Source organism: Dermochelys coriacea, chromosome 20, assembly GCF_009764565.3.
Source record: "Dermochelys coriacea isolate rDerCor1 chromosome 20, rDerCor1.pri.v4, whole genome shotgun sequence".
Taxonomy (NCBI): domain Eukaryota; kingdom Metazoa; phylum Chordata; order Testudines; family Dermochelyidae; genus Dermochelys; species Dermochelys coriacea.
The window spans coordinates 12,218,824-12,345,369 of record NC_050087.2 but is presented as its reverse complement, the minus strand read 5'-3'; the positions used below and the strand labels follow the sequence as shown (position 1 = coordinate 12,345,369).

Sequence of the window (126,546 nt, the reverse complement as noted above, 5' to 3'; positions counted from 1 at the left end):
CAGCCTGTCCCTACTCCCCGTGGACCCAGAGCCCCTCCCCCCATGCTGCCCCCACAGGCTCAGCCCTGTCCCCTAACTCCCCGTGGACCCAGAGCCCCTCCCCCCATGCTGCCCCCACAGACTCAGCCCTGTCCCCTAACTCCCCATGGACCCAGAGCCCCTCCCCCCATGCTGCCCTCACAGGCTCAGCCCTGTCCCCTAACTCCCCATGGACCCAGAGCCCCTCCCCCCATGCTGCCCCCCACAGGCTCAGCCCTGTCCCCTAACTCCCCATGGACCCAGAGCCCCTCCCCCCATGCTGGCCCCCACAGGCTCAGCCCTGTCCCCCTAACTCCCCATGGACCCAGAGCCCCCCTCCCATGCTGCCCCCACAGACTCAGCCCTGTCCCCTAACTCCCCGTGGACCCAGAGCCCCTCCCCCCATGCTGCCCCCACAGACTCAGCCCTGTCCCCTAACTCCCCATCGACCCAGAGCCCCCCCATGCTGCCCCCACAGGCTCAGCCCTGTCCCCTAACTCCCCATGGACCCAGAGCCCCCCCATGCTGCCCCCACAGGCTCAGCCCTGTCCCCTAACTCCCCATCGACCCAGAGCCCCAGCCTCCATGCTGCCCCCACAGACTCAGCCCTGTCCCCTAACTCCCCGGGGACCCAGAGCCCTCCCCCCATGCTGCCCCCACAGACTCAGCCCTGTCCCCTAACTCCCCATGGACCCAGAGCCCCCCCATGCTGCCCCCACAGGCTCAGCCCTGTCCCCTAACTCCCCATGGACCCAGAGCCCCCCCCCATGCTGCCCCCACAGACTCAGCCCTGTCCCCTAACTCCCCGTGGACCCAGAGCCCCTCCCCCCATGCTGCCCCCACAGACTCAGCCCTGTCCCCTAACTCCCCGTGGACCCAGAGCCCTTCCCCCCATGCTGCCCCAACAGACTCAGCCCTGTCCCCTAACTCCCCATCGACCCAGAGCCCCTCCCCCCATGCTGCCCCCACAGGCTCAGCCCTGTCCCCTAACTCCCCGTGGACCCAGAGCCCCCCCCCATGCTGCCCCCACAGGCTCAGCCCTGTCCCCTAACTCCCCGTGGACCCAGAGCCCTTCCCCCCCCGTGCTGCCCCCACAGGCTCAGCCCTGTCCCCTAACTCCCCATGGACCCAGAGCCCCCCCTCCCGTGCTGCCCCCACAGACTCAGCCCTGTCCCCTAACTCCCCATGGACCCAGAGCCCCTCCCCCCATGCTGCCCCCACAGACTCAGCCCTGTCCCCTAACTCCCCATGCACCCAGAGCCCCTCCCCCCATGCTGCCCCCACAGGCTCAGCCCTGTCCCCTAACTCCCCGTGGACCCAGAGCCCCCCTCCCATGCTGCCCCCACAGACTCAGCCCTGTCCCCTAACTCCCCGTGGACCCAGAGCCCCTCCCCCCATGCTGCCCCCACAGACTCAGCCCTGTCCCCTAACTCCCCATCGACCCAGAGCCCCCCCATGCTGCCCCCACAGGCTCAGCCCTGTCCCCTAACTCCCCATGGACCCAGAGCCCCCCCATGCTGCCCCCACAGGCTCAGCCCTGTCCCCTAACTCCCCATCGACCCAGAGCCCCACCCCCCATGCTGCCCCCACAGACTCAGCCCTGTCCCCTAACTCCCCGTGGACCCAGAGCCCTCCCCCCATGCTGCCCCCACAGACTCAGCCCTGTCCCCTAACTCCCCATGGACCCAGAGCCCCCCCATGCTGCCCCCACAGGCTCAGCCCTGTCCCCTAACTCCCCATGGACCCAGAGCCCCCCCCCATGCTGCCCCCACAGGCTCAGCCCTGTCCCCTAACTCCCCGTGGACCCAGAGCCCCTCCCCCCATGCTGCCCCCACAGACTCAGCCCTGTCCCCTAACCCCCGTGGACCCAGAGCCCTTCCCCCCATGCTGCCCCCACAGACTCAGCCCTGTCCCCTAACTCCCCATTGACCCAGAGCCCCTCCCCCCATGCTGCCCCCACGGGCTCAGCCCTGTCCCCTAACTCCCCGTGGACCCAGAGCCCTTCCCCCCATGCTGCCCCCACAGGCTCAGCCCTGTCCCCTAACTCCCCGTGGACCCAGAGCCCTTCCCCCCCATGCTGCCCCCACAGGCTCAGCCCTCTCCCCTAACTCCCCATCGACCCAGAGCCCCTCCCCCCATGCTGCCCCCACAGGCTCAGCCCTGTCCCCTAACTCCCCATGGACCCAGAGCCCCTCCCCCCATGCTGCCCCCACAGGCTCAGCCCTGTCCCCTAACTCCCCATCGACCCAGAGCCCCTCCCCCCATGCTGCCCCCACAGGCTCAGCCCTGTCCCCTAACTCCACATGGACCCAGAGCCCCCCTCCCATGCTGCCCCCACAGACTCAGCCCTGTCCCCTAACTCCCCGTGGACCCAGAGCCCCCCCCCATGCTGCCCCCCACAGGCTCAGCCCTGTCCCCTAACTCCCCGTGGACCCAGAGCCCCTCCCCCCATGCTGCCCCCACAGACTCAGCCCTGTCCCCTAACTCCCCAGTGACCCAGAGCCCCTCCCCCCATGCTGCCCCCACAGGCTCAGCCCTGTCCCCTAACTCCCCATGGACCCAGAGCCCCTCCCCCATGCTGCCCCCACAGGCTCAGCCCTGTCCCCTAACTCCCCGTGGACCCAGAGCCCTTCCCCCCATGCTGCCCCCACAGGCTCAGCCCTGTCCCATAACTCCCCGTGGACCCAGAGCCCCTCCCCCCATGCTTCCCCCACAGGCCAGCCCTGTCCCCTAACTCCCCGTGGACCCAGAGCCCTCCCCCCATGCTGCCCCCACAGGCTCAGCCCTGTCCCCTAACTCCCCGTGGACCCAGAGCCACCCTCCCATGCTGCCCCCACAGACTCAGCCCTGTCCCCTAACTCCCCATCGACCCAGAGCCCCCCCCATGCTGCCCCCACAGGCTCAGCCCTGTCCCCTAACTCCCCATGGACCCAGAGCCCCCCATGCTGCCCCCACAGGCTCAGCCCTGTCCCTAACTCCCCATCGACCCAGAGCCCCACCCTCCATGCTGCCCCCACAGACTCAGCCCTGTCATCGAACTCCCCAATCGACCAGAGCCCTCCCCCATGCTGCCTAACAGGCTCAGCCCGTCCCCTAAACTCCCCATGGACCCAGAGACCTCCCCCCATGCTGACCCACAGGCAGCCCTGTCCCTAACTCCCTTGGACCCAGAGCCCCCCCCATGCTGCCCCCACAGACTCAGCCCTGTCCCCTAACTCCCCGTGGACCCAGAGCCCCTCCCCCCATGCTGCCCCCACAGACTCAGCCCTGTCCCCTAACTCCCCATCGACCCAGAGCCCCCCCATGCTGCCCCCACAGGCTCAGCCCTGTCCCCTAACTCCCCATGGACCCAGAGCCCCCCCATGCTGCCCCCACAGGCTCAGCCCTGTCCCCTAACTCCCCATCGACCCAGAGCCCCACCCTCCATGCTGCCCCCACAGACTCAGCCCTGTCCCCTAACTCCCCGTGGACCCAGAGCCCTCCCCCCATGCTGCCCCCACAGACTCAGCCCTGTCCCCTAACTCCCCATGGACCCAGAGCCCCCCCATGCTGCCCCCACAGGCTCAGCCCTGTCCCCTAACTCCCCATGGACCCAGAGCCCCCCCCCATGCTGCCCCCACAGACTCAGCCCTGTCCCCTAACTCCCCGTGGACCCAGAGCCCCTCCCCCCATGCTGCCCCCACAGACTCAGCCCTGTCCCCTAACTCCCCGTGGACCCAGAGCCCTCCCCCCATGCTGCCCCAACAGACTCAGCCCTGTCCCCTAAATCCCCATCGACCCAGAGCCCCTCCCCCCATGCTGCCCCCACAGGCTCAGCCCTGTCCCCTAACTCCCCGTGGACCCAGAGCCCCCCCATGCTGCCCCCACAGGCTCAGCCCTGTCCCCTAACTCCCCATGGACCCAGAGCCCCCCCATGCTGCCCCCACAGGCTCAGCCCTGTCCCCTAACTCCCCATGGACCCAGAGCCCCTCCCCCCATGCTGCCCCCACAGGCTCAGCCCTATCCCCTAACTCCCCATCGACCCAGAGCCCTTCCCCCCATGCTGCCCCCACAGGCTCAGCCCTGTCCCCTAACTCCCCGTGGACCCAGAGCCCCTCCCCCCATGCTGCCCCCACAGGCTCAGCCCTGTCCCATAACTCCCCGTGGACCCAGAGCCCCTCCCCCCATGCTGCCCCCACAGGCTCAGCCCTGTCCCCTAACTCCCCGTGGACCCAGAGCCCCTCCCCCCATGCTGCCCCCACAGACTCAGCCCTGTCCCCTAACTCCCCATCGACCCAGAGCCCCTCCCCCCATGCTGCCCCCACAGGCTCAGCCCTGTCCCCTAACTCCCCATGGACCCAGAGCCCCTCCCCCCATGCTGCCCCCACAGGCTCAGCCCTGTCCCCTAACTCCCCGTGGACCCAGAGCCCTTCCCCCCATGCTGCCCCCACAGGCTCAGCCCTGTCCCCTAACTCCCCGTGGACCCAGAGCCCCTCCCCCCATGCTGCCCCCACAGGCTCAGCCCTGTCCCCTAACTCCCCGTGGACCCAGAGCCCCTCCCCCCATGCTGCCCCCACAGACTCAGCCCTGTCCCCTAACTCCCCATCGACCCAGAGCCCCTCCCCCCATGCTGCCCCCACAGGCTCAGCCCTGTCCCCTAACTCCCCGTGACCCAGAGCCCTTCCCCCCATGCTGCCCCCACAGGCTCAGCCCTGTCCCCTAACTCCCCATGGACCCAGAGCCCCTCCCCCCATGCTGCCCCCACAGGCTCAGCCCTGTCCCCTAACTCCCCATGGACCCAGAGCCCCTCCCCCCATGCTGCCCCCACAGGCTCAGCCCTGTCCCCTAACTCCCCGTGGACCCAGAGCCCTTCCCCCCATGCTGCCCCCACAGGCTCAGCCCTGTCCCCTAACTCCCCATCGACCCAGAGCCCCCCCATGCTGCCCCCACAGACTCAGCCCTGTCCCCTAACTCCCCATGGACCCAGAGCCCCCCTCCCATGCTGCCCCCACAGACTCAGCCCTGTCCCCTAACTCCCCGTGGACCCAGAGCCCCCCCCCCATGCTGCCCCCACAGACTCAGCCCTGTCCCCTAACTCCCCGTGGACCCAGAGTCCCCCCCCGTGCTGCCCCCACAGGCTCAGCCCTGTCCCCTAGCTCCCCATGGACCCAGAGCCCCCCCCTATGCTGCCCCCACAGGCTCAGCCCTGTCCCCTAACTCCCCATGGACCCAGAGCCCTTCCCCCCATGCTGCCCCCACAGGCTCAGCCCTGTCCCCTAACTCCCCGTGGACCCAGAGCCCTTCCCCCATGCTGCCCCCACAGGCTCAGCCCTGTCCCCTAACTCCCCATGGACCCAGAGCCCCTCCCCCCATGCTGCCCCCACAGGCTCAGCCCTGTCCCCTAACTCCCCGTGGACCCAGAGCCCCTCCCCCCATGCTGCCCCCACAGGCTCAGCCCTGTCCCCTAGCTCCCCATGGACCCAGAGCCCCCCCCCATGCTGCCCCCACAGGCTCAGCCCTGTCCCCTAACTCCCCGTGGACCCAGAGCCCCCCCCCCATGCTGCCCCCACAGGCTCAGCCCTGTCCCCTAACTCCCCGTGGACCCAGAGCCCCCCCCCATGCTGCCCCCACAGGCTCAGCCCTGTCCCCTAACTCCCCGTGGACCCAGAGCCCCTCCCCCCATGCTGCCCCCACAGACTCAGCCCTGTCCCCTAACTCCCCGTGGACCCAGAGCCCCTCCCCCCATGCTGCCCCCACAGACTCAGCCCTGTCCCCTAACTCCCCATCGACCCAGAGCCCCTCCCCACATGCTGCCCCCACAGGCTTAGCCCTGTCCCCTAACTCCCCGTGGACCCAGAGCCCTTCCCCCCCCGTGCTGCCCCCACAGGCTCAGCCCTGTCCCCTAACTCCCCATGGACCCAGAGCCCCCCTCCCGTGCTGCCCCCACAGACTCAGCCCTGTCCCCTAACTCCCCATGGACCCAGAGCCCCTCCCCCCATGCTGCCCCCACAGACTCAGCCCTGTCCCCTAACTCCCCATGCACCCAGAGCCCCTCCCCCCATGCTGCCCCCACAGGCTCAGCCCTGTCCCCTAACTCCCCGTGGACCCAGAGCCCCCCTCCCATGCTGCCCCCACAGACTCAGCCCTGTCCCCTAACTCCCCGTGGACCCAGAGCCCCTCCCCCCATGCTGCCCCCACAGACTCAGCCCTGTCCCCTAACTCCCCATCGACCCAGAGCCCCCCCATGCTGCCCCCACAGGCTCAGCCCTGTCCCCTAACTCCCCATGGACCCAGAGCCCCCCCATGCTGCCCCCACAGGCTCAGCCCTGTCCCCTAACTCCCCATCGACCCAGAGCCCCCCCCCCCCATGCTGCCCCCACAGACTCAGCCCTGTCCCCTAACTCCCCGTGGACCCAGAGCCCTCCCCCCATGCTGCCCCCACAGACTCAGCCCTGTCCCCTAACTCCCCATGGACCCAGAGCCCCCCCATGCTGCCCCCACAGGCTCAGCCCTGTCCCCTAACTCCCCATGGACCCAGAGCCCCCCCCCATGCTGCCCCCACAGGCTCAGCCCTGTCCCCTAACTCCCCGTGGACCCAGAGCCCCTCCCCCCATGCTGCCCCCACAGACTCAGCCCTGTCCCCTAACTCCCCGTGGACCCAGAGCCCTTCCCCCCATGCTGCCCCCACAGACTCAGCCCTGTCCCCTAACTCCCCATTGACCCAGAGCCCCTCCCCCCATGCTGCCCCCACGGGCTCAGCCCTGTCCCCTAACTCCCCGTGGACCCAGAGCCCTTCCCCCCATGCTGCCCCCACAGGCTCAGCCCTGTCCCCTAACTCCCCGTGGACCCAGAGCCCTTCCCCCCCATGCTGCCCCCACAGGCTCAGCCCTGTCCCCTAACTCCCCATGGACCCAGAGCCCCTCCCCCCATGCTGCCCCCACAGGCTCAGCCCTGTCCCCTAACTCCCCATCGACCCAGAGCCCCTCCCCCCATGCTGCCCCCACAGGCTCAGCCCTGTCCCCTAACTCCACATGGACCCAGAGCCCCCCTCCCATGCTGCCCCCACAGACTCAGCCCTGTCCCCTAACTCCCCGTGGACCCAGAGCCCCCCCCCATGCTGCCCCCACAGGCTCAGCCCTGTCCCCTAACTCCCCGTGGACCCAGAGCCCCTCCCCCCATGCTGCCCCCACAGACTCAGCCCTGTCCCCTAACTCCCCGTCGACCCAGAGCCCCTCCCCCCATGCTGCCCCCACAGGCTCAGCCCTGTCCCCTAACTCCCCATGGACCCAGAGCCCCTCCCCCCATGCTGCCCCCACAGGCTCAGCCCTGTCCCCTAACTCCCCGTGGACCCAGAGCCCTTCCCCCCATGCTGCCCCCACAGGCTCAGCCCTGTCCCCTAACTCCCCGTGGACCCAGAGCCCCTCCCCCCATGCTGCCCCCACAGGCTCAGCCCTGTCCCCTAACTCCCCGTGGACCCAGAGCCCCTCCCCCCATGCTGCCCCCACAGGCTCAGCCCTGTCCCCTAACTCCCCGTGGACCCAGAGCCCCCCTCCCATGCTGCCCCCACAGACTCAGCCCTGTCCCCTAACTCCCCATCGACCCAGAGCCCCCCCATGCTGCCCCCACAGGCTCAGCCCTGTCCCCTAACTCCCCATGGACCCAGAGCCCCTCCCCCCATGCTGCCCCCACAGGCTCAGCCCTGTCCCCTAACTCCCCATCGACCCAGAGCCCCACCCTCCATGCTGCCCCCACAGACTCAGCCCTGTCCCCTAACTCCCCGTGGACCCAGAGCCCTCCCCCCATGCTGCCCCCACAGACTCAGCCCTGTCCCCTAACTCCCCATGGACCCAGAGCCCCCCCATGCTGCCCCCACAGGCTCAGCCCTGTCCCCTAACTCCCCATGGACCCAGAGCCCCCCCCCATGCTGCCCCCACAGACTCAGCCCTGTCCCCTAACTCCCCGTGGACCCAGAGCCCCTCCCCCCATGCTGCCCCCACAGACTCAGCCCTGTCCCCTAACTCCCCGTGGACCCAGAGCCCCTCCCCCCATGCTGCCCCCACAGACTCAGCCCTGTCCCCTAACTCCCCATCGACCCAGAGCCCCTCCCCCCATGCTGCCCCCACAGGCTCAGCCCTGTCCCCTAACTCCCCATGGACCCAGAGCCCCTCCCCCCATGCTGCCCCCACAGGCTCAGCCCTGTCCCCTAACTCCCCGTGGACCCAGAGCCCTTCCCCCCATGCTGCCCCCACAGGCTCAGCCCTGTCCCCTAACTCCCCGTGGACCCAGAGCCCCTCCCCCCATGCTGCCCCCACAGGCTCAGCCCTGTCCCCTAACTCCCCGTGGACCCAGAGCCCCTCCCCCCATGCTGCCCCCACAGACTCAGCCCTGTCCCCTAACTCCCCATCGACCCAGAGCCCCTCCCCCCATGCTGCCCCCACAGGCTCAGCCCTGTCCCCTAACTCCCCATGGACCCAGAGCCCCTCCCCCCATGCTGCCCCCACAGGCTCAGCCCTGTCCCCTAACTCCCCGTGGACCCAGAGCCCTTCCCCCCATGCTGCCCCCACAGGCTCAGCCCTGTCCCCTAACTCCCCGTGGACCCAGAGCCCCTCCCCCCATGCTGCCCCCACAGACTCAGCTCTGTCCCCTAACTCCCCGTGGACCCAGAGCCCCTCCCCACATGCTGCCCCCACAGGCTTAGCCCTGTCCCCTAACTCCCCGTGGACCCAGAGCCCTTCCCCCCATGCTGCCCCCACAGGCTCAGCCCTGTCCCCTAACTCCCCATCGACCCAGAGCCCCCCTCCCGTGCTGCCCCCACAGACTCAGCCCTGTCCCCTAACTCCCCATGGACCCAGAGCCCCTCCCCCCATGCTGCCCCCACAGGCTCAGCCCTGTCCCCTAACTCCCCGTGGACCCAGAGCCCCTCCCCCCATGCTGCCCCCACAGACTCAGCCCTGTCCCCTAACTCCCCGTGGACCCAGAGCCCCTCCCCCCATGCTGCCCCCACAGGCTCAGCCCTGTCCCCTAACTCCCCGTGGACCCATAGCCCCCCCCCCATGCTGCCCCCACAGACTCAGCCCTGTCCCCTAACTCCCCGTGGACCCAGAGCCCCTCCCCCCATGCTGCCCCCACAGACTCAGCCCTGTCCCCTAACTCCCCGTGGACCCAGAGCCCTTCCCCCCATGCTGCCCCCACAGGCTCAGCCCTGTCCCCTAACTCCCCGTGGACCCAGAGCCCCTCCCCACATGCTGCCCCCACAGGCTTAGCCCTGTCCCCTAACTCCCCGTGGACCCACAGCCCTTCCCCCCCATGCTGCCCCCACAGGCTCAGCCCTGTCCCCTAACTCCCCATCGAACCAGAGCCCCCCTCCCGTGCTGCCCCCACAGACTCAGCCCTGTCCCCTAACTCCCCATGGACCCAGAGCCCCCCTCCCGTGCTGCCCCCACAGACTCAGCCCTGTCCCCTAACTCTCCATGGACCCAGAGCCCTTCCCCCCATGCTGCCCCCACAGACTCAGCCCTGTCCCCTAACTCCCCATGGACCCAGAGCCCTTCCCCCATGCTGCCCCCACAGACTCAGCCCTGTCCCCAAACTCTCCATGGACACAGAGCCCCTCCCCCCATGCTGCCCCCACAGACTCAGCCCTGTCCCCTAACTCCCCATGGACCCAGAGCCCTTCCCCCATGCTGCCCCCACAGACTCAGCCCTGTCCCCAAACTCTCCATGGACACAGAGCCCCTCCCCCCATGCTGCCCCCACAGACTCAGCCCTGTCCCCTAACTCCCCATGGACCCAGAGCCCCTCCCCCCATGCTGCCCCCACAGGCTCAGCCCTGTCCCCTAACTCCCCATGGACCCAGAGCCCCTCCCCCCATGCTGCCCCCACAGGCTCAGCCCTGTCCCCTAACTCCCCATGGACCCAGAGCCCTTCCCCCATGCTGCCCCCACAGACTCAGCCCTGTCCCCTAACTCCCCATGGACCCAGAGCCCTTCCCCCATGCTGCCCCCACAGACTCAGCCCTGTCCCCTAACTCCCCATGGACCCAGAGCCCCTCCCCCCATGCTGCCCCCACAGGCTCAGCCCTGTCCCCTAACTCCCCATGGACCCAGAGCCCCTCCCCCCATGCTGCCCCCACAGGCTCAGCCCTGTCCCCTAACTCCCCATGGACCCAGAGCCCCTCCCCCCATGCTGCCCCCACAGACTCAGCCCTGTCCCCTAACTCTCCATGGACCCAGAGCCCTTCCCCCATGCTGCCCCCACAGACTCAGCCCTGTCCCCTAACTCCCCATGGACCCAGAGCCCCTCCCCCCATGCTGCCCCCACAGGCTCAGCCCTGTCCCCTAACTCTCCATGGACCCAGAGCCCCTCCCCCCATGCTGCCCCCACAGGCTCAGCCCTGTCCCCTAACTCCCCATGGACCCAGAGCCCTTCCCCCCATGCTGCCCCCACAGACTCAGCCCTGTCCCCTAACTCTCCATGGACCCAGAGCCCTTCCCCCCATGCTGCCCCCACAGGCTCAGCCCTGTCCCCTAACTCCCCATGGACCCAGAGCCCCTCCCCCCATGCTGCCCCCACAGACTCAGCCCTGTCCCCTAACTCCCCGTGGACCCAGAGCCCCTCTCCCGTGCTGGCCCCACAGGCTCAGCCCTGTCCCCTAACTCCCCGTGGACCCAGAGCCCCCCTCCCGTGCTGCCCCCACAGGCTCAGCCCTGTCCCCTAACTCCCCGTGGACCCAGAGCCCCTCCCCACATGCTGCCCCCACAGACTCAGCCCTGTCCCCTAACTCCCCATGGACCCAGAGCCCCCCTCCCGTGCTGCCCCCACAGGCTCAGCCCTGTCCCCTAACTCCCCGTGGACCCAGAGCCCTTCCCCCCATGCTGCCGCTACAGGCTCAGCCCTGTCCCCTAACTCCCCATGGACCCAGAGCCCCCCTCCCGTGCTGCCCCCACAGGCTCAGCCCTGTCCCCTAACTCCCCGTGGACCCAGAGCCCCTCCCCCCATGCTGCCCCCACAGGCTCAGCCCTGTCCCCTAACTCCCCATGGACCCAGAGCCCCTCCCCCCATGCTGCCCCCACAGACTCAGCCCTGTCCCCTAACTCCCCATCGACCCAGAGCCCCTCCCCCCATGCTGCCCCCACAGGCTCAGCCCTGTCCCCTAACTCCCCGTGGACCCAGAGCCCCTCCCCACATGCTGCCCCCACAGGCTTAGCCCTGTCCCCTAACTCCCCGTGGACCCAGAGCCCTTCCCCCCCGTGCTGCCCCCACAGGCTCAGCCCTGTCCCCTAACTCCCCATCAACCCAGAGCCCCCCTCCCGTGCTGCCCCCACAGACTCAGCCCTGTCCCCTAACTCCCCATGGACCCAGAGCCCCTCCCCCCATGCTGCCCCCACAGACTCAGCCCTGTCCCCTAACTCCCCATGGACCCAGAGCCCCTCCCCCCATGCTGCCCCCACAGACTCAGCCCTGTCCCCTAACTCCCCATGGACCCAGAGCCCCTCCCCCCATTCTGCCCCCACAGACTCAGCCCTGTCCCCTAACTCCCCATGGACCCAGAGCCCCTTCCCCCATGCTGCCCCCACAGACTCAGCCCTGTCCCCTAACTCCCCGTGGACCCAGAGCCACCCTCCCGTGCTGCCCCCACAGGCTCAGCCCTGTCCCCTAACTCCCCGTGGACCCAGAGCCCCTCCCCCCATGCTGCCCCCACAGACTCAGCCCTGTCCCCTAACTCCCCATGGACCCAGAGCCCCACCCCCCATGCTGCCCCCACAGGCTCAGCCCTGTCCCCTAACTCCCCGTGGACCCAGAGCCCCTCCCCCCATGCTGCCCCCACAGACTCAGCCCTGTCCCCTAACTCCCCATCGACCCAGAGCCCCTCCCCCCATGCTGCCCCCACAGACTCAGCCCTGTCCCCTAACTCCCCATCGACCCAGAGCCCTCCCCCATGCTGCCCCCACAGACTCAGCCCTGTCCCCTAACTCCCCGTGGACCCAGAGCCCTTCCCCCCATGCTGCCCCCACAGACTCAGCCCTGTCCCCTAACTCCCCATGGACCCAGAGCCCTTCCCCCATGCTGCCCCCACAGACTCAGCCCTGTCCCCAAACTCTCCATGGACACAGAGCCCCTCCCCCCATGCTGCCCCCACAGACTCAGCCCTGTCCCCTAACTCCCCATGGACCCAGAGCCCCTCCCCCCATGCTGCCCCCACAGGCTCAGCCCTGTCCCCTAACTCTCCATGGACCCAGAGCCCTTCCCCCATGCTGCCCCCACAGACTCAGCCCTGTCCCCTAACTCCCCATGGACCCAGAGCCCCTCCCCCCATGCTGCCCCCACAGGCTCAGCCCTGTCCCCTAACTCCCCATGGACCCAGAGCCCCTCCCCCCATGCTGCCCCCACAGGCTCAGCCCTGTCCCCTAACTCCCCATGGACCCAGAGCCCCTCCCCCCATGCTGCCCCCACAGGCTCAGCCCTGTCCCCTAACTCCCCATGGACCCAGAGCCCCTCCCCCCATGCTGCCCCCACAGACTCAGCCCTGTCCCCTAACTCTCCATGGACCCAGAGCCCTTCCCCCCATGCTGCCCCCACAGGCTCAGCCCTGTCCCCTAACTCCCCGTGGACCCAGAGCCCCTCCCCCCATGCTGCCCCCACAGACTCAGCCCTGTCCCCTAACTCCCCGTGGACCCAGAGCCCCCCTCCCGTGCTGCCCCCACAGGCTCAGCCCTGTCCCCTAACTCCCCGTGGACCCAGAGCCCCTCCCCACATGCTGCCCCCACAGACTCAGCCCTGTCCCCTAACTCCCCATGGACCCAGAGCCCCCCTCCCGTGCTGCCCCCACAGGCTCAGCCCTGTCCCCTAACTCCCCGTGGACCCAGAGCCCTTCCCCCCACGCTGCCCCCACAGACTCAGCCCTGTCCCCTAACTCCCCATGGACCCAGAGCCCCTCCCCCCATGCTGCCCCCACAGACTCAGCCCTGTCCCCTAACTCCCCATGGACCCAGAGCCCCTCCCCCCATGCTGCCCCCACAGGCTCAGCCCTGTCCCCTAACTCTCCATGGACCCAGAGCCCTTCCCCCATGCTGCCCCCACAGACTCAGCCCTGTCCCCTAACTCTCCATGGATCCAGAGCCCCTCCCCCCATGCTGCCCCCACAGACTCAGCCCTGTCCCCTAACTCTCCATGGACCCAGAGCCCCTCCCCCCATGCTGCCCCCACAGACTCAGCCCTGTCCCCTAACTCCCCATGGACCCAGAGCCCTTCCCCCATGCTGCCCCCACAGGCTCAGCCCTGTCTCCTAACTCCCCATGGACCCAGAGCCCTTCCCCCATGCTGCCCCCACAGGCTCAGCCCTGTCTCCTAACTCCCCATGGACCCAGAGCCCCTGCCATTATTGCCACATTGGACCTAGCTTTGCTCCCTAACCTTCCATGGACCTCACGCTGCCTCCCATAGACTCGGACCTGCCCCCTACCAGCCTGGGGCCCCCACGTCCGCCTCCCCACTGTGTGAGGAAGGGTTTCATCGGCCACATCCAGGCAGAGCTCTGGGTTTCCAAAGTTGGACCCTGGAAAACTCAGGAACCCTCAAGTGTACATGGCTGTCATTGCCAGGTGCTGGAGCAACTCTCGTGCCGTGATTCTTTCCCCAGACCTTAGCTCTGAAGCTGTGGTGCAAGGGTCAGCTTTCGACATCTCAGTTTGGCTCTCTGTCTGGTTTTAATTGTACCCTCCAATACCAAGCTAGTGTGTGTGCAGCTCTGTAATAACAACCAGTATACAGGTTACAACCAGTGTACTAGCTTTCCTGAGCAACCCTGTAGTAACCTTAACCCTAACCCTGTAGTGACAAAACAACATTTGCAAAGCCCTGGCCCTTCTAGGCAACCCTACAATAATAAACCAGTACGTCTGCATCCCCAGCTCCATATTAACAAAACAGGCTGCCACCACGGAGGGAGCAAACACTGAATAAGGAAACAGGTTGCAATAAATAGAGAAAAATGAGAGTTAAAAGTTTGGATTCCCTTGGTGGTTTCCCTACTAAACGGATTCTGAGTCTTGGAAGTGGTGCTGCTAGTGCCCAGAGGTTCCTGGGCATAAAGGAGAGGCCTGGGCTCTGCCTCTAATCCCTTCCTCCCACATGCAGGAGGAGGAGGATCTGCAGTACGAGGAAGAAATCCTGCGCAACCCCTTCTCTGTCAAGTGCTGGATCCGCTACATTGAGTTCAAGCAGAACGCCCCTCGGCATGTGCTGAACCTGATCTACGAGAGAGCCCTCAAGGAGCTGCCAGGCAGGTATGTGGTTGGGAGCAAAGGCATGGAGAACTCTTTGGGCATGTCTACATTGCAGTAAGAGGTATGACAGGAGCATGTGTATACACTCCCAAGTTAGTGAGCTCAATAACAATGGCAATGAAGCTAGCCACACGAGTACATACCCGGGCTTGTGGGCTCACTTGTACAGCCTGTGCTGCTGCTGTTCAAGTTCGCTAGATCGAAGGCAGCTCATCTCTGTTGATGCATTCTGCAGTCACACTGCTGATCGCAGTGTAGACATACCCTTTAGAAGCTCACAACTGCTGTGTCTCATGTGGGAAGCACTGCAGAGAAGTGCAGGTGCACTGGATATGGGCATTTCCCGCCTACCACATGCCTAGCCTCTCCCAGCAGGAGGCTCTGTGAGGGCCAGGACAGGAGCGCAGGCTAAAGAAACCTCTGATAGTGACAACTCCATGGTGTTTGCAGTTACAAGCTGTGGTACAACTACCTTAAGCAGCGCCGGAAGCAGGTGAAGAACAGGTGTGTGACTGACCCCGGCTATGAGGAGGTGAACAACTGCCATGAACGTGCCCTCGTCTTCATGCACAAGGTATGGGGAGACCTGGAACAGATGAGCGGCAAAGCTGCTGGACTTGATGGTGGTAGATGAAGGCTCTCTGATGAGGGCAGGGTTGTTGGAGGCTTTCTGCATGGCCCTGTCCCCAACCGTGGACAGCTCCTGCCCCAGGCTGTAGATCACCTAATCATGGACCCCTTGTGTCCTGGGCCTCATCATCAACCATGAGCTCCCCCCACACCTTAGACCCCTGCCTGCCTGCTCTGAGTCCCATGTGTGTCTCCAGAATGGTCATAGCCTGGGCAGCTGCAGGGCCAGTTCCCCCATGCCATCACTAGCCAGTGTGCATTAGCACTGACCAGGCCTCATTGTGCTCAGCTTGCTAATGAGCTAGGGGATTGGGGGCCAGCAGGAAGCTGCCTTGGGGCCAGCAAACTTATTTTGTGTAACCCCATAGGTGGCTGTCGGTCACTTCAGGCCTCAGGGTGGGTTGGAACCAGCAACTTCGAGGCACAAGGCTCTGTAGGGTTCTCTTGAGGATCCACCCCCAGGGCCTTTTCTGCCCATTGCGCCAGCCAGAATGAAACAAACAGGGAGGAGGGGAAATCCAAATACCGGGTGAGGTACCCACAATGTTGGGGACAGGGCTTCCCTCCTTAAGGAGAAGGGGTTTTGTCCTTAGAGACAGCTGTGCCACAGCATGGCAGTATAACCATGATAGGAGGAGTCCGGTCCGCCCTGTGGTCCTGCCCTGGTAAGCAATCTTGCCTCTTGAACTGGCAGATGCCTCGGATCTGGCTAGATTACTGCCAGTTCCTCATGGATCAGTGCCGGATCACCCGCACACGCAGGACCTTTGACCGGGCACTCCGGGCACTGCCCATCACGCAGCACCATCGAATCTGGCCCCTCTACCTGAAGTTTGTGCGCTTGTATCCCCTGCCCGAGACGGCTGTGCGAGTCTACCGCAGGTACCTGAAGGTAAGGGCACCAGACTCCCTAATCTTTACTCTTTGCTGAGCTGCCCCCTTTTGAACAGTCTCCTTTGGGTTTGCCTGTCTCTGCACAGTGGATCCACAACAATGGAACAAAGGCCTTGGAGCTTCTGCTCCTCATAGGGTCAAGATCCAGCCCTAACCCCGCCCATGGCTGCAGGGTATGTTGCAGTGGAGGCAAACGGATTGGAGGGGATGGCTGAGTGACCTGCCTAGGGTTATGCAGGGAGGCTGAGCCAGAGCAGGGAATTGAACCTGTCTCTCCAAATCCCAGGTTTGCACCCAAAGTTCTGCACTGTCCTTCCGCTTGTCCCTGCCCCAGCTAGCTGTGGAACCTCAAGCAAATCACTTCGTCTCTCTGTGCCTCAGTTTCCCTTCACAGAGTGGAGCTAGTGAACTGTGAAGTGCTTGGAGATTGGGGGTGGCGTAGAGGGAGGCAGTGCTAACCTGCAAAAGCATGGGGGGTGCTAGGTTGCCAGGCATGCTCATCCCTGCTGTGTGTGCTGCAGCTGAGCCCTGAGAACGCTGAAGAGTACATCGAATATCTGCGCTCCATCGACCGGCTGGACGAGGCCGCCCTCCGCCTTGCCACTGTGGTCAATGACGAGAGGTTCGTCTCCAAGGAGGGGAAATCCAACTACCAGGTGAGGTGTCCATGCTCCCAGGGCGAGGCTTCTTTCCTGAGGGGACAGCTGTGCCAGTCATCCACCCCATTGCTAATAGCTCCTCTTGCTCCCTCCCCTTAAAGACGGCTTGTGCCCCAGCCTCCTTGCTGGTCCCCTAGAGCACTTCCCCCACGCAGGGTCTCTCACATCCTGGAATGTGCCAGGTGGGGCAGCAGGAGTGAATGCGGGGGGCTGGGTACCAGACCTCAGCCTGGAGCCCAGGCCCCAGGGTGTTGGGAAGTGGAGGGGATGGGCTCAGATGTGCAACCCAAGCCCAGGGCAGGAACAGGAATAGCCATCATGCTATGTGCTCCCACATGGGCACAGTAATCTTGGGGGATGGGTTAGATGGGCTCAGGGCCTGGGAGCTCCCTGTGGGTGCTGAGTGGCCTGTGTAGCCTTGCCCTGCTGCCTGATGTCTCCTTCTCCCTCCAGCTGTGGCACGAGCTTTGTGACCTCATCTCCCAGAACCCTGACAAGGTGAAGTCCCTCAATGTTGGGGCCATCATTCGCGGAGGCCTCACCCGCTTCACCGACCAGCTGGGCAAGCTCTGGTGCTCCCTGGCCGACTACTACATCCGCAGTGGGCACTTTGAGAAGGTACCTTGAGGAGTGGGCAAGGCCAGCACTGGGAGCTTTTAGGGATGGGCGCTGTTCCATGCAGGCTGCTCTGTGAATGGTGCTAACTGCTGGCAAAGGCTTTCCCATTGCAAGGGGAAGCTGGTGTTTAATTTGGTGGGCACAGGGGTTAAAGGTCCTGGGGAAGCAACAACCCAGGAGGTTACATGGCTGGGTGCAGCGTGGGCCCCCAAAGGGTTAGTGAATCATGAGCTGAGGGGACAGGGAAACCAGGTGTGGTGGAATGTGAAGCGTCCACCTGAGGGTTGGATCCAGGAGCTGCATGGGAGAAGGCGCTCTCACTAGCAACAGCCGTAAGTGCCACAAGGAAGCTGGTACTGGGTGATTCGTTGGGGGGAGGTTATGGGAGTCTGGGATGGTTGAGCTGAATCTTAGAGGGGTTTTGAAGCAGGGTGAGTGACATTTGAACTGGATCCTGAAATGGGTGAGTGTGGGTGGAAGCATGGGAGGGAAGTGCCTGGGGAGGACTGGGAGGGTAATGCAAAGACTAGGGCAGTCTGGGGGGATGGGGAAGGGAAGCAGGCTGGGGGAGCTCCTCACAGCCCTCCCTCCTGCCCCCCACAGAGCTTCCCTGTCTGCAGAGGGATGGGGGGGAATTGTCCAGCCCAGCAGGGATGAAGGAAGTCTGAGTTCACCACCCCAGTATGGAAAGCAGCTGGGCTTCCCTGCTCACTCAGGCACTGGAGTAGCTCCTGTTTGCCTAGCCGATCTCATCTGGAAGGAGCCCAAAGCACATCTTTGGAGGGATCACTGTTCTGGTTCTGGAGTGTGCCTGTCTCTGGGATGGAATATGGCAGGGGTTAAACAGCTCACAGAACACTATCTAGTCACTGATGAGCCCATGACGTGTTTCTCAGCAGTGAGGATATTAACCCCAGTGTCCAGGCCCAATCCAGCATGCTCCAGCTGACCCTCTGCATTCCTCCAAAGTTAGTGTCTCTAGTTGTTCTGTCTCCTCTAACCAGTTAGTATTTCTAAGGTTCCTAGCGCCATAGTGTTGAATCATCTCCCTTTGTGTGGTGTTGCCATGTGACTATTAAACAGGGTAGAAGAGAGGAATGTTGCTGCTAAGCTGTTACGGTTGCTCAGTGCTTTTGTTCTTAGAGGTCCAGTGTTATCAGCACTAGCAGGTAGCGCAGCCTGCTGATTCAGCAGCCCCCAATTTTACTTATCAAGAAAGACCACAGGCATGGTTTGGTGACAAAGGTGCTCGGCCAGGTTTATTGCCCTTAAGGCAAAGTCGTAGCGTCCCATAAGAGCTACAGGCACGCTAACCCGTGAGTGCCCAAGGCAAGGAGTGGCTCAGTCAGCAGCAGGAATTTCAGCTGTCCCATTAGAACAGTCAACCTGGATTCACCAAGAGCAAGTCATGCCTGACCAACCTGATGGCCTTCTATGGTAAGATAACTGGCTCTGTGGATATGGGGAAAGTGGTGGATGTGATATATCTTGACTTTAGCAAAGATTTTGATATGATTTTCCACAGTATTCTTGCTAGCAAGTTAAAGTATGGATTGGATGAATGGACTATAAGGTGGATGGAAAGCTGGCCGCATTGTTGGGCTCAGTGGGTAGTGATCAATGACTCCGTGTCTAGTTGTCAGCCAGTATTAAGCGGAGTGCCCCAAGGGTTGGTCCTGGAGCTGGTTTTGTTCAACATCTTTATTAATGATCTGGATGATGGAATGAATTGCACCTTCAGCAAGTTCGCAGATGACGCTAAACTGGGGGAGAGGTACAGAATTGTAGAATATCAGGGTTAGAAGGGACCTCAGGAGGTCATCTAGTCCAACCCCCTGCTCAAAGTAAGACCAACATCAACTAAATCATCCCAGCCAGGGCTTTGTCAAGCTGGGCCTTAAAAATCTCTAAGGATGGAGATTCCACCACCTCCCTAGCTAACCCATTCCAGTGCTTCACCACCACCCTCCTAGTGAAAGTGTTTCCTAATATCCAACCTAGACCTCCCGCACTGCAACTTGAGACCATTGCTCCTCATTCTGTCATCTGTCACCACTGAGAACAGCCGAGCTCCATCCTCTTTGGAATCCCCCTTCAGGTAATTGAAGGCTGCTATCAAATCCCCCCTCGCTCTTCTCTTCTTCAGACTAAATAAGTCCAGTTCCCTCAGCCTCTCCTCGTAAGTCATGTAACCCAGCCCCCTAATAATTTTCATTGTCCTCTGCTGGAGACTCTCCAATTTGTCCACATCCTTTCTTGACTTCCCTCAATCTGCTGGCAATGCTCCTACTAATACAGTCCAATAGGCCATTGGCCTTCTTGGCAACAAGGGCTCACTGCTGACTCATATCCAGCATCTCGTCTGCTGTAATCCCCAGGTCCTTTTCTGCAGAACTGCTGCTTAGACAGTCAGTCCCCAGTCTGTAACAGTGCATGGGATCTTCCTTCCTAAGTGCAGAACTCTGCACTTGTCCTTGTTGAACCTCATCAGATTTCTTTTGGCCCAATCCTCCAATTTGTCTAAGTAACTGGACCCTATCCCTACCCTCCAGCGTATCTACCTCCCACAGTATTCTTGCCAGCAAATTAAAGAAGTATGGGCTGGATGAATGGACTATAAGGTGGACAGAAAGTTGGCTAGATTGTCAGGCTCAACGGGTAGTGATCAACAGCTTGATGTCTAGTTGGAAGCCAGTATCAAGCAGAGTGCGTCAGGAGTCTGTCCTGGGGCCGGTTTTGTTCAACATAGAAATTCATAGAATTCATAGAATATCAGGGTTGGAAGGGACCTCAGGAGGTCATCTAGTCCAACCCCCTGCTCAAAGTAGGACCAATCCCCTTCATTAATGATCTGGATGACGGGATGAATTGCACCCTCAGCAAGTTCGCAGATGACACTAAAATGGAGAGAGAGGTAGATATGCTGGAGGGTAGCGATAGGATCCAGACTGATCTTAACCAATTGTAGGATTGGGCCAAAATAAATCTGATGAGGTTCAACAAGGACAAGTGCAGAGTCCGGCACTTAGGATGGAAGAATCCCATGCACTGCTACAGACTAGGGACCGAATGGCTCGGCAGCAGTTCTGCAGAAAAGGAACTAAGGGTTACAGTGGACGAGAATCTGGATACGAGTCAACAGTGTGCCCTTGTTGCCAAGAAGGCCAATGGCATTTTGGGATGCATAAGTAGTGGCATTGCCAACAGATCAAGGGATGTGATTGTTCCCCTCTATTTGACATTGGTGAAGCCTCATCTGGAGTACTGTGTCCAGTTTTGGGCCCCCCACAACAAGAAGGATGTGAAAAAACTGGAAAACATCCAGCAGAGGGCAACAAAAATGATTAGGGGACTGGAACACATGACTTATGAGGAGCGGCTGAGGGAACTGGGATTGTTTAATCTGTGGAAGAGAAGAATGATGGGGCATTTGACAGCTGCTTTCAGCTACCTGAAAGGGGGTTCCAAAGAGGATGGATCTAAACTGTTTTCAGTGGTAGCAGATGACAGAATGAGGAGCAATGGTCTCAAGTTGCAGTGTGGGAGGTTTAGGTTGGATATTAGGAAAAACTTTTTCACTAGGAGGGTGGTGAAACACTGGAATGAGTTACCTAGGGAGATGGTGGAATTTTCTTCCTTAGAGGTTTTTAAGGTCAGGCTTGACAAAGCCCTGGCTGGGATGATTTAGTTGGTGTTGGTCTTGCTTTGAGCAGGGGGTTGGACTAGATACCTCCTGAGGTCCCTTCTAACCCTGATATTCTGCGGTTTAAGGCATGGTCCCCCGACATCTATAGACTGAGACAAACTGTGATAAACAACTTGCACAGCACCTGACGTGTTTTATGACACCTGTTTGTTACCTCCCCTTGTTCCTTGTATTTTGGACAAAATATTTTTATTGATTGATTTGTCAAACCATTTGATTTTGTACTAATTTTTTGTGTATTTGTACTAGCCTTCTAAAATACCTTTTTGTAAATATCTAGGGCCTCCACTAGCAACAGCTTTACCAAGTTCATATAGTGAGCAGTCACCTTGTGAGCATTTATTTTAATACATGGCCTGACTTTGCTTCACAGCCTTGGGTTCAGGCCTTAAATTTTGCACCAGGCTCAGTGCTCCAGGCTCTCTTTCTCTACTACAAACAGTTGCTGCACCCCACCCCAGGAGCAGCCACATCTCAGTACCGGGCAAGGGACCAAACAACTCCCACTGGTGACTGCATCTCAGCGCCAGGCAAGGGATCCCTGTATCAACTTCTCCACCCCATAGATTGCTGCATCTCACCTCTGGGCAAGGGCCCTTTGGAGGCTTATCAGGGTGGAGGGGCCATAGCTCCCATTTCTCTCCTTGGAGCTAGCTTGGAGGGGCCCCTTTGTGGGATAGGGAGCCTGGGGCCTTGCTCACAGTGCCATATGTCTCAGGCCCGGGACGTGTACGAGGAGGCCATCCAGACGGTGATGACAGTGCGGGATTTCACCCAGGTGTTTGACAGCTACGCCCAGTTCGAGGAGAGCATGATCGCAGCCAAGATGGAGACCACCTCTGAGCTGGGACAGGAGGAGGAGGGTGAGTGGGGGACTGGGCCCCGCCTGCAGGTACCATGCAGCGCTCCTAAGCGGGGATTGGCCAGCCTGGGGAGGCAGAGCTCCAAGTGTGGCACTGGGGGGCAAGGAGGGTAATACTGACATCTGCAGTTACACCACTTACACCAGGGCTGCATTTGGCCTCCAGAGTCTGGCAGCTGATTGCTCTTTATGGGAGGCACAAAGGACCGCTCGGAAGGGGTGGAGGATAGTAAGACCCTGCTAGGCCCAGAGGGAGAGCTGGGAGTCGGGACTCCTGTGTTCAATTCCCAGCTCTGGGAGGGAGTGGGGAGCATTAAATGGGGGGCTGGGACTCGGGACTCCTGGAGGGCCAGGGCCTGGCAGGGACATTAGGCCGGTGGCTAATCCTGCCTGTGCCTCTCCCCACTACAGATGATGTGGACCTTGAGCTGCGCCTCGCTCGCTTTGAGCAGCTGATCACACGGCGCCCCCTGCTGCTCAACAGTGTGTTGCTGCGCCAGAACCCCCATAACGTCCACGAGTGGCACAAGCGTGTGAAGCTCTATGAGGGGAAGCCCCGAGAGGTAGGGCCGGGCCGGCCCATCCCCCAGGGGAGCATGCAAGGGCCACACGCTCACCCTGGGGCTCTGCCTTCTCATCCTGATGCCCCCCTCCCCCCCTTGGCATCCCAGGGGAATGGGGAGATGGGTAGAGGTGCAGCTGCCTCTGGGGTGTGGGGCACATGGGGGCTGGTTTTACAGGGATCCTGTGCCTGGTGCTGAGATGCAGCCATCTCTGGTGTGGGACAGATCTCCCCCGCTAATCCGCTCTGCACGAGGCTGACGCATGCTTTAGCGTGATGGACTTGGGGCGCAAGTTCGTGCAGCATGGCTCAGTATGCGGTTCATGGCTCGGGGGGAGGCTGAGACACCAGGTGTGTTGTCTGCAGCGCTCTGAAAAGCCCAGCCTGGCATGGCTGAGCCCTCTGGTGGGATTTGCTTGGAAAATAGCCCCAGGCAGAGGCTGGCAAGTGGTTCGGGTGAGTCAGGACACCTGTGTTCCCTGTACTGCCACACACACACTGTTCTCTCTGGCAAGTGGCACCGTTGTTCTGTACCTCAGTTTCCCTGTCTCTAAGATGGGGGTGGTAGCTGCGTCCTTGGGAAGCCGAGGGGGTAAGAGTTGCTGGCTATGTAGTGTGTTGGGCCGCCCTAGAGGGTGCTGTAGTGGGGGCGTGGGGCTGGTGTGCTACACAGAGGTAGACTGGGCAGCTGGCACTGCCCTGGTCCCTCCTGCCCCAGGCAGGGTCAGTGTGTTTCCCAGCTGTGCACGTCTCCCTTACTGCACTGGCTTCACCCCGACCTGACCCCAGTATATTCATGGGATCAGTGCTACAGCCCCAGCTTTGGAACAGTCTCTCGGAGGAGCCTTCCCGTGTGCCAGACCCCCTCTGGCTGTCGTGCTTCCTCCAGGATAAGCCCAATGGCTTCACCGCCTCTGGAGCCTGGGCCTTCCGCACCCCTGCGTCACCCCGCGAGCTCCATTCAGCGAGTCCCACAGGGCAGACCCCCATGGGGAATTCATGACCTCACCCAGCATTGGCAGCAATGCTCGCACAGCGTTGTCAGAACAGTAACCCCAAAGGCAGCATGGGGAGTCTGTAGTCAGCCCAGAGCACTGAGGTTAAAGCACAGACCCTCCTGCTTAGCCCAGAGCCCAGCTGAGCTGGACTGAGCCTCTTTGTTCAGGCTCTGTCTGACCCTCCATCTGGCCTCCTTGGTCAACCCCAACCAAGAGTCCCTGACTCCTTCCAGCAGCCAGCCCTGGTCCCCCCACCTCGACCTCGGCAGCCCTTTGATCTCCAGCTGGGGGGCTGCTGTTCAGCTTCCCTAAGGAGAGACGGGGAAATCCATCTGTGGGTCCTTGGGTGCTAGGTGTCAATGGCCTGGAATTTGGGGTCCCCTTTGGCATCTTAGATGCTCCACTACCATGGGGAATAAGACCCCCCCATCCATCTCCTAGCCTCCCCTGAGAGCAACCAGGCCCCTCCCACTCGCTGGGAAACTGATGCTGCAGCAGGATTCTCAAACTATTCCCACTTCGTCCCATCTGGCAGTGAGTGTAAGTGGTTGTGCAAGGAGTGGGGTAGCAAAGACTTGGCTCGTCTTTGGGGCTCTGTCCAGAGCATTAGAACAGCTGGGGCACAGGGAATGGGCTACAGGCACCGGTTCTGATCTGGCTGGGGCAGGGGACGAGGGCGAGGGGCTGTGTCACTGGTGCTGATCCAGGCTCAAACCTAGGGCATAGGGCCCGGGTTCCAATCCAGGCTGGGAATGACTGAAAGCTGCTCCCATTGCGTGTGCAGTGTGGGCGAGTCTCGGTCCATTTCCTCATCACTGGGTTCTGTGAGATTGCCAGGGAAATTAACTTGCCCCAGTGAGGAGTCAAGGGAGACTGAACTCCACCCTCACCCCTAGAAGGCACCCCTCTGGGGCACAGGGAGGAACTGTGTGGGCCCTGCTGTAGCAGCTCTGTTGGCAAAGGCCTTCAGCAGAGTGTGCCCTTCTCCTCCTGCTGGATCTAACGCTGGCGCCCACCTGCCCTCACAGATCATCAACACCTACACGGAGGCCGTGCAGACCGTGGACCCCTTCAAGGCCACCGGCAAGACGCACACACTCTGGGTCTCCTTTGCCAAGTTCTACGAGGACAATGGGCAGATCGAGGATGTGAGTGTTGCTGGGGACGCGGAGTGAGAACAGCTAAGAAAAGCTGCCTCCTCTCCCTGCCCTTGCCCAGGGGACCCATCAGGAGGGTGGGGTGCGGTGTGATAGGACCCTCATCCTGGGGCGTCACACAAACAGGACTCGTGTTCCCAGCAGTGGCTGCTAGTGGGGGTTAAACTGGGCAGGAGCATCACCCAAGCACCTGGAGAGAGAGTCTGTGCAGGATCCCCATTAATGCCAACCCTGGAAGGCCAGGGCAGAGGGGTCTGTGAGGGAGGGATTTCTGCCTGTCTGGGTGCACTGTGTCTGGGCCCCTGCTGGAGTCTGGGAGATGGAGTGGGGCAGGCTCCTGCCACAGCTCAGGGGAGCAGGTTGGCTGGGGGGGAGCAGGCTGGCCTGGGGCCAGGCGGGGAGCAGGGGCTGGGTTCCTGCCAGAGCTCAGGGAAGTGGGCTGGTCGGGGGCTGGGGGGAGCAGCTCATGCTCCCTCTGATTCTGCCTCCCTCCCCTTGCCCAGGCCAGGACCATCTTTGAGAAGGCCACCAAGGTGAACTTCAAGCAGGTGGACGACCTAGCCTGCGTTTGGTGCGAGTATGGGGAGATGGAGCTGCGCCATGAGAATTATGACCAGGCCCTGCGCATCCTCCGGGTGAGCCCAGCCCTGCTGGGTATAGGGGGGCTGATGGGAGTGGCAATGTGGTATACGAGGGCAAGCGCCAGGCAACCGTCTCTTAGGCTGCTGGAGAGTCCTGGGCGGGTAGAGGAGAGAGGAACATCTTGCTCTCTATAAATATATCAGAGGGATAAATGCAGGAGAGGGAGAGGAATTATTTAAGCTCAGCACCAATGTGGACACAAGAACAAATGGGTATAAACTGGCCACCAGGAAGTTGACTTGAAATCAGACGAAGGTTTCTAACCATCAGAGGAGTGAAGTTTTGGAATAGCCTTCCAAGGGAAGCAGTGGGGGCAAAAGATCTATCTGGCTTTAAGATTCTACTCGATAAGTTTATGGAGGAGATGGTGTGATGGGATAATGTGATTTTGGTAAGTAATTGATCTTTAAATATTCAGGGTAAATAGGACTAATCCCCTGAGATGGGATATTGGATGGATGGGATCTGAGTTACCCAGGAAAGAATTTTCTGTAGTATCTGGCTGGTGAATCTTGCCCATATGCTCAGGGTTCAGCTGATCGCCATATTTGGGGTCGGGAAGGAATTTTCTTCCAGGCAGATTGGAGAGGCCCTGGAGGTTTTTCACCTTCCTCTGTAGCATGGGGCACGGGTCACTTGAGGGAGGCTTCTCTGCTCCTTGAAGTCTTTAAACCATGATTTGAGGACTTCAATAGCTCAGACATAGGTGAGGTTTTTGGTAGGAGTGGGTGGGTGAGATTCTGTGGCCTGCGCTGTGCAGGGGGTCGGACTAGATGATCAGAATGGTCCCTTCTGACCTTAGTATCTATGAATCTATGAATCTTGAGGTTAAGGCCCAGACTCTAGGGTTCCACTCCCAGCTCTGGGAGGGGCAGGTGGTCTAGTGGTTTGAGTGTGGGCCATGCTTTGCTGTGGACTCAGTGAGTGATGGTGAGCAGCTGCCTACGTGGCGCCTGCCAGGGGATGTCATGAGTCCCTGAATGGCCCTGCCCACCCTGTGTGTTACTGGCCACGAAATCCTGGGCACAGGATTCGTTGCCCCACTGAGCGCACTCCCCTCTTGCCCCACAGAAAGCCACGGCCATCCCAGCCAAGAAAGCAGAGTACTTCGACACCTCAGAGCCTGTCCAGAACCGTGTGTACAAATCCCTCAAAGTCTGGTCCATGCTGGCTGACCTGGAAGAGAGCCTGGGCACCTTCAAGGTGAGGATACCCACCCTTCTCAGGGGCCAGGTCCCCGGGGGGGAGGCCAAGGAGCCGGGCCCTAGCTGCTCTCCGGCAGAGGAACTGCAGGGCGTGGACTCTACTGGGGATGGCGCCAGGCTCAGCCTTCACCCGCCCCGTCCATCCTGCTGGGCCCACTGGATCCCTGCAGCATGCCAGCCCCTACCGTAATCCATCTAATACTGCTGCCCGCCTGGTCTTCTCTCCTAGTCCACCAAGGCGGTGTATGACCGCATCCTGGACCTGCGCATTGCCACGCCCCAGATCATCATCAACTACGCCCTCTTCCTGGAGGAGCACACCTACTTCGAGGAGAGCTTCAAGGTGCAGGGGAGCTCTGCTGTGACTTAGCTGGGCTCCAAGAAGCAGAGTTGGGGTAGGGGTGAGGGGGAACTGGTGGGCAGGGCTGGCAGAGAACCCCTGATTGGCAGGCGTTTGCCCGGTGAGGGAGGGGCTGCAGAGCTGGCTGTATCAGAGGGGCTCTGAAGTGGCTCCGTGGGGATTACAGGGTTAATGTGCAGATTGTGGGTGGGGGGAGATGCTGCGATTGCTCCTTGGGGGGTCATGGAACTTCCACCAGATGCTGCCAGATGTGAGGGCTCCAGGGGGACCCGGGCAGCCATGCTCACACTCCTCCCTCGGCAGGCCTACGAGAGGGGCATCTCCCTGTTCCGCTGGCCCAATGTGTACGACATCTGGAACACCTACCTGACCAAGTTCATCGACCGTTATGGCGGCAAGAAGCTGGAGCGTGCCCGCGACCTCTTCGAGCAGGCACTGGACGGCTGCCCCCAGAAATACGCCAAGAGTACGTGGGGGCAAGGGTTCCTGGCTCCCCGGTATGAGGGCATCCTGGCGTCAACTGCCATGTGGCTCTGTCTGGCCAGGATTCCACCCGCACTGGTGCCCAGTCCTGTCTCCAAGCCGAGGGGAGCCCTGGTGAATGGGATGCTGAATGGGGGAGCCCAGCCCCACTGGGCCTGCGGCTCCATGTGGACTCGAGCACAGACTGCTGTGTGGCAAAGAGGGCCTGAGATCCTGGGCTGTGGCAGAGCCAGTGCCCCCGTACGCAGCCCCCCACCAGCTGGCTTTGCCTTTGCTCCCTCCCCACACACATGCCCCTCTGCGGGCCTCCCACCCCCGTCAGCCAGCTTTGCCTCTGCTCCAGTGGTGCTGCAGGTTTCTGATGCCATTCTGAGTCACCCTGTGGCCTGGTGACCCTGTACCAGGGCCCTCAGTCGTACCCTTGCCAGCCAGCCACTAATGCACCCTGTCCCTGCAGCCATCTACCTGTTGTATGCCAAGCTGGAGGAGGAGTTCGGGCTGGCGCGGCATGCCATGGCAGTGTACGAGCGGGCCACACGGGCCGTACAGCCCTCGGAGCAGTACGAGATGTACAACATCTACATCAAGCGGGCGGCCGAGATCTATGGGGTCACCCACACCCGCAGCATCTATGAGAAGGCCATTGAGGTGAGGTAGGGGGTAGAGCTGGCAGAGGTTTCCCCTTTCCCCCTCACATGGGCCTAGAGCACTGCCTCCACCCCTGTGTGCCAGTGCATTGGGCTGTCCTAGGCCCCTTCCTGCCATTCAGTAGCAGAAACCCCTCCCATCCTCCTGCACCCAAATCCCATGGGCTGGTGCTGAGGAGCCCTAGACCCCTCCAGCAGGCAGTGAGAGGCGTGGGCTGGCTGAGGTCTGCACCTCCTGTCCAAGCACTAGAGGGCAGCGCTGCCTTCTTGTAACGGGGATGTTTGGGCAGCAGAGATGGGCACAGAGAGCACCGGGCCAAATCCCAAACACTCCCCTCACCCCTGGTACTCTGCAGCCCAAGGCTGCGAAGCCATGAACCCGGGATCTTCGGAGGGGGGAGCCTGTCCTGAGCCCCAGCCTGCAGGGAGCACACTGCATGGCATCTGGATTCCCTCACCCAGGGGTGGGGTCAGGGGCAGGGCATTCAGGGGAGCATGCTGTCTGTCCATCCATCCGCCCAGGGTGCGCTCTGGGGTCAGAGCCAGTGTTGGGCGAGGAGGAGTGGGGATGGAGGCTGGTGGGATTCAGGGGCACTCTCTCACAGTCTCTCCCACAGGTGCTGTCAGACGAGCATGCCCGCGAGATGTGCCAGCGCTTTGCCGACATGGAGTGCAAGCTGGGCGAGATCGACCGGGCCCGGGCCATCTACTCCTACTGCTCACAGATCTGTGACCCCCGGGTAGGGGCCCTGGGGTGAACTTTGGGTGGCAGAGTGAGCTGGGGCCCTGGGGGTGGGATTGTCCCCTACAGTCTGGTCCCTGGCACTAGTGTCCCCAGGCTCCCTAGGCTTGGTTTCCCTGCCACTCTGCCCAGCCAGGTGGGTGTTGGGCCCTGCTAGAGAGATCAGTTGCCCTAGAGAAGTCTGGGAGATGGACCAGGGCCACCCTCACTCCTGGAGCTGGGAAGCTGGTAGTGGAGAGCTCGGCCCTTGACCTCACCCACCACCAGTTGGCACTACAGTGACCCATGGTGCCCACCCTGCACCCCCTCCCCCCAGCTATGGTGGGGATGCAGCAGTGCTGGACAGGGGCCTCCCACCTTCCCTGGCATAGTGCCTGCCTGCCTGTCAGACCAGAGCCAAGGTGGGTGGGGGTGTCTTGCTCTGACTGCTGGAACCTATAGCCCTGGGGTGAGTGGGGAGGGGCTTCATGGTGATGGGACCCCTATAAACCTGTGCAGGGCTCCCCCTGTGCCCTTCTCTGGGTCCTACTGCCACAGCCCCAGGACAGCCCTGGGCTAAGTCTAGCTCTTTTAGGGGTGGGGCTCCGTGAGGTCCCACTCCCACTGCGGGACTGTCTTGCAGACCATGGAGCCAAAGGGGACGGGGGGGGGTGTTTAGCGCCCCGGGGTGGCCCGGCATCCTGCCCCATCTCCAGTAACAGCCTGAGCCCTGGGGGCAGATGGTCTCTGAGCTGGGTGGGGGTGGTTTAGCAGCAGATTCTTTAGAGAGGGCTGAGGGGATGGGTAGGACAGGCCATGGGGGTGGGGACTGCAAGGCTCACCCCCTTTGGGCTCACCCCCCACCCCCAGACCACAGGCTCCTTCTGGCAGACATGGAAGGACTTTGAGATCCGGCACGGGAACGAAGACACCATCCGGGAGATGCTGCGCATCAAACGCAGCGTCCAAGCCACCTACAACACCCAGGTCAACTTCATGGCCTCACAGATGCTCAAAGTCTCCAGTAATGCCACAGGCACCGGTAAGCAACCTGCCCCCCTGCCTGGTGGGAGCCTTGGGGGCACCTATACCCCACACAGAGGTGTCCCTGACATTCGCCCTGCTGTCTGGTTCCAGTGTCAGACCTGGCGCCGGGCCAGAGTGGCATGGACGACATGAAGCTGCTGGAGCAGCGGGCGGAGCAGCTGGCCGCCGAGACAGAGCGGGACAAGCCCCGGTCGAAGGAGAAGATCCTCTTTGTCAGGTCTGTGTGCATAGGGAAGCTTGTGGAGACTACATATCCCAGCATGCATCTGGGCACCTGGCCCTACTGCATGCTGGGGCTTGGCTCCCCTGCCCTATAGCCAGCAATGGCTCTGAGATGCCCAGGGCCCAGTGTGCCAGTGCAGCCCTGGGCTGACTTCTCACCAGCTGAGCCTGTAACCCCCAACCACCCTCCCTGCTGAGCTCTGCCCTTACCCCTTCCCTGCTAGCTAAAGCTGGCACCCAGGGCACAGCCAGCCATAGCCCCCTGCACACTGTGGGGAGCCTGTCTTAGGCCTAGAGCCATGTGGGGAGCTGTGGACAGTGGGGGCCCAAGAGTGTTTCTGGAGCAGCTGGCTCCCTGGTGCCTAGCCCCTGGCTCACTCCCCTCCCCCCTGGTATGTTGGTAGGAGCGATGTGTCACGCAGTGAGATGGCCGCACTCTCCAGGCAGGTGAACCCTGATGAGATCGACATTGATGAGGATGAGGGGGATGAGAGCGAGGAGAATGAGCCTGATGGTAAGGGGGGGCTGTGCAGCTGTGACTGGGGGAGGGGCCTAGTGTAGCTGGATATGTCCTGCCCCTCAGGCTAAGGATGGGAGTTGGGTGGGGCTGGGCACTGGGTGTGGCATAGTTGGGTCTGTCTCCTGGCTGGAGGCAGGTGCTGGCTCACCACTGACCCACCCTCCGCTTCTCCCTACAGAGGTGCAGCTGGAGCAGCAGAGCGTCCCCTCCGCTGTGTTCGGGGGGCTGAAGGTCGACTGAGCTGGGGACAGCCAGCGGGCACCATGGATCCTGCTCCACTCCTGGACTGTGGGCAGAGGGGTCTGGACTTTGAGATTCCTGGGCCAGCCTGGAGCTGCTGGGCTGTGGCTAGTCCCCTAGAGCATGGGCTGAGTGTCCATCCCCCAGAGCTGGCTGGAGCTGTGTACCCCCCAGCACAGCCCCTCAGCCAGGGCATCACCCTAGGGTGCTCAGCTGCCCTAGTTTTCCTGGTCCTGTGGACCAAGCAAGCTCCCTGAGTTCTGGCCCCACCCCTGGCTCCTCAGAGGGTGGGGCTGCTGTAGCTCTAAGTAGCTGGCTGCTGCCCAGGGCAGGGAAGAGGAGGACCCTGCTCAGGGCTATTGGCAGGAGTGGGTGGAACCAGCCTGCCCTTGGGCTACTGGCCCCTTGCCCTGTCACCCCCCCCCTTCCTCATGAAGCACTTTGGGAGCCAGGCTAATTAAGTAGGCAAGGAGTAGGCAGAGCCCCTGATAGTAGCTGGGGCTAATCTGCCCCCTCCAGCTGGTCTCCACTGCTAGTGTGGGGTAAGCTATGCACATGGTGCTCTTCCCCCCACTGCTGCCATGGCTGAGTGTGGGCCTGTGTCCTGGCTCTTGTGCAGGGAGAGGGGGAGTGCACCCCCCCCAGGGCTGCTGTGTTTGACTATAAATGTTTCTTTTTCTAACCTTAGCTGGGCTCTCATTGTGCAGGGAGGGGGGCAGGGGAAGAGCTGCAGGCAGAGCCTCCCCCACCTTGTGCTGGGCAGGGATGTGGTGACAGTGCAGCATGGACCTGGAGGAGGCTGTTCACCCCTGGTCAGGCAGCCTCTTTGCTATAGACTCCAGCAGCTTAAACCCGCTTGCCCTGGGGAGGCCCTCCCCACAACTGCACCATGCTGGTCTAGGTCAGGGCTGGGGGAGAGGGACCCTTGGTTCTGGCCAGGTCTAGCCATGCTGTCAGGGCAGAGGGATGATGTGAGGTGGGGGGCTGGAGCTGGACTACAGCCCAGGCAGCTTTGAGCATTAAAGGTCCCTGCAGGAGTGGGCAGGGTTAGGGTTAAATATGCTGGTCAGCACCAGTTCTGTATCAGCTGGTCCCGGGGGCAGGTGTAGAGCTACATCAGAGCCTGCAGGAGCAGTTCTTGCTGCCAGGTGGTGGGTGGGGGCATAGTGGCTGCAGGCCTGGAGACCAGGTCCCCAAAGCACTTTCCACATACAGCCCTTGGCTCAGGCTCTGAGCACTAGCAAGGGCTGGGCCAGAGCATGGAGAAGTTTGTTTTTCCACCATAAAACCACAAGGAAAAATTTTCCATGTGGGATTCCACTGAAACCAGAAGCCTGCTCCTGCTGCCCAGGCCCCCAGCTTGGATTCTCTTGACTCACCCTTCCCCAAGCTGGGGCTAGAACCTAGGCTCCCTGATGCATACACAGCCCTACTGTGGGCAGCAGGGTGAGGCTGCTCTTCTGATGAGGAACCAGGCAGAGACAGAAGCACCTTTAAGTTACTTTATTAAGTGACAGGGTGAGGTTCCTGCCAGCTCATTACAGCATTGCCCAGCACCCCCTCTGCCACAGGGAGCCAGGGGGATCACCTGAGCAGGCCCACAGCACCTTGGACCAAGCATCTGTGCCGGGGGGGTGGCACCTGGCCTGGCTCAGCTCTAACAGCCCCTTAGAAGGGAGCAGGCCCCTTCCAGCTGGACACAGGCACACAGGAAGGGATGGGGCTGGCAGGACAGCACTCCAGCCCCAAACAGGGGCACAGATAGCAGCCACCTGGGCTAGGAGGGGTGAGGGGAGCTATGGGCACTGGGAGTCCTACTCCCTGGGGCAGCTACAGGGGGGCTCAGGCTAGGCTGTCTCATTTCCCAGGTCCCCTCCACCCAGAGCCTGAGGCAGTGGCCCTGGTACCTAGTCCTGTGCTCAGCACCCCTCCTGCAAGGGGGAAGTTCAACACATAATTCCATTGTGGCAGAAGCTTAGAAGATACAAAATAGACAAGACATGGAGACAGACAGACCCCCCCCCCACCCCTTGTCCCCCCACACCAGGCCCATCCCAACCTGCTTATCAAATGCAATTCACTATATACAAATCATTGCAAAATCATTTAAATAGCTCAATTTCTGTATAGTTATGTATAATATACACAGCCCAGGAGCCAGGCCCTGATCCACACCTCATGGAGGGAGGGGGAGAGACATGCCCCTGGGGTGCAGTCTGACATTCAGATGGGTGGTAGGGGGGTAGAGCAGAGTAGCTAGTCGAGGGGCACCTAGCCCCTCCCCTCAGCCTAGGGTAGAGCAGGACCAGGCCTTACCAAGGCCGTTCTCCCCCCCTGCCCTTTGACCCCATAGTTTAGTGTATTTGGCAGTTCCCAGGCTAAGCCTTTCCCCCTTTGCTGGGCCCTGCCTGGGCACACAGCCAGGGCACAGGGTCCTGCAGCAGCAACTGTGTGAAGAGCTCTCTCATCCCAGAGAGGCAAGGAGAGGTTATTTAGGGGTGCCTGGCTTCTTGGGGGTGACTGGCTTCTTGGTCTGCCAGAGGTGGCCCTGGATGGTGATGGCGTCGACGTTCATGGACATGGTCTTAGTGGGGATCTGGGTGAAGCGCTTGCGGTCCGAGTTGTACTTGTAGATGCCCTCAATCATGGCCAGGCTGATGGTGCGGGGACCGTAGCCCGTCAAGCGCATCAGCTCCTCCGTCTCCCCTGCTGGCGTGTAGAGTGCCCGGAACTGGCAGCTGGAGTCTCGGAACAGGATCAGGAAGTGATGGGCCTTGCTCTTCTCCATCTCCTGGGGGGCAGGGGTGACGTTAAGAGACCAGGCAAGCCCTCAACCCCACAACACAAAGGCCCGCTACCCATTCACCCCCCAGCCATACCCAGTCACCTCCTGCTCCAGGATAGGGGAGTAAGAGGAGCCCCCCTCCTCACCTCCAGGATCTTGTTCTTGTGGGGCTCGTTGACGCGGCCGGCCAGACAGCAGTGTGACAGTGCGTTGTGGATGATGTGCTTGTTGGACTTGGCACTCAGCTCTTTGTACAGTTTGGGCCCTGCCAGGGAAAGTGGGTTAGAGCTAGATCCAGTGATCTAGGAACTGCCCCACCAGGCCCTACCCCTGCCCCCAGGGAACCTCCCACTAGGCCCCAGGTAGTTCTAATCAATGTCCATGGGGATGGAGGTGGCAGCTAGAGGTGGGGGGGTGAGGGGGAAGAAGAGGCGTCTTCAGCTGTGTACTCAGGACTGGGGCAGGCAGCAGGAGGTGGAGGCAGGTGAGAGTCTGGGTGGGAAAGGGGGGCTCTCAGCAATTGACAAAGTTGGAACTTTTTAATGAATCCTGTATGTGCTTCAGTTTCCCCTATATTCTGCATGTGGGAGGACTGTTTGCTCTCAGGGCAGGCTAAGAGACAAAGGTCTAAATGGCACTGAGGCAGCATGGGCCTTTAAACAGGGGTTGGCCTCTACCAAAAATGAGAGAAAACAATAGTACAGGACACTGGCAGCTTGCCCCAGCACCCACAGGAGAGGGATTTCCCAGCCTTGCCACAGAGCAGACCCCAGCTCGAAGACAAGGGGGGGGAGGGGGGAGGTGGTGTCTGGCTCACCTGTGTACTCTGGCACAGAGGCAGGTGACGAGGCAGTTGATGCGTTCTCCCAGTCCCGCTCACGGCTCTGGCTGCCCAGCAGACGGCTGGGGGACATCAGGCCCGAGGGGGACGCGGCTCTGTGGGGCAGGGGGCAGTTGAGACAGGGCAGGAGTTCCAATGCAGGAGCCAGTCAACCCCCCCCCCCCACCCTCCAGCTCTCTGGGAGTCACCACCCCCAAAACCTTCCATCTCCATCACTGCCCCCACAGGAGACTCCACCCCTCACTCCCCAAGAAGGGAGGAAGGACTCCAGGGATCACCAAGCCAGCCCCCCAGCCTGGGGTTTCCCCTGCCAATGGGAGCTATGCTGCTTTCTCCCCTTGCTCCAGGCCACTGGGAGGAGCCAGAATGAATGCTACCCCTGACCCCACTATCTAAAGTGGCAGAATCCGGGGGCGGGGGGAGGGCAGGCAATGGAGAAGCACAGGGGGTTACTTGCCCAGCCGACTCCCCAACGCTCTCACCTGGAGGGTCTCTTGACCATCAGAGAGTTCCCAGGCTCGTTGGCCACAGTGGAGAGGGACAGGGTCGATTGGGAGTACACCTTGCTGAGCCTGGAGCCTGGGGGGGGGCAGAGATCTCTATCAGACAGCACCCAAAAAACATTCCCAGCCCCCCAAAAAAGCACTTCCCCCCAGAGTTAAGTCAGACTCAGCTCCTGGGCCCTCCAGGTCATGGAGTATGGGGTTCAGCTGTGTGGGACAGCTGGGCAAGGGGTGGCCCCATGAACCCCTCTCCCCCCACACCCACTGTCCATGAACCACCCTTCCCCCAACCGTACCGAGGAGCCCCTTGACCGGGCTGCGGGCCAGGGCCGAGTCGTCGCAGAATACCGTCTTGGGCCGCCCCTTCTTGAGGGCGCGCACCGTGGTTGGCTTCTGGCGCAGCACCTTGTCCAGGTCCTCCATGAGCTTCAGCTGGTGGCGCCGCAGGTACTCCTGGCGCGTGAAGTCACCGCGCCGTGGGCTTGCTTCCTCCTCCGGCCGCGGGCGTTCCTCCGCCTGCAGCCTGGCGCAGGGAGTATGGCCATTAGGGGCTGGGCTCTGCCCCAAAGCCACCCAGCCAGCCCTGCTGCAGGGCTCCCTGCACCATCCCCACCTGGCACCTCCCCATGCTGCTCAGACCAGCCCCCACCCCCACCCCTGGTACCTGCAGACCTGGGCTCCACCCCAGTCACCACCCTGATGCTGCCCAGTCCTGCACTCCTCCTGGGCACCACCCTGGCACCAGCCTCCACCTCCCGGGTGCCACCCAACATGGGCTCTTTCCCTAACACTGCCCCTGCCCCCACCTGGCTGCCTCCTCCTTCTGCTCCTTCTCAGCCTCCAGCCACTGCTTCCGCAGCCGCGCCTCCTCATTGCGTCGCTGCTGGCGCTCCAACAGGCTGGCCCGCTTCTGGGCCATCTCGTCCTCCGGCTTCTCGGCATCCTGGGCAGGGACGGAGCTCATGAGCCGGAGGGCCAGGGTCCGCAGGTCACAGCAATGGGCAGTATGTGGGCACGTGGCAGCCCCTGGGACAGCAGGCCCCAGGCACCGAGGGCAGCCCTGGACATGGAGCGCTGCCACAGCTCCAGCAGAGACAGGGAGATCTCTGCCCCCCCAGGCTCCATGGAGAGGGTGGGCACATCCCCATGAAGCCAGAACATGTCTTACTGCATCCTGGGTATCCCAGCACCCCCCAGCCACTCACCAGCTCCACTGGCCTCAGCATAAGCCACAGGAGCCCCAGAAAGCCAAGCAGCTGAGGGCAGGGCCCAGCTATCCCAGCCCACAGCCAAGCTGGGCCACTAACCTGCTGCTTCAGAGGGAGGGGCAGGAAGTCACCCTGCTCAGGGGCAAATACTGACCATCCGGGCCTGTAACAGCAGTGGTGTTACCCAGACCAATATCTAATCCTCAAAGCCAGCTAAGCTCCTGCCCTGGGCACTATCCTGAGGCAAGGAGTTCCCCAGGGAAACGAGTCATTTCCTAGGCAGTCCTACAGCTATGGTTTGTGAGATCCGGATGGCAGTATGAGAGCCAGGTCCCCTTGCTGCTCTCAGGTCAGTTAACCCCCAGCAGTGTCCCCCATGCAGCCCCAGCATGTGGGAGATAAGCAAAAAAAAAAAGACAATAGCTAGACTCAGGGCCACAGATTCTGAGGTGCCCAACTCCCATGGACCCTACACCCCCATCCCTCCATAATGTCGTGTGTTCTAGGCAATAGACTCATTGTGGCAGACTCCAAAGGGTTAACCGTAGATCTGAGCTGACATCCCATAGCACTGCCCCCATACGGCCCACTGGGACAGAGCGTCCCACAGCCGCACCCTGCCAAGACACCAGTCAATGCCATGGCACCAGACGGACAGGACTGCATCCCAGCCAGCCCCCTAGGGGAGGAGCCTGCTCAGAGAGGGAACCTGGGGGAGGCAGGGACCCAAAAACAGCATCCCTAGGATTTCCCTACAGGAAGAAGCTGGCTGTGACCCAAGGGAGCCCGGGGTGGGGGGGGGAGAGAAAAGAGGGAACCCCACAGAACCCAGCACTGGGAGATGGCTGGTTCAAGCGACAGCACCCCTAGAGGGGAAAGGCCCCGTGTCCCATTCTCTGCGCCCCCCTCCCCAGAGAACACCACTCCCAATCCAGGGGCTCCCGTGACAGGATGGCAGGTTGTGGCCGAGACAGGCTCTGGCAGGCAGTACAGCGATGGGCCGTGGGAGGGGTACCCTGGGGCAGCGGGGGTGCATGGCTGTGTCCCATGTGGCCTGGTTCTCACCTTGAAGAAGAAGCCAAGGCCAGCCCGCGGCTCCGTGTCCAGCACCCCGGTCAGCGACTCCTCCAGCGAGTCATCCCGGTCGCCCTCCTCAGCCTGGAGGCTGGACAGCGGGATCTCAATGAGGCTGCTCCGCCGCTCACCCGGTGAGGACACATCGCTGGTGCCGTCCCCGGACACCCGGGCACTGCCCACCCCGCTCTGTGGCACCATGGAGGCCACAGGGTGCAGGTTGCCCTGGGTCTCCAGCTCAGGGGACTCAAGCAGCTGCTCCGGCCCAGGTGCCTCCTCTGAGAAGTGGATGGAGGAACGGGTCTGCACGGGCACCTGGCTGGGCGAGAACTTGCGCAGATGGGGCAGGGTGTCCACATTGTGGGGGGGCGTCAGCACCCGTGTCAGCGGGGGCAGCTTCAGCTCAACGGGCCGGGCATGCTTGGGACTCTTGGGGGGCGTGGGGGCAGCCTTCTTGGGGGCTGGCTGGGGCGAGCAGGGCGCGGCAGGGACGGGGGGCTTACGGGAGGGTGAGGGCGAGGAGGACGAGAGCTCCACGGAGCGGGGTGGCACAAATTCCCGGCTGGCCCGCGGAGCGGGGCCCTTGGGGGCCGGGATGACCCAGGCCTGGTTGGGCTTCTTCTCCTGGAGCAGGCGCTGCTGCTGGTGGCTCAGGCGCTGCATGTCCAGCTGCAGGGAGCTCAGCGCCGTGTTCAGCTTGGCCACGGCCCGGTTGTAATCGCCCAGGTTCTCGTCCAGGGGGGCCCCCTTGATCTCTGGTGAGAACGTCACCTGCTTCTCCAGGCGGCCCTGGCCTGGCCCCTCCTCCTCGGCCTGAGCCTGCAGGCCGCCCCCCTCCTCCTCTGCCTCCAGCCGGGCCAGCTGCTCCTCCAGCGACAGCTTGGCCTCCCCCTCCCCCTCCCCCCCCCCATCCCTGCACTTGAGCTGCAGGAAGGCGCTCTTGCCCAGGCGCTGGCGGTGCTTGGCAAATATGGCCTCGATGCGCTTCTTCTGCGCCTCAATGGCGCGCCGCTTCTCCTCCAGCCGAGCGCCCAAATGGCTCATCTCTGAGCTCAGGGCAGGGCTGCGGCCAGGGCTGTCCTCGGGGGGCACAGCGCCCACCTCCGAGCTCTCACCAGTGCTCTTCTGCAAGGCCTTGCCCTCGGGGGCTGTCAGCTTCTTCTTGCGCTCGGCGAAGTTGGTCATGCGCACGCCGGCGCCCGAGGAGCCCGCGCTGTCGGGCTGGGAGCTCAGCGAGCTCAGGCCCGAGGAGGTGTCGTCCTTGGTGCCAGGCGGGTGGGCGGGGTCCTCGGCATCCGAGTCCAGGCTGCCGTCTCCAGGTGGGGTGGGGCCCTCGGCACGCCCATTGGGAGGCCCGCTGTGGAAGCGGTAGACAGCCAGTGCTGGCGTGGGCTCCGGTGCTCGGGGGAGTTTGGGGGGCTCTGGCGAATGCAGGTAGAAGCCGTCGGCCGCCCCCTCAGGGTGCAAGCGCTCACTGCTGTGGATGATCTGCAGGGCCTCCTCAATGGTGGGCAGGTCAGGGTACCCATCTGCCATCCCGTTCTCCACTGGGGGGCCCTCGTGCTCCGCAACCCCCTTGGCAGACAGTGCCACCTTATGCACCGTCCGGTGCGGTGCCACCAGCCCTTTGGGGGCCTCATCCTTGGCCAGCCTCTGGGCGGCGTCCTCGGGGGGTGGGCCAGAGGAGCTGGCCAGGCAGGTGGGCACAGGTGCCAGGCTGTCTGAGCTGATGGAGCGCAGCATGCCCACGGGGTTCCCCATCACTATGTCCACGTCGCTGTCCAGCCCAAAGGGGATGCTGAACGACACGGCCTGCGACAGCGGGTGGCTGCGGGGAAAGGAGGGGTGAGGGGCTGGGCAGGGACAGGCCCTGCCCCACCACACTCACCTCAGAGGGGAACAGGCCCCACCCCCTGCACAGAGCACAGATGGCTGCGAGGACAGCAGGGGGCCAGAGTCGGGCTGTGGAGAGACAAGCCATGCCCGCAGAAAGGGACAGCCCCCCCCAGCCCACATGTGCCAGCCCTGGCCCCTGCACAGGCCTGGGGGCAAGAAGGGCTGAGCTAGGGGAAGGCCCCACCTCCCATATCCCCATCCCCACTCCAACCCCTTGCATAGAAAGCGGAGGGGAGGGAGGCTGTGGGGAGAGGGGTAGGGCCCAACATCCAAATCCCCATACTCAATGGGCACAGACCCTTCCCCACAGAGATCCCAAGGAACCATGACCCAGCCCCCACACCTTCGATGCTCCCCACCCACTCACACTGCCCCCTCCTGCCTCACCTCAGCTGTTTCTTGCTCCAGGATTTGCCAAATCCGCCCTCCACATGGGACATCGAGGTAGAGTGGTGCATGGAACCTGGGGCACAGTGATACGGTCACACAGAACCCCCCCAGACAGCCCGGAGCCCCCCCCAGCCCCTGGGACCTCACACCAGCCCCCTGCTGTGACAGCCCAGAGCATCCCAACCCTCAGGACCCTCCCCTCTCAGATGGCCCATAGCCTGTGACCCAAAACCATTTAGGGACCTCACAGAACAGCTCAGATCCACCCCAACATCCTGGGACCCCATCCTGCCAGCCCTCCAGGATGGCTCAGATCCAGCCACCACCCCCAGGCAGCCCAGAACCATCCACCCCCACCCCTCGAGGAACCCCACAGATCCACCCTGTGCCCCCCTCCCAGAGTAAGCCAGAGCTTTCCCCAGCCCCCTACAGGATGGTTTGGGGCAGGGACAGGGTCTAGAGGGACCTGGGCTGGGGATGTTATGATGCCCCTCTCTCTACCCTTTTGTGTCCAGGGGCAAGTCAAGGGGTTCAGGTCCAGATCAAGCTGTGTGGGCCTGGAGGTCCCCGCCCCCCCGAGCTGGGGGCCTTCGCAGACAGCAGGCATCGGTCAGGCTAAGGTCAGACCAGGCCTGAACCCCACACAGCCCCAGCAATAGCTGGAGCCTTCCCTGACCCCATCCCCCATAGAGGGCAGGGCATCTCACCTAGCGAGCCTCTGAGTGGCGACTGCGGCTGCCCGCCTGGCAGAAGCGGGTGTAGGAAGCTGAACACCGGGGAACCACTGTGAGAGAGATCACGCATGAGGCTGGAGCACATTAAATCACATATGCCCCTCATTTCCTCCCACACCTGAGCCCACAGGTGCCAGCTCAGCATCACCTGGCCCCAGAGGAGATGGCCGAGCAGCAACCCACAGGTACCCTGTGCCAGCCCACCAGTGGGCTCCTGGCTTTGGGTATGGGGCACATGGTGTGTGACACTGAGGTGTCCACCAGGGGGAGCTCTGCCTGGGTCACAGACTGGTGGGGCAGTGATTTGGGGCAGAAGCCAGCCAGGCTCAGATTGAATTTTACAAAATTAATTTAATTCAAGTTCTGCCCTGGCAGGAGTCCTGACTCATGAATCACAGCTGACTGGAGCTTCATGAGTCAGGACTCCTGGGTCCTATCCCCAGCTTCTGGAATGGAGTGGGGGCTAGTAGTTAGAGTAGGAGCGGGGAGCCAGGACTCCTGTGTTCAATCCCCAGCTCTGGGAGGGCTCTGCTAGGGACTCCCACAGCTGTTTTGGGCCAATATCCTGTTCTGCAGAGACACAGGTTGAGGGGGGGGACCCACTTAATTTAAAAAAAAAATCCAATTGGTGGTGGGAGGTGTTGGTTTTTCTTTTGGGGGAGGGGCAGCCCAGTCTCACATCCCCACTGAATGTTTCTCTTCCTGGGTGGAGGAGGAAATTGCCCCCTTATCGATCCCCCCACTTTCCTCCTCCCCAATCACGATACCCGTGGCTGCAGGGGTCCACCTGATGGGTCAGAGCTGATCCTGCCCAGGTGTTATTTAAGCTGGCAGGCGAGTCATGGCATCCGCACGAGCCCAGCCAGGGCCTGGAAAACGGCATCCCAGCAGGTAGGTGCTGCAGACTCCAGCCCCCGAGCACAGCCCAGAGGAACCTCCCCTGCACCAAGGGGGTGAAGAGGGGTCAGGCTCCACAATACCTCTGCTGACCCAGCTGAGAGCCCCCAAGGGACCATGAAGGGGAGGCTGGTCCAAGACCTACCAGTTTTATGGAAGAGTCATCAAGAGCTCAGGGGGAGGGAATGACCCAGTGCTACCAGTCTGGTCAGACAGGAGTGACCTGGCGAGAGCACCCCCCAGTGCCACACTGGGGCCAGCACCAACTGGCAGGTGAGAGCACCCCAGTCCCTGCAGCATAGCGCCCCCTAGCCCCACACTGGGGCGATGGGTCCAGCACAGAGCAGACCTGGCCCCTCACAGCTCCTAGGGTACCCCAGCAGGACCTGCCTGCCATGCCAGGCCACAGGGGTGCCAACACTCACCTGTTACTGTTCCCGCTGCCGGGCGTCAGGGAGTCGCTCATCACAGGCGGATCTGGAAGGCAGGCACGGCGCGTGAGTCTCTGCCCCCAGCCACTCCTGGGGGACGGGCATGGGCGGCGTCCGCCCTGGCCACGCTGCCAGCCCCCCAGCCCCGACCTGAACGGCAGCCAAGGTCCTTCAAAGGGCTTTGCCAACACAGGGGCCTTTGTTCTGGGGCTGGGCTGAGCCAGCTCCCAGCATGCTCCAACTCCCACTCCTCCCCCACCCCAACCTTGGCCAGGCAGCAGCAGCTACAGCCGGGGCAAGGCAGCTGGAAGGGGAAGTCCCCCATGGCTGGGGAATGCAATGAACCCCCCCACCCCCCCACGTCCCAGAAGCGGTCAGTCAGAACGACTTCCTATGCTGGACCCCAGGCAGGAGATTATCTGCCCCTTTCAAACAGGGCACTCCAGCCCCCCCTGCACCCAACTGTGACTGGGGGGGGTTCTAGTGCCAGCCAGAGGGGAGGGATTAGAGGCAGCTTTGCCCCAGGGTGATGGCTGGGGGAGAAGAGAACCCATCCCGCCCAGACTTAGGTCAGCCCCTTGGTACCTTTGAGTCCCCCCAGCTCCTTGGGGCGCACAAAGTCCGGCTTGAGCACCTCGAAGCACAGGAAGAGCTCAGCCAGGAACACCCCAATGTTGATCTGCAGGGGTGCAGAACAGCTGCTCACATGCTCTGAAGGGGCCAAAGCAATGAAACCCTCCCACCCCAAGGCACCCCCTAGCCAGGAGAGAGGATGAACGCTGCATACCCCTCCCAAGGCGTGTGCAGACCACCAGGAGGAGCAGGGTGCCCCCCTCCCAGAGCAAGGGACTCCAGGGCACACGGTCCCCCTGGCTGGGGGCATCAGTCCTGGGCACAGCCCAGAGATGGCCCTTTGTGCTAGGCTGCACAGCACCAATTAGAGCAGCTGGAGGTGACGGCCAAGGCCTCATTAGGACCAAGCAGGGCTGTTCCACCAGGGTGGCTAATCTGCACCCTTCTGCCTCAGTGGAGAGCAAGGGGCACAGGCTGATGGGGCTACAGTCAGAGAGATGGGCAGAGCCCCCCACCCCCAGGACTCCAGAGCCAAGAGCTTTATGGTTATGTTTAACCTGGCCCCAAAGTTTGCACCGGGACAGGAGGGGTGTCCTCCCAGTGTGAGTGTGAGCCAGGGACCCCACTCCACACAAGCACCCATGGCTCCCCTCAACAAGTTCCCCCACCCCAATGGCATGACCCCCCCCTGCCCCAAGCTCCCACACCAGCTGGGGCATGATGAACCTTTCCCACCATACCATCACCCAGGCAAGTCTCCCTTGCACAGGGCATTGCCCACATGCTGGGGACACCTTGGCTCAGGCCCCCCCACCCCACTCACCCTCAGCACTGGGGGCACATAGAGCAGGTCCTCCAGTGCCAGGGGGCAGCAGCCGCCCAGGTACTCGGTGCAGAATTCCTGGATGAGCTGCAGGTTGTAGAGGCTGTCGGCCACTGACATGGTCTCCTTCAAGCACACATCTGCAGGGAGGGGGGGCATGAGTGCTGCCCTGGGGACTGCCCCCCATCCCGCGCCAGCAAGGCTCCTCACCCCTGCCCCTCCCCAGAGACTGCCTCCCGACCTATCCCCTACCTCTTCTTGGGACTGCACCCCCCCCCCCGAAACCTACCCCTCAACAGCCAGGCTCCCCACCCTGCTCCTCCTGGCCCCAGGGACTGACCTCCCAGCACAGCCCCCAGGCTCCCAACCCATCACTGCCTGGCACCCCATCCTTAGTCCAGCCCTGCCTTTGAACTCACCCTCCAGACGCACCACATCAGGGCAGTAATAGTGGATGGTGGCGGCGATGGCACCCCCATTGGCCAAGTCCTTCATGCCCATGACGGGTGTGAAGCAGGGCGTCTGTTTGGGCAGCACCTTGTCCTTCCGGTACCGGATCTGCCCAGAGCAGAGAGAGAGAGGGGGGTGAACAGCTTTGGGGGAGGGGCAGGAATTAAAAGACAGTGGCATTGCAGGCCCCTCTGCTCTACCTGCCACCCTCACAAGTCAGGGGATCTCACTGCCTAGTGAGCCTATCCCCTCCCATCACTTCAGCTGTCCCCAGCATGCTGGCTACAGACTCCCTATTCTCCCAGCCCCCACTCCCCATGGGGGTCTCTATGGCTCAGCAGACCACTAATGCCCCCATTCACACCCAGCCTTGGGTTCCCACTTCCAGGGATCTTCTTCCCCATGCCCCCAGTACCCCACTGAGAAAGGTCCACTCATTCCAACACTGCCCCCCTTCCAATATGGGGCATCAGGAACAGGCTTCATGCTGGGAGGGGCCAGGCTCCCTCGGGGCAGGGGGGCTGTGGCTGGGGTCCCATGGGGCAGAGCAGCCAGGATGAGCTGTGACCTGGGGATGCCACCCCCGCCCACACAGGACAGAGCACCCCCTGCCCACCATGGGGAGGAAGGAGTTTGGGGGCAGCTCAAAGTAATAGCCCTGCCCCTGCCCCTCCGTCTAGGGGTGCCCTACTACCCCACAGGCCTGGCACGGAGGGAGGAAAGCAGGAAAGACTAGCTGAGGGCCCCCGCTCTGGGCCAGGCCCCCCTGCACCACGAGGCCCCAGCTAGGTGAACAGGATACCCCTTCCCGTCTTGCCCTGAGATCACGGCAACACTCGCCACTCGAGCACAGGAGACAAGACAACAGCCAGCAGCCCGGCGCAGGGACAGGCACACACGAGCGTGCAATCACAGCAGGGGAGGGGCACATCCAACAGAGACAGACGGCCAGCGGGCCAGACAGACAGTCTCGGGAAGGCATGAAAAAGGGGGGGGGGGGAAGTTGTGGGATGCCCTGTTATTCCTGCTGCAATGAGCCCCTGGCAGGGACTGGGGAGGGAGAGTCCCCCCCATCCCCAACATTGTATGGGGAATCCCTGCCCCCTCCAACACACCAGGGCCCAGATGCTGCAGGACCCCAACAGAGAGGGGTCAGGCGACCCTATCGGAATGCGGTTGCTGTCTGGTCCAGGAGCCACCAGCTGCTCCATTACAGCCCAGTGGCCCCATAGGCCTGTGAACCAGACTCCTGCACAGACTGCCCGACATGGGCTGGGGGTGCCAGTCCATCCTGTGCTGCTCCCTTGCAAGGGCATGCCCATCGGTGGAAAGCAGAGTCCATGGGGCTCACAGTTCCCTAGCCGAGGTGGCGATGGACACTCCAGTCAGACGCAGGGCTGCCTGTCCACAGCTTCGGGCAGCTCCTCCGGGGCTGTCCAACACCTGGGCCACCCCATATCTAACCCAAGGGGGGTGGGGGCACAGTGGTGTGTACGCCAGCACAAGGAATCAAAACCTGGGACCTTCAGAACTAGGAGGGACCCCCATGGCGAGATGCCTGCTCTTGGCCACTGGGTGGGCTGCAGCCACTAGATGGCACCATGACGCTAGGCCTGTCCAAAAACCCCTATCGCTCCCCAGGGGCAGCCTTTGGGGGGCAAAGCTGCCTTAGCATAGACCTGTTACATGTGACTCTATTGTACCCTGCAAAGTTGGCGGGGAGTGACGTAGTGGAGCACAGACCTATGAAAAGTTGGTGGGGGCAAACCAAGGTCTGGGGGAGCTGCCCCCATTGCCCCATAGCAAGTGTCACTCATGCCAGGCCACCCAGGCCTGGAGGCCACTGCACTTCCAAACCTGCCAGCATGGGCAATGCCTGCTGCTGCGGGGAGATGAGCTGGGGGCAGAGGCATTGCAGAAGGAATAACCAGCCCCCTGGGCAGGGGATGGAACAGAACAAAACTAAGCTCTGTGGGTGTGGCGGGCACACAGCAGCAGGCACAGGCACTGAGTGATACGTTACCACAGGAGGTTTACTCCCCGACTCCTTCAAACAAAAAGCGATGGCATGCTGGATGCAACAGCAAAGGGAAGAGAAAGCCTTGTCAGTGCGGGGGCCCAGCGGCTGCCGGAGAGAGCGCCACAGGGAGGGAGCTGCTGCCTGGCCAGGCCTGTGGGGGGCGCCACTCTATAGCCCTACCCTCTGGGGCACTGCCCTCTGAGCCTGCCCCAGGGTGGCCCTCTCCTAACATGCAGCTGGGGTCCCTGCAGAGATGCCTCCCTATATCCCAACTAGACTGTGGAGCACCCCGCAAACCCAGTTCTACCCTAACCCTGCAGGGTGGGCACCCTCCTGCTCGTAGCCAGGTCCCCAGAGTGCTGGGGGCCCTAACCCCTAGAGGGGGGTAAGAGCAAGACAAGAGAACGGGGGATGTCATGTGACCAGCATGCTGCTTTTGATTGGCTGTGACTCCCCCACTCCTGGGTCTCTTAGCTCATTACTGAACCCAACTCTCCCCAGTGAAGCCATAGGGTACATTTTGGGGTCACAGGCTGGACAGTCCTATATACCCTTACCTGACCCTGCCCGCCCATGGATCCTGAACCTGGCAAGAACCAGGCAATGCTCCTCCCTTCCCAGCCACCAGGTGGGGATTTCCCACCCCCCCCTTTTTTTTCCTCAGCAGAGCAGATGCCACAGACCTATGTGTAAGAAGCTAAGAGACTGAAGAAGGGGATGCATTTGGGGGAGGGGGGGTTGTGAGCAAAGGATGCTGGGATGCATTCACCACCATCTGCTGGCCTCAAGCGACAGGCACCACCCCCAGCAGAAATCCCCCACAATGGGGTCTACGGAGCATCTTCTGCTCTGAGCCCAGCAGACTCACCACCCAAGAGATCCTCAGACCATTGAAGCCGCTGCCCCCCACCCCAAGGGACAGGATGGCATCCAGGGGACCCAGCGCCCTCCCTCCCCCATGAGCCATGCCCAGTGGTGGGGAAGGAATGGCCTCCCCACAGCAGGCACCCTCCCACAATGCTCTGGGCCACCACCCTTTCTAGAGTAGGAACTTCCCTCAGTGCTTCATCACCCCTCACAGGGGCTCTCCCCCACACAGTGCCCTTGGGCCTGCCACCTCTCCACCCCCACCGGGGCCATCCTTCCCAGTGTCCTGGGGCTTTCCACCCCCCCTCCCCTCCCCCCACAGGGGCCATCCTTCCCGCAGTGCTCTGGAGCCCCAGCATCCTTTGCTCGGGGGGGGGGGGGGGGTCTCCTGGCATGCAGACCCACATCCAGCAGCGCTGGCCGGACACAGCCCCGGTCATCAGAGTTGGCACGGGGGGAGGGGAGAGTAAATAAACCACCCACTTACAGGAACCAGTTTCCAGTACCACCTGGTGGGACACTGACGCAGAGGAAGGAGAAAGGCCACAGGAAGGAGGAGAGAGAGACGCAGAAGAGAAGAGTCACAGAGCGAACCTCCATGGGCCCGCGGGCAGGCACGCAGGGGTCACGCCAGCTGCCCCAGGGCGGCACCGCAGCAAGGGAGGGCAGACTGCATGCCCAGCAGTGGGGGAGGGGAGCTCCCATCCCCTGAGTGCAGGAGGGGTGCATGGAAGTGTCCCCCCCCACACCTCTGCTCGTCCCCAAGCACGAAGCTGCCCCTTGCTTACCCAGCAGCCACCAGGGCAGCACTGGGAGCCAGGGAGAACCGCCCAGAGGGGGGAAGCATGGGGTGAGAGGGGAGCAGCAAGACTAGGATCCATCACCCCCAGGAGCTCAGAGCACACAGAATCCCCCTGCCCCCCCCAACACACACACACACACACACACACACACACACACACACAGCCAAGAAGGGGACATTCAGCAGCAGACTTGAGAATGGACAGTGGGGGGCCCCCCCTCTCCCAACAGGGCAGGAGAGAGCAGGTATCCCCTGGAGGCCATGGATGAACCTGTCCCCAGGGACCAGCCACAGCCCCTCCCTGAAGGAGTTAATGCCACCAAGCCCCGGGAATACCCCATGGCCCCACCACACCACCCAGTGGCCCTGCTCACTCACCCTGCTTCGAGTTAGAGAGCCCCACACAAACCCCCTCGTTCCCCCCATAGGAAGACCTCAGCACAGTGCTAGACAGACCCACCTTGGGGCCGCTTGCTGGGGGCTGGGTCTGGCCCTCTGTGCCAGGTGCTGGCTGCTGCGAGCCGTCACGCTCTGTGCTCTCCTGCAGCTTGCGGTTCACCTGTGGGGGTAGGGACAGGTTAGTCTGTGCTGGGGCAGGGAGAGCCCCTCCCTCCAATGCTGCAGGAAGAGGGTAGCTCGATAGGGGCTCAAGGACCAGAGTCTCTAGGGTGGAAGGAGACCACTCCCAGTGTCAGATGGGGGCGCCCACTCAAAGCAGTGTCCTGGGAACAAGCATCCCAAAGCTAGGGAGCACCAGGGGCCATGGCTCCCCGCACAGTTCCCCCAATATCATACCGTGTCCACCCAGCAGAGGAGCTTCTGCTCCCAGGAGCCAGTACCCAGATCGGTGCCAGGGGGGGCGCTCAGCGAGTGGGTGGATTCCACAGCAAAGGCCATCATCAAGGAGTCAATCACTGCCAGGTGTGCGCCCTGCAAGGAGAATGGACCATCAGACACTGCCCCCGAGACCCCATCACCAGCCCCTGCCCCCACCCCACCATACTATCCTGGCCCAGAGACCCTGCCCCAGCCCCCCATGGAGAGACGGGACTGTCAGACATATCCTTGACTGCTATGCATCCCAACCCTATGACCCACTCCAGAGAGCACCCCTCTCTGCCAGGCCCACAGCTGGGTGCAACCCAGAAATTCCCCACACACACACCAGTCCCCACGTGCCCTGCCACAAGAAGGGACCGACACTGCCCCAACCCAGAGACGCACCCCCCCACATCATCAACCCTGCACCCCAGAGACGTGCCCCCCACATCATCATCCCTGCACCCCAGAGACCCCTCACTGGCAACACCCTGCAGAGAAAAGGAACCATCAGACACTGCACTCACCAGATACCCCACCCCACCCCCACACATACCCCTACGCCTTGGCCCCACAGACCCTGTGAGGAAAAGACACTGCCCTTAGCAGCCTCACCTCCTCAACTACATGGCCTTGCCCAGTCAAGAGACCCCACCCCTCCAGACAGCCACCCCTCCCACTGCCAACCCTACACTCCACTCCAGCTAAGACACCCTAATCCCCATGACCCCGGACAGCCTGATGCCCGCCCCTCCCATGGGCACAAGACCCCCTGCTTTACACCCACCTAGGGCACCTTTGGGGGTGGGGGGCAAAGAGGGGTTAGGGTGAGCACATGAGAGATAGCCTTCCCCGCCACAGAAGCGGCCCTTGGCCCCAACACCAGCATGCTGCAGGCTCAGCTTGGCCAGTGAGTCATCAGCACAGACCCTCGGTATTCGAACGGGCCCTGCACCAGGCCCATGGCTAGCCACAGGGCCTCCACTCCCCACAGCTAGGGCAGCCCCCAAAGTTCACCTCATAGGCACTGCCCACAGTCAGAGGGCAGGACATGCACTCCTGCAAGGGGAGCAAACAGAAGTATTCTAAGAGCCAGAGGGAGGGAGCCCCATATTCCCCCCAGCTGGGGCCAGGACCAGGGCTGGGAGCAGCCAAGGATACCCGCAGCTACAGGCCTCAAGGTGCCTGAATAGGGGCTGTGGGCCTCCAACAACTCAGCACTAAGGGTCAGGCAGGCTCAAGAGAGGAGAGCAAGAGGAGGAGCTGCAAGCCAGCTGGGTCCATACAGATACTAGAGCTCCAGGGCATTGCTGCCAGGCCCAGCCCAGACATGGACCTCACCGCTGGGGCAGCGCCGGCAAGTAACCCATGCCACGGCAGCACCAGGCCCATTGACCTTAGGATGTAGGGCCTGGCACGACAACAAGCTTACATACCTTGGGGAAGGCAATGGCAGCTGTGAGAGAGAAATGCCTAATGGTTACAGCAGGAGACTGGCACCAGGACGCCTAGGTTCCATTCCCAGCTCTGAGAGGAGTAGGGTCCAGTGGTTTGAGCAATGGAGTCAAGACTGGGTTCTGCCCCTGACTGGCTGTGTCCCCCCAGGCAAACCCCTTCAGCTTCTGTGCCTCCATTTCCCCCTCATCAATATGGGGCTAATGACTTCTCCCACCACCAGGAGAGCAACACTCCCAGCCCCTGGCTAGGTGAGACTCCCATTGGGCCCCCTCAGAATGGAGGCAGCTTCCCCATATCCCTGCAAGGACTGACCAAGACATGCACACACATGACACCCCGCACCCTCATTGGAGCACAGGGACTCCTGGGGCTACAGTCTCAGGAGCTGATGGTGAAAGCAGAGCCCACAGGCTGGGGGGGGGGGGGGCACGGGACACACCTAGAGCAACAGGGCTCCCCAGCACCCAGGGCTGTTGGATTAGCCAGCTGGAGCCATTAATATGAACCTGTGAGAGAGTGAGGGGGCAGGAGGGCAGGGCCCTGCCAGGGCTGGGCTGACAGGGTCCCAGGGTTCATGCCAGTGCCACAGACCTCAGGTAGAGGAGCCCATGTGCCCCAGGAGCCAGCCCCCACTCCTCTGCTGGACAGGGGTAATAGGATCCTCCCACAAGCCAATTATCCCTGGACAGATCCCCTGGCATCCCATTGTGGCTAATGTTTAACCCGATTAGCGCAGCTCCGACCCTGGTACCAGTGCTCCCAGCTCCCCCACCGCCACAGCCTGTGAAGGAGCCAGCTGGCTGTTGCCTAACAGAGCAGCTCGTCAATCATTAACACGAGCCCATCCCCCATAGGCCAGGGCACGGGCACCAGCCTGGGTGCAACAGAGGCCCCAGTGGCAGGGCCCACACCAAGCCTAGAGACTCCAGTGTGCATTGGGCTTCCCTATTTCTATCTCCCATCCCGGGGGGTTGGATCCCAGACACAGGGGGCAGCTCAGGTCAGGCGGAGCCTGCCCAGAAACCCCCAGCAGGTGGGGAAGAATCCAATTAGCCAGGCCTGGCTGAGCAGGGGCAAATTGGGGTGTGTTATGCCAGTATCACCCAAGAAGCTGCCAAGGGCAGAACCACAGGTGTGGGGGGCAGGGGGCAGGCAGTGCAGGACACAAGAAGCACTCGCCTTCCTGAAGAAGGCAGCCCAAGAAGGGTTTGTTTTGTGTAGGCCGTGAAGTTAAGCAGGGCAGCTAACACCCCTTGACCTGACTCTCAGCCTTCCTTGGCCTAGGCAGACATGTGCGGGAAGAGGAGAGAAAGAGAGGGGCTTTTGTGACAGGGATTTTGAGAGGCTGACTGGAGGAAACACCAGTTGGGTAATAGAGATCAGCCCGAGTTAGCCTGAGGAACTGCCTGCCACTGGATCTCAGAGGGTCAGAGAAGGAGCCAGATGTTTTCTGTAAGCAGTGGGACAGTGTCAGCTCCATTAGCTGGGAGAGATGCTCACAAGAGTCTAACGCTCACACCCACTTAAGGCAGACCCAGACCCAGACTCCCCGGCTGAGTCCCCAACAGGGAGAGAATTTCCTCCCATGCAAGAGGTAAAGAGCCCCCTGCCAATGAGGGGTCTGTTACTGGCCAACATCAGCCACCAGGGACCAGGCCAGACACATGATTACTGGGGCAGAGGTGCAGAGTCTGCGCTAGGAAGACACACTCTATAAGCCCTCACCGCCAGGGCCACTGGGCCAATGTCCCCTCTAGCCTAGGCTATGCAGTGTGGGAGAGGATGACAGACCAGTGCAGTCTCGCTGGGCAAACTGGGCCCCCCGGCCCTGTGGGATTTAGGGATGGGAATTACAGCGCCATGGCAGCAGGGGCCTGGCAAGTCTCCCATGAGGACAGGGATCAGGCACTGCTCTGACAGGGCATGGGGCAGCCTGGCCAGCTGGGGCAGCAGCTGGGATTGGAGGGAGTCATTCTCCCTCCCCACAGCCATGGAGCCTGTCAAATATAAAGGGAAGGGTAAACACCTTTAAATCCCTCCTGGCCAGAGGAAAAACCCTTTCACCTGTAAAGGGTTAAGAAGCTAAAATAACCTCGCTGGCTCCTGACCAAAATGACCAATGAGGAGACGAGATACTTTCAAAGCTGGGGGGACACACAAAGGTTCAGTCTGTCTGTGTGATGCTTTTGCCAGGACCAGAGCAGGAATGCAGGTCAGAACTCCTATAAAGGGCTAATAAGCAATCTAGTTAGATATGCATTAGATTCTGTTTTGTTTAAATGGCTGATAAAATAAGCTGTGCTGGAGGGAATGTATATTCCTGTTTTTGTGTCTTTTTGTAACTTAAGGTTTTGCCTAGAGGGATTCTCTATGTTTTGAAACTGATTACCCTGTAAGGTATTTACCATCCTGATTTTACAGAGATGATTCTTTTACCTTTTCTTTAATTAAAATTCTTCTTTTAAGAACCTGATTGATTTTTCATTGTTCTTAAGATCCAAGGGTTTGGGTCTGTGTTCACCAATGCAAATTGGTGAGGATTTTTATCAAGCCTTCCCCAGGAAAGGGGGTGTAGGGCAGGGGGATTTTGGAGGGAAAGACGTTTCCAAGTGGGCTCTTTCCCTGTTATTTTTGTTAGACGCTTGGTGGTGGCAGCAATAAGGTCCAGGGACAAAAGGTAAAATGGTTTGCACCTTGGAGAAGTTTTAACCTAAGCTGGTAAAAATAAGCTTAGAGGTTTTTTCATGCAGGTTCCCACATCTATACCCTAGAGCTCAGAGTGGGGAAGGAACCTTGACAGCCTAAACCAGGCAGGACTGGGACACTTATAGCAGGTTCGTGCCCTGATAGCGCCCCTAGGGGCTGGGCTAGACAGCTGGGTCTGGGACTTGCAACCCACCCCACAAAATCCCTGTCCAGGAAGCCCAGCCCAAAGGGCAAGGGAGCCCTGCCCAGAGCTGCCCACTCCTGGAGTCAGGGCTGAGGAAGGCTCCTCCCGCTCATCCTCCACCATCACTCCCTCCCAGCAGGGCTGCCCTCTACGGCCCCATCCCAGCAGTCATCCCAGCCCGGCTATCGACCCCATGCCACGACAGCTCCCGTTGGCAGCAAGCCAGCCGCTCCTCACCCCCCCCCCCGGCTCTATGGAGCAGCCTCTAATCCCCATTGCCAGCTCCCCCTCAGCACAGGGGAGAAGCCAAAAAGAGCCCAGTGTCCCCCCTGCCAATACCCCAGCTCTCCCGGGGTGCCCATCCCCACCTGCAAGGGCAGCAGGTCCCAGAGCCAGCTCCCTGGGGCATCAGGCCTCGAGACAGGCACCAGGAGTCCAGGACTCGGTGCCACCATTGAGCGCCACCCACACCCTCCCAGGGCAGCCCGGCTATCAGAGCACCCTGCTGGGGGCACGCAGGAGAGCCTGCCACATGGCTGCAATTCCCCCGCGCCTCCACCCAGAGCAGTGTGTGGCCCAGAGAACTGGGTTGTGCTCTCGCCGTGCCCTGCACAAATGCTGCCCTCCCCCACCCCGGCTCTGAACAGGCCATCTATATATGGCACGCATGCGCGCACACACACACACACACACACACACACTCTCCCAGCCTGAGCCAGAGCCCTACGGCCAGATCACCAGGGCAGCATTAATAGCAATCCGAGCACAGCTTGGCAAGCCACAATCTCATCAGGCACCTGCTGGCAGAGCCACGCCAACAGCTGGGCCCCCAACCAGCCCACAGAGGCAGGTTTATAATTCCAGGCTACAGGAGCAGACTCCCCTCCCCCCAAAATTACCCCTGGATTTAAGCAGGCTGGCAAGACCCTCCCCCCCACAGCCTCTGGGACTTATCCAGCCCAGACAGCAGCTGCTCATGGCAGAGCTGATCTGGACTTCCCAGAGCCCCCGGCTAGTGCCACCTTGGGGCCCCCCAGTCAGGAGCCCTGCACTCACAGCCCCACACGCCAGGGATTGCCTACAAATAGCACATACACCCCACCCCTCCAGACAGCATTAACCCTGCACAGGGCACCAGCCCCCTCTGCTTTTTACACCTGGACACCCAGCAACCTAGCCCAGCCTGAAGAGAGGAGGGGGCCCCCCTCTCTGGGTTTGAAAGTCCCGCCCAGCGCACACAACAGGCAGGGCCCCCAAGTCAGCACCCAGCCTGCAGATAGGTCTCTCCCGCCCCCTTCCCCGAGGGTGGTTCAGGTGCCAGCCAGGATCCCAGCTCATAAAGGCCCCGCCCAATGCCAATGCACTTCCCAGGCCTGTGCCCAGTGCCTGTGGGGGGAGGCGGCAGCCAGGATGGGCAGAGAATGGGGGCAGACCTGCCCAATCCAGGGTGCCTGCTCCCTCCCCGCAAAAAATGCATCAGCCTTCCCTGGTGCTGGGCTCATGCCCTTCCCCCTAAGAAGCCTATTCCAGGGGCACTACAGCTCCCACTCCCTGCCCTGGCAGCATCTGCCCCTTCCACCTTCCAGCACATGGCCTGGGCTCCAAGCACCCTCCTATCCTCGGCCAGCCAAGGCCCCACTGGGCACCTCCCACAACCATGCACTGCCCTGGGTGTCCAGGCACCTGGCACCACAGGGCACCCCGCAGCAGGCACTCCCTCTCCACACAATGCATAGAAAGGTCCCTGGACAGGACATACCCCTGGGGTGTCTCCCTGTGTGGGGTAAGGGGCAGTCTGGAAGCTGCCTCCCCCAGCTGTTTGGAGGACCCTAGACAGACCCCCCCCATTACTGCACTGGAACATGCACCCCTGAAGCAGTCACCAGAAGGTCCCCCCCACCTGGCCCTTACCATCTTGATGGGTTTCTGGCGCAGGTCGGCCTCCTTAACAGCCTTATCCTGGTAGGTGGGGGCCAGGCCATGGCGCCCCAGCAGCGCCAGCAGGGCGGCATTGTCCTTGGGGGCAGATGCAGCCACATCGTCGGGGGGCAGCACCTGGCGGCAGGCCCGGCAGTAAATGTCTGAGGAGAGCAACAGGCGCGTCACAGGTGGCTTGATGTGCTCCTGCTCGTACTGGTCCGTGTAGAAGGGATCACGCAGCTCCTCTGGCACATTCTCTGCAAGGAGAAGGGGGTGAGGAGCTGATGGGGTGGCCCCTTACTCACCCAGAATCCCCATAGATCTCCCATGGCTCCCCATTCACCCAGAACACCTCACTTACTATCCCCCCAACAGCCCCTCACAGCTCCCCCATGCCCCAAATGGTCCACCCCATTCACAGCCCCCTGAATCCCCATGGCCTCCCCATTGGCCAATTCCCATGGCCCCCTTTCCCTCCACAGCCCCACTCACCAAGCCCCCAAACTCTTCCCATGATACATTCCCCCCTATAGGGACACTGGAGAAGGAAAGGGTTTTCCCCAACAGTCAGTTCTGGAGAAGGAAACCCCCAGCCCCTGTGGGGCCCAACAGCAGCAAGCCTGGCCCCCACCCTGATTCCCAGCTCCCAGACAGGAGCTGCCCCCCCCCCCACATGGTGCCTGTATAGACATGTCCTGGGATATGAGAAGCAGGGGCCGACACATCTTCCCATGGGCCATGGCCCTGTTGCCTCCCTCGCCCAGAGCTGCCAGGGCGTCAGGCAGAGGCGGATGGAGCCGACAGGGTTCCCAGGCATGGGGAGGGGCGGGCAGGTGCATCGGAATGGGGGGGGAGTCACTCCCAGGGACAGGAAGGGCATAGCAGCCAGCATGAGACAGAGCACAGGGGGATGATCCCAACCCTCACAGCCCCCCAGAGCACACCCACAGCCCAGTCAGCCCATCCAGCAGCAGGGAGCCCCAGGACAACCTGGTTCTTTGGCTTCCCCTCAAACAGCAGCCAGGAGAGACTGCTGCAGACTGGCTGAGGTGGAACCCACTCCCCACCCGGCCAGAATGGGCCCCAGCCCAATTATGGGAGAATCCCCACAAGCAGTGCAGTGGCCATGACACCACTGGGCTGCTCCAGCCCTCCCATTGCCAGCCCAGTCACTGCCTCAGTAACCACAAGGGGGGCTCCACCAAGACTGAGACAGGCTTACCTGGGACCCAGTGACAGGCAGCAAGCTCTCCCAGGAAGGGTTGAGACCCACTGGCCCCACTCTGCTCCTGGGGGCATGGAGCAGGCAGTGCTCTGTACTGCTACCCCTCAGACATGAGTTCAACTCTAACACTTCCATGTGCTGTCATCTTGGATCTCACTATGGTGGGCCATGAGAGAGCCAAGAGCTCCCAGCCATTTCCATGATGACCAATTCCAGAGTCCTTGTGCCACCCCATCCCCAACAGCAGGGCTGAGCCAGCACCCCTAGCCCCTCCTAACACAGTGCCCAGAGGGCAGGCAGAAGCAGCAGCCAGTCACCTTCCTAGGAGGCCCCTCAGCTGCTAGGAACAATCCCTTTGCACCAGCCTGATCTGGGGCACTTTGGAGTGCCCCCCTTGCTGGCCATGGAGCTGGTACAATGCCCCCCCGCCACCCAATGCAGTGCTCAGGGGTTAGTCTTTGCTCTGATGGCACACGCATTCCAGGTGCTCCTGCCTGGAACCCCTGCCCACTTTGCCATGGGCACCCCCAGTGTAGGCACCGCCTGGCTCCCCCACACCATGAGTTACCCCACACCCCCAGAGCTGGGATGCCAGGATGTTCACACACCTCCTGCAACTGTAATCCTCAGGCAGGAGCCATTAACGGGGGTGGGGGAAGGGAAACCAGCCAGGCCGGCTGCTCCTGGCCCTGGGCCCAGCCCCAGCAGACTTGTTGGTGTCACCCCACAGCGCCACACTGGGAACTTGCAGGACAGATCCTGGAGAACTTCCCTGGGGGTTCAGTTCCCAAGGAGGCAGCATCACAAGCCCCATCTCTTCTGGGGGGGGGGGCTGCTGGCTGGAGAGCAGCAGGGAGGGGGGCTCACTCACTTACCCCAGGCTCACCAAGATGCAGAGGGAATTCAGCCAGCCCAGATTCGTTGGGATTAATGGAACCTGGGACATGGGTGCAGAGGTCACTGTGCCAGCCCCTTGCCTCAGATGGATACTGGGGCAGGGGGAATCACTGGGCACAGAGACACCAGGCCTATATTAGGGGGAATGGCACTAATCAATAACCCAGATAGCGCCACAGCTCCCACCAGCTTCAACAGGTTGTTCTCAATAGGCCAGCCTGGGAGCCAGGACTCATGGGTTCCATTGCCAGCTCTGGGAGGAGGCTCTAATGGGTTACAGCAGGGGAGCTGGGGGTCAGGACTCCTGGGTTCTCCCTCTGGCTCTGCCCCACTCACTGATGACTCCAACATTTATGTCCAAGGTGACATAAGGGGGGCAGGGTGCACATAGAATATCAGGGTTGGAAGGGACCTCAGGAGGTATCTAGTCCAACTCCCTGCTCAAAGCAGGACCAACCCCAACTAAATCATCCCAGCCAGGGCTTTGTCAAGCCTGACCTTAAAAACCTCAAAGGAAGAAGATTCCACCACGTCCCAAGGTAACACATTCCAGGGTTTCACCACCCTCCTAGTGAAAAAGTTTTTCCTAATATCCAACCTAAACCTCCCCCACTGCAACTTGAGACCATTACTCCTCATTCTGTCATCTGCTACCACTGAGAACAGTCTAGATCCATCCTCTTTGGAACCCCCTTTCAGGTAGCTGAAAGCAGCTATCAAATCCCCCCTCATTCTTCTCTTCTGCAGACTAAACAATCCCAGTTCCCTCAGCCTCTCCTCAGAAGTCATGTGTTCCAGTCCCCTAATCATTTTTGTTGCCCTCCGCTGGACTCTTTCCAATTTTTCCACATCCTTCTTGTAGCGTGGGGCCCAAAACTGGACACAGTACTCCAGATGAGGCCTCACCAATGTCGAATAGAGGAGAACGATCACGTCCCTCGATCTGCTGGCAACGCCCCTACTTATACATCCCAAAATGCCTTACCCCTTACAGTCCCCTCTCCCTCCCACACAAAGAGGCAGGAAGAGATGGGCCCTCCTGATGCCGTTTTCTATGCAGAAAGGACGTAAAACATGAGATTTGTGCACCAGCTCCCACACCACCACGAGCATGTGTGTACGCGCACACACACACAGGGGACAACGACATTCTTGAGCAGGGAGAGTGCCCCCCATCCCCAGGGAACAGGTGGAGCAGCCCACACAGCTGAGTCAGCATCACCTGATGGCAGAGTCCCTGCTGCACACGGGACTTGCAGCTCCAGCACAAAGACACCACGCCCCCCTGTGGCACTGTGCCCACAACACCTGCCTGCCCCTCCAGCAGCCGACGCTGGGAACAGCCAGATCCCAGAATGGGGTGGGGGTGAGTGTGGGTGCAGACACCCCAGCCCCCAAGGCATAGTTATGTAATCCCAGTTTAGCACAATGGGGCTCAGCCCCACTACACATCACGCCCCACAGCAGGATCTCTGCTCTGGATTAAAGGAGCTGTGTGCAGGAGTGAGGGGAGGAAGGAGCAGACTGGGATTAAGGGGCCCTGGTTGTGATAGCGGGGGGCTGCAGGGCTCAGACACTGGTTCCCAAGCAGCTCCTGATGTCTGAGATTCGCAGAGCCCGGCTCAGAGGGGCAGAGTGGGGAAGGTCCAAGGGCAGGGCAGCCTCAGGGGAGGGAGAACAGGCCTGTGACAGCCACAGCAACACACCCTGGCACAGGGCCCCTGGGACCCCACTGAGGCTGGGTGGAAAGGGAGGGTGAGCGGCAGAAATCAACATAAAGGGCCTGCGTGACAGAGCTGGGGGGCTAGAGTGCATAGCCCTTCTCCTGTCCTTTGGGGTGACTGGCCGGAGGTTCCCTATGCTGACCTCAGCAGGAACCCACTGGTTGTGGGGCTCCGATAACAGCCCCCAAGGGATCAGTGTGGAGCTGCCAACAGCAGCAGAGAAACAAAGGTCCAAACCCAGGGAGTCAGGACTCCTGGGTTCTCTGGGAGCCCTGCCCCCTGCCACTGGGACCTTCCTCCACTCCCTATCCTAAACAGCTGGGCAGCTGCCACATTCCACCCCAGAGGTGGCTGCCTCCCTGCACCGGGAACTCCATGATAGTGCTACCAGCCCTGGTGATGCAAGCCAGTGAGCTAATCCAGCCCCGTTGCCTGAGCCGCTTATCTGGGCAAGGCTGTGAGGAGAACACAGCAGCGCTGGGTCGGCGCCAGACCTCCCTCACCCCCGGGGAGCCTGCCCGGCTATATCTTGGATAAGCACAGCTGGGAGGCAGCCCCTCCACCAGCCTGTCAGGCGTGCAGATGGGAGTCACGCACATTCAGCTGCCCAGAGGTGGGAACCAGGGGTACACCCCACACAGAGCACCCCAAACACCCGCTCTCTGCTGTGAGAGCGGGGGGTGGGCGGAACTGCTCTGAGCACCAGGAGAGAATCCCAGGGGAGGGGGGCGGGGAGGTGAAGGGAACAGTCTCCAAGGCCCCAGGCTGGGCCAGGCTGCAGTGGGGGCTGGGACCAGGGCATGGTGCCACCCAGCCTACTGGAGACCATGAAGCAGGGACACAGCCCGCAACGTATGTCCAGAGCTGGCCCAGCCCCTTAGGCCTGATGTCAGGGATCCCTGCAGAGCCCCCACAGCTGGAGGAGGCCGATAGGCTCCAAGGCCAGAAGGGACCACTGTGATCATCCAGTCCAACCTCCCAGATAGCCCAGGCCCCAGGACCACCCGGTTCATCCCCCTGCAGGCTAAAGCAGGGTGGAAAGAGAAAGCGCCAGCCTTGCTGTAACACCCAGCCAGCGACAGAGAATCCCCCACGCTCTGGGGGATCTGGTCCCTCCTTAGTAAAAACATGCACCTTATTCCTAGGCTGAACTTGTTCCGCTTCAGACTGGCTGGGGGGGGGGGAGCTTTTTCTGCTAGACGGACGAGCCCCTCAGCCAATAGCTGTTCCCCAAGTAGCAACTCAGACTGGGATCAAGTCACCCCTTAACCTTCTCGTTGTTTAACTAGATTGAATTCCTAGAGTCTATCACCACTGGGCACCCCCCTGAGACTCCCCTCACATGGGGCAGGAGGTACTGGCACAAGCAGACACCCACAGGCCTCTCTTACCCCCACCCTGGCTCAACCCCTAGCTGCCAAAGCACTGGGACCTGCAGCCACCACCGCAGCATATCTACATCACCAAATAAGAGCCCATGGCGTGCACGCCACCAGGCAGAGCTGCACAGGACACGAAGGCCCCTGCACGCACCCTCCCAGCAACTCGGGGCCAGCCCCTGGCCATGTCCTGGAGATGGCAGCCTGGTGTTCCTGCTCCGGAGGTGCCAATGCCTCGCATGCAGCCAGGTCCAGAGAAAGGCCCTGATCCTGGGGCTGTGAGCATCGCTGCCAGGGGGGTTCCTGACCTACATGCTGCCCCCATCTCCAAAGCCAGGCCCCAGGGAAGGATGCAGACTGTACTGCATCCCATGCCCAGCTGCTGGCCTGGTCACTCATAGGGCATGCCAGTGGCAGGTAGACCCACACAGCACCTGCACCCAGGACATGCCACCAGCTTCACGGTGGGAACGCTTGTGCACTCATCCAATGGGAATGCTATTGTGGGACTTTCCCGACCAATCAGCCAAGGCACAGACAGAACTGGCTGGAAACGTGGTACCTAGTGGGATGGGCATGGCACAACCTCCATGCCCCAGCCTGGAAAGCAGCAGCCTCCCACAGGACCCCAGAAGCCCCTTCCATTCCCCCCAGCACCCAAGAGGCCCCTATTTCCCCACCCGAGGACTGGCATGATAGGGGATCGGGGTGGGGAAATAGGGATAATGGTAAACGACTGGGAGACAAGCAAAGAGGGGGTGTTTAGATACATGCCTAACTCCCAGCTCCCGACTCTAACCCACTAGACAATGCCCTGCCCCCACCACACCAGCCAAAATGCCTCCCAGCACAGCTTCCCCATGAGATGCCAGCTTCTCCACCCCACAGGGACTTCCTCTATTCCCTTCCCCGCTCCATCCAACACCCGAACTGCAGCAGCTAAGTGCTCTCCCACCGCAATAGGGTGGGGAATGGGGGTATTGGACCCATACCCAGGGAGCAGCATGGAGGCCTTTGTCAACAGCAGGGGGTGTGACCAGCAGAGCCCAAATCCCCCCAAAGCCAAACCCAGGCAGAGGGTGGTCACCACCACCCCACTCCTGCCAGGGAGAAAATCAGGCCCATCCCCTCAGGGACCCTCAAACCAGCCACCTACATTTGACAAAGAGCAGGCAAGAGGACAAGGAAGAGGAAATTCCCCACAAATCAAGTCTCCTCCCCCATGTACTCTGGATTCTCGTCCCTTCCTTGCCCCACACACTTCAGACTACAGCTCATTTCTCCCCACATAATCCAGATTGCCCAGTCTCCCTCTTCCTCCTTCCACCCTGTGATCGGGGATCTCCTGGCCCATACCTACCTCCACTGCACATAATCCAACCCCCTCTGCTCTCCCTACCTCCTATATCCTAGGCTTCCCCTGCCCAGGCCCCTGGAGCTTTCCTAACCTGTCTCAGTACCTGCCCCTCAACCCCTATAATCCAGAACACAGCCCCCCCCCCATCCCTTTGCCTCCACCTTCCCGCCCCCACCCGTATAATCCAGATCCCCCTCTTCTTCCCAGGTGTGCATGCATGCACACACACCCCCAGTGTACCTGCCCTCCCTCTCCAGCACTCCCTCCGGCCCCCCAGCACTCAGGAGGCAGGTGCCCGTGCCTGGGGAGCCACGACACAAGACTTTGGGGGCCTGCATGGGTGCACATGATGTGAGACACCCAGCCGCTTGGTAGGAGCCAGGCTTGAAACCCAGCTCCAAGGCAGGGGCAAGGCCCCCGGAGACAACGGGCCCCAACAAGCCATGCCACCTGATGGCTCGGGGCCAGGTACAGCAGGGCCTGCTGGGGCCTTCAGTCCATGCAGGACGAGTGTCTGGAATTATGTTAGCTGGGGTAAGATAGGGCACATCCCTCCTGCATCCAGTGCATCAGGGCATCAGCTGAGCCTTAGTGAGGGGATCAGGAAGGAAATCTCCCAAGCTGGGATGGGCTGGCACAGTCCAGACATGGGCCTGGGGGAGAAGGCACCCCCTGCTCCCACCCCACAGCAGGGCCTGCTCAGAGCTGGAAGCCCAGGCTGCAGGGACCAGCATGCTGTGCTAGGAGTAGGGGCAGCAGCTGGGCACCAAGAACTGGAGGTGGCGCCAGCAAATAGGAGGTGTGGGCAACCAGAGGCAGAGGACATGGTGGCTGTGGAGGCCCAGGGGTTAAGGCAGCAGCAGGACTAGTTGAGAGCGGTTGCACATAGCTGACCAGCCAAGATTAGAGAAAAATATAGGTGGAGTGGCTCTCCCTTCCCCCACCCACCCACCCACCCACAACAACAAGGGGCCAGCACCCTCAAGATCTGGACTCCTGAGAGCTGGCAGCCTGGGGCAGGGCATTGCTGGGAGACAAGGCTGACAGGACCCGTCTACACTAGGGAAGGAAGCTGCAACAAGCTACTCCCTGCAGTGCCTGCACATCTTCCCCCAGTGGGGTCCCAGGCTGGCTCCAAATATGGGGACCACCCATCCCTAATGGGGCAAGACAGTCCTGTACATTCCAAGTCCTGGCCCCAGGCTAAATGACTCTTGGACAGCATTTGTCCTGGATTCCCTGCGGAGCCGCTCTGCGCCTGCCTCATGCTTGGGGGCAGCACCAGCCTCTTCCTGGTGGGGTGGAGGGCCCAAGGTGGGTTTTTGCCCCCCATTGCCATGCAGCCCCACCCCCTGCTCCTCCTCTTCCCCCCGGAGGCCCCATTCTTGGCCAGGCCAGAAGCCAGAACTGGGCAGTAGGAAGAGCCACTCACAGAGTCTGGGCCGCTGTGGGGAGTGCCAGACCCTGCATCTGCCCTGGAGGAGGTGGGGAAGGACATGGACCCACAGTGGGACCAGAGCCTACCTGGTAGAGAAGGGCAGCGCCTCCCATTGGGGAAGTACCCTGAAGCCCTGCTCCTCACCAGAGATCTGGGATCCCAGATGCACCGCTGCTGCCATTGCCAGGGCACCGGGACATCACGAGGAAATGAAGGACCATTGGGATCTCCTGTACAGCACGGGCCAGAGACCTGCCCCAAGCTAATTCCTAGAGCAGAGCTTTTAGAAAAACCTCCCATCTTCATCTAAAAATAGTCAGTGACGGAGAATCCCCCACAACCCTCAGTAAACTGTGCCAACAGCTAGTTACTCCCGCCATTAAAAACGTACACCTTACCTCCACTCTCAACATGTCTAGCTTCACCTTCCACTCTTTGGATAGGGTTAGACCTCTGTCTGCTAGGCTGAAGAGCCCAGTATTAAATAGTTTTGCCCATGTAGGTACTTGTAGACTCATCAAATCACCCCTTAGCCTTCTCTTTGTTAAGCTGAATGTAGTGATAGACTCAAAGAGCTCAGTCTAGGGCAGCTTTCTGATCCTTTAATCATTCTCATGGCTCTTCTCTGACCCCTCTCCAATTTACCAACATCCTTTGTGAATTATGGGCACCAGAGCCGGACACAGGATTCCAGTAGCAGTTACACCAGTGCCAAACAAAGATAAAATATCCTCTCAACTCCAACTTGAGATTCCCGTTTATGCATCCCAGGATCGCATTAGCCTTTTTGGCCACAGCATCACACTGTGGGCTTACGTTCAGCAGATGATCCACCATGACCCCCAGTCACTGCTTCCCAGGACAGAGCCTCCACCCTGCAAGTCTGGCCTACGCTCTTTGTCCATAGATGCCTGTGTTTACATTTAACCAGATTAAAAGGCAGATTGTTTGCATGCGCCCAGTTTACCAAGCACTCCAGATCGCTCTGAATCAGTGACCTGTCTCCATTGATGAAGAGCAGCAGCCCCAGGGTGAGGGAGTCAGGGGCTACCTCTCCCACACCACAGTCCTTCTCCAGGTTGGGCAAGGCAGAGACAGCAAAGACTCAACAGACCCCAGCCACGCTGGGGTAGCCACAGGGGTGGTGGGAACTTTTCCCCCACTGGTCTCTGTCCCTTTGCACTGAGAAGGTACGCAGAAGCCCAGTCCCCCCCAGAAGGAGCCAGACTATGTAGGGAAGGGGATGTGGGTTACAGAGATACCCACCTCCATTGGTAGCACCCCAAATGGACTGGCTCATGCCACAGTCTCCCTGCGCCCCACCCCCATCACCCACCTCCCTCCAGCAGATGCGAGAGCCTCCCCCAGCACAGGTCTCTAGAGAGGCTCGGCAGGAACGCCCCTGCAAACAGTGCAGTGGGGAGGGGGGGAAGGTACAACAGGCATCAGGGGATGCAGCTGGGGTCAGTGTGATCGGGGGGCAGACTGGCTCTAGGGTGGGACCTGAGCACATACCCAGGCACTTCGCCCTGGCAATCCCAGCCTGCCCAGATCATAGCCGAGACCGGTTTGCTCCCCTTCCCAGCCTTCCCACCGCAGCAATTCAGCATCCAGGAGTCCCCGCCCCTGCCTGAATCACCAGCTTTGAACATGGCGTTGGAGCAGCTGGGCCAGGATCCTGTCAGGACTCGTCTGGTGCTCATGGTGCTGCCTGGTCCCTGCAGGCCTCGCTGTCCCCCAGGGCGGCTGTGCTAGCACAGGCCACACCCCTGCCCCAACAGGGTCCTTCTGGGATGGAGACAGGGTCTTGCAATGCCTGTGACACCTCTGAACAGCCAGTAGAGTTTGCAGACTTTGATGGGAATCTCTGTAGTTCCAACAGGCAGGACCCCTTGTAGGGGCTACCGCTGGAGCCTTGGCCCATTGAGCCACGCTTAATTGAAAGAGTGGCGAGAACAATTTTGGCCTTTGGGGCACAGTGGGGTGTAGTGGCACCAGCTCCACACTGGGAGTCAGGATTGCAGGGTTCAATTCCCAGCTCTGCTACTGACCTGCTGTACAGCGGCACTCTGTGCCTCAGTTTCCCCTCCACACTTTACGTACTGGGAGCTCTTTGGGGCACAGACTGTCTCTTATTCGGGATCCATGCAGTCCTGGGCCCAATGGAGCCCCTTAATCTCAGCTGGGGGAGCCCACACAGTAGCCAGTGCAACAGCTCCCCCCACCCCCTCAGGCAGAACCTGCAGGCCCTCCTGTCAGACACCAACAGCGACTACCAGGGCCTTGCATACCCACCACCCAGCTCCACTGGGTCTGTAGCGCTGTTAGGACCTGACTCACTCCACAGCCAGTCCAAAACCCATCCGGGCCTCAGTGCTGGAATGCAGACAGCACTGGGGCATGCAAACTGGGCGCCATGTGTGCGTTCCCAGCTCAGGTCGGCAGGGCTGCCGGCAGGTGTCGGCATTGCCAGGGCTGAAGATAAGCATGCTTTCCCAGCAGGGCCCTGGACTATGAACCTGGCGCTGCCCCACCAGGGCCACCCTGGCCTGGGTCCAAAGCAGATGATGCAGCCTCCCTGCTTGGGCTGTTTATGTGTGACACAGAAGGGCAGGGACAGGGGGAACCTGTTCTCAGCTGGGCCCCCTCCCTCGCACCACATACAGCATCAGGCTGGTGAACTCTGCACCCTGCCCTGACCCTACTGTCATCAACTTCATCCTGCCCCACACCCCACAACACCCAGCTGGGGCAGGACCTGCCTTCACTTCCTCTGAAGTGAAGAGCCTCACCCCAGAGCCAGCTGCATTCTAGCAGTGAGTGAGTAACTCCCGCACAGAGCAGGCCACAGGCCGCTAGCTCTTTGTTCTCCTATGGCCTTGGCAGCGCTCACCCAACAGAGAGCCAGCCCCTAGTCCAGAAGCATTCGCATGGGCTGCAGATCTGCCTTCAAGCCCTCCCACATTACTTCCAGGTCAGCAGTATCAGCCTAACGTCCCCCCTCCCCCTAGGCTGGCTGCTTAGTAAGTGGGGCTTCCCTCCCTCCTCACCATGTGCCTGCGACACAGGACTCTTAGCACCCACCCCAATGGGGGATGCACTGCCCCCTCCCAGCTCCTTCTGCCACCCCTCCCATTCCCAGCCACACAGCACTAGGAGGGGAAAGGAATTCCCCCATCAGCCAGCCAGTGTGTGGAGGAGATTTGGGGGGGCCCCACCCTATCCCCAGCCTGTGTGAAAGAGGGCTGCTCCCAGCCAGACATCTGGGGCGGATCAGAGGCCAGGCAGAGGCAGGAGAGCCCCATAGCTGACTGGGAGCCAGGAGCTCAGGGGAATGGGGTAGAAGACACTATTCTGGGGGGCTGAAGGATCAGAGAGCCCCGAATGGGAAGGTTCGCTTGCCCCTCACTACCACCACCCAAAGTTGATCCCCGGGCCTCCTGGAACATCAGGTCAGACAGCTTGGTGCAGGACCCCACAGAGAGAGGGGGGAGACACCCTATAGCCCAACTGATCCCAGTCCCATGCTGCCCTGCCAAAGGGGCCCAGGGGGAGGGGATGGTGTTGGGTAAGGGCAGGGGAAGCCCCCACACCCTGGATCTAGGAGCCAGCACATGAGGCCTAACCCCACTGATGAGATGGGACAATTTGGGTTCCGCATGAAGCTCCCACCCAGAGGGGACCCCTCCACATCTCAGATTCAGTCTCTGGGCCCCCAGGCAATGTCTGCAATCACTCCTCACTCACAGTCTGGCCAGCCCGGGCTTCGTTGAGCTGCATTTCCAGGGCAGGTGCCAGCACTAGCCAGGTGCCCTGGGCACAGGGACACATCCTGGAAGGCTGGCAAGCCAACTGCCTCCCCATGAGGTCACATCAGTAGCTAGGGCAGGCTAGCAGAAGCCCCATTGCTGGAGACAGCACCCCAGAGCACTGCAGACAATTCCCTCCCCCAATTGGGCTTTTCCAGCTCCAGCGTCATCATAGAGAGATAAAGGTTTGACAGCGACACCTGCCAAGGCCACCGGACACAGCCAGTATCACAGCCTGGCAGGGCGGGGCACAGCACCAGCCAGCTGCCCACAGCCCTGGGCACGCAGCAGCAGCAAGCAGAGGGTTAAAGCAGCGCCATGCACACGTCACCACGGCTCCCACCACCCAGGGCCTGCCACTGCAACAAAAGGGCCTCAGCACTCCGGGAGACAATACAGAGCAGCCCAAGGGCTGGAGATTAAGGTGCTGGGGGTGTCGGGCACAGCAGCCCCCTCTACCCATCCAAGATAAGACACAAACAGAGGAACAAACATGGCCTTCAGTCAAAACCCTTCGACGGCCAGGTCCTTTCCACCCTGCCGCCACCGGGAGAGACACCTGCCCACCCAGGGCCTCAGGAAGAGCCAGCCAGGGAGAGAAAAATACATGGAGATTAAATCCCAGCCCTTCTGTATCCCCCCCACTCCACCCCCTCCAATCACAGGGAAGGCCTGGGAACAGATTGCAGACAGGGCTGGGGGGATAGACCAGCACACACAACCCCCTCACACCCACTCCCCATCTTCCTGAATATTCAGACAGTCCTTTCATATGTCGCAGCTGCCGGGAGGGAGGGTCTGCACTGCAGGTGACAGACCCATACTTGTAGCCACCACCCCCCCGCCACACACACACACCATGTAGCCCTATCCCTGGTGCAACACAACCCACCAGAGCCAGAAAAAGCCCCTCTGGGCACTGAGATGGAGGGCAAAAACTCCAGCCTATTGTTCAGGCTGGGCGTTTACAGATGCCAGGCCATACAGCAGGAGCTCCCGGAAACAAGGGCCCTGCTAGGGAGAGGCATGGCAGGGTTATGGCACAGGGGAGGGACCCCTCTTTGCCCCCAGCTCTGAGCAGGCAGGTGAATGGAGCTGGGGGACTCCCTCCCTTCCCCCTCCCTCCAGAAAAAAGAGAAACCCCATCAACCCCACTGCAGCAGCTAAGTGCTCTCCCACCACAATAAGGTGTGGAATGGGGGTACTGGACATCTCCCCCACCCCACAAGGGACCCATCCCCAGGGAGCAGCATGGAGGCCTTTGTCAACAGCAGGGGGTGTGACCAGCAGAGCCCAAATCCCCCCAAAGCCAAACCCAGGCAGAGGGGTGGTCACCACCACCCCACTCCTGCCAGGGAGAAAATCAGGCCCCTCCCCTCAGGGACCCCCAAACCAGCCACCTACATTTGACAGAGAGCAGGCAAGAGGACAAGGAAGAGGAAATTCCCCACAAACCAAGTCTCCTCCCCCATGTACTCTGGATTCTCGTCCCATCCCCCCCTTCAGACTACAGCTCATCTCTCCCCCCATAATCCGGATTGCCCAGCCTCCCTCTTCCTCCTTCCACCCTGTGATCGGGGATCTCCTGGCCCATACCTACCTCCACTCGACATAATCCAACCCCCTCTGCTCTCCCTACCCCCTATATCCTGGACTTCCCCCTCCCGGGCCCCCGGAGTTTTCCAAACCTTCCTCAGTACCTGCCCCCACAATCCCTATAATCCAGAGCTCCCTCTGCCCCCCAGCCCCATATCATCCAGATCCCCCTCTTCTTCCCAGGTGCACCCCCCGCCCCGTGTAGCTGCCCTCCCTCTCCAGCACCCCCTCCAAGCCCCCTATAATGCAGAACCCCCCCAGCCAGATCCCCAGGCCCCTCTAGCTCCACCAACCCCGCATACTCCCGATCCCCCTTTCCACGCCCCTCCCCTGCCCCCCAGCGGTACCTGCGCCCCCGTAGCCCTTGGCCAGCGCCCAGGCCAGGCTGGCGGCGCTGCGCGCCCGGGGGAAGTCGTACTGATCCAGGGGCTTGATCTCGGGCACCAGGAAGCTTTTCCTCATCGCCGCGGCGGCAGCGGGGGCGGCGGCCACCATGGCCCGGCTCAGCAGCCCCGCTCCATGGGGTAGGGGGCCGGCGCCCCGCCTGCGGCTGCGGCTGCGGCTGCGGCTGCTGCACAAGCGGCCGGCCGCGAACGCATCCCCGGCGCGTCTCCGCCTCCAGCCCCGGCCGCGGCGGCTCCCAGGTGGCGAGCCCGGCGCCCGCCCCCCATGTGATCCCGGCGGCTGTCACTCAGCGCGGGGGGCGGGGCTCGCGGCCAGGTAATTGCCCTAGGCGGGGCGGGGGCAAAAGCGAGGGGGCATCCACGTCCCGCCCGTGCAGCCGCCCCACGCCTGGTGCCAGCCTCTGCCCGCACTGGGGCGAAAGGCTGGGAGCCAGCCGGGGGGCTCTGCAGAGCCATCCGCCCCCCCCCTCCAGCAATGGGGCTCTGCAGACCGATCCGCCCCCCCCCAGCAATGGGGCTCTGCAGACCGATCCGCCCCCCCCTTCCAGCAATGGGGCTCTGCAGACCGATCCGCCCCCCCCTCCAGCAATGGGGCTCTGCAGACCGATCCGCCCCCCCCCAGCAATAGGGCTCTGCAGACCGATCCGCCTCCCCTCCAGCAATGGGGCTCTGCAGAGCCATCCGCCCCCCCCTCCAGCAATGGGGCTCTGCAGACCGATCCGCCCCCCCCCTCCAGCAATGGGGCTCTGCAGAGCCATCCGCCCCCCCCCAGCAATGGGGCTCTGCAGACCCATCCGCCTCCCCTCCAGCAATGGGGCTCTGCAGAGCCATCCGCCCCCCCCCCCCGAGCAATGGGGCTCTGCAGAGCCATCCGTCCCCCTCTCCAGCAATGGGGCTCTGCAGACCCATCCGCCCCCCCCGAGCAATGGGGCTCTGCAGACCCATCCGCGCCCCCCCAGCAATGGGGCTCTGCAGACCTATCCGCCCCCCCCCCCCCCGAGCAATGGGGCTCTGCAGACCCATCCGCCCAGCAATGGGGGGCTCTCGCAGAACCATCCACTCAGCTCCCCCGCACATATAGGGAGATGGATGCACCCGCCCCCCACTGCTGCTGTCTGGGCCGCGCATGTTGGGAGGAAAAAAGCCACTTCATTCTGCGGGGAAGAGACACAAAGGGGCTGCGGGCGGGGAACAGCTCCAAGGCGCTGCGGCCTCGGGCTGGGCTGGGCTCGGCCCCCGCCTCAGGGTGTACGAGAGAGATCCCCCTCCCCCCGGTGTTTGTGTGTGTGTGTGTGTGTGTGTGTGAGAGAGAGATCCCCCTCCCCCCGGTGTTTGTGTGTGTGTGTGTGTGTGTGAGAGAGAGAGAGAGAGATCCCCCTCCCCCCGGTGTGTGTGTGTGTGTGTGTGAGAGAGAGAGATCCCCCTCCCCCCGGGGTGTGTGTGTGTGTGTGTGTGTGTGTGAGAGAGAGAGATCCCCCTCCCCCTGGTGTGTGTGTGTGTGTGTGTGTGAGAGAGAGAGATCCCCCTCCCCCCGGTGTGTGTGTGTGTGTTTGTGTGTGTGTGTGTGAGAGAGAGATCCCCCTCCCCCCGGTGTGTGTGTGTGTGTTTGTGTGTGTGTGTGTGAGAGAGAGATCCCCCTCCCCCCGGTGTGTGTGTGTGTGTGTGTGTGTGTGTGTGTGTGTGTGAGAGAGAGACCCCTCCCCCCGGTGTGTGTGTGTGAGAGAGAGAGAGAGATCCCCCTAACCTCCCCCCATATGTGTGTGTATGAGAGAAAGAGATTCCCCTACGCTCCCCCTCCGTGTCTTTGTGTGTGTGTGAGAGAGAGAGAGGTCCCCCTAAGCTCCCCCGTGTGTGTAAGAGAGAGAGAGAGATCCCCCTACACGCCCCTCCCCCGTGTGTGTGTGTGAGAGAGCGATCCCCGTGTGCTCCTCCTGTCTCTGTGTGTGTGTGTGTGTGTGTGTGTGTGTGTGAGAGAGATATCCCCCTACCCTCCCCCCGTGTCTGTGTGTGTGTGTGTGAGAGATCCCCGTATGCTCCCCCGGTGTATGTGTGTGTGTGAGAGAGAGAGAGATCCCCCTACACTCCCCTCCCCCCATGTGTGTGTGAGAGAGTGATCCCCGTATGCTCCTCCCATGTCTGTGTGTGTGTGTGTGAGAGAGAGAGAGAGAGATCCCCCTCAGCTCCCCCCGTGTGTGTGAAAGAGAGATCCCCTCCCCCCGTGTGTGAGAGAGCGATCCCCCTACGCTCCCCCTGTGTCTGTGTGTGTGTGTGAGAGAGAGATCCCCCTAAACTCCCCCAAGTGTGTGTGTGAGAGAGAGAGATCCCCCTACACTCCCCTCCCCCATGTGTGTGTGAGAGAGCGATCCCCGTATGCTCCCCTCGTGTCTATGTGTGAGAGAGAGATCCCCCTATGTTCCCCCCACAGTGTGTGTGAGAGAGAGAGATCCCCCTAACCTGCCCCACTCTGTGTGTGCATGTGTGTGAGAGAGCGAGAGATCCCCCATGCTCCCCCATGTGTGTGTGTGTGTGTGTGTGTGTGTGTGTGTGTGTGAGAGAGAGAGATCTCCCTACTCTCCCCCCATGCATGTGTGAGAGAGAGAGATCCCATGCACTTCCATATGCAGTGTTTGAGATCCCCCTATGCCCCCACATTTGTGTGTGTTTCTGTGATTCCCCTTACACTCCCCATGTGTGTGAGAGAGAGACCCCCCTACACTCTCCATGTGTATGACCCTAATATACTCCCAATGTGTGTGTGTGTGTAACCCTCCTCATGTACGAATGACTGCCCCACCACCAGGCTCCCCTGTGTGTGTCTGTGTGAGACACCCCTACGCTCTCTCCATCACTGCGTGGGGGGGGGTTGTGTCACACTAGTGCACACTCAGCCTGGCCCAAGGGCCTGTATGTTACATGAAGCACCCAGACAATGACTGCAGGGCTGGGGCCTTGCTGAATTTGGTGTGGAAATACACCCATGCAAAATAGCTGAGCTGAGCTGCCCAGCAGGGAGCTGTATGCCAGCTCTGTTCCACACACACACACACCCCGACACATATACTTGGGGTGCAGGACCAGGGGTCAAAATCAGTGCCAGGGCCCCTCCCCTAACTGCCACATTCTACAGCAAGAAGAAAAACTGCACGGTCTTTAAATGGCCCGTGGGGCAGGGCCATAGTAACCAGCACCCCGTGGGACAGGGCTATAGTAACCAGCACCCCGTGGGGCAGGGCCATAGTAACCTGCACATGGCAGGGCAGGGCCATAGTAACTCAGCACCCTGTGGGGCAGGGATATAGTAACCCAGCACCCCGTGGGGCAGGGCTATTTTTCCAGTGCTCAGAGGAGTAAGTTACATAGCAAGGGCTGTGCAGGGGACTGAGCCTGGCTTTCCAGCATTCCAGGCCAGGCCTTTGCCATGTCTTCTCTGCACCCGGGGAGGGGGGCTTGCAGGTGGAAGCATTTATTTGCCTGAAATTGGGTATCAGGCTTGGCTCCCCACCTGCCACATCCAGCATTTATTTTATTTGTGTCTTCAGATGTTTATTCCTTCACCCTGTGCCCAGGCTGTGAATTGATGGCTGGGCACTGTACTGCAGAGCAAACACATGAGTTCAAACAAATTAACTCTCTGGTTGGCTGATGAAAAAACAGTCAAGGGGAACTCAAGCATCCTGATGCCCTTTCTCTGCTCTAACTACTGCACCCTCTCCCCTTACAAAGATGGGATAGAACCCAGGAGTCCCAACTCCCTGCTCTAGCCTCTAGACCCTGCTCCCCTCCCAGAGCCAGGGATAGAACCTAGGAGACAGGCTGCCCAGCCCTCTCTGCTCTCTGCACTAGATCCCACTCCCCTCCCAGAGCTGGGAATAGATCCCAGGAGTCCTGATTCCAACCTCCCACATGCTAACCACTAGACCGCACTCCTCTCCCGGTCATGTGTAGTTATAATCCCTTCCAGGGGCCCGATCCTGCACTCCTGAACCAATGGGAGCCTGAGCAAGCTCTCTGTGGAGGATCCATCATCAAAGCGCATGGGGCCTGATCTAGCAAATACACCTCCCCTGGGAACAGCCTTGCTGTCTGCAGTGGAAAAGCAGCTCAACCTGGGTCTTTTGTGGGCATTGGCAGGATTGGGTTTGTCACATGCTCCCCATGGAAAATAAAATGAAACCTGTGAACTGGGGTGGGGCAGCCCTCAGGGCCCCCAATAAATGACTGGGAATGGGAGAGCTCCCAAGGCCAGGGCTCAGTCCGCGTCCATGAAGCACCTCCCAGAGCCACTGCCTCCCAGCTGTATTACAATATGTACGGCAGCCTCCAACAGGGAAAGGCCTGATCTGCTTGCAGGAGCACTTACACTAGCACATGTGTGGACATGCTTAATCCAGATTGATCTAGCCGTCTGAAACAACTTCAGCTAAGCCACTCTAACGGCCTGTCTATACTTAAAATGCTGCATCGGCGCAGCTGTGCCATGGTAGCACTTTAATGAGGACCAGGGGTGGCTCTAGCAATTTAGCCGCCCCAAGCAGTCGCTGCCAAATTGCCACTGGTGCTAGAGCAGCGGAGCTGCTGCCAAATTGCCACCGCTCTTGGATGGAAGAGCTGCCGCCAAATTGCCACCGCAGGACACGGACTGTCACCCCATTCTGACTGCCAACCCAAGCACCTGTTTGGAAAGCTGGTGCCTGGAGCCGGCCCTGATGAGGACACTCTGTGCCACCAGAAGAGAGCTCTCCCGAAGCATAGTTAATCCAATTCCCCGACAGGCGGTAGAAGCGTTCCTGACATAGAGCTGTCTACACAGAGGGTTAGATTGATGTAACTATTTTTCTTAGGGGGGTGGATTTTTTTTATCCAGCCTGTTCTTAAAAACCTCCAGTGATGGGGATTCCCAATCTCCCTTTGAACCCTGTTCCAGAGCTTAATTACTCTTATTGTTAGAAAGTTTTTCCTAATATTGAACCTAAATTTTTCTTGTTGCAGATTAAGCCCATTACATCTGTCCTACCTGCAGTGGACATGGAGAACAAATGACCACTGTCCCCTTTATAACAGCCCTTCACATATTTGAAGACTGCTATCAGGTTCCCCCTCAGCCTTCTTTTCTTAAGACTAACCCTGCCCAGTTTTTGTAACTTTTCCTCATACATCAGGTGTTCTAGACCTTTAATCATTTTTGATTCTCACCTCAGGACTGTCTCCAATTTGTCCACGTCATTCCAAAAGTGGGGCACCTGGAACTGGACACAGGACTCCCGCTGGGGCCTCCCCAGTGCCGAATAGAGTGGGACAATTTCCTCCTGTGTCTTACATAGGACTCTCTTATTAATATACCCCAGAATGATATTAGCCTTTTTCACAACTACATCACACTGTTGATTCATATTCAGTTTGTGAGCCACTATAATCCCCAGATCCTTTTCAGTCGCAAAGGTACCTATCCAGTTTTCCCCATACTGTAGTTATGCATTTGATTTTTCCTTCCTAAGTGTAGTTCTGTGCATATGCCTTTATTGAATTTCATCTTGTTGATTTCAGACCAATTATCTAATTTGTCAAGGTTGTTTTGAATTCTAATCCCCTCTTCCAAAGTGCTTGCAATCCCTCCCATCTTGGTGTCATCCACACATTTTTAAGCATACTCCATTATCCAAGTCATTAATGAAAATATTGACTAGTACCAGACCAAGGACTGACCCTTGTGGGACCCCACTAGACATGTCTGTGACGTTGCACCCCGTAATGCTTTATAGAAATATGCTTATGAGTGTAAATATGACATAACTGGAACAGATTTTATGCTAGATATGCCATGTAACATATCTCTGCAAAGGTTATAATCTACTGGATATATTCATCCTATTTGTTTGCAAGTGTCATTTTTGTATTAATGTATGAATATTGGCTATGTACTTTGATTTTAAGTAGCCTCAGTGAAGCATTTGGTCAGCTTCTTGAGAAAAGACTATTCTCAGTAAGTGCCCAATCAAGAAACACTTAAGCTGACAATGAACTTTGAGAGATGCCAATCCACATCTGAGCTTTCCTGGGAATGTGGCATTGGCCTGTAAAGAACTGAGTCATGCATGGACATGTAACTTGCCCATGTGACTCCAAAACTCCATCTTGCAGCTGGATTCTGTATAGCAGAGGAGAAGGGGTTTCCAATACGACAAGAGAGAGACTATATAAGCCCCTGGGGAAACCCCTTCATTTTGTCTTCAGCTGGCTCAAGAGATAGACTCTCCACCCCCAAAGGATACCTGAAAGAAACTGGAACAATGGATGGTAACTACAGGGGTGTGAGTGATTGCTGGACCCAGACTAGGAGTAAGTCTAGTCTGAAAAAGAGGTTTATTGGAACATCTCTGAGGGTGAGATCTACCTGCATTTAGTTTTTTACTGTATTAGGCTTAGATTTGTGTGTTTTATTTTATTTTGCTTGGTAATTCACTTTGTTCTGTCTGTTGTTACTTGGAACCACTTAAATCCTCCTTTTTGTATTTAATGAAATCACTTTTTACTTATTAACCCAGAGTATGTATTAATACCTGGGGAGCAAACTGCTCTGCATATCTCTCTATCAGTGTTATACAGGGCGAACAATTTATGAGTTTACCCTGTATACGCTCTATACAGGGTAAAATGGATTTATTTGGGGTTTGGCCCCCATTGGGAGCTGGGTATCAGAGTGCTGGAGACAGGAGAACTTCTTAAACTGTTTTCAGTTAAGCCTGCAGTTTGTGGGGGACGTGGTTCAGTCTTGGATCTGTGTTCGCAGCAGGCAAGCGTGTCTGGCTCTAACAAGGCAAGATACTGAAGTCCCAAGCTGTCAGAGAAAACAGGCTCAGAGGTAGTCTAGGCACATCAGGTGGCAGTCCCAAAGAGGGTTTCTGTGACCCTATCCGTCACAATGTCCTCTCACTTTGACAGCGAACTATTGATAACTACTCTGAATACAGTCTTTCAACCAGTTGTGCACCCACTTTACAATAATTTAATCTAGACTATACTTCCCCAGTTTGCGTATGAGAATGTCATGTGGGACTGTCAAAAGCCTCACTAAAATCAAGATATATCAGGTCTACTCTTTTCCCCCCTACCACTAGGCCAGTAGCCCTGTCAAAGAAGGAAATTAGTTTGGTTTGCCATGATTTGCTCTTGACAAATCTGTTCTGGCTATCCCTTAATGCTACTATTTTCTAGGTGCTTAGAAACTGATTGTTTAATCATTCGTTCCAGTATCTTTCCAGGTATCGAAATTCGGCCTGAGGGGCATAGTGGCAGGAGTAAGGGAAGCAGTAAGCACAGGCATGGGAATTCAGAGCCCTGGGACAATACTGGGAATATCTGAGCTGATAAAGGTGTCATTTTGGGAGATAAACAAGTGATTTAAGGAAAGAGTGAGAAGTTAACTCTGCAGAGGCTAGAGGGAATTGAACGGTTGAAAGATGAGAAAATGTTAAAGAGGGAAGGTATTTTAGGAAGAGAATTCTTGGTTTCTTTGCAGCCATTCTGAAGGAAAATGGGCCCTTTTCCAAAGGAATGGTCTGTAAATAATAACTGCAGAAGGCAGAGAAACAATCTGATTTAAATCATTTGACGATGGACAATTTAGTCAAAATCACTAAAAGAACATAAGGGTTTTCCATTGGAACTTAACTGCATCCATATGCATAAAAGGGAATGTAATCTGTGTACAGCTGTGTAAAAATAATTAAAGCAGTGCAAGGGATGTTAAGAAAAAGTGTGTGTGTGTGTCTGTGTCAGGTTTCAGAGTAGCAGCCGTGTTAGACTGTATCCACAGAAAGAAAAGGAGTACTTGTGGCACCTTAGAGACTAAAATTTATTTGAACATAAGCTTTCATGAGCTACAGCTCACTTCATCGGATGCATGCAGTGGAAAATACAGTGGGGAGATTTTTATATACACAAAGAACATGAAACAATGGGTGTTACCATACAGACTGTAACAAGAGTGATCAGATAAGGTGAGCTATTACCAGCAGGAGGGGTAGGGGGGGAGAACCTTTTGTAGTGATAATCAAGGTGGGCCATTTCCAGCAGTTGACAAGAACATGTGAGGAATAGTTGGGGGGTAGGGGGGAATAAACATGGGGAAATAGTTTTACTTTGGGAGTGGATGGGTCATTACACAGTCTTTATTCAAGCCTAAGTTAATTGTATTCAGTTTGCAAATTAATTCCAATTCAGCAGTCTCTCGTTGGAATCTGTTTTTGAAGGTTTTTTGTTGAAGAATTGCCACTTTTAGGTCTGTAATCGAGTGACGAAAGAGATTGAAGTGTTCTCCGACTGGTTTTTGAATGTTATAATTCTTGATGTCTGATTTGTGTCCATTTAGTTTTTTACATAGAGACTGTCCAGTTTGGCCAATGTACATGGCAGAAGGGCATTGCTGGCACATGATGGCATAGATCACATTGGTAGATGTGCAGGTGAACGAGCCTCTGACAGTGTGGCTGATGTGATTAGGTCCTATGATGATGTCCCCTGAATAGATATACGGACATGGTTGGCAACAGGCTTTGTTGCAAGGATAGGTTCCTGGGTTAGTGTTTTTGGTGTGTGAGTGTGGTGTGTAAATATACTGTGTAAATATGTAAGGGTTTAAGGATCTAAACTAACACACCTGGTTTGTAAAACTCCTGTTTTGTAGGTTTAAGATGAAATGGTTGTTTGTTTGTTTGTTTGTTTTTTTAAATAATACCACTAAAAATCCATTTGAATCTTTCATTCAAAGTTGCAAAACTGACAGACACCTTTTTGCCAGACACAGGTAACTAGTGTTGTTTGGCTTTGGTATTTAGCATTTAACTCTTAAGGTACCTCAATGATTTATAAAGTTTAATATGTTTTTAGATAAAGACCAAAGTCATGTCAGTAATAAGGGGCAGCCAGAACCAGGAGAATGGGGAGAGATTCTGGATCCCTTTTGTTGGGGGGGGGAGGGGGGAGAAAGGATAAAATAGCAGATAAGAGCTGCAGTAAAAGAATAAGAAATGAAAAAGACAGTGCTCCACTAGAGCAACAGCAGGGGTGAGGTGCACAAAGAAGCAATGTAAGGAACACTGAGTCTTAAGGTGGCTCTGCATAATCAGACTGTCACTTTGATAAGGTTACATGAAAACTCTGACTACAAAAGAAACAGTTACATCTTATGTAAAAATTGATATGGCTAATATAATGTTAAACTATGGAAGGAATGCACCTCCTATGACATATGCAGTGTATATTGTAGAAGGGGTAAAAGAAATGCAAACAAAACATGCTACTTAATTAAAATCCAAAAAGGAGCCACAATAGGTTGTATTTTCTTTCTCAGATCGCTGTGTGTTTTGGAAGCAGGAGTTGAAAGTGAAAAGTAATCAGAACTCTCAAAGTTGATTGTGTCCCTTTTTAAGACCGTCTCTGAGCTGCTAGTAGCTTTGGATCCAAAAGAAAGGCAGAAAGCCTCTCTGTGGATGCAAATTACCTAGCTGATAGAGTAAGGAGAGAACTGTCTATAAATGGCAGCACAAAGGAGCTGCAGATAATGGACATACCTGGTCAGCAAATAAGCTACTTGTAAGCAAGAAGAATCAGATTATGACCCTCCAGGAAAGGAAAGTGGGAAAACAAGTCAAGCCTGAGAATAAACTTGTCTAAATAAAAGGTATGGTACAACAGGATATTTATAAACACCCCCTTGTAATAGATTTGGTGCTAATGTTGTTGTTAATATTAAACATTGGGATAAATTGAATGTTAATGAGTAACCCTGTAACAATGCATCATGTGTATGATTTTTGGAAAAAAAACTTTAAAGTCATCTGGTAATAATGCTTCTCAGTTATTACCTGTGAATAAACTTAAAGCTTGGCACAGCAGACAAAAACATTACAAACCTGATCTGCTGTATAAAAAGGGAAACTGAGGTCCACCACCTAATGAATTTAATAACCAAATAGTGGGATAATTCATCCTAAACCCTTAAGGTAGAAGCCACTGAAACCTGGCTTGTCTATAGAACAAAAACACCAGGAAAGTATGGGGGTAATTACTTTGTTTTCATAGAATCATAAAGATTAGGGTTGGAAGAGACCTCAGGAGGTCATCTAGTCCATCCCCCTGCTCAAAGCAGGACCAACCCCAACTAAATCATTCCAGCCAGGGCTTTGTCAAACTGCACCTTAAAAACCTCTAAGGATGGAGATTCCACCACCTCCCTAGGTAACCCATTCCAGTGCTTCACCACCCTCCTAGTGAAATAGTTTTTCCTAATATCCAACCTAGACCTCCCCCACTGCAATTTGAGACCATTCCTCCTTGTGCTGTCATCTGCCATCACTGAGAACAGCTGAGGTCCATTCTCTTTGGAACCCCCCCTTCAAGTAGTTGACGGTTGCTATCAAATCTCCCCCTCGCTCGTCTCTTCTGCAGACTAAATAAGCCCAGGTCCCTCAGTATTTACGCATAAGCCATGTGCCCCAGCCCCTAATAATTTTTGTTGCTCTCCACTAGACTCTCTCCAATTTGTCCACACACTTTCTGTAGTGGGGGTCCCAAAATAGGACACAATACTCCAAATTTGGCCTTACCTGTGCCGAATAGAGGGGAATAATCCCTTCCCTCTATCTGCTCCTACTGATGCAGCCCAATATGCCATTAGCTTTCTTGGCAACAAGGGCACACTGTCATATCCAGCTTCTCATCCACTGTAATCCCCAGGTCCTTTTCTGCAGAACTGCTGCTTAGCCAGTCAGTCCCCAGCCTGTAGTGGTGCATGAGATTCTTCCATCCTAAATGCAGGACTCTGCACTTGTCCTTGTTGAACCTCATAAGATTTCTTTTGGCCCAATCCTCCTATTTCTCTAGGTCACTCTGGACCCTATCCCTACCCTCCAGCATATCTACTTCTCCCCTCAGTTTAGTGTCATCTGTGAACTTGCTTAGGATGCAATCCATCCCATCATCCAGATCATTAATGAAGATATTGAACAAAATGAAACCCAGGACCGACCCCTGGAGCACTCTGCTTGATACCGGCTGCCAATTAAACATCAAGCTGTTGAGCCCAATCTAGCCAGCTTTCTATCCACCTTATATTCCATTCATCCAGCCCATACTTTCTTTAACTTGCTGGCAAGAATACTGTGGGAGACCATATAAAAGGCTTTGCTAAAGTCAAGAGATCATGTCAACTGCTTTTCCCCCTATCCATAGAGCCAGTTATCCCTTCATAGAAAGCAATCAGGTTGGTCAGGCATGACTTGCTCTTGGTGAATCCATGTTGACTGTTCCTGATCACTTTCTTCTCCTCCAAGTGCTTCAAAATGGATTCCTGGAGGACCTGCTCCATGTTTTTTCCAGGGATTGAGGTGAGGCTGACAGGTCTGTAGTTCCCCAGATTCTCCTTCTTCCCCTTTTTAAAAATGGGCACCATATTTGCCTTTTTCCAATCGTTCGGGACCTCCGCCGATCACCACGAGTTTTCAAAGATAATGGCCAATGGCTCTGCAATCACATCAGCCAACTCCCTCAGCATCCTTGGATGCATTAGATCGAGACCCATGGACTTGTGCATGTCTAGCTTTTCTAAATAGTCCTTAACCTGTTCTTTCACCACGGAGGGCTGCTCACCTCTTCCCCATACTTTGCTGCCCTGTCCAGCAGTCTGGGAGCTGACCTTGTCTGTGAAGACCGAGGCCAAAAAAAGCATTGAGTACTTCAGCTTTTTCCACATTATCTGTCACTAGGTTGCCTCCTCCATTCAGTAAGGGTCCCACACTTTGCCTGCAATCAGAAAGGAAATTTGTAAAAGGAGGGAGTATTTTAAGCAATAATCTGTCTCTCTCACACCCAGACACACACACATACCACCCAAAGGTGGTAGAAAAATGTTTTTTGCCTTTCAGAACTTCAGGACAAGCTGGTACCAGCTGAAGAGCAACCCAGAATGCCATCTACTGTTGCGACAAAGATTGTGTTTTATGGTTTGTGTTTGTCTTGTTGCTAGCATTGTTGTGTATTTTTTTTAAAGGATACTGCATTAGGCAGAAAAGGATTAAGTATTTTAATTGTATTTACAGAAAACAATGTTGCAAAAGGGCAGAGGTCAAGGAATGCCAGTCTGTTAACAGGGAAACATGCACAGGTGGTAAAGGCACATTTAAAGGCAGAATATGCATGGGACACAAGGTTTATCTGTTGGTGGGAATGGAAGGATGTACACAAACAAATTTGAAGCACAAAGTGAAATTACCAAGGGAAAGAAGGGTATGTGGTTACCAGAAAAAAAATCGGTAATAAGTGGCAAGTCTTAATCAACTTCCAGGATGTAAGGCCAACTGAGTGCACCTGACAGGTTTCAGAGTAGCAGCCGTGTTAGTCTGTATTCGCAAAAAGAAAAGGAGTACTTGTGGCACCTTAGAGACTAACAAATTTATTAGAGCATAAGCTTTCGTGAGCTTCCGATGAAGTGAGCTGTAGCTCACGAAAGCTTATGCTCTAATAAATTTGTTAGTCTCTAAGGTGCCACAAGTACTCCTTTTCTTTTTGAGTGCACCTGGGTGTTTAAAATTAAATGTAAGAAAAGGAAGGCCATTATAACACCTTCCCTGATTAGTATAAGGGGCAGTACAGTAAAGGCCCAGTGAGGGTAGAGCTGCTCTAACGCTATCTTAATGTGAACTACTGAAGATTATGGGATTTGCCTGGGAGCCAGGAGGGGTGGGTAGCCTAAAAAAGGCTCTCGAGTGTATTGAAAACTGCCTAGGGGGAAATTGGATTAGGAGTTGGAGTACTGGATGCTACTAACAGAGGTAATGGCAAACAAACTAAACTATGTTACAGCTGCAATAGAAGAATTGGGAAAGCTCATCAGTGCATCCTTGTCAAAATTAGGAATGGGACAACAATTATTTTCTAAAATACTGCCAGTATGGCAACAGCAAGGTGAAAAGTATTTGTTACTTTCAGTAGGGACTATGGAATCAATATAAGAAAATGTGTCCTTAGCATTAGCCTGTACATAGGCCCAGGAAACAAATCGGCAATTGGTCATTCAAATAATCCGGGAAAGCATGCAAGGAAATTTGCCTTTGGATATAAAGTTGTTGGAAAACGTTACGGAAGGGGAGAGACCATTAATGCCATGGTGGAAATTGGTAAATTTTACCCTAAATAAAGACTATTTCTAAAAGTCACCTACAACTAACTTCCTTTCTAGATGGCCACTGTTAATTTGCTGACTTACAGTAAGCACCCCTATGTCTCTGTCTCCATATCTCCTCCTATGTTGTTCCTAGTGCTCGGAACACCACTCTTTCAGAATCTATTCAAGCCCTTAACCCTCACCTAATTCAAATTATTGCTAAAATCTCACTTCTCTAATATTGCCTATGTTAAATGAGTGTTTACAAAAAAGAAAGGTACCACCAAGATGTATGAGAACTAAACTGGGTCATTGTGTAAAATCTCCATAACCTGTGCCCTTTCTTGCCCTATCATCTTGTCTATCAAGTCCATCACTTATGTTGTAAGTTTGGGGCAGTGAGACTTGTCTTTTAGGTGTTTTATCTTAAGTGCCTCATACAGTCATATGGGCACTCTAAAATCTGAAATTTTGAAAGCATGTCAGTCAAATTATATGCGGTATCTGAATGAGTCAACAACATGAGTGAAGTTTTGGAATAGCCTTCCAAGGGAAGCAGTGGGGGCAAAAGATCTATCTGGTTTTAAGATTCTACTTGATAAGTTTATGGAGGAGATGGTATGATGGGATAATGGGATTTTGGTAAGTAATTGATCTTTAAATATTCATGGTAAAAAGGCCCAATGGCCTGTGATGGGATATTAGATGGGTGGGATCTGAGTTACCCAGGAAAGAATTTTCCGTAGTATCTGGCTGGTGAATCTTGCCCATATGCTCAGGGTTTAGCTGATTGCCATATTTGGGGTCGGGAAGGAATTTTCCTCCAGGGCAGATTGGAGAGGCCCTGGAGGTTTTTCACCTTCCTCTGTAGCATGGGGCATGGTTGACTTGAGGGAGGCTTCTCTGCTCCTTGTAGTCTTTAAACCATGATTTAAGGACTTCAATAGCTCAGACATAGGTGAGGTTTTTCATAGGAGTGGGTGGGTGAGATTCTGTGGCCTGCACTGTGCAGGAGGTCAGACTAGATGATCAGAATGGTCCCTTCTGACCTTGGTATCTATGAATCTATGAATCTATGAATCAAATGGTTCTACAAGCATATGTAGTAACTGTACACCCCAGTCTCACTACTGGTATATATCCAGTGGTACCTGTGGGAATCCAGTTAACAAAAAATTTGCTTATGTATTCCACTGATCATATTCCTGGGCCTATAAAGAAAACCATTGACATGTTTCAGTGTGTAGCCCATGAGAATTTGGGATGTGTATGAGGATCAAAATTTACAAGAAAGAGGTGAATATTTCTATGTTAAAGACCAAGGAACCCAAAGATGTATGTTTAATGTATTCACTAAACAAAAGTCAGCTGTTGTATATGCAGGAAGGGGATGTGTTTGTGTTAGAAGTCATTGTCCAATGGTGGTAGTAGACGATAAGGAATTGTATTTTATGACTTATTTAGTTAATAGATGTTTCTGAAATATTACAAAGATTAAAAGTTGTGATTTTAAATACGGTGTACCTGTATGGACTGTAAACTACTTGAAACTTAAACCACAATTGTAACACCTGTAACCTTAGGCATGACTATGACCATGATAAGAAAATTGTTAATCCATCCTATGTTACATTTGCATTTACAATATATATTGCACAAACGGAGAACAAATATGTATTGAAATACAACATATTACAGACATCACTCATGTACTGAAAACTGTTGCAGATGCAGGATATCACTCCTGGTGGGAAACACTATTAGGGTGGTCACCTTCTGCAACTGGTTCGCTTAAATATCATGGTTCACCTTGTTGTGGTAATCACTGGAATCCAATTGACTTTATTAATAAGCATAATAGCTTTGGCTTGCTGGATGAAGAGAACTGTTTGAAGACTACAGGAAGCTGGCCCGCACAGTCAAATAAGACCCCTGTTAATTATACCCAGGAGGCAAGCCCAAGCTCAGCAGGTCTGAGTATTGGACTCCTGGAATAGTAATGACGGCTTTGGAAAAAGTGTCATAAGGAGAGGACTGTATGGATAAGGCCTTTGTCTGCAGCCATATTAGGAGAGTAGCAGCCATGAGCTAAGAAGCAAAAAGTCACATCCTCGCATTCCATCTAAATTGCATTAAAACAATGTAATATTGGGCTGTTAAGAAGGCAATTCTGTCCTAATAGTGCCCACCATCACCAGATAAAGAACAGATCTTAAGGTGGTTAAAGAAAACTTAGTCTGACAGCATCCTGTCTGGCAAGAAATCACTTATCAATCGTTGCGGTTGTGAAATTCTCATTTCTTTATGGTCCCCACTTCTCTATTGTTTGTCGGTATGATCTCTGTCTTTGATTGTTTCTGTCTGTTGCATAATTTTGCTAAGTGTAAATCAATTAAGGTGGTGGGTTATGATTTGTTAGAGAATTTTGTTACAATATGTTAGGATTGGTTAGTAAAATGATTTGTTAAGGTAGAGCTAAGCAAGGCTTAAGTTTCACTATATAAACTGGGGTCCAAAAGGAAATTCTTTGGAACTAACTATCGGACACAGCCCCAAGATCAGAGCTGCCAGACCTCACACGCTGCCAATCACATTGTGCAGAAGCTGGAGCCCCCAGATGACCTGATCCTGACTGGCCAGCAGGGAAAAGTTTATCTGCCTTATTGAGAGTGGTGAGCATTGTATGCATAGCATATGCATTCTGTTTTGGTGATTGTTAATAAATAGAGGTTAAGTAGCATATTACTATGTAAGGCTCTTTCACTGGTAAAAGACCCTTCTTTGGACTCTGGGCATAACCTTACACTCTGGGGGTTTGTAGGGTAAGTGTGGGTGCCTAAATTAACAGGGTTGTGCTTGAGCCCTAGGAACAGGGTAACGGTGGGTGCCCCTAGAGTGTGCGAGTAACAGAGAATTTTGTGCAGTTTACAAGAGCGAGTGTTATGTATAATGCAACTCCTCCCTTTTTCCCAGCCCGTGCTTCCTGGACAAGCTGAACCCCTCTGCACAATAGTTCAGTCAAGTGGCAAGTTCTGAGGTCTCTCTGTTATCCCCTTCCAACCCGCCCAAGTGGGCAATGGAAGGTTGGGCTCCCCAGCTCATTCAGCCCTTGGCCTCTCTACTGGGGCTCAGCTAGTGGACACCTGAGATGAGACCCACAAAACTGGCCTCATGCAGAAGGCCACCAAACGGGCTGGCTAATAACCTGCCTTCCAGTAGCACCCAAAGCCATATGCTGCCTTCTCACAGGTCTCGCTTTGCACTGTCACTGAAATGCAGCCACCTCTGGACTGGAACAGGGTCTGGCCTGGCAGCTGCTGAACAGCTGCAATGATATAACCCAGAGAGAGGGATCCCGTAGCTAACTGCTCAGGGCATTCAGGAGGGTGGACTAGAATTGACGCCACTGGAATTGGGGCAGAAAGTAGGGTCCAGGGAAAGCTCCATGACATTGTTTTAGCTGAGGCTAAAACCTTGTAACTCATCAACCAGACCCTCACTGGAGTCTTGGGAATAGTATGAACCCCCCACCCTGCACCACAGCAACCCCTAGCACCATGCTGGGGCATTGGGGTCAGCACTGACTGCAAGGGAAGAGCACCCCCTACTGAGCCCCCACCCTACTCCTTGCAGCACAGTGCCCCCCACTTCACATTGGGGGCAGCACTGACCATAGGGAGACCACCCCCTATTGAGCCCCAACTCTGCTCCCCACAACATTGATTCATTCCATGGAGGGCTCCCCATCCTAGGCCAAGCGGACTCCAAGCCTGTTGCTGGAGCACTGCTGAGCTCAGCACTGGGGGCTGGCATGGCTGTTGGCAGAGGCGAGTGCCACGTGCCCAGGTGCGGCTGCTGCTTCTCGTTCCTGAGAACCTTGATGACAGAGTTGGCTGGGCACGTTGAAGCAGGGCTGAGGCGCTAGCGCCACGAGACTCCCACGTGTTCTACCGTCAGTCTCCACATTGCTGCCCCGAGGTCTTCCCTGCAGCTAGAGCTGGGTGGGCAGCGGGCTTTGCATCCCAGTCAACCTTTCGAGCTATCTCGCACATTTCCTGTCCTGAACCGACCCCAAAAGTCCAGGCAGGGACAGAGGACACCCCCCCCCAAAGAGCTGAAACCCAGGTTTTACGGAGGATTGAATTGGTTTGGCCCTTGGGAATCCCCTGAAAAGCACAAAGGACGTTATCAGTGGTTGAGGACTCCCCCATGTGCCTGCTGAACAAGTCAACTGGCTTTACTGGGGGGAGGGGGCTCAGCAGCAGGTGTTTTCCCCCCTTCCCTGTCTGGGATCTGAGAGAAAGCAGAATGGGTAGTTAAGGCAAGGCTGTCCAATGCCAAGTGAAGCCATTTGTCAGCACCCCTACCCCCATCACTTCTGGAAGCTTTGGAGGGATGTGCTACATGGGGGAGCCTATGTGAAGGGGCCTAGAGGGCTACCTGGGCCTAGATCACTCCCTAGAGGGAGCCGTGAGAGAAGGGAACCCCTGGTGCAGCTTCAGGAGGAAACAGTGAAATGGGGCAAGGCATGAAGGAAAGCCGGAAACTCCAGCTCCTCCCCCTCCCAGGCATCCTATTCCCCCCAAACCAGCCACTGACTGGCCCCTGGCAGAGCCCCAGCCAAGAGGCGAGGAGGGGGCAGAGGACTCCATCCATCCATTGGTTGGGTGTGCGTGGGGGTGGGGGGGGTGCTGCTGATCAGCCACAGGAGATGTCCATTCTGTCCTGTCCCAGGGACTGAGGGCATAGCCCCTGCCGCTGACACACAGCAGGGCAGAGCCATTCAAGCTGGCAAAGGGACGAGCCAAATATCCCATGTCAGTGGGTGCAAAGAGCCAGGATCTGAGCTGAGGCTTCTGGGAGGGGACAGCCTGCCTAGGCCCAGAGCCCCAAAGTAGGGGCTGGCATTGATGTGGCACTGCTGCAGCTTGCGCTGGTTCGGTCACGCCGGAGCAAGCTGCAGTGCTGCGTTTCTCTAGTGTGAACAGCTGCAGCCCAGGCCCTAGGCACTTCACAGAGTTACAGGGTGCGTCTATACTGCAATAACAGACTCACAGCCCAGCCATGGCTGGCCCCGTCAGCTGACTCAGGTTGCGGGGCTATAAAATTGCAATGTAGACACTCAGGCTGGCACTGGACCCCAGGCTCTGGGGGTAATGCCCGTCTTGCAAAGGGGCCATGGGCACGTTAACCCTTTGCTCCCTGGGGAACGAGCCCTTTCTCAAGCCAGCTTTGTCTAGCCCCCTGTCTGGGGTCATGCCGCTGCCCCCCACCTCCTCCCCAGCCCCCAGACTCTTCTGCTACCCCTCCCACACCTGGCCATCACCCCTCTTGAATTCCAAACTTCCTGCTACTCCCTATCCCCAAGCAAGGTCAGGACAACCCCACCCCCCAGCATGGGCCCTCCCCATTACCCACCATGGCTTCCTGCACCTCCCCAGGCTGACTGGAGCAGCACAGCAGGGATGGCATGGGGGTGCACGGAGCCCTGGGGGTGGGGGATGCACTCAGCGGACAGGAGCAGCGCAGTGGGGTCAGTGCAGGGGGTGCCGGGAGCCCTGGGGGTGGGATGTACTCGGCTGACAGGAGAAGCGCAGTGGGGTCAGTGCAGGGGGTGCCGGGAGCCCTGGGGGGTGGGATGCACTCGGCTGACAGGAGAAGCGCAGTGGGGACAATATGGGGGTTGCAGGGAGCCCTGGGGGTGAGATGCACTTGGCTGACAGGAGAAGCGCAGTGGGGTCGGTGCAGGGAGCCCTGGGGGTGGGATGCATTCAGCTGAGAGGAGCAGCACAACGGGGACAGTACAGGGGGTGCAGGGAGCCTGAAGGAGCAGCCAAGATATAATTTCAAAATTTATTCCTCCTCAATCATATACTCTCAGGGGCAGGGTTCCTATACCCTGGGGTCGAGAGCCAAAGCACTGGCTAAGGGGCATCAGCATGGGCCAGAGCTCCCTGGGCAGGAGGAGAGTGGGGAACAGAGTGGGTGAGTACCTGGCAAACTCCAGAGCTGCTGGGACTGGGGAAGGGGCTCCAAAGGGAAACAGGTACTGGGGAGGTTTACCCAGGTAGCTTGGATTGTGGGAGGGGATCTGCACAGGTGAAGGGAAGGGTTAGCAGGAGCCTTTGGACTGGAGAGGTGTGAGGGGCAGGGGTAGCAGGAAAGGCTAGAGAGGGATGGGGCATAGCAGAAGTCTTTGGGTTCCAGGGGTGTGGGAGAGGTAGCAGGTGAATCTGGGGGTTAGGGGGGATCAGGGTGACCCCCAGAGAGGGGGCCAGACAGAGCTGGCTTCAGGAAGGGCACATTCTCCAGGGAACAAAGGGTTACTGCAGCCGTGGCCCCTTTGCAAGGGGAAGGGTATTACCCCGGGAGCCCGGGCCAGGTTCCAGGTCAGGTAATTAGCAGCCACTCCCAAACCCATCCCCCATCGGGCCAGGCGGCTGGCACATCCTGCCCCAGAGGGGGCTGCATGTCACTGGCAGAGCGAGCACTGCCGGTCGGGGGACGGGGCGGGTGGGGCTGGGAGAATCGGGGACAATGATGTTTCCCAGTCGGCATGTTTGGCAGCACATGCCGGTGTGCCCGCCCCCCGGCACATGGGCTGCATTCCGCCGCCTTGCAGGCGAGCCCGGGCAGCCAACGCCCGCCCCTCCCCACACAACATCACTGCCTTGTTTTGCTTCTGGATGGGGCGTCCCCATCTGCTCCCCACTCCCCAGCGCAGACGTTGCCCCAAGCGGCTGAGGCAGACGGGCAGGGCCTGGCTTAGGGAAGCCAGTCCCACTTTGTGCTGGAGCACAGCAGAGGGTCAGGCCGTGGCAGGGGTGGCAGGGACCCTGGCTCATCCCTGGGGGCTCCATTTCATCAGAGTCATTCTGGGGCAGCCACAAACCGCAGCCATGGCAGCAGCAGTGTATTTGGGAGCCTTGCAGTGCTTTCCCATAGTGCCCAGCCCCGGTGCATTCTGGGAGCCCTGCGGTGCCTGCCCATAGTGCCCGGCCCCGGTGCATTCTGGGAGCCCTGCGGTGCCTGCCCATAGTGCCCGGCCCCGGTGCATTCTGGGAGCCCTGCGGTGCCTGCCCATAGTGCCCGGCCCCGGTGCATTCTGGGAGCCCTGCGGTGCCTGCCCATAGTGCCCGGCCCCGGTGCATTCTGGGAGCCCTGGGGTGCCTGCCCATAGTGCCCGGCCCCGGTGCATTCTGGGAGCCCTGCGGTGCCTGCCCAGAGTGCCCGGCCCCGGTGCATTCTGGGAGCCCTGCGGTGCCTGCCCATAGTGCCCGGCTCCGGTGCATTCTGGGAGCCCTGCGGTGCCTGCCCATAGTGCCCGGCCCCGGTGCATTCTGGGAGCCCTGCGGTGCCTGCCCATAGTGCCCGGCCCCGGTGCATTCTGGGAGCCCTGCGGTACCTGCCCATAGTGCCCGGCCCCGGTGCATTCTGGGAGCCCTGCGGTGCCTGCCCATAGTGCCCGGCTCCGGTGCATTCTGGGAGCCCTGCGGTGCCTGCCCATAGTGCCCGGCCCCGGTGCATTCTGGGAGCCCTGCGGTGCCTGCCCATAGTGCCCGGCCCCGGTGCATTCTGGGAGCCCTGCGGTACCTGCCCATAGTGCCCGGCCCCGGTGCATTCTGGGAGCCCTGCGGTGCCTGCCCATAGTGCCCGGCCCCGGTGCATTCTGGGAGCCCTGCGGTGCCTGCCCATAGTGCCCGGCCCCGGTGCATTCTGGGAGCCCTGCGGTGCCTGCCCATAGTGCCCGGCCCCGGTGCATTCTGGGAGCCCTGCGGTACCTGCCCATAGTGCCCGGCCCCGGTGCATTCTGGGAGCCCTGCGGTGCCTGCCCATAGTGCCCGGCCCCGGTGCATTCTGGGAGCCCTGCGGTGCCTGCCCATAGTGCCCGGCCCCGGTGCATTCTGGGAGCCCTGCGGTGCCTGCCCATAATGCCCGGCCCCGGTGCATTCTGGGAGCCCTGCGGTACCTGCCCATAGTGCCCGGCCCCGGTGCATGGAGAAGAGGCTTTTGGATAACTCCCCAATACGACGGTTGGCGTCATGGGATGGTTCTTGGGCCTGGTCAGCGGGACCTGAGCTAAGGAATGCCCAGGGAGCCAGGCCCAGGTGCAGGATGGGCACTGTGTGCGGGCAGGGGGTGCTGCTCCAGGGCTAGGCCAGCACACGAATTGAAATTGGGAGGTGCCATCCTTCCCTAGAGACACTAAGCAGAGGACACTGGCATCCAGTGTCTGCAGAGGGGTGGGAGACCTCCCCCCTATAGGAGATTGGGCAAACACATGCCGAGCTGTGCCCGGTTGGGAATAGGCTCAGGCCTACCACAGGGCCTGAGCAGCAAATCCAGAATGAGATTCCCCCCGCCTCCGACTCCTGACCAAAGGGATTAGAGCTGTCCCGGCCTGCCCCCCAGCCCAGCCAGAGGGCCGAGCCCTGCCTGTCCCACTATCGCCTCCTTATCCCTCCCACAAGAGGAGGCTGCTGGGTTCTACTCCTTCTCCATCTCTTTACCCCGTGCTGGTGCCCTCCCAGGGGGGAGGCCAGGCCCACCGACCCCTGGCTGTGGGGGGCTGTCAGCCCTGCTCTCTGACAGCCCTTGGAGGAGGACAGATCAAGGCCTGGGATGTGGGTGGAGACAACACCTGGTGGCCCTAGGGAATATCACAAGGGAGCACAGGTTTAGGGTCAGGGTACAGGACTCCTGGGTTCTCTCCCCAGCTGTGGGATGGGAGTGGAGTCTAATGGTTAGAGCGGGGGTGGGGGGGCTGGAAGTCAGGACTTGGGGTTCTATCCCAGCTCTGCCCCTCTCTCCCTGTGTGACTCTGGGAAATGGATGCACTTGGGGTGCATGGAAATGGAGCCCTTGCCCATCAGGACACCGAGGGGTGCACGGCATGTGGGTTTTGGGCAGGGAGCCTCCCCGGCAGGGCTGTACCCTTCACACCCCTCAATCCGTAGGACTGTCGGGGGCTGGACCAGTGCCCAAGGGACCCACGGGCCAGTGGGGGCGGGGGGGGCAATGCAAGGGAAGGAAGGGGTGGTAGGGGCTGAGGGGGGGAAGTTAGGTTGGGGGAGGCTTAGGAGTGGGGAGTGAGTTTTAGTGGAGGGGTGGATTGGGGAAGCTTAGGTTGGGGGGTGAGTTTTTGGGATGGGGTGGGGAGTCAGTTTGCGGGTGGCTGTGGGGCAGGTGAGGGGTGCCATGGTGGTGAGTTTTAGGGATGGGGCTGAGCAGTGAGTTTTGTGGGGGGGAGAACTGGGCATGGTGAGTCCCCCAGTGTAGCAGAGTCCAGAGAAGCCCCTTACAAGTCACCCACAATACCTCCATGCCCTCTCCCAACCTGCCCCAGCCCCCTTCAGGCTCCTACCCCGTCTGGCAGGTCCTGGCCGGAGCCAGGGAGGGGGCAGCTGCTTGGGCTGAGATGAGCCCTCCCCATGGCCAGCAGCCCCTGCCACTTCCCCACCTTCTGGGCCCTGCAGCAAAGGGTTAATCCCCAGGCACTGGGTTTAGCATTCCACAGAGGCTCAGTACCAGCCACATACCCCCCCACTGCCCCACTTCCCCCATCGTGGCTTCCCTGCCAAGAGGGTAAGACGATTAATGAGCCCAGACGTGTCCTATTAACCCTCTGCCTGCAGTGCAGGGACCAGACACCTCCCGAGGGTGGCAGGACCAAAGGGAACAGTGTGGCGGGGGGGGCATATCTGCCTCTCGGGGTGGGAAATGGGGCCTGGACGCTGCCCCGCACTAGCTCTGCCAGCCAGTCCCTGCCCGCTTTCCCTCCAGGGGCTTGTCCAGACTGCAGTGAGCTAGCTCTCTCTCTCTCACTCTCTCTCTCTCTCTCACAGAGAGAGAGAGAGAGAGAGAGAGAGACCACTGCCCACTGTGGGGGCAGCAGATTGGAACAGCTCAGCTGTAGATCATACCCCCTCCACTGCTAAGGGAGATTCTCTAACAGCTCCAGGGTCCTGGCCTTTGGGAGCAGCTGGCTCTGAGCTCTAGCCCAAGGAGGCAGGATTCCTGGATTCTATCCCTGGCTCTGCTGCTGACTCACTGGGTGACCTTGGGTGAGTCTCTTCCCCTCTTCCTGCCTCGGTTTCTCCATTGGTAAAATGACCCCCCACTTCTTTGCGAACAGCTAATTATACGCAGCCCAACATGAGTGGCAAGGCTGAGTCACAGCAGGGTGGGGAACATTTACAAACCTGCGTGGCCTCGTTCACCCCGACAGGCTGCACCCAGCAATGACAGGCAGGCACCTCTGGCCCAAGAGACAGCAGCAGCTTCTCCGCAATGCCTCTCAGTCTCTGCAGGCCAAGGGGAAGCCTGTGAGGAGGCAAAGAGTCCTGTGGCACCTTATAGACTAACAGATGTATTGGAGGGACTCTGCAACTCTGCCCCACTCCCTGGAGCACAGCACCCCCTACAGACTCAGCCATCCCACTCACCCACTGCTGCATTTACTCGGGAAGGGTCCTACCCAAGCACTGACCACATCTCCCCCTGCAAGCTCCCTAGAGATGGGGGGCACATGCACAGAGCTGCTCTGAGACAGGACAATGGTCCCTGTCATAAACATATAGCTAAGGGTAGCCTAGAATTCCTCCTTACCTGTAAGGGGTTAAGAAGCTCAGATAACCGGGTTAGCACCTGACCAGCAGGACCAATGGGGAAAGACCATACTTTCAAATCTTGCTGGGAGGATTTTTTGTGCTCTTTGTTTGTGTGTGTGTGTGTGTGTTCTCTCTTGGGACTGAGAGGGGCCAGACAAAAATCCATCTTCTCCAACCCATCCTAATTCAAATCTCCAATATTGCAACCAGTATAGGTAAGCCAGGCAAGGCGGATTAGTTTATCTTTTGTCTTGCTTGAATATTTCCTGTGCTAAGAGGGAGGTTTATTCCTGTTTTCTGTAACTTGAATTTTCCCTGTGCTAAGAGGGAGGTTTATCTTGTTTTTTTGTAACTTTAAAGTTTTGCCTCGATGGGAATCCTCTGTGTTTTGAATCTGATTACCCTGTAAACTATTTACCATTCTGATTTTACAGAGGTGATTCTTTTACCTTTCCTTTAAATAAAATCCTTCTTTTAACAACCTGACTGATTTTTCCATTGTTCCAAGACCCAGGGGTTTGGGTCTTTGATCATTTTGTAACCAATTGGTTGGGATATTTTTCTCAAGCCTCCCCAGGAAAGGGGGTGTAATGGCTTGGGGGATTACTGCGGGAAGAGGAACTCCAAGTGGTGCTTTTCCCTGGTTCTTTGTTAAATCACTTGGTGGTGGCCGCCGCGTTACTTAAACCCAAGGTACAATGGAGAATTTGTGCCTAGGGAGTTTTTAACCTAGGCTGGTAGAAATAAGCTTAGGGGGTCTTTCATGTGGGTCCCCACGTCTGTACCCTAGAGTTCAGAGTGGGGAGGGAACCCTGACAGTCCCGTTGGGAAAGGAGCTGAGAACCTGCAGCACACAAGCCCCATCCACACACAATCATGCAGATTCGCAGCACATCCGTGCATACACAAACACACACTCAGCGATTCTGAGAGCAGAAGGGGAAATTTTGGTCAACTAGTCTCACCTCCTGTATAACACAGGCCAGAGACCTGCCCCAAGATAATTCCTAGAGCAGAGCTTTTAGAAAAACCTCCAATCTTGATTTTAAAATGGTCAGTGATGGAGAATCCACCACAACCCTCAGTAAATTGTTCCAATGGTTAACTACCCTTACTGTCAAAAATTGACACATTATTTCCAGTTTGAATTTGTCTAGTTTCAAATTCCAGCCATTGGATGGTGTCAGACCTTTCTCTCATAGATTCATAGACTTTAAGGTCAGAAGGGACCATCATGACCATCTAGTCTGACCTCCTGCACATTGCAGGCCACAGAACCTCACCTCACACTCCTGGAATAGACCCTTAACCTCTGGCTGAGTTACTGAAGTCCTCAAATCCTGGTTCAAGTTGCAGAGAATTCACCATTTACACTAGTTTAAACCTGCAAGTGACCAGGGCTCCATGTGGTAGAGGAAGGCTAAAAACCCCTCCAGGGCCTCAGCCAATCTGATCCGGGGGAAAATTCCTTCCCAATCCCAAATCTGGCAATCAGTTAGACTCTGAGCATGTGGGCAAGCCCCACCAGCCAGATACCTGGGAAGGAATTCTCTGTAGTAAGTCAGAGCCCTCCCCACTCAGTGCCCCATCACCGGCCTTGGGGGATATTTGCTGCTAGCAGTCCCAGATCAGCTCCATGCCATTGCAGGCCATCTCATCATACCATCCCCTCCATAAATTTATCAAGCTCAGGCTTGAAGCCACTTTTTTTGCCCCCACTTGGGAGGCTGTCCCAGAAATTCACTCCTCTGATGGTTAGAAACCATCTAATTTCAAGCCTATACTTATTGATGGGCAGTTTATAGCCATTTGTTCTTGGGTCCACATTGGCATTTAACTTAAATAACTCCTCCCTCTCCCCAGTATTTATCCCTCTAATGTATTTATAGATAGAAATCAGATCTCCCCTCAGCCTTCGTGTGGTTAGGCTGAACAAGCGAAGCTCTTTGAGTCTCCTCTCATAAGGTAGGTTTTCCATTCCTTGGATCATCCTAATTGCTCTTCTCTGCACCTGTCCAGTTTGAATTCATCTTTCTTAAACATGGGAGACCAGAATTGCACACAATACTCCAGGTGAGGTCTCACCAATGCCTTGTATAATGGTACCAACATGTCTCTGTCGCTACTGGAAATACCACAACTGATGCATCCTAGGACTGCATTAGCTTTTTCACAGCCATATCACTTTGGCAGCTCATAGTCATCCAGTGATCAGCCAATACAACCAGGTCTTTCTCCTTCTCTGTCACGTCCAACTGCTACATCCCAGCTTACAGCAAAAATTCTTGTTGTTAGTCCGTAAATACATGACCTTGCACTTTCCACTATTCAATTTCATCCCATTTCTATTACTCCAGTTCACTTGTCAGCAAGTTAAGGAAGTATGGGCTGGATGAATGCACTATAAGGTGGGTAGAAAGCTGGCTAGATTGTCGGGCTCAACGGGTAGTGATCAATGGCTCCATGTCTAGTTGGCAGCCGGTGTCAAGTGGAGTGCCCCAGGGGTCGGTCCTGGGGCCCGTTTTGTTCAATATCTTCATAAATGATCTGGAGGATGGTGTGGATTCCACTCTCAGCAAATTTGCGGATGATACTAAACTGGGAGGAGTGGTAGATACGCTGGAGGGGAGGGATAGGATACAGAAGGACCTAGACAAATTGGAGGATTGGGCCAAAAGAAATCTAATGAGGTTCAATAAGGATAAATGCAGGGTCCTGCACTTAGGATGGAAGAATCCAATGCACCGCTACAGACTAGGGACCGAATGGCTCGGCAGCAGTTCTGCGGAAAAGGACCTAGGGGTGACAGTGGACGAGAAGCTGGATATGAGTCAGCAGTGTGCCCTTGTTGCCAAGAAGGCCAATGGCATTTTGGGTTGTATAAGTAGGGGCATAGCGAGCAGATCGAGGGACGTGATCGTTCCCCTCTATTCGACACTGGTGAGGCCTCATCTGGAGTACTGTGTCCAGTTTTGGGCCCCACACTACAGGAAGGATGTGGATAAATTGGAAAGAGTACAACGAAGGGCAACGAAAATGATTAGGGGTCTAGAGCACATGACTTATGAGGAGAGGCTGAGGGAGCTGGGATTGTTTAGTCTGCAGAAGAGAAGAATGAGGGGGGATTTGATAGCTGCTTTCAACTACCTGAAAGGGGGTTTCAAAGAGGATGGCTCTAGACTGTTCTCAATGGTAGCAGATGACAGAACGAGGAGTAATGGTCTCAAGTTGCAATGGGGGAGGTTTAGATTGGATATTAGGAAAAACTTTTTCACTAAGAGGGTGGTGAAACACTGGAATGCGTTACCTAGGGAGGTGGTAGAATCTCCTTCCTTAGAGGTTTTTAAGGTCAGGCTTGACAAAGCCCTAGCTGGGATGATTTAACTGGGACTTGGTCCTGCTTTGAGCAGGGGGTTGGACTAGATGACCTTCTGGGGTCCCTTCCAACCCTGATATTCTATGATTCTATGATTCTATGATTCACAAGGTCATCCAGCTCTTCTTGTGTGAGATTCCCATCCTCCTCAGTACTGGCAACACCTCCCAGCTTTGTGTCATCTGCAAATTTTATCAGCACACTCCCACTTTTTGTGCCAAACTCAGTAATAAAAATGTTAAATAAGATTGATTGAGGAACTCCACTAGTAACCTCTCTCCAGTCTGACAGTTCACCTTTCAGTATGAGCTGTTATAGTCTCCCCTTTAACCAGTTCCTTATCCACCTTTCAGTTCTCTTATTAATCCCCATCTTTTCCAATTTAGCTAATAATTTCCCATGTGGAACTGTATCAAATGCTAGGTAGATTAGAACTACTGCACTTCCTGTGTCTAAAAGATCAGTTATCTTCTCAAAGAAGGAGATTAGGTTAATCTAGTGGGATCTACCATTTGTAAAACCATGTTGTATTTTATCACAATTACCATTCACCTCTATGTCCTTAACTACTTTCTCTTTCAAAATTGTTCCAAGACCTTGCAGACAGCTGAGGTCCAACTAACAGGCCTGTAGTGTCCTGAATCACCTTTTTTCCCTTTCTTAAAAATAGGAACTATATTAGCAATTCTCCAGCTATAGGGTACACCCTGCCCCCCCGCCCCATGTTTACAGATTCAGTAAAAATCCTTGCTATTGGGATTGCAATTACATGTGCCAGTTCTTCTAATATTCTTGGATGGAGATTATCCAGGCCACCCAATTTAGTCCCATTAAACTATTTGAGTTTGCCTTCCACCTCGGATGTGGTAATCTCTACCTCCATATCCTCATTCCCATCAGCCACCATGCAACTATCTCTAAACTCCTCGTTATCCTTATTAAAACCTGAGGCAAAGTATTCATTTAGGTGTTGGGCCACGCCCTGTGTTATTTTTAATCTCCACCCCATCCTCAGTGCTTAGCGGCTCCACTTCTTTCCTTGTTTTCTTCTTATTTATTTGGCTACAGAACCTTTAACGGTTGGTTTTAATTTACTTTGCAAGGTCCAATTGTGCTTGGCTTTTGGCAGTTCTCACTTCTCCCCTACACTTTCTGACCCCCCAGAGGTCGCTTTTCTCGCTGATCCTTCCCATCATCCATTCCTTATAGGCTTTCTGCTTTCTCTTAATCACCTGTTTGAGATGCTTGTTCATCCAGCATGGTCTGCAACCCTTCCTCACAAAATTGTTCCCCTTGCCTGGGATGCAGGCTTCAGAGAGCTTCTGAACTTTGACAAAGTAATTCCAGGCCTCCTCCACATTCAGATCTTTGGGTTCTTCAGTCCAGCCCACGTCCCTAATTCCCTTCATTATTTAAAGTTTGCCCTTTTGAAATCAAGGCCCCTCAGTGTGGATCGATTTTTGTTTATCCTTCCATGTAGTTTAAACTGAATTAGCTCATGATCACTCGAACCAAAGTTGTCTCCTGCAACCAGCTCTTCTACAAGGGCCTCACTGCTCACCAATACCAAATCTAAAATGACATCACGTTGTGTAGGTTCAGGGACAGTTTGGTGAAGAAATCTATCAGCTATCACATCCAGGAAAACCTGGGCCCTGCTGTTATTAGTAGCACTTGTCCTCCAATTTATCTCTGCGAAGTGAAAAAGTCTCCCATAATCACACAATTCCTAGTAGTATTTATTTCATCAAAAACATTAAAGAGGTCTTTATCCAGATCAGATCCTGGGGGTCTGTAGCACATCCCAAACACTGTCCCATGGGGACATCTGGTAGCTTCTTCCCTAGAATGATTTTGGCCCAAACAGACTTGGTCTTATCCATTCCATCACTTCTAATTTCTTTACAGTCTACCTCATCATTAACACACAGTGCTAGTCCTCCACCTTTGCCTTTGTTTCTGTCTTTCCTGAACAGCACATACCCTTCAATCCCTGTACTCCAGTCATGCCTGTTCCACCAGGTTTCTGTTATCCCTACAGTGTCTGGTTTCACTTCCTGCACCAGTAGCTCTAGTTCCTCCATTTTGTTACCCAGCCTCCTTGCATTGGTGTACAGGCATCTTAATTGCTGCTGCTTGGCTTCACCCACATTCCTTGCCGAATTAGGTACAGTCATTCTGCTTCCAGTATCGCCTTCCTGAATGGTATCGGCACTGTCCTTCCTCTAAATGTCCATTCTCCTACCCACTGCTGGTCCCTTCTCCAGTGCTGTGTCCTCTCTTTCTTGATTTTCCTCCAGGTCAATATTCGAATCAGACACGGAGATTACCTGAGCATCTCCCAACCTCTCCTGTGAGTTCCTAGTTTAAAGTTCTTTTAACCAGTTGCAGCAACTCCATCCCAAAAGGCTATTTCCCTCCCTCCAGAGAGCACAAGTCCTGTGAGTCCATGACACCCCTTCACGGGATTCCCTCTCCCAACTCCCACAAGATCAACAGCTTCCAAAGAGAGCCTGGCTCTGGGACCAGTATCCAGATCCTGTGTGTGCATGCATACATGTTCACGTGTGTGAGTGTACTTATGTGTGAGAGGGTGCATACATGTGTGGGTGTGGGTGTGTGCGTGTGCGCAGGCATTCAGATGCACCTCTTTTTATGTGAATGTGCATGGTTGTGTGCATGAATATTAAAAAAAAGCTATGTAACAAGAAAGGGGAAGAAAGGGGAAGTTAATAGTCATGAATATAAATCAGAAGTTAAGAATGGAAGAAAATTGATAAGGGAAGCAAAGGGACACAAAGAATCATCTATGGCCAGCAGAGTTAAGGAGAATAGGAGTTTTTTAAATATATTAGGAACAAAAAGAATCTGGACAATGGTACTGGTCCATTACCAGACAGAAATGGTAGAACTATTAATATTAATGCAAAAGCGACAGAAGTGTTCAATAAATATTTCTGTTCTGTATTTGGGGGAAAAACAGATGATATAGTCTCATCACATGGTAATGATAACATTATTTCCATTCCATTAGTATCTCTGGAGGATGTTAAACAGAAGCTACTAAAGTTAGACATTTTTAAATTAGCAGGTCCAGATAACTTGCATCCAAGAGTTTTAAAACAATTGATTGAGGAGCTAATGTTGACTTTCAATAAGTCTTAGAGCACTGGGGAAGTTCCAGAAGATTGGAAGAAAGCTAATACTCTATTGTGCCAATTTTTAAAAATGGTATTAGGATGACATGGGTAATTCGATGCCCGTCAGCCGGACATTGATCCAAGGCAAGATAATGGAATGGCTGATATGGCACTTGACTGCTAAAGAAGTAGAGGGGAATGTAATTAATGCAAATCAACATGAGTTTATGGAAAATTGATCCTGGCAAACTAACTTGATATCTTTTTTTGATGAGATTAAAAATTTGGTTGATAAAGGTAATAGTGTTGATGTAATATGCTTAGACTTGCAGAACATTTTGATGAAAAAATTAGAACAATACAAAATGAACATGGCACACTTTAAATCCTGGCTAACTGATAGGTCTTAAAATGTAATTGTAAAGGGGAAATCATCAAGCAGGTATGTTTCCAGTGGGGTTCCTTGGGGATTAGTCCTTAGCCCTACATTATTTAATATTTTTATCAATGACCTGGAAGAAAACATAAAATCACCACTGATAAAGTTGCAGATGACACAAAAACTGGGGGAGTGGTAACTAGCGAAGAGGACAGGTCATTGATTTGGAGCAATCTGAACCATTTGGTAAACAGGGCGCAAGCAAACATTATTCATTTTAATATAGGTAAATGTAAATGTACATCTAGGAACAAAGACTATGGGCCAGATTTGCAGGCTGGGGGACTCTCTCCTGGAAAGCAGTTACTCTGACACAGGTTTGGGGGTCGTGGTGGACAATCAGCTGAACATGAGCCCCCAATGCGATGCTGTGCCCAAAAGGACTAGTGCTATCCTGGGATCCATAAACGGGAATGTCGAGTAGGAGCAGAGAGATAGGTGCTGACGCCGTGGGTGCTCCAGCCCTGGAGCACCCACGGAAAAAAATTAGTTGGTGCTTAACACCCACTGGCAGCCAAGCTCTCCTCCCACACCCCCACTCCCACCTGCCGATGGCCCCATTGAACATTTCCTTCCCCTCTCTCCCTCCCAGCGCCTCCCACCCGCTGCAGCTCAGCTGTTCCGTGGCATGCAGGAGGTGCTGGGAGGGAGGGGGAGGAGTGGGGCTGGGGCACGCTTAGGGGTGGGAGCAGAAAGAGGTGGGGAAGAGTCAGGATGGGGGCTTGGAAGGGATGGAGTGGGGGCTGGAAGAGGCAGGGTGGGGGTGGGGGCTTGGGCGAAGGGGTGGAGTGGGGGTAGGTCCTGGAGCTGAGCACCCCCAGGGAAAATTAGAAGCAGGCACCTGTGATCAGAGAGGTTATTTTACCTCTGTATTTGGCACTACCGCTGGAATCCTGTTTCCAGTTCCGGTGCCCACAATTCCTAAGGGGTGTTGATAAATTGGAGAGGGGTCAGAGAAGAGCTACGAGAATGATTAAAGGATTAGAAACCTGCTTTATAGTGATAGATTCAAGGAGCTCAAACTATTTAGCTTAACAAAGTGAAGGTTGAGCGGTGACTTGGGCACAGTTTATAAGTACCTGCATGGGAAACATCGAGTTAGTAAAGGGCTCTTCATTCTCACAGAGAAAAAGCCCAGTTCGGGAAGGAGAAAGAGAGCTCAGGACCAGGTTTGCTGAGTTAGAAAGCGAAGACGGGGCACAGCAGTCTGTAACTGAGGGAGGACAAGGAAGAAAAGAAGAGTGGCTAGTCCTATAAGCAGAGGGGAAGAGCCAATGGAGACACCCGGAGTTCAGAGCCCCAGGAGGATGCAGGATGACTCACTGAAGATTGCAAGGGAGAATAAAAGACAAGAAGACTTGCAGCCAGAAAGAACAGGAGGAAGGCTGGAGAATCGCACCAGCATCAGGAAGGGGCAGGTTCTACGTGATTGGTGACCCCCTACTAAGAAGGACAGACAGGCCTGTCACCAGAGCTGATCTGGAGCACAGAGGGGTGAGCTGTCTGCCAGGAGCTAAGATTCGGGATGTGGATCTGAGGCTGAAGAGGATTCTAATGGGAGCAGGAAAGAATCCACTGATTGTCCCTCATGTGGGAACAAATGACACTAAATTCTCGCATCAAGGGAGACTGTGCCAGGCTGGGGAAGATGCTTAAGGAAATGGAGGCTCCGTGGGAATCTTCAGTGGGAATCTCCCCTCCCTAGAGGAAGAGAGTGAAGGTGAGACAAGATTAGAGGATGATCAATAGAGGGCTCAGGCAGTGGTGCTAGGAGGAGGGCTTTGGGATATTTGACTCCTAGGAGGCATTCACGGACAGAGGACTGTTCTCATGGGATGGACCGAAACCTCCCTCCAGCGTGACAGTCCTTCTCAGAGGTCCACTCTTTCTTGGGGGTTAAGCCGTAGGCATCCACTCTGCATCCTGGAATTGCACCTCCCTGAACCTTCAGCATGCCTATCTCTCGCCGTGGGCCCCCTCAGGGAGTCCACTTACTCTGGACCCCTGGAGCCTCCACTCCCAGAGGGAATAATGCAACCTCGCTCTCTAGTCTGGAATGACTCTCAGCCAGTGTAAAACAGTATAAAACAGGAGGGTTTATTGAGCGTCTGAACCCAGCATAGGAAAGTCTCTGGGCCCTTGGCCTAGCATCCCTCAGCACAGCACATCTAGGTCTCTCCTGCATCCAGGTGGGCTCTGGCTGCTCTCTCCCCAGTCCAGCAATCCCCTCCTTCCAGCCAACCATCCTATATCATCTCCCCCAACAGTTCCTCCCCTGTCCTTTGTCTTCAGTCCCACCAGGTAAACAGGTTGCCTGGGCCCCCTCTCTTCCGTCCTTTGTTCCCCCACTGTCTGGAACTGGCTGGTCAGGTCACCGGGGTCCTCTCTCCTCAGTCCTTTGTCCTTTCCCCCACTGGCCAGAACCGGCTGACTGCCCTCCTGGTCACCAGGTCACTGGGGTCCCCCATCTCCAGGCAGTTATCCCGGTCCTGGCTGCTAGGCGAGGTCACACCCAGTCCTCTGCAACAACAAACCCTCTCCCACCACCTCGTTAAACACACAGCACACAGGGAAACTGAGACCCACACAGTATTCATGCAAAACTCTAAGAAAATCCCCCACTTTATGACATCGGGGTGGGGTTAACTGCTAACCCCCTTGCTCCCCCTCCCCAGCAAGCCAATGCCCACCCCCAACCTCCCTTGCTCCTTGTCCCCTGACTGCCTCTTCCTGGGACCCTGCCCCTAACTGCCCCCCAGGACTCCACCCCCTATCTAAGCCTCTCTGCTCCTTGTCCCCTAACTGCCCCCTCCTGAGACTCCCCCCCACTGTAACTGCCCCCCTAGGACCCTACCCCCTACCTGTCCCCTGACTGCCCTGACCCTTATCCAGACCCCCGGGACTCCCACACCTATCCAACCACTCCCTGCCCCCTGATAGGACCCTCAGAACTCCTGACCCATCCAACTCCCCCTGCTCCCTGCCTGCCCTGACCCCGCTCCACACCCCTGCCCCGACAGGCCCCCCTCCAGAACCCCCAACCCATCCAACCCCCCCTGCTCCTTGTCCCCTGACCGCCCCCTCCAGAGACCCTCCCTGCCCCCTAATCACCCCCAGGACTCCACCAACTATCCAACCCCCCTGTCCTGACTGTCCCGCCCCCTAGCCACACCCCCGCCCCCTGACAAGCCCCCTGGGACTCCCACGCCCTATCCAATGCCCCCATTCCGCATTCCCTGACTGCCCCCGAGACCCCCGGTCCGTATCCAACCCCTCTCCCAGCCCGGCCCCCTTACCACACCACCACTCAGAACAGAGTCCCCACCAAATCCCACCCTGTGAGGGTTCCCTCCCCACTCTGAACTCTAGGGTCAGACATGGGGACCCGCATGAAAGATCCCCTAAACTTATTCTACCAGCTTAGGTTAAAAACTCCCCATGCACATATTCTCCCTTGTACCTTGGGTTTAAGTAATGCTGCCACCACCAAGTGATTTTAACAAAGAACCAGGGAAAAGGACCACTTGGAGTTCCTCTTCCCCCAGCAAACCCCCCCAAGCCCTTACTCCCCCTTTCCTGGGGAGGCTTGAGAATAATATCCTAACCAATTGGTTACAAAATGATCAAAGATCCTGGGTCTTGGAACAATGGAAAAATCAGTCAGGTTGTTAAAAGAAGGATTTTATTTAAAGAAAAGGTAAAAGAATCACCTCTGTAAAACCAGGATGGTAAATAGTTTACAGGGTAATCAGATTCAAAACACAGAGGATTCCCATCTAGGCAAAACTTTAAAGTTACAAAAAAAAAGGGATAAACTCCCTCTAGCAAAGAGAAAATTCACCAGCTGAAAACAAAAGGTAATCTAACGCGCTTTGCCTTATTTACTTACTCTTTTTGTAATATCAGAGACTTGTACAGGATGGTTTATAGGAGAAGGAGTTTTTTTGACCTAAGACTTCTCTGTTTTCCCCAGAGAACACACTACAAAGCCTTCCCCCACCCAAGATTTGAAAGTATCTTCTTTCCCCATTGGTCCCTTTGGTCAAGTGCCAACCAGGTTATTTGAGCTTCTTAACCCCTTACAGATGAGGAATTCTAGGCTACCCTTAGTTGTATGGTTATGACATACCCCCTGGACATCCCCATGACCAATGATGTGATGGCACTTACGAGGCGGGCGCAAAGAGCACCAACCAAGCTGGAGCACAGTGGTGGAAGAGCGCTATGACTGATGTAAGTCAACAAAGGTCACATGTAGCGCTGGGGAGGCGGTGATTGGCTGGGCAGGCTCAAGTGGGGGGCCAACGGGAGTCATGGCCAAACGGGCACAATATTCTGAAGATTCAGAGCAGGCTGCGCAGCGGGGACAGAAGGACGGTGAAGAAATTTGGCAGCATGTGACCTCCAGAAGAAGAAAGGGGAGCGTCCATGTACCAGCAGCGCAGATACAGGTAAGCAACCGTTTTCATGTTCTCTCCACAGATACTAATGCGGAGAGTGGACTAGATGATACATCTGAGGGAAGGGAACAGAAGGAGACTCCGCTGATTGGAAGGCATGAGATGCACTGTCCTAGGGATGGGGGTTCCACACCCACCGCTCTGAAGAGGAGGAGGCTGGTGGTGGTGGTCGGGGACTCTCTCCTCAGGGGGACTGAGTCATCTATCTGCCACCCTGACCAGGAAAACTGAGAAGTCTGCTGCTTGCCAGGAGCTAGGATTCACGATGTGATGGAGAGACTGCCGAGACTCATTAAGCCCTCGGATCGCTACCCCTTCCTGCTTCTCCACGTGGGCACCAATGATACTGCCACGAATGACCTTGAGTGGATCACTGCAGACTACATGGCTATGGGAAGAAGGATAAAGGAGTTTGAGGTGCAAGTGGTCTTCTCGTCCATCCTCCACGTAGAAGGAAAAGGCCTGGATAGAGACCGTCGAATCGTGGAAGTCAACAAATGGCTACGCAGGTGGGTCGGAGAGAAGGCTTTGGATTCTTTGACCATGGGATGGTGTTCCAAGAAGGAGGAGTGCTAGGCAGAGACGGGCTCCACCTAACAAAGAGTGGGAAGAGCATCTTCGGAAGCAGACTGGCTAACCTAGTGAGGAGGGCTTTAAACTAAGTTCACTGGGGGAAGGAGACCAAAGCCCTGAGGTAAGTGGGGACGTGGGATACCGGGAGGAAGCACGAGCAGGAGAACACAAAAGGGGAGGGCTCCTGCCTCATACTAAGAAAGCAGGACAAACAGCAAGTTATCTCAAGTGCCTATACACAAATGCAAGAAGCCTGGGAAACAAGCAGGGAGAACTGGAAGTCCTGGCACAGTCAAGGAATTATGATGTGATTGAAATAACAGAGACTCGGTGGGATAATTCACATGACTGGAGTACTGTCATGGATGGATATAAACTGTTCAGGAAGGACAGGCAGGGTAGAAAAGGTTGGAGGAGTTGCACTGTATGTAAGAGAGCAGTATGACTGCTCAGGGCTCCGGTATGAAACTGCAGAAAAACCTGAGTGTCTCTGGATTAAATTTAGAAGCGTGAGCAACAAGGGCAGGGGTGAAAGTAAGTCGAGTGACTTACCGGTACTCTGAGGCCAGCTCTGGCCCCCGGAAGGGGCGGGACCTAGGGCAGAAGGGGCAGGGTTGAGGGGCTCAGAGCCAGCCCCAGCCCACCCTGTAAGGTAAGTGCCCACCCCACTGGGGTAGCAGCAGCAGCCCGGGGCTCCGGGGGCTATTTAAAGGGCCCGGGACTCCCCTCTTCTACCACCCTGGCCTTTTAAATAACCGGGGTGGCAGAGACAGCTGGAGCCCCGGTCCTTTAAATGGCCCCCAGAGCCCTCACTACCCCAGGGCTCCGGGGGCTATTTAAAGGGCCCGCGGCTCCCCTGCTTCTACCACCCTGGTCCTTTAAATAGTCGCCGGAGCCCTGGAGTAGCAACAGCGGGGCTCCAGTGGCTATTTAAAGGGCCCGAGTGGTAGAAGCAGGGGAGCCCCAGGCCCTTTAAATAGCTGCTGGAGCCCTGCAGCCGCTACTCCAGGGCTCCAGCAGTGGGGCTCTGGAAGCAATTTAAAGCGCCTGGGGCTCCAGCCAGTGCCCCCTGGGGAAGCGGGCTGCCCCAGTACGGTGCACCGGCTCTTGCCGGTACGCCGTACCGGGGCGTACTGGCTTACTTTCACCTCTGAACAAGGGTGATGTCGTGGTGGGAGTCTGCTATAGACCGCTGGATCAGGGGGATGAGGTGGACAAGGCTTTCTTCCAGCAACTAATGGAAGTTACTAGATCGCAGGCCCTGGTTCTCATGGGAGACTTCAATCACCGATATCTGCTGGGAGAGCAATACAGTGGTGCACAGACAATCCAGAAAGTTTTTGGAAAGTGTAGGGGACAATTTCCTGGTGCAAGTGCTGGAGGAACCAACTAGGGGCAGAGCTCTTCTTGACCTGCCACTCACAAACCAGTTTTGGGCCCCACACTACAAGAAGGATGTGGAAAAATTGGAAAGAGTCCAGCGGAGGGCAACACAAATGATTAGGGGACTGGAACACATGACTTCTGAGGACAGGCTGAGGGAACTGGGATTGTTTAGTCTGCAGAAGAGAAGAATGAGGGGGGATTTGATAGCTGCTTTCAACTACCTGAAAGGGGGTTCCAAAGAGGATGGATCTAGACTGTTCTCAGTGGTAGCAGATGACAGAACGAGGAGCAATGGTCTCAAGTTGCAGTGGGGGAGGTTTAGGTTGGATATTAGGAAAAACTTTTTCACTAGGAGGGTGGTGAAGCACTGCAATGTGTTACCTAGGGAGGTGGTGGAATCTCCTTCCTTAGAAGTTTTTAAGGTCAGGCTTGACAAAGCCCTGGCTGGGATGATTTAGTTGGGGTTGGTCCTGCTTTGAGCAGGGGGTTGGACTAGATACCTCCTGAGATCCCTTCCAACCCTGATATTCTATGATTTTATGGTAGCAGCGTAGGGTTCACTGTGTGACACAATTACAACAACTTTGTGCAGCTGCTAGGGAAGTTTGTACAGGCAACAAATACACCCTGCGTGGGCAGGTGGGAGGGAGCCTGTCATCAGGGGTGGCAGGTTTGTAGAAATTTTGGTGGTGCCCAGAACCCGCCCCTGCCCAACTCCGATCCCCACCTCCCCAAGGCTCTGGGAGGGAGTTTGGGTGGGGGAGGTCTGGAGTGCAGGCCCTAGGCTGGGGCAGGGGATTGGTGTGCTGGCTCTGAGAGGGAGTTTGGGGATGGGAAGGGGTGCAGAGATGAGGGGTGTGGGGTGAGGGCTGTGGCTGCAGATGAGGGGTTTGGGGTGTGGGAGGGGCTCAGGACGAGAGTAGGAATGTGGGGGTGAGGGCTCTATCTGGGGCTGGGGCGTTTGGGGTGTTAGAGGCTCAGGGTTGGGGCAGAGGGTTAGGGTGCAGGGGGATGAGGGCTCTGGCTGGGCCTGGAGATGAGGGGTTGGGGGGGTGGAGGGGCTCAGGGCTAAGGTTGAGGTTTGAGGGTGGGGGGTGAAAGCTCTGGCTGGGGGTGTGGGCTCTGGGGTGGGGCAGAGCTGGGGATGAGTTTGGGGTGCAGGCAGGCTGCTCTAGGACGGGCCAGAGAGGAGGACTCCCCCCAGCCCTTTCCCTGCTGGCAGCAGCGAGCTCTGGGGAGGAGCCCCCCTTTCCCGCCCCCCCAGCAGCACACTCACCCCCACCACTGTCACTGCATGTGCTCCTAGGGCCCCTCTCAGGTCTAGGAATCTCCCTCCCCTCCCCCAGGGTGGGTGCCGGGGGATGCGGCGTGCGCCTCCTCCCCTGCTCTTGCCCCTGACTGTAGCCTCACTGGGGGTGGGGATGGGGCTGCCTCCTTGCCCAGCATGGGGCAGGAGCGGTGACTGCGGGCGGGGGGGCCCTGTGCTGGTGGAGGGTCCTGCCGGAAAAGGGAAGGGACTGAGGGGAAGGGCAGGCTCAGGGTCAGCCTGCCCTGGCAGGGGAGTGGTGGGCACTAGGACCCTGTGGCGGCAGTTGCTGCAGGGAGGCAGCATGGAGCTGCAGGGGAGAGACAGAGACGCTCTGCTCCAGGGCCCGGGGAGGGATGTGGGGGCAGCAAGAGGGGCGGGGGGGGGGCAGCAGCACGGCTCCCAGCCTCCAGCGGGGGAGGGGGAGGAGCAGCCTTCCCAGCCGGAGCTCAGGGCCTTAGGGTGCACCCAGCTATGGCTAGAGGGGGTGTATGGAAGCACATAGAGGGGGTGTATGGGGTCCATAGGTAGACTGAGAGGGTATAGGGGCCGGGGGTACATAGAGAGGGGTGTAGGGGGCACATGCGCAGCTAGAAGGGGGTCACAGCCCTAAGCCCCCTCCCACACGCCAAACCCCTCAGCCCCACCCCCGCCACACATCACCTCCATATTGGTGCACATAACGAAATTCGTTCCGCACACGGATGGGAAATATTAGAGTGACCGTTGCCCCAGTGGCCAGGCCTGAACGCTGAAAGCCATCGAGGGCCGGGGATGGAGCCAGGGCCAGCTCCTCTGGAATGTCTGTGACTGGGAGCCCCGCCTGGAGCAGCACCAAGAGCCAGTGCCACAACCCCATGGGCATGGGCACCAGCACTCAGCACTGGGGCCATGGACAGCAGCTGAGAGACCGGCAGCCCTGCCCCTCCAAAATCCACTGCACCTTGTGGCGCTGCTACCGGGCTGGGAGCTCTGGCAGCTGTGGCCATGTCTGTACCCCTACCACCCCATCCCTGGGGCAGGCGTATGCCAACTCCCCCCACACACACACACACATAGCTATGTGCCGATAGCGTCTGGCATAGCCACATGGCTCCATGTATTGATAATGCCAAAGTGGTGTGTCTTGGCTCTTCAATCCCTAGCCCCCGTGCCCTGAGGCAGGACGAGAACCCAGGAGTCCAGGGGACAGCTGGGGGAATAGCTGAGGTTTTGCTTTGGCCAGCCCCCCAAAACAGCAGACTAAATTGTTCAGGCCAGTTTAGAAAATGGCAGAAAATGAGGAAAACCTCTTTGCATGCAAGACTCAGCCAGTGGTGATTCGGTGCCTTCAGCCAGGGGCAGGGCACCCACCTGGGAGACCAGAGACCCTGGTTTGAAGCTTCCCTGTAGAGCAGGGATGTCAAGCCAGGACTCTTCCTGCTGCCTGGTCCCTTGGAGGATTGCACCATTCCTCACTGGACACCAGCAGCACCTGCCCAAGCGTCCGTCACTCTCCTGACTCGAGGGCTACTCGGGTATTTTTACACAGTGGAACAGCATCAAGGGGAGAGCCAGGAGCTCCCACCCTGACTCACCAATAGCCCGTGGGGGCAGGGCGCACCTGGAGGGGCAGATCTCCAGTGTGGGGATCCAAGTGTCCTAACTCTGGGCTGAAGGGACAGACGGACACTTGGCTTTGCTTAACTGGGGCCGGGCAAAGGGTTCTCAGCCAAAAACCAATCCTGTCAGCTTTGCAAGGAGTTTCAGGTCGACCAAAAACTGCATTTTTAGCAAATAAACAATTCATCCAAAAAATTTCACAGTGCTGTGTCCTGAGTGCCAGTCCCCAGCTGTAATCCCTAGACCCCCACTCCCCAGAGAACCCAGGCGTCCTGAGCACCAGTTCCACAGCTCTACCAAACAGACCCCGCTCCCCAGAGAACCCAGGAATCCTGCATGCCAGTTTCCCAGTTCTACCCAGTAGACCCCACTCCCCATACATAAGAACATAATAATGGCCATACTGGGTTAAACCAAAGATCCATCTAGCCCAGTATCCTGTATTCTAATAGTAGCCAATTCCAGGTGCTTCAGAGAGAATTAACAGAACAGGTAATCATCAAGTGATCCATCCCCCGTCATCCATTTCCAGCTTCTGGCAAACAGAGGGTAGGGACACTCTCTCTGCCCATCCTGGCTAAAATCCATTGATGGACCTGTCCTCCATGAATTGATCTAGTTCTTTTTTGAACCCTGTTATAGTCTTGGCCTTCAGAACATCCTCTGGCAAAGAGTTCCGCAGGTTGACTGTGCATTGTGTGAAGAAATACTTCCTTTTGTTTGTTTTAAACCTGCTGCCTAGTAATTTCATTGGATGACCCCTCGTTCTTGTGTTATGAGAAGGAGTAAATAACACTTCCTTATTCCCTTTCCCCTCACCAGTCATGATTTAAGAGTCCTCTGTCATATCCCGCCCCCTTAGTCGTCTCTTTTCGAAGCTGAAAAGTCCCAGTCTTATTAGTCGCTCCTTATACAGAAGCTGTTCCAGACCCCCTAGTCATTTTTGTTGCCCATTTCTGACCTTTTCCAATTGCAATATATCTTGTTTGAGATGAGGAGACCACATCTGCACCCAGTATTCAAGATGTAGGCGTACCATGGATTTATATAGAGGCAATATGATATTTTCTCTCTCATTATCTATCCCTTTCCTAATGATTCCCAACATTCTGTTCACTTTTTTTGACAGCCGCTGCACATTGTGTGGATGTTTTCAGAGAACTATCCACCATGACTCCAAGATCTCTTTCTTGAGTGGTAACAACTGATTTACACTCCATCATTTTATATGTGTAGTCGGGATTATGTTTTCCAATGTGCATTACTTTGCATTTATCAACACTGAACTTCATCTGACATTTTGTTACCCAGTCACCCAGTTTTGTGGGATCCCTTTGTAGCTCTTCGCAGTCTGCTTTGGACTTAACTATCTTGAGTAGTTTTGTATCATCTGTAAATTTTTCCAGATCCTTTATGAATATGTTGAATAGGACTGGGCCCAGAACAGATCCCTCGAGGACACCACTATTACCTCTCTCCATTCTGAAAACTGACCATTTATTCCTACCCTTTGTTTCCTATCTTTTAATCAGTTTCCAGTCCATGTTAGGACCTTCTCTCTTATCCCATGACAGCTTACTTTGCTTAAGAGCCTTTGGTGAGGGACCTTGTCAAAGGCTTTCTGAAAATCTAAGTGCACTACATCCAGGGCCGGCTCCAGACCCCAGCAAAAGAAGCAGGTTCCTGTGGTGACCAATAGAAAGGGGCAGCACTCTGTCCGTGATTGGGGTGGCACATCCGTGTCTTCGGTGGCAATTCGGCGGCGGGTCCTTCACTCCCTCTCTCCCTCTTGGGTGGCAGTTCAGCGGCAAGTCCTGCTTCTATTTTTTTTGTCTTTGCTGCTTGGGGTGGCAAAAAAGCTGGAGCCGGCCCTGACTATATCCACTGGACCCCCTCAAAGAATTCTAACAGGTTGGTGAAGCATGATTTCCCTTTACAAAAACCATGTTGTTCCCCAACAACTTATGTTAATCTATGTGTCTGATAATTCTGTTTTTTACTATAGTTTCAGTCAGTTTGCCTGGCACTGATTGCCAGGATCACCTCAGGAGCCTTTTTAAAAAATTGGTGTCACGTTAGCTGTCCTCCAGTCATCTGGTACAGAAGCTGATCTAAATGATAGCTTACAGACTCCAGTTAGTAGTTCTGCAATTTCTAATTTATGTTCCTTCAGAACTCTTGAGTGAATACCATCTCATCCTGGTGACTTATTACTGTTTAGTTTATCAATTTGTTCCAAAACCTCCTTTAATGACACCTCAATCTGGGACAGTTCCTCAGATTTGTCACCTAAAAAGAAGGGCTCAGGTTTGGGAATCTCCCTCACATCCCAGGAGGCCAGGGCTGTGAGCTTCCCATCCCAGGGGAGGGAGAAGGGTTCAATCCCAGCCCCCAGTATGGGGTTTCTGCTTTGCCAGCTTCAGGCCAGTTGCAGTTAAATGCTTTTTTAAACCCAACTGTGCCTCCTCTCTAAATAAGGTTGCCAGGTGTCCAATTTTCAATGGAACACGCGGTAGAAAAGGGACCCTGGCAGCTCCAGTCAGCACCTCTGACTGGGCTGTTAAAAGTCCAGTTGGTGCGAGGCTGGGAGTAGCCAGTATGGCCCTGCAGCTCCTAGGTGCAGGGGCAGCCACGCCATGGTGGTTCCACGGGTTGCCTCCGCCCCAAGCACTGGCTCTACAGCTCCTATTGGCTGGGAACCACATTGGCTGGGAGGGGCCTCTGGGCTGGGGGAGGGTCTGGGGTTCAGAATGGAGGTGAGAGCTCCAGCTAGGGGTGCAAGGTCTGGGGTGGGGCCATAAATGAGGGGTTTGGAGTGTGGGAGGGGGCTCTGGACTAGGGAACGGGGTTGGGTTGCAGGAGGGGGTTCGGGGTGCAGGCTCTGGGGGGCGCTGACCTCAGGTGGCTCCTGGGAAGTGGCAACATGTCCCTCTGGTTCCTAGGCACCTAGGAGCCAGAGGGACTAGGACCCAGGGGTACATGCATGCCAGACACTTCCTGGGAGCCGTGTGGAGCCAGGCATGGAGCCTGCCAGCCGCGGCCACCCAGACTTTCAGCAGCCACCAGGATCCCTTTTTGACAGGGCATTCCTGTCGAAAAATCGGATGCCTGGCAACCCTAGCTGGGGAAAATGCCCTTCCCTCCCCACACTATGTGCGCAAGATGGAGGCCAGGCTCCGCAATGAGCCGCAAGCCCTGAGCTTTAAGAGCACTGCTCCCCCACTCTCCCAGGCTGGGCCGAGCCCCCATCTGAGTGGCAGGGGGAGGGAAGCAAAGCGGGAGCTGGTGCTGCCAAGTCACCTCTGCCCCGGCGGAGAAGGGACCATCCCGCGTGAGATCCCTGGCTCAGGTTGCGGCTCTGGTGCTGGTCACACGCGTCTCGGAGCCTCTGGAGCGGCTTCTCACGAAGATGGGGTGTTTCTGCAGCAGGCCAGTGGGGCAGGGAGGAAGCACAGCTGGAGAGCATAGAGGAGGGTAGAAAATAGGGCACAATCCATACAATCCCGCAACATGGATTGGCACCCACCGGGCTGGCAGCCATTCTGCCCCCAGCTCTCTGCAAGTGCCTCGCTGAGGTCATATACACTGGTGGGCACTGCTTTGGCCCCCTGTTCCGGCATCCCTGCCGGCAGGAACCAGACTTTTGGTGTCCAGTCAGTACTTCTGACTGGACGCTGGACAGGTCCCCTTTCGACCAGACTTTCCAGTCGAAAAGCAGACACCTGGTGGTCCCAGCAGCTGGCCAGAGCGCAATACTTAGCTTCACTAGCTGCACAACGGGGCACTCCACATGGCTGACCCCCCAGGCTCTAGGACCTGGCTCAGCAGGGTAGCACATCCCTGCGGAGCTTGGGGCAGAACCAGGCCAGACACAGGTTAAGGTGCTGCCCTGGGACTGAGCCCCTGTCTGTCATGGGACAACTTCATCTATTTGTGAAGGAGACTGCTCAGACCCTCTCTGAGCCCTGAGGTCCTGTCTGTGGGACAGGAGACTGGCCTTGCCCCCAGGGCTGAGCAGGGCCCTCTGGCAATGCCCAGGAGATTAGGGGGCAGAGGGGTAGCATTGTGCTGGGGGGAGGCCAGCTCGGTGCTGGGGGAGGTCTGTTTAGGGAAGGTACTTTACAAAGGGGGGTTGGGCTGCATGGGGGTGAGGGAGGAATATTAAAGGGTTCTGAAGATCTGCATAATTTTGCCCTCAACGCCTCTGAACTCACTTCCCCCAACCCTGTGCCAGCTGCAGCCCCCGTGAAGCCCAGTGCCCTGGCTCACTGCCCCGCCTAGGATTGCCAGGCATCCAGTTTTCAACCGGTCGAACAGGATCCTTGGCAGCTCCGGCCAGCACTGTTGACCAGGCCGCTAAAAGTCTGGTCAGTGGGGCTAAGGCAGGCTCCCTGCTGCCCAGTTCCACGCAGCTCCCGGAAGCAGTCGTCATGTCCAGCTCCTAGGCACAGAGGTGGGCTTGCCGCCCCCACAGCTCCCATTGAAAGTGATTCCTGGCCAATGGGAGCTGCAGGGGCAGTGCCTGTGGGTAGGGGCAGTGCCTGCAGGCAAGGGCAGCGCACAGAGCCCCCTGGCCCCTCCACCTAGGAGCCAGACATGCCCGATGCTTCCTGGGAGCCACCCGAGGTAAGCCATGCCCAGCTGAAGCCTGCACCCCAAATCTCCTCCTGCACCCCTGCCCCAGCCCAGAGCCCCCTCCTGCATGCCAACCCCCTTTTCCCTGGTCTCACCAGAGCCTGCACCCCCAGACAGAGTCCTCACCCCCTCCTGCACCCCAACCCTCTGCCCCAGCCCAGAGCCCCGTCCCGCACCCTGAACCCCTCATTTCTGGCCCCACCTCAAAGCCTGTACCCCTCAGACAGAGTCCTCACCATCTTGCACCTCAACCTCTTGCCCAACTGACCGACTGAGCCGATCACCGGGACACGGACTCCTCGCACCAGTACCCAAGGTGGAGAGGGATTTCCCTGCCTCTTAGCTGGGCAGCTGAGCTGAACCCAGAGCACAGGGGGCTCAGCAGGGGGCGCCGTGCCATCAGGGGTCACAGGTCGCTCAGCAGGGGGTGTCGTGCTGTCAGAGGAGTCACCTTCCCCAGGAGGCATTAAATCAACATCCAACACACTGGGGCCCCCCACCCGCTTCCAGCTCCATTCCTGCCGATGAAGCCATTGCTCCCTCTGGCTCCACAGCTTAGTTTCGGCTAGTGCCAACGTTTCTACCCTGTCCTAAGTGGCTGGGTCTTGCTGCTGTGGGGCCGAATAGCCTGTGGCCCTGTCCCAGCCCAGAGCTGGCCGCCTGCAGCACTGGAGGTAGGAGTGAGGCAGACGCCCATCCTGGCCAGTCCTTAGGGCAGCGCTCTGATGCTAGGTGGTGCTGCCAGCTCCCAGCGTGGGTGGGCAGGTCTGGATCTAGAGAACCTCCAACGTCGTTAGAGCCAATGAATGTCAAGGACCCTCTTTCAGGGACCCCAGAAGCAAGCCAGCCAGCCCCTGGCTGCAGAGCCAGTTTCAAACAAGCACTGCCTATGGCATGGGACAGCTCAGAGCTGAGCCACATGGCCAGAGAGGGCATCTGCTGAAAATGCAGGTACAGCTTGTGGGATGCAGGGGAGGATGGGGGCAGAAGGAGCTGTGAGCAGGTCCCTGGGAGGAAGCAGAGATGTTGCTTCTTAGGCACAGAACTGGAGGGAGGGGCAGACAGGGATTTCTGAGCATGGAACCTGGCAACTTCGGTTTGTTCCTCCCCTGTCCAGGGAAACAGGCCCCTGTATAAATAGCCAGAACTAGACTGAGAATAGACCCGACTCAGAGCAGCAATTCCTGCCCCTAATGGAAACAACAGTAGCTGCAAATCCCTTAGGCCAAAGGGGAAAAAACAGTTACCTTTTCCGTAACTGGTGTTCTTCGAGATGTGTTGCTTATGTCTATTCCACACTTGGTGTGCGTGCTTGCCACATGCACCGGTGCCAGAAGTTTTTCCCCTACCAGTACCCATAGGGAGGAGCGCCCCAGCAACTCCTGGAATGGCACCTGCCTGGCGTAGTATAAGGGGAGATGCACGTTCCCCCCACCCCCAGTTCCTTCTTGCCAGACAACTCTGACAGAGGAGAAGGAGAGCAGGAATGTGGAATAAACATAAGCAACATCTCGAAGAACACCCGTTACGGAAAAGGTAACTGTCTTTTCTTTTTCGAGTGATTGCTCTTGTATTCCACAATAGGTGATTCCAAGCTATATCTGTTGGAGGTGGGTAGGAGTTCACAAGTTCTCAGGACGGAGGACAGCCCTGCTGAACCCGGCGTCATCCCTGGTTTGGGGGATGATAGCGTAGTGCGAGGTGAACGTTTGAACCGAAGGGCACGTGGTGGCCCTACAAATGTCCTGGATAGGGATGTGGGCCACGAAAGCAGCCGATGAGGTCTGCACTTGAATCGAATGTGCCCTCACAATGGGTGGCAGGGGAACCCCGCCAGCCCAGAACAGGTAAGGATGCTGCTGCATGGAAATTGGCTGGCCCCTCGCGTGCTCAGCCGAGGCGACAAACAGCTGCGAGGACTTCCTGAAGGCTTGTTCGGCTCCAGGTAGAAAGCCAGAGCCCGGTGCATGTCCAGCGTGTGGAGGCAACGCTCCTCACCGGAAGCATGGGGCTTGGGGCAGAGGACCGGTAGAGAGATGTCCTGGCCCAACTGGTAAGCGGAGACCACCTTCAGTAGAAATGCAGGATGTGGGCGGAGCTGGACCTTATCTTTGTGAAAAACCGTGTACAAAGGTTCAGAGGTCAGGGCCCTGAGCGCCGAGACTCGACTGGCCAACACAATTGCAATCAGGAAGGACACCTTCCACGAGGGGTGAGACCAGGAGCACGTGGCAAGTGGTTCAAAAGGGGGCCCCGTGAGATGAGCTAACACCAGGTTCAGGTCCCACTGTGGGGTCTAGAATACAAAAAAAGATGGTCTAATCCCTTGAGAAACTGGCCAGTCATAGCATGGGAAAATACCGTGTTCCCGTGCACTGGCGGATGGAAGGCTGATATGGCTTCCAGGTGCACCCTGACTGAGGAGGGTGCCAGGCCCTGGGCCCTCAGGTGGGGGAGGTAGTCAAGGATAAGCTGGATCGGGGTGGCCACAGGGGAGACACCCTGGTCTGCCACCCAGCGAGAAAAACGAGACCACTTTGCTAAATAAGCGCAGTGAGTGGAGGGCCGTCTACTTTCAAGGAGGACGCGCCGAACTTGTTCGGAGCACGTCCCCTCCTCCCCACCTAACCACCGAGCAGCCATGCCATGAGGTGAAGAGCCGCTAGGTTGGGATGGAGGAGGCGGCCCTGGTCCTGAGAGAGCAGGTCCGGGCGGGGTGGCAACGGCCACAGTAGAGATACTGCTAGGCTTGTGAGGGTCCTGTACCAATGTTGATGGGACATGCCGGGGCAAGCAGGTTGGCTCAAACCCCGTCCATCTTTATCTTCTCCAGGACCCTGCTGATTAGAGTGAATGGGGGAAAGGCGTAGAGAAGCCGGCCTGACCAGGACAGGGTAAAGGCATCAGAGATCCTGGCCCACCCTGGAGCAGAACCGGGGACAATGCCGGTTCTGCCGAGTTGCAAACAGGTCCACCTGGGGAGTTCCCCACCATTGGAAGAGCTGGTGGGCCACTTCCCGATGGAGGGATCACTTGTGTTGCGAGGAGAAGTCCCTGCTCGAGCAGTCCACCTTCTCGTTTTGGGCGCCTGGAAGGTGGAAGGCCTTCAGGTGGACGTTATGGGCTATACAGAAGTCCCACAACCTGAGGGCTTTGTGGCAGAGGGCAGAGGAGCAGGCCCCGCCTTGCCTGTTGATATAGAACATCGAGGCCGTGTTGTCTGTGAGGACCCCGACTACCTTGCCCTGCAGGTGCGAGTGGAAGACCATACATGCCTGTCTAATTGCCCTGAGTTCCTTGACGTTTATATGTAGGGTCAGGTCTTGAGCCGACCACAGGCCTTGGGTCTGAAAGTTCCCCACATGGGCCCCCCAACCCAGGTCCGACGCATCAGACACCAGCTCCAACAATGGGGCCCTGTCCCTAAATGGGATCCCTTGGAGCATGTTATTCCGGGCGGACCACCACTGTAGGGAGGTGAGCACAGAGTCCGGCACAGTGAGGACCTTATCCATCCTGTCCATGGCCTGAGAGAACTGCAAGGCCAACCAGAGCTGGAGGGGCCTTATTCTAAGTCTGGCATGGCAGACCATGTATGTGCACACCGACATGTGACCCAGGAGCTGCAGGCAAACTCTGGCTCTTGTCACCGGGAACTTTGTGATCAAGTTGATGAGACCTTTCAGGGTCTTGAATCTGTCTGGTGGGAGGGAGGCACTGGCCGACGTAGCATCCAGGAGTGCCCCGATAAATTCCATGTGTTGTACTGGGACTAAAGTGGACTTGGTGTTGTTCACCAACAGGCCCAGGGCGGTGCATGTGGACAGGAGGAGCATCACATGACCCTTCACCTGCAACCTGGAGGAGCCCCTGACCAGCCAATCATCTAGATAGGGAAAGATCTGGACCCCCCCACCGTCTGAGGTAGGCAGCTACCACTGACATGCATTTTGTAAATACTCTGTTTTTTCCACCAAATGCATCCGATGAAGTGAGCTGTAGCTCACGAAAGCTTATGCTCTAATAAATTTGTTAGTCTCTAAGGTGCCACCGGTACTCCTTTTCTTTTTGTAAATACCCTGGGGGCCGTGGACAGACCAAATGGGAGGAACATGAATTGGTAGTGATTCTGTCCCACCACAAAACGGAGGAAGCGCCTGTGCCCCTCAAATATGTGGATGTGAAAGTACACGTCCTGCAAATCGAGGGCAGCGTACCAGTCCCCGGGATCCAGGGAGGGGATGATGGAGGCCAGGGAAACCATGTGGAACTTGAGCTTCACCATGAACTGGTTCAGACCTTGCAGGTCCAGGATGGGTCCGAGTCCCCCTTTGGCCTTCGGGATAAGGAAATAGTGGGAGTAGAACCCCTCCATCAAAATCGCCTTTTCCCCGCCTGTTTGCCCTTGGAGGACCCAAGCTGCGGGACCGGCCTCGACTGCCTCCAAGGGCACCTTTTATAGTTCCGTGCCTTCTTATAGGTGGCCTCGTATCTTGGATGGAGGCCTGAGCAGGAGTCTGCTGTGGCTTAAACTTAGATTTAGCCGGAGCCGGGACATAGAGGCCCCCAGAGTCTGGAGGGTCATGCGGCAGTTCTTTATACCATGCAGCTTTGTATCTGTTTGTTCCGCAAACAGAGCTTTGCCATCAAACGGGAGATCCTACATGGCGGCTTGTGCCCCACTGGACAACCAGGAGCCACGACGCCCATCTCATGGACACCACGGAGGCCATGGACTGCGCAGCCATGTCCGTCGCATCCGAAGCTGCTTGCAGAGCTGCCCTGGCAGCCGCTGTACCCTCCTCCACCAGCGCCTTGAACTCCTTCCTATCACACACCAGCCCAGGAGAGCCTGGTGGTTTGCCACTCGTAACTGGGAGCTCGAGGACAAATAAACTTTTCTTCCAGAAGAGTCCAGCCTCCATGAATCTTTATTTTCCGGGGTAGGGGCTGGCTGGCCCTGCCGTTCCCTGTGGTTGACCAACTCGACCACCAGGGAGTTGGGCGCCGGGTCAGTGTATAGATACTCGTGTCCCTTGGCGGGTACAAAGTACTTGCATTCCGCCTTCTTGGAGGTGGGGGCCAACAAGACCAGTGTTTGCCACAGGCCATTTGAAATTTTTGCCACCCCTTCATTGAGAGGCAAGGCTACCCTGCCCAGTGCCAAAGACGACAGCACATTACACAGGGAGTCCAAGGGCTCCTCCATCTCCTCTGCCTGGAGGTGGAGGCTTTAGCCACCATTTCAGGAGTTCCTGGTGGGCCCTAAAGTCCTCCTGTGGGACTGAAGGGAGCGGGGCTGTAATTGCCTCATCCGGGGAGGGCAAGGAGGCCAGTGCGGTACTTTGGGTGTCCGCTGGCACCGCAAGGTACACCACTTGGTCGGTCCCTGGGCACGGTGCCGGGGATGTACGTCCCACCAACTCCTTCCTCAGAGGTCTGGAGAGGGAGGCTGATGGTGCCTCTGAGGCTCCAGCCACCGAGCGAGCTCCCACCGGGGCTGCATCAGAGGCCACGGTGCCCACTGGACCAGCCACAGGGCCCGGAGCCACTACACTTGCTGCGTCACCGACAGGCCAGGCCAGCCGGGCCGAGCAACTGGGCCCAAGGAGGGACGACTACGAGCAGAGGCAGGGCTGATGAACGACCTGCCACTGTCCCAGGACTGGGAGGAATGGCGGTGCCGGAAGTGACGTCGACCATGGGACTGTGATCTCGACGTGGAGGACCAGTACCGTCGGTAGCAGCTGCTCTGTGATTGACTCCGACAGGCGGATCCGCAACAGCGAGACACCAGCGATTGACGCCCAGGGCTGCGGAGGCAATGCCTTGGCGGGTTCTTGGAGCAGGATTCCGAGTGGGAACGGTGTCGATGTCCGTGCTGTAACCAGCTGCAGTAACCCCTCTGAGAAGAGGGGCCTCTGGCGACGTCTGCCTCGGTCCCGTCGGTATTCGCTCCTCGTGGTGGACGGTGCAGAGAGTCTCAGTCGGATGGCACCCAACCAGACAGTATGGTGGGAGTCGAGGGCGATCTCCATGGACTTTGGCTTGAACAGTTGCTGGGTGGCGAATGGCGTCGGGAACGTTCCCTGGACCAAGACCAGTACCGAGCCAGGGGCGACTATGGAGATCCTAGCGTTGGCTTGCCCCTGGAGTGCGGGACCGACATCGGCAGTGCTACTGGTACCAGCATGGACATGAGGTCCTGGGCCGCCTGCAAGGCCTCCAGTGTGGGGGGCATACGGACATGCGGGGAGGCCTGGTCCGAAGCGGCCGGGCTACTCCACTCTACGTGAGTCGGAGGCTGAGAGGCTGGAGAGGTAGCTCAGTGGTTTGAGCATTGGCCTGCTAAATCCAGGGTTGTGAGTTCAATCCTTGGGGGGGCCATTTAGGGATCTGGGGCAAAAATTGGGGATTGGTCCTGCTTTGAGCAGGGGATTGGACTAGATACCTCCTGAGGTCCCTTCCAACCCTGATATTCTATGACTGCCCGACATGGGTTTAGCCCAGGGGTCTCAAACATGTGGGTTGCATACAGACCGTGTGGTTATTTTCTGCGACCCGCCAGCTCCCCATGGCCCCCCCCCAAGTTTACCTAGAGCGGCTCCAGCCCAGCGCGCACCAGGGGCAGGGCAGGCTCCCTGCCTGCCCTGCCCCCGCGTCGCTCCGGGAAGCGGCCGGGACCTGGGGTGAGGGGGGCCCACAGGGGTCTGTGTGTTGCCCTGACCGCTCCTCCAGGTACCTCAACCAAAGCTCCCATTGGCCACGGTTCCCCATTCCCAGCCAATGGGAGCTGCGGGGGGCAGTCCCTGGAGGTGCAGCCAGGGCAACACACAGACCCCTGTGCGCCCCCCGAGGTTCCGTCCACTTCCTGGAGCGGCCTGGGGGCAGGGCAGCTCCCAGTGCATGCTGGGCCAGAGCCCACCCCCTGAACTCCTCCTGCAGCACCCCACATCCCTCCTACACCCCTTGCCACACCCCTTATCCCTCCTGCATCCCAACCCCCTGCCCTGAGCCCCCTGCCACACCCTGCACCCTGACCCCATGTCGCAACCCTCACCCCTCCTGCACCCCAACCCCCTGCTGCACCCTACACCCTCCTGCACCTCCTGAGGGCAGGGAGGGTGTGGAGTTGGGGTGGGAATTTCAGAGAAGAGGTGGGACACGGGTGGGCCTCATGGAAGGGGTGGAGTGGGGGCAGGGCCGGGGCAGCAGGGTGGGGGGTCAGTGATGTGGCCCTCGGGCCAATGTACTAGTCCTCATGTGGCCCTCATGGTCATTTGAGTTTGAGACCCCTGGTCTAGCCTCTGCCCCGGGTTTACCTCGGTGCCGCTGCGAAGAAGGTGTCTTCTTATGCCCCGTGGATGGGGAGCAGTGCCGACTGGTCGAAGGCTCCAGAAGATCGCCACGCACCGACACTGCGGTGCCCGGTGCCGGCTCAGAGTGGTGCACCGGAGTCGGCGACTGACTCCATCACACTCCATCACTGACTGACTCCATCACACCGCTGACTCCATCACAATGGCCCAGAGCCTAATGCTTGAACGACTTGCAAACATTGTAGCGATCGCTGATATGGGTTTCTCCCAAACAGTGTAAACAGTCCACGTGCGGGTCACTCCTTGGCACAGATCACCTATGAGTGTCACACGACTTAAAACCCGGGGTGTGGGGTGGGGGCATGCCCTGGCCCAGGCGCTCTAACTAACTGAACTAAACTAACTACAGGTTTTAACATTGAACGAACAAGCAGTTCTGGGGACGAGCTGCAGCGAAGCTGGAGCAGCGTAATTCCAATGCACCTTCACTGGCGGCAAGAAGGAACTGAGGGTGGGGGGAGCGCGCGGCTCCCCTTATACCGCGCCAGGCAGGCGCCACTCCAGGGGTCACTGGGATGCTCCCCGCCCCCTACGGGTACTGCTAGGGGAAAAACTTCTGGCACCGGTGCACATGGCGAGCACACACACTTACTGTGGAATACATATGAGCAATCACTCAAAGAAGAAATACTGGTGGTAAAAGTGGGATCCAGTTTCTAAGGAGAGAAACTGTAAGCTGGCTTCCTGGCAAACCATGATGGGGAAGCCCCTGGGAGGTTTATCTGGCTCAGGTCAACATCATAGTCCAAAGGGGGGTGCCTAGCAGCCAGATTGGGTGGCCCAGCTCTAACTGTGCTGCAGAATTCCCCCAGAAAAGGGTGCAGTGAGCCAGACCTGGTGTGACGGAGTGGGAATTCTCTGTAATATTTTGTATGAGTACAGCGTGCCTCAGTTTCCCCTATGTCCTGCAGAGACCCCAAGATCCAGATGTAACTGATGCCAGCAGTCTGGGGCCTGGATCCCATGGCCATAGAGAAGCTGAGAAGGCAACAGACACTAATTGCTTAAACATTTGGTACCTAGAAACTAAAGAGCAGGGAGGGCCCCCTCTCCTAGTCAGGAAGCCGCCCGGGTTTGTCTGGGAACAAGAATCAAGGACTGAGGAGGGGCCAGAAGGCAGGGGTTTGTTAAGCAGGTGCTGCTGGAAGCTCTCCTGTAGTGGGACAAATGCAGGGCAGAGAGCTTGGGGCTGACTGACCAAGCTGGACCAAGCAACAACTTTGTTCTGTGCTAACCCAGGACTTTCCACGCTGTGTTCCAGACAGCTAACAAACCCAACTGCTTCTGTAATGCTTGCTGAGAGTCAATGCAGGTGCTAAAAGGGGGGGTGTGTGCACTTCTCCCTTTGGGGGTACAGGTCTCCTGCTGGTGCCCAACCCAGGTGGACTCTCTGAGGGGAGCTCACGGTGGGAGGCAGGGGTGCTGAAGGCTCCGAGGTTTGGTCTAACAAGGCAGTGAAGCCGAGTGGTTCACCCTAGTAAGAGTGAGACCCTCAGGGGGTCTGGCACGCTGAAGGGGTCCTCCCAGGGACTGTCCCACAGCACCAGCCCTGGGAATTGACCTGGTGCAAGCCCCTGCTACGTGGTTTGGAGCCATCCAGCGAGTTGAGCTGGCCAGGGCACAGCTAAGAGGCAGGAAAGGGAAAGAAGAGACCCCACCTGGGCTAGCCGAGGACCTGCAGAGACCTGTGATCCTGGCGTACCCAGATACCAGAGGACAGCCAGGGCAGACTGGCAGTTGACCAACTGATGGATGCTCAGCTGTACTCGGGACTCGCAGATCCTGTGCCCAGAAGAGAGCCGAGGACACGGGACAAGAGGCTGTGGAATGGGCCCCCACCGTTGAATCTTTCCTCACCGCAATGTGCCGGCAGAGGAAGCAGCTGCTAGCCAGGTGGACGGAAACCGTACAGTGCTGGGTCTGATGCACAGGCTGGACACGGGGACTCGATTCTGGGACATGATGTTATTGACCAGAGAGAAACATGTGGGTTGTAAAACCAGGGGAATGGGCACTAGTGGAAACCCGAAGTGCAGCCGTTCAGTGATGTCCGGTCTGGGAACTGAGTGGGCATGAAAAGGACTGAGAAATACACATCTGGCCAGGCCAGAGCAGCATGAACATCTGGCAAAAGCCCCCCCCCCCCAGCTTGCGGTTCAGCTGGGACGAGGTGGCGTGTTCTGTGCCACGTTTATGAAGGCTACGCAGGGCCGTGACTTCCTGGTCTGGGGCTGCTGCCTCGGGCGTGCAGCCAAGTGAACCACTCCTGGGGCAGAGCAAGAGTAGGGTGAATGGGACTGAAACTGACCTGTCTCGGGGAGGATCTGGAAAGACAGGTGAGCCCCAAGGGCCAGGAACTTCACAGCAACAGCCCAGAGGAAGGAGCCGCCCAGGGAAATGGAGCACAGGCCCTGAGCTGGAGAACAAAGGGGCAGGTGTCAGGTTAAGCGCTGGCCTTCAGGACCCTGACAAAAGGAAGAAGGAGAGTAGCAAAATACGGACCCTGGACTTCAGAAAAGCAGACAGACTGTTAGGGAACTGATGGGCAGGATCCCCTGAGAGGCTAATATGAGGGAGAAAGGAGTCCAGACTGTATTTTAAAGAAACCTCACTGAGGGTGCAGGAACAAACCATCCCGATGTGCAGAAAAAATAGCAAATATGGCAGGCAACCTGTTGACTTAACAGTGAAATCTTCGGTGAGCGTAAGCACAAAAAGGAAGCTTACAAGTGGAAACTTGGACAGATGACTACAGAGGAGTATAAAAATATTGCTCGAGCATGCAGGGGTGTAATCAGGAAGGCCAAGGCACAATTGGAGTTGCAGCTAGCAACGGATAAGAAGGGTAACAAGAAGGGTTTCTACAGGTATGTTAGCAACAAGAAGGTGGTCAGGAAAAGTGTGGGACCCTTACTGAATGGGGGAGGCAACCTAGCGACAGATGATATGGAAAAAGCTGAAGTACTCAATGCTTTTTTGCCTTGGTCTTCACAGACAAGGTCAGCTCCCAGACTGCTGCACTGGGCAGCGCAGTATGGCGAGGAGGTGAGCAGCCCTCAATGGTGAAAGAACAGGTTGACTAATTTAGAAAAGCTGGACATGCACAAGTCCATAGGTCCAGATCTAATGCCTCTAAGGGCGCTGAGGGAGTTGGCTGATGTGATTGCAGAGCCATTGGCCATTATCTTTGAAAATTTGTGGCGATTGAGGGAGGTCCCGGATGACTAGAAAAAGGCAAATATAGTGCCCATATTTTTAAAAGGGAAGAAAGAGAACCCGGTGAATTACAGCCTCACTTCAGCCCCCAGCAAAATCATGGAGCATGTCCTCAAGGGCTCCATTTTGAAGCACTTAGAGGAAAGTGATCAGGAACAGTCAGATTCATAGATTCAACAAGGGCAAGTCACGCCTGACCAATCTGATGGCCTTCTATGATGAAATAACTGGTTCTGTGGATATGGGGAAAGCAGTGGATGTGATAGATCTTGACTTAAGCAAAGGTTTTGATATGGTCTCACACAGTATTCTTGCCAGCTAGTTAAAGAAGTATGGGCTGGATGAATGGACTATAAGGTGGATAGAAAGCTGGGTAGATTATTGGGCTCAACGGGTAGTGGTGATCAATGGCTCCATGTCTAGTTGGCAGCCAGTAGGCAAGTGGCATGCCCCAGGGGTCGGTCCTGGGGCCATTTTTGTTCAAGATCTTCATTAACAATCTGGAGGATGGGATGAATTGTACACTCAGCAAGTTGGCTGATGACACTAAGCTGGTGAGAGAGGTAGATATACTGGAGGATAGGGATACGGTCCAGAGTGACCTAGACAAATTGGAGAATTGGGCCAAAAGAAATCTGATGAGGTTCAACAAGGACAAGTGCAGAGTCCTGCACTTAGGAAGGAAGAATCCCATGCACCGCTACAGACTGGGGACCGACTGGCTAAGCAGCAGTTTTGCAGAAAAGGACCTGGGGATTACAGTGGACGAGATGCTGGATATGAGTCAGCAGTGTGCCCTTATTGCCAAGAAGGCCAATGACATATTCGGCTGTATTAGTAGAAGCATTGCCAGCAGACCAAGGGAAGTGATTATTCCCCTCTATTCGGCACTGGTGAGGCCACACCTGGAGTATTGCGACCAGCTTTGGTCCCCCCACTACAGAAGGTATGTGGACAAATTGAAGAGAGTCCAGCAGAGGGCAACGAAGATTATTAGGAGGCTAGGGCACGTGACTGAGGGAACTGGGGTTATTTAGTCTGCAGAAGAGAAGAGTGAGGGGGGATTTGATAGCAGCCTTCAACTACCTGAAGGGGGGTTCCAAAGAAGATGGAGTGTGGCTGTTCTCAGTGGTGGCAGATGACAGAATGAGGAGCAATGGTCTCAAGTTGCAGTGGGGGAGGTCTAGGTTGGATATTAGGAAAAACTATTTCACTAGGAGGGTGGTAAAGCACTGGAATGGGTTACCTAGGGAGTGGATGGTGGAATCTCCATCCTTAGAGGTTTTTAAGGCCCAGCTTGACAAAGCCCTGGCTGGGCTGATTTAGTTGGGGATTGGTCCTGCTTTGAGCAGGGGGTTGGACTAGATGACCTCCTGAGGTCTCTTCCAACCCTAATCTTCTATGATTCTATGACACTGAGCTCTCACCAGGGACCGCCATGGGGACGAGGAACAAAAATTGAATCCATGGCAGCTTGACTGGGGTGGCACGCTGGCTTGGCCAGGATGGACTGTCTTTTAGCCTTTGCTTCTCTGTGCAAACCTGGGGAATTCCTGGCTGGGTTCCAGACAATTAATAAACCCAACTCTGTTTGAAAACGCTGCCTGGTGTCACTGCACATCCTTGCCAGGGTGTGCTGGGCCCTGAGGAGTGGGCAAGTCTCTGGCCAGGCATGTTTCTCAGCTGGATGCGCCAGGTGGAGCTCACAGGGTGCAGCAGGAGGGCTGAAGCCCAGGGGCTCAGTCTCAGAGGAGGGGAAGAAGAGCAGGATGCCTTGGACATCTGGCCAACTGAAGGGTTCCTCCAAGGGACAGTTTCAACGCTGGGGACTAGCACCGATCTCGTGGACCAAGGACACAGACCTGGGCCATGAACAGCAAGCCTGGGAGTCCAGCGATTGCGTGCCATAGGATCTGTGCTGGAGGGTGGGGGTGCAGGGTGTACAGTATTAGACACTGGTTCAAATGGAAGTTATTAGACCAGCCATGCTACAAAGCCAGGGCCTAGGTGCTCCAAGCTGAACTACGTAACTGGGCTCTCAGACCTGGGGAGAGCTGGGTTTGCTGACCGGCCTGCTGGCAGGGCAGCGAGACGTCTGGGGGGCCCAGACGGAGACACGAATAATTGGCTTGGATTTCACTACAACTAAGGCCGGCGTGATCAGTGTCAGGAGCAGTGTCTGATGAATTCTCCCGAGGCAATTCCCTTGGGAGCCGTAGCCTTGCTGAGACTGAGCCTTGCTGAGACTGACGGGCTGCAGGCAGGAGCAGCGGTTTGTAGTGACCACCTGTCCTGCCACACCGAGGCAGGAGCTCTCGGACTAGCAACTCGCCGGGAGATGCTCCGGGGGGGGGAGCGGGGGGTGACCCTTATTCTGGGACCTGGCCCTCGGCTGCTAACGCTGGAGCTGCTCCCAGTGCATTTGCTGAACATTTCTGTCCCGTGCAGCCAGCAGCGGTTTGTGGGCTTGGCGCTGGTTACAGGAGGCTGATCTGTGATTTGCAGATAGAGCCACTGTTGGCTCAGACAGGGATATGCTGCCGGGGTGAGCAGGTGCACAGGAGCAGGGCAAGCTGAAGATGGGCCTTGGCCTGCCCGCTTCGCCCCCCTCTCCTGCTGGACCTGAATGCCAGCACTTACAGCTGGGCACAGCATGGACACGGCCACCCGGGGCTGCCCCAAGCACCTAGAATGGGGCTGCGGGAAGCTGAGGCTGGAAGAGTTGTGACAGGCATGAATTCCCCATCAGGACAGATTGAGCCATGTCCATCCCAGCTTGCTGACTCCACCAAAACAACAGGGGTGAGGCAGGTGCCCGTCGAAGGCGGCCCCTCCCAGAAGCTGCCCAGGAATCAGGGAGGGGATGCGCTGAGGATTTGGGCTGGGGTCTGACTCGTCCTGACACATCCTGGGAAGATGCAAATCATTCAGCTGGTCTTGCCCATTTGTTTCTTTTCTGTCTGGGACAGCGTGTCAGACCCCAGAGACACTGGGCAGAGTGGAGACGGGGGGTATCACGCTGAAGGAGCTGGTGGCTTTGAACCCGGGACTATCACAGTCTCCTGAAAGCCAATAGCTGCCATGCCCCCCTCCAGGCTGCACAGCAGGCACCTGGCTGCAAGCAGCCCTCACATTCTGCGGCTCGCTGCTGCAGGGCTTGCCCCCAGGAAATCTGGGGCACAGCCCAGGTTTCTGAGCCCTCTCTGCTTGTACCCAGGGACTTGGGGCGGGAGGGGAACGGCTCTGCCCGGCTGGGCACACAGGTGGGACTGTGAGAAGACCCTGGAGGACGATCAGCAGCCAAGCAGGTTAGCCGTGTCCCCACCGCAAGGCGGGCAAGTTCCCTGAGTAAAAGCCTCCTTCCAGCCCCACAGGGACCAGGCACCTCGGGGTGAAAGCAATGGGGGCCCACCCATGGCAGGTCAGTGCTGAGCCGGGGCGAGGGGCCGAGAGATGGGGCACGGCGGGGAGGCAGAGCTCCAGCCCCTGGGGAAGCGCAGAGAGAATGTGCGGGCACAGAGCTTGTGGGGGGGCGGACGTGGGCATTTCTGCCAGCTGCTGTTTGTCCTCCTGGAGTGTGCAACCATCACACTCCCCAG

General features: G+C 57.3%; 2 protein-coding genes and 1 long non-coding RNA gene across 11 annotated transcripts; 1 reads left to right on the top strand and 2 right to left on the bottom strand.

Moving 5' to 3' along the window:
* The first annotated feature begins 14,112 nt into the window (after positions 1-14,112).
* Positions 14,113-31,143, top strand: XAB2 (XPA binding protein 2). Of its 5 annotated transcripts, XR_006278296.1 has the most exons (19): positions 14,113-14,282; positions 14,733-14,856; positions 15,607-15,804; positions 16,328-16,462; positions 16,919-17,083; positions 21,508-21,652; positions 22,063-22,214; positions 24,240-24,359; positions 24,872-25,003; positions 26,082-26,213; positions 26,445-26,558; positions 26,880-27,042; positions 27,517-27,707; positions 28,312-28,446; positions 29,298-29,469; positions 29,565-29,691; positions 30,101-30,210; positions 30,395-30,556; positions 30,608-31,143. XR_006278296.1 is itself a non-coding variant. In XM_038378608.2 (18 exons), exons 1-18 carry the CDS (start codon positions 14,128-14,130, stop codon positions 30,454-30,456), a joined length of 2,520 nt encoding a protein of 839 aa, XP_038234536.1. In that variant the 5' UTR covers positions 14,113-14,127; the 3' UTR covers positions 30,457-31,143. The 5 variants fall into 5 exon arrangements, 4 of the variants coding, with proteins under 4 accessions (XP_038234536.1, XP_043362221.1, XP_038234535.2 ...); XM_038378608.2 differs by having other exon boundaries at positions 28,324-28,446; positions 30,395-31,143; XM_043506286.1 differs by having other exon boundaries at positions 30,395-31,143.
* An 801-nt stretch (positions 31,144-31,944) lies between these two features.
* On the bottom strand, positions 31,945-67,905 carry CAMSAP3 (calmodulin regulated spectrin associated protein family member 3). Of its 5 annotated transcripts, XM_038378553.2 has the most exons (19): positions 67,610-67,905; positions 53,829-54,094; positions 47,546-47,680; positions 47,211-47,309; positions 46,436-46,468; positions 45,085-45,132; positions 43,031-43,169; positions 42,612-42,751; positions 41,801-41,894; positions 41,210-41,261; positions 39,861-39,937; positions 39,151-39,226; positions 36,859-38,695; positions 35,392-35,528; positions 34,882-35,108; positions 34,565-34,661; positions 34,059-34,177; positions 33,388-33,506; positions 31,945-33,247 (listed from the first exon to the last, which is right to left on the bottom strand). In XM_038378553.2, exons 1-19 carry the CDS (start codon positions 67,755-67,757, stop codon positions 32,945-32,947), a joined length of 4,146 nt encoding a protein of 1,381 aa, XP_038234481.1. In that variant the 5' UTR covers positions 67,758-67,905; the 3' UTR covers positions 31,945-32,944. The 5 variants fall into 5 exon arrangements, with proteins under 5 accessions (XP_038234481.1, XP_038234482.1, XP_043362188.1 ...); XM_038378554.2 differs by lacking the exon at positions 45,085-45,132; XM_043506253.1 differs by lacking the exon at positions 46,436-46,468.
* A 24,123-nt stretch (positions 67,906-92,028) lies between these two features.
* On the bottom strand, positions 92,029-116,420 carry LOC122458313. Its single transcript, XR_006278304.1, has 3 exons — positions 116,360-116,420; positions 113,237-113,239; positions 92,029-92,247 (listed from the first exon to the last, which is right to left on the bottom strand). It is a non-coding gene; the product is annotated as an uncharacterized LOC122458313 (long non-coding RNA).
* Between the last annotated feature and the right edge of the window lie 10,126 nt (positions 116,421-126,546).

Coding starts and splice junctions, on each gene's coding strand:
- XAB2 (XM_043506286.1), top strand. CDS start 14,128: ATGCAGGAGGAGGAGGATCTGCAGTACGAGGAAGAAATCCTGCGCAAC. Junction 14,857..15,606: donor CCCTCGTCTTCATGCACAAG/GTATGGGGAGAC, acceptor TTGAACTGGCAG/ATGCCTCGGATCTGGCTAGA. Junction 26,214..26,444: donor AGAGCCTGGGCACCTTCAAG/GTGAGGATACCC, acceptor CTTCTCTCCTAG/TCCACCAAGGCGGTGTATGA.
- CAMSAP3 (XM_038378553.2), bottom strand. CDS start 67,757: ATGGTGGCCGCCGCCCCCGCTGCCGCCGCGGCGATGAGGAAAAGCTTC. Junction 35,529..36,858: donor GCCTTGGCTTCTTCTTCAAG/GTGAGAACCAGG, acceptor GTCCCTGCCCAG/GATGCCGAGAAGCCGGAGGA. Junction 33,507..34,058: donor CTCTGTGCCAGAGTACACAG/GTGAGCCAGACA, acceptor TTTCCCTGGCAG/GGCCCAAACTGTACAAAGAG.